This window comes from Mustela nigripes, chromosome 15, assembly GCF_022355385.1.
Source record: "Mustela nigripes isolate SB6536 chromosome 15, MUSNIG.SB6536, whole genome shotgun sequence".
Classification (NCBI taxonomy): Eukaryota; Metazoa; Chordata; class Mammalia; order Carnivora; family Mustelidae; genus Mustela; species Mustela nigripes.
The window spans coordinates 54,197,922-54,342,100 of NC_081571.1; the positions used below are offsets into that span (position 1 = coordinate 54,197,922).

General features: G+C 41.0%; 2 long non-coding RNA genes across 2 annotated transcripts in view; both read right to left on the reverse strand.

The window, feature by feature from the left end:
- Positions 1-26,701: 26,701 nt before the first annotated feature.
- LOC132002566 (uncharacterized) lies at positions 26,702-103,673 on the reverse strand. The gene is made up of 4 exons (XR_009399948.1): positions 103,587-103,673; positions 69,574-69,675; positions 35,653-35,808; positions 26,702-26,771 (listed from the first exon to the last, which is right to left on the reverse strand). It is a non-coding gene; the product is annotated as an uncharacterized LOC132002566 (long non-coding RNA).
- Positions 103,674-142,552: 38,879 nt separating this feature from the next.
- The window catches only part of LOC132002638 (uncharacterized), a 2,486-nt gene continuing 859 nt past the window's right edge, over positions 142,553-144,179 (reverse strand). Inside the window, exons 2-3 of the long non-coding RNA XR_009399967.1 lie at positions 143,754-143,898; positions 142,553-142,921 (exon numbers count right to left, since the gene is read on the reverse strand). This is a non-coding gene — a long non-coding RNA (uncharacterized LOC132002638). The remainder of the gene's footprint in view (positions 142,922-143,753; positions 143,899-144,179) is intronic.

Sequence of the window (144,179 nt, forward strand, 5' to 3'; positions counted from 1 at the left end):
GTTATTTTTAAATGCCCACAGATATAGCAAGAGTGACCATATCCTGGATCATAAAATCTTCAACAAATTTAAAAGAATTTAATTCATTCTAGAGTCCTCCAGAAAAATATCTCCAAGTTCATATGGTTGTACGGGTGAATTCTATCAAACATTTAAAAAAGAAATAACATCAGTTCTAAACAATCTTTTCCAGATAACAGAAGAGAATGAAACACTTACAAATCATTTCGTAAAGCCAGCATTACTCTCATACCAAAAGCGAAAGACTGAACAAGAAAGACAACCGCGGGTGCAAAACTCCTCAACAAAATATCAGCAAATCAAGTCCAGCAATATATAAAAAAGAGTGACACATCTCAACAAATGCAAAGCTGATTTAACATTTGAAAATCAGTCAATGTATCTACAATATTTTCACTCCCTATGGAAGGAAAAGCACACGTTCATATCAACTGATACAGGGAAGACATGTGACCAAATTCAGTGTCCATGGTGATAAAAACTCCAAGAGACCTAGGAACAGAAGAGAACTTCCTCAGACTGATAAAAGGCATCAACAAGAAACCCACAGCTAACACCATACAGAATAGTGAAAGTCTAAATACTTCCCTCCCAAGATAAGGAACAACACAGAAAGATCATCTTATCACTTTGATTCAAAATTGTACTGGAATTCTCAGGACAATGAGGCAAGAACAAAAACTAAAATGCATACACCGCGGAAAGAGAGAGAGAATATATTATCTACTGAAAGATGACACAATTGTCTGCATAGAAAATCCCAATGAATCTACAATAAATCTCCCAAGACAAATATATGAGTTTAGCAAGGATGTAGGATACAAAGTCAACACACTGAAATAAATCATATTTATATTAGTAATAAACAATTAGAAAGTGAAATCTCTTAGAGATACCATTTGTAATAGCTCCACAAATATGAAATATTTAGGCATAAATCTAACCAAACACATACAGAATTTGTATACCGGAAGTTACAAAATGCTTATGAAATCTGGAAATTACAAAATGCTGATGAAATATAGCAAAGAAGACCTTGATAAATAGTCATATCATGCTTATGGACTTGGAAACACTCTATCTTTAAGACACCAATTCTGTCCAAACTAGATTTAACATAATTAGAATCAAAATTTTTGCAGGATTTTTGGTAGATACAGACAAGTTAATTCTAAAATTTATATGAAAAGCAAAGGAATTCAAGTAATTGATGCAATTTTGAAAACTAAGAATAAAGTTGGAGTAATCCCACCACCCTATTTTAAACCTTACTATAAAGTTATAGTACCCAGTGTGATACTGGGGAAAGGGTAGACATAGAAATCTACGGAACAGCATAGAGAGTTCATAAATAAGATCACACAAATACTGCCAGTTCGTTTTGGACATATGCAAACATTACTCAATGGAAGAAATGGTAGGCTTTTCAACAAACGGTACAGAGCAATTGGTCATTCATACGAAGAAAAAAAAAAAAAAAAAAAAGAATCTCAACCCAAACTTTACCCCTTAGGCAAAAATTAACTCAAAACGGATTTCAGACTTAAACATAGAGTCAAAACTATAAAACTTTCAGACAAAAACAAGAAAATGTATGATTTTTTTATGGCAAAAACAAAAAGGTGCAATAATCCTTATAAGTAATAGAAAAAAAACAAAAACAGTAAATTAGACAAATCAGAAGTAAGAGTGCTTGCTCTCTGAAAGATGCTATTAACACAAGGAAAGACAAGCCACAACGTAGGAGAAATCTCGGCAAATCACATTTTCAACAAAGAACTTTGATCTAAAATATGGCAAAAACTCTTAAAACTCAACAGTAGGAAAACACACAATCCCAGGTTTTTAAAAATGAGCAAAATATTTGAGCCCCTCGTAAGGGAGGACATGCAGAAGGCAATCAGCACCCGAGAAGACCCCAGACAGCGCTAGCCGTTAAGAACGGCCAATGAGAATGGCGATGAGATTTAGGACACATCTATTAGAATGTCCAAAACAAAACTTACTGACAGTGTGAAGGGCTGGCAAGCGCCAGGGCAACGAGAACTTTCAGACATTGCTGATGGGAATGAGAAAGAGCTCAACTGCTCTAGAAAACAGTTGGGCTGTTTATTAGGAAGGTTAACATACCCTTCCCGTGGGGAGCCCACTTTCTCACTCCTAGCTGTTTCCTCCAAGAAAAAAAAACATGTCCCCACAAAAAATGCTGCATCGATGGTCACAGCAGCTTGATTTCTCATAGCAAAAAACCGAGAACAATTCACATGTCCTTCAGTGGGTGAGGAGATCAGCAATGTCACTCGCACCCACGTCATGGACTATTACTCAGCCAGAAGAAAGAGAGAAATTAGTGATTCCCACAGCAACCTAGATGACCCCAAAGGCATGATTCTGGTGGAAAGAAGCCACTCAGAAGTTTCTGTATTGTACGATTCTATTACATGACATTGTCCAAAAGACAAAATTGTAGTGACTGAGAACAGATCAGCACTGGGGGATTAGGGAGACAGGAGAGATGTATGACCATAAAAAGAAAGCCTCAAGGAGATTGGGGGTGATGGAAGTATTCTGTATCCTATTGGGGTGATGCTTACCTGAAAATAGACAGATGTTAAAATTTAACTATACATACCCCAGAAGTATATTTTACTATGTATTAATTTTTCAAAAATGTAAAAAATATTGGTAAAATGTCTCCACTCTTCGTACTCTGAGTCCTGTGTGAAATTTCCCTCATCATCGTAATAAATGTAGTGTAACGAACAGTAATAAATACCAGATATCCTGAAGGTGAACCCACCGAGCTATTTATTCATGAGTTTATCCATTCATTTATTCACTCACTCAACAAGTTCTTACTGAGCACCTACTTCTTCCCTAGACACTATGAGTCACAGGATTCAGCAATGTGTATTGTAAGACCGTAGTTTGAAACATCTGCCAGGGCAGGCTGAGGGCACAAGTTAAAAAACCACAAATTGTCAGAGCGATCCTACATGAGCTGAAATAATAAAACCCTGGAACTCAGCTATCCTCTGCTCTGACTTAAATTGAGGACAGATTTTTAGAAGATGGAGAGGAATAAATGGGTTATAATATGTAAGTATTAGTTCTCCCAACCAAGCTTTTAATAAACAGTAAGTGGCAGGGAGTTCGAGATAATATCCCTGCTAAGCACCTGGAGTGCATTATTCCATCTTTTCAGTTAAATCCAGAGCCACTTGATTTTTGAGTCAGCCCAGCTGGGGGTAGAACCACTTAACAAAAGCTGAGAAGTCTGACAAGTGCTCCAGCCCTGATAGAAAGCCACTCTGCCTCGACCCAGAGAAGCTGGGGGAAGTGGAGATGGGAAAGGTCATGAAAAATCTCCATATGGGATTCAGAAAGTGTAAGCTTGAGCCATAAAAATTTTAGGTATATCCCATAGAACTTACTGTATCAAACATTGAACCATATTCCAGCTCAGTATTAGGAAATGACCACCAAAAATTATTATATGGGTTTTGGGTTTTTAAATTGTTAATTTGTCTAATTTATAAAAGGTAAGACAAGGGGCACCTGGGTGGCTCAGTGGTCTAAAGCCTCTGCCTTCAGCTCAGGTCATGGTCCTGGGGTCCTAGGATCGAGCCCCGCGTCGGGCTTTCTGATCAGCAGGGAGACTTCTTCCCCCTCTCTCTCTGCCTGCCTCTCTGCCTACTTGATATCTCTCTCTGTCAAATAAATAAAATCTTTAAAAAAAAAAAAAAAAGGCAAGACTACTAGTATGAACTGAATTTTGTGTACCCTCCTCCCCACACACACAAAATTCATATGTTGAAGTTCTAACCCCCAGTGTGATGGTAGCGATGGCCCTTTGGGAAGTAATTAGGTTTAGATGAGGTTATGAGGACAGGTCCCCCATGATGGAATTAGTGCCCTGGTAAGAGAAGACACCAACGCTTTCTCTCTCTCTGTCATTTGAGGACACAATGAGAAAGAAGTCAGGAAATGGGCTCTCACCAGAATCCGACAGCGTTGACACCCTGATCTCAGACTTCTGGTCCCCAGAACTGCGAGATATAAATCTGTTTAAACCACTCAGTCTGTGGTATTTTGTTGAGACAACCTGGGCTGACTAACATACCGCTTCTAGGTCATGACAAGAGTAAGATCATTATAATTGGTAACATACACTGAGTGCTTAAGATACGACATATCATTTCATTCAATCCTCACAATATTCTTGTAAATTAACTTGCTATCATTATCCCCAAATCACAAATAGTGGAATCTTTCCAAAGTCACCCAGCTGCGGGTAGCAGGTGTGGGGTGTAGACAAGACACTAAAAGGAGTTCCAAGGTGCAGCCCACTGCAAACTGACGTTAAGAACCATCCAAAATCTTTACTATTGACCTTGAATTAAGGCGCAAGTTCTAAATAAGACCTGGGTGGAAATGGTCCCTATGGAGATCATAGGGTTAATCCATAAACGATTCCTATCAACGAAAGCCACCTATAACCTTCCATGATTCCTGGAAGATTTCTCCCAGATAATAAAGCGCGTAACTAAAAGAGGTTAATGGTAGAATACAGTGTACTTAAATCTTCCCTCTAGTCAAATAACTAAACCTTTTCAATGCCCGCCAGCCAAAATCAATGAGGAACACATCTATATTTAAGCAGGTCCAACTTCTGGCTCACTGCAGCAGGGGAGACCACACACCATGAGGAACCACGTATATCTTAGTTAGAGGGAGTCAGAAAGACCTAGTAACAGGTATCAGGCTTCGGTTAGGTGACTTCAGGGGAAAGTTTCAGGGATTGCTCGGGATTGGATACTCTCAGGAAGCAGGACGAACTCTGTAATTCTAGAATTCTTAGCTAGGAGAGGAGTAAAAAGTCAGACTGGAGCTGTGATTGGAAGGAAGCAGTGGTCACCCCCAGCAGGCAGGAAAAGGGAGCGTTCGGTATTTTCGTGGTATGCACAGTGACCTGGTTTTGTTAGCGTGTGCACTAGACTGCCGAGCGGGCTTGTTTTGTGTCTCACTTCTGCATGGTCACAAAGCGACCTTGTCTGATGGCCCTCTGGGAGGTTCTTGTTCAACAGAATGGCACCAAGGCCCGGCGGTCAGGTTCAAGCCAGCTCCTAGCAACAGCAGTGCCCAGCTGACAGCACCAGACCCGTCCTGAGCTGGCGTGGGCTGCTTTTCTCTTTCTCAACTTAAACTTTTCTTTCTGTGCTCATAAAATATAGGCCTGGGAAAATGAAGTTTGCAATGTACCAATTAGGTAATTGGCATTGAGTTGCCATTCAGATGGAGTGTCTAAGAAACTAATTAGCATATAATTGTAAGGGAATAGTGTTGTCCTTTAACAAAAATGAGATAGACCACTCCCTGAATCAACAAGCTATATATTATGTAGCAGTGGGTGCCCTTTCAAAAAGAACAAAATCCCTTTCAGCGCTCTTCCTTGGCACAGAGATTACAAAATCATTTTTCACCCTGTCCAAACGCATCTAAATGTTTTCTTGGTGTCCACTGAGTCTTTCCAAGGCAAAAAAAAGAAAGAGATCATGGAAGCCAAGGGAACATTTAGATTTTAGTAGAGGGACTTCTTGGTGACAAATACAGTGGAAAGAGTGTGAGTTTTAGAATTAGATTATCTTTGTCTAAGCAGTGGCTTAGACTACATTGCATGAATGACCTTGAGCTTGTCGCTTAAACTTTCTGTAAAACAGACATAATAATTATACCTGCCATCACACATTAAAGATAATTGAGATTAAAAAATAAGAAAACACTCTATAATCCCTAAAAACATTCTATATACTGGCCATATTGTTCCAACATATATAAAGTACTGTGCTACTGATTTTAAATGCATCACTGATGTCTTAGAAATAAAGATAATGAGGGGTGCCTGAGTGGCTCAGTCAGTTAAGTGTCTGCCTCTTAATTTCAGCTCAGGTCATGATCTCAGGTCTGTGAGCTGGAACCCCATGTGGGGCTCTGGGCTCTGTGCTCGGCAAGGAGTCTACGGGAGATTCTGTCTCTCCTCCCTCTGCCCTCCCCCTCCCATTTTTTTTAAAGATTATATTTATTTATTTGACAGAGAGAGATCACAAGTAGGCAGAGAGGCAGGCAGAGAGAAGGGGGGAAGCAGGCTCCCTGCTGAGCAGAGAGCCCGATGTGGAACTTGATCCCAGGACCCTGAGATCATGACCTGAGCTGAAGGCAGAGGCTTTAACCCACCGAGCCACCCAGGCACCCCTAGTAAATAGATACATCTTAGAGGAAAAAAAAATAAAGAAGAAGAAGAAAGAAGGATAATGATGTAAAAAATATATATATATACCAATCATATTAGGATATCCCTTTAAATTAGGCATAGAATGTTTTTGATTTCTAAAAATCCTCTAAAATTTGTCGCAAGTTTATATAAGATGTTTACCTCAGGAAAGTTAAAAAGATTCTCTGAGACTCATCTCATCTACTATCAAACTGGCTCAAAGCCATTAATGTAAAATAAATGACCCACGGTATCATATTGATTTATTATTTCATCTTGTAAAAAATATTCCAGTCCTTAGGGCTCTGAGGGCATGTAATTTTCAAAGAAGAATAAATAGTGAGACTAACTCAAAATTAAAGGCACAGAAAATGGCTACATTCTGTGAAAGCAGGTTAAATAAGTAGTTCGATCAATATGCATGTATCAACGGAGAATTGGAAGCAGGAGTTTCTCCCTGGCTCTTAAGGTACAAAATCTTAAGGAAAAAAAGAAACAGCTCGATGAATAGAAGATAGATTCGAAAGAACACGTGATGAGCAAGGGTCTAAATGAAATTCACTGGGCTGTCTTGAGGAAGCAAAAATAGAATACATGGAGACACACTGCGGAGCTCAAGAGAAGAGGTCCCACTGTGAAGGCACCATGCAGACTGAAGCCAAGTCAGAATGCAGAGATGGCCCAGCCTCCACCCAGCCATCCAGGCCATTGTTAATACCCAGAAGCACCATGGGTACAGTCAGAGCTCATAAACCAGCCCATCTCCCCATGCCTGCACCAAGGAGCTATACCAACTCTCCTCCCCACTGGAATTCAATGAGAACTTTCCTTTGACAGCAGTGCACATGGATCAGTGGCCGTTGACTAGCCAGCATAAGTGACATCCAGTAGAGCCCCAAGACTCTGCTTGGTCTATATCAGTCTAACCTCTATGGAAATCCCCTTATCCCAAGGAATTCATAAGCCCCAGGTCTATATGGGGATCTGAAGCATGGCATCTGGTGAAGTGGTCAGGGTACTAGAGAAATTCCACATTAGCTGATACTGAACAAACCCAACCTAAGATCCCCCTCTCTGGAAAAATGTGTGTGCAAAATTGATGAGAAAAAGGGATGCCTGGGTGGCTCAGGTGGTTAAGCATCTGCCTTTGGCTCAGGTCATGATCCCAGGACCCTGGGATCAAGTCCTGCATCAGGTTCCTTGCTTAGTGGGGAGCCTGTTTCTCCCCCTGCTTGTGTTCTCTTTCTCTGACAAATCAATAAATCAAGGCTTTAAAAAGGAAAAAAAAAAAGAATTAATGAGAAAACAAAACAGAATTCCTTCTCCTCCAAATATCCTTGAGGATCCCAAACTTCTAAGATGTCTATTAGACCAAAGAGATTACCACACCATACACACATTTATAATCCTTACTGAGCCTCTTGATTTAAAAAGTCAAGTGTTGGGGTGCCTGGTTGCTCAGTGGGTTAAGCCTCTGCCTTTGGCTTGGGTCATGATCTCAGGGTCCTGGGATCAAGCCTCACATCGGGCTCTCTGCTCAGCAGGGAGCCTGCTTTTCCTTCTCTCTCTGCCTGCCTTTCAATCAGCATTTGTCAACAATTAATTTGTGTGGACAGATACACATTTGATGGACTGTCCCAGGCTTACTCTGCCATTCCTCACTAGGCATCATCAATACAGTTTGGAGACTTGTCCCTGTTCCAGAGTGAGCACTAAGTAGTCTAGACCAAAAATGGAAATCTCTTCAACTACAAGCATCAGAAAGCCCTTCCAAGCCAACAGCTCATGGCATTTCCCAGGAAACGGCCATCAGCTCTGGAACAGGCATGTGACTCAAGTCAGGTCAAAGAGCCATCAGGGGCAAGTTTTCAGAGAGAGTCACGGGTAGAAATGCTCTCTCGCTCTTCTGCCAAAATTGTTGAGAAAGCAGAGAGCTTCATTTGCTACTGGCCGGACCTTCATGACAGTCAGGGATCCAGCTTTAGCGTGGAGCCTATGCTGTGAACAGCTGACAAAATGAAAAAAGTTGGGATCCTTAATTGCACCCTAGACTGGACCAACCTATCCCAAGGCCAGCCCTGCTTAGCTAAGTGCCACCCATACAGTTAATCAACAACTAAGCCAGTTACATTTCTGCTACTTGTGACCAAAAACAACTGAATCAATATATATGGCTATGATGCTAGTTTTAGGAATATTTGTGGCTCTAGAGACCAAGATATTTCCTAAACACAGAGTCAGTTTTCACCTGAAAATATACCCTGTTCGCATTCTCCTAGGTAATGGCTTGTCCCTCAGATTAGAAACCAAAAATAATATAAAGAAAATCTTTAAAAAAAAAATAATTAGAAGGCTTTGGGAGAGGATCAGAGTTAAAACACCCCTTCTTGACCCTGTAGCAAAGAGACCACATGTTCTATGAGAAAATCAAAATCCCTTGAAGGGATTGAGTGTATTCCTAATGGGAATGGGAATTAAAGTGAGAAGACTCTAAGAGAAAAGAGAAAAGCTAGAGCACTGGATGCTGACTACTCTTGTTTGGAGATTCTCTTCCAGGGCTTGACCCAAGAGGTCCTAGGTTTTATTTTACTGATGAGCAGCATGTCCCTTTGCAGCATTGTGGTAAACTTGTGGCTATGCTGGATTGTAAATGGACCAGACTCAGCATCTAGATAGTCTCAGACATGACAATGGTGACGGGGGCATAGTCCCTGGGTAGTGTTTTCTCACCTGAGGAATACCCACTTTAACAGGATTTGCTGTCCAGGGTGCTCATGAAATCCTCCGGCACCATGAACACGCAGTCAGCAGAGTGAATTCGTTTCCTTCTATGAGGCACCTGTGAGGCCCATGCAGCCTGAAAACGAGAGATTCTCTGAATCGGTACCAGCATACCACTTTATAGATGTTAAGACCCTGCCCATCCATTTTAGAGGATCTTGCAGATTCTCGTTTCAACAGAAAATCAATATATGGAAAGTAATTCATGTATCAGCACAATTAGCAGGGCACAGAGCAGAGACTAGTAAAGTAAGCATTTTTTTTTTTTTTTTTTTTTTTTTTTTTACTATTTGGAGTAAAAAATAAGTTACTGCTATTTTTTTCTCCCAATTGCTCAGCAAAAGAAAATACCATTTTAGGATGTCCACCTTTACTGGCTGGTTGTAGATCTATTTGACTTTAATTGCTTTTTTAGGAGAAATTTTTATCTATTACATGAATGCACCAGGCTGACTTACTAAAAAATCTATAGAACCTTTTCATCAGGAAAAAAACCAAGTTCCTGAAAGAAAATAAACCTAAGAAAAAAAGTACCATGCAAATCACAATGTAATTAATGTTTTTTAGTTTGGTTGGGTTCTTCTGCCTGCCTCCAACCAATTGCCCACATTATCAGATGCTTCTTGTGTAATTTTGATTCAGCTAAATCAACTTTAAAAATTAGCTTATTGTCTCACTTTTGTCACTTATTTCAATCCCAAATATATGTTTTATTTGAGCTCTTTAAAAAATTATGCCATGCTTTGAAATATTCAATCTTTGCCCTCAAGTTTTAGCGGTTATATTTTTGTTGTATTGAAGTTAGAAATCACTCAAGGGAGACACAGCAGCACTCTCCCTTCGAATGGCTCAGCTATGTACTGTATTTGAACGTTATCAATATTAGATAATGTTTTTGAATTCTTTTGAAAATAGAAAGTCCAAAACATCAAAAGGAAATCTCTTAGATAGGCACCACATGCCACTCCTATGGTTAAAAATGGAAAGCTAATCTTTGGAGCAGGAATTCATAGTGACACCAGATCTCTGCTTTTGGTTATTATGATTTTCATTATTGCTCAGTAATTGGTTCGTAGGGCAGTAAAATAGGACACCACAAGACCCATTTTCAGCACAGCAAGCAGTTATAGGGTTCACCATGCAACTTGCAATAGCCTTACTGTGCAATGAGAAATACATTTCCACCCTCCACACTGACAATGTTGCCAGTAGGACTGCACTCACAAGACAATAAAACTGAGACCAATAGGCTACGCCATCTCCGGTTGGGCGGGTAAAGCACAAAAGGAGTTGAAGATTTGGCAGAGACCAGTTAATTTGGACAAGGGATACCACCTATGCAAAATCATTTAAGTCCTAATGTGGGTCTAGGAATGACTCTTCTCAATGGTCAAATTAATTTTATAATTGTTAAGATATTGTTTGCAAGTGTAGGCAGTGCTATTTGCATAAGGTGTAAATGAATGTGATTCAGATACCTGGTATTTCTGATTTACCAACGCTACCAAGATGGTCTGTGAATAGTAGGTGAGGTAGTTTACTCCCCTGATACTTCTAAGGGGATTTTATGACAACTAACAAATATAGCAACAGAGTCATTGGTTACATCTCATTCCTTGCAGAAGGTACAGAACTGAGGTATGCATTCCGTTGATACATCCCTTTATTTTCCCCACAAACATACAGTGAGACAGAATGAACAAGGTACTGTTCGAGGAAATAGGAATGATCATGAGACGAGGCAGACACTGCACTTGCTGTCCTGTGGCTGTCCACAGGAGGAATGACATGAGCCAGGCACCTGTCCATTCTGTTTCTACAGTAATCACAGCACGACCTTCAGAGCCAGACAGACCTGGAGCAGAATCTGGGCTCAACTCGCAAATAACTTACCACTTATGTGCCTTTGGGCAAAACACATAATTTCTCTGAGACTTGGTTCTCTTGTATGTTAAAAAAAAAAGGGGGGGGTGGGGGAGGTAATAGTAATATTTTCCTCATAGAGACTTTTAGGATTCAGATAATCTTGGAAAATACCAAGGCAAGTGCTCAAATAACAGCTCTCCTTCACATGATGACAATGTGGCAATGACAACAGCAATGAGGATGGTGGTGGTGATGACAGTCTTAAATGGGGAAGGAAGATAATTATTAGAACTTCAAACAGCTAGAGATGACCACTATCTTCTATGTATAACTTGAAGTATATCAGAAAACCCTAACTCTAACCACCAATGGAAATATACCCGATCTTTAAGTCTGCCCCTTAGGAATTCATGCCTTTGATTTCAGACCTTGTACCTGTTAAAATACAGAGGCAGGGAAGAAAAAACATGCAGGCATATTTTCAGTCCTTAACATCTTAGGATGAATTATTTCATTATATCCCAAATGGAGGACCTATTCGACAAGGTTTTCCTTTGTGGATAAGAGGAGGGGTGTAGAGGGGCACCTGGGTGGCTCAGTGGGTTAAGCCTCTGCCTTCGGCTCAGGTCATGATCCCAGGGTCCTGGGGTCGAGCCCCACATCGGGCTCTCTGCTCGGCAGAGAGCCTGCTTCCCCCTCTCTCTCTGCCTACTTGTGATCTCTCTCTCTCTCTCTGTCAAATAAATAAATAAAATATTTAAAAAAAAAAAAAAAAGAGGAAGGGCAAGTCCAAAGTACAGGGCGTGGTTATCAGGCATATATGGGACCTGCACAGTCAAGAGTATGTAGACGTAGCACTTATGGTCAAGAAAGAAAAAGGGAAGGAGCTTCTGGGGGGCTCAGTCGGTTAAGCATCTGCCTTCAGCTCAGGTCATGATCTCAGGTTCTGCACTGGGCTCCCTGCTCAGTGGGGAGCCTGATTCTCCCTCTCCCTCTGTCTGCTGCTCCCTGCTTATGCTCTCTTTCTCTCTCTCTATCTCTCTCTCTCTGTCAAATAAATAAATATAATCAAGAGAGGAAGGAAGGCGTACAAAAGAAAGAAAAGGAAGGAAGGAGAGAGGGAGAAAGGAAGAGAAAGGGATAAGGAGAAATGGCAGCAGGCGGGAAGATGGGAAATTTTTAAATAATGGCTAATGTGACTATTGTAAGGACTATTCTGAAGACTTTGCATGCACATCTCCTGTGGTACTCACAAGAAGCTTCCTAGATACAACTATTCATACTCCTGGTTTACAGCTGAGAATTTGGAAGCAAATCAATTTTAAGTAACTTCCCCAAGATGTACAGGTAACGTGAGTGGCAAACGCCAACATCCATACTCCAAGATCCTGACTGCAGAGCCTTCTCTTAATGACTGTCCCCAAAAGGTTCTTTCAGCACTTCAATCACATGCTGTTTTGAACTGTGTGACATTTAGCCAATATATTACTTAGGGTTCTCCCGAGACACAGAACCAATAGGGTATATTTGGTACATTTAAAAGGATTTATTACAAAGGATTGGCTCACATGATTACGGAGGCTGAGAAGCCCCGGGATCTGCCATCTGCAAGCTGGAGGTCCAGGAAAGTCAGGGGTGTAGTTCCAGTGCAAACCTGAAGGCCTCAGAACCTAGGGAGCCAATGGTGTAAAATGTCAATCCAAATCCAAGGAGAACAGGAGAAGATGGGATGTCCCAGCTTAAATTGAGAGCAAAGCTGCCCTTTCACTCTATCTTTTTGTTCTACTCGGGCACTCCCTAGATGGGATAATACCCATCAGTGTTGCCCAGGGCCATCTTCTTCATTTAGGTAAATGCTCATCTACTAGTTAAATACTCTCACAGACACTCATCTTCACTAAGCAAATGCTCATCTATTATTGAAACACCCTCATAGACCCATCTGAAAATCATATTTTACCAGTTATCTGGGCATCCCTGAGCCCAGGTAAGTTGACACATAAATTTAACCATCTCAGCCAAGATTCTCAAAGTTCTTGGTATGTTTAAGTCCATCCTCTGAATCAATGGGAAGACCCATTTTTCTATCAGGAACTTTCTGAGCCTACAACACAAAAGGAGACAGTAGAAATGAGACCAAAGGATTCTTGTGTCCTGATGCTTTTATGGGGACGGTCTGAAGAGATACAATACGTGCTGACCTACAGGCAAGGTATTTTGGAAGTCCTTTATAAGGGACAATTGCTTCCCTTTGAGCACAGCTGTTGGAGTGTAGCAAAGAGTGCTTTTTTTGACACAAGATAGACATTGATACTTAACAAAACAGGGCTCCTAAATCCATCACTTTGGTAATAGATGGAGTAGGGACACTACAGCACTTACTTTCTGGCATTACGTGCAGCTGTGGTTGTATTTGACACTGGCAGCCCACACCTTGGTAGAAATGTGGGCAGGAGGCAGAGGGACAGGGAGCATATGAAATGTCTCAGCTGAAAGCAGGAGCAGCTGAGGAACATCTTGTGGGGATTGAATCTTTTGCTCCCTATTTATGATAGCTCTCATGGGGCTGGCCTGAATTAAAAGTAAAATGAATTCCTCACCCTGGAGAACCAAGATGTCCTTTATAGTTTCCGGCTTCAGCTTGGGACAACTTCTAAGTCTTATTACTAATGTTCTCTTTGCCTTCTGAGCTCAGCTGGCAGAGATAGGATGTTAGCTCCCTACTGAGGAGGATTATGGAATGAAAGACAGGGATCAAAATGTGGGAGAGGCCCTTTTCCGCCCCACAGACCAATGTTATCTTTTAATTTTCATCAGTGTTATGACTGTGGAGGAGGGTATAAAATCAAGAAAAAGAATGGAGGAAGGTGACACTTCTAAAATGACTTCCAGACCTATTAAAACATCAAAGCCAAACTATTCCCCCAGGAATGATAACAGTTGAAAGGAAGACATTTCAAGAAATGTTTTTCTTCATATTCACAAAACCTAAAGCTCCTCATCTCCATGGTATTCTATGTTTTTATGTGTTTTAGCAGCTTATAATGACTTCAGAGAAGAAGTAAAATTATGAGCGCATTTTGTTTTTAGATTGCATTTTAGATTATATGTATTTATTATAAGATTCTATTGATTTAGATTTTATATATATTATATACATATCATATATGTAATCTAAAACACAATCCTTAATCTTTCATTATCATTCTAGCCTTATCCAATAGGGACGGAATAAAAATTGAGGTTGTCATGTATATCAAGATAGATAAAGAACACTTCTACAGGACTATTCTTTATGGAAATATTTTTTATTGTCACAGAAATGTTTCTAACCCCTGGAACACAAAAAAGGTGTGCAGATACAAAAAAGCTATAAAAGGCTCTAAGGACCTACAGTTAAGAGGACATCTACCTCTAGAAAAACACACACCCCTCTTTAAGTGTAAAGCTCTGCCTGAATCTCTTTCAGATAGAAAGAGCACCATGATACGGTAAAAATCAAACCTGATTTGAGTCAACTTTTTAATGCACAGTAAGGTTAATAGGATAAGCAGTTATAAACTCCTGGTAGGCTTATGAACTCTTCCCAGACGTTTTTACATTAGAAAACCCAGTCGTCAGACATCTCAACTTTGGGGGAGAATTTGCTCTTCCAAGCTTGCTGTAGCTCTCACAGGAATGGAGGAATAAATCTGTCTTCTCTGCCAGTATCCCCTAGCAAGAGGGGAAGCGGAGGTTTCAATCTCTCCAAGGATCCGTTTGTGCTCTCGGCAGCAGGCAGTGGGAGCTGCCTAAACAGATTCCTTCTTCTAAGGCTTGTGTGAGACTAGAAATCATGATGCAAACCAAGGGGTCGGGCGTATAATACATTTGGCGTTACTGTCCCCAGATAGACACGTACAGGTCAGACCGTGTGTACTGATTGGCCATGCAAGAACTATGGTCACCATATGTTCAGATTTCTGTGTTTTCTTAATTCTATTTCCTCCCCACCTTCCTTTAGCAGTTTATGGTTCCTTTTCATTGACAAATTACCAATGCTTAATTTATAAAACAGACAAAGTGTAAAGTCACCATAGTGAGGAAACCAAAACAAAGGGAAAAAAAGCAAAAAGAAATAATAGATCAAAATACTTCCCATCACAGAGGTATGATCTGTTTTCAACCTTTGAGCCTCTAGAACACTCAAGGGGAGCAAACACTACTCAGAGGTGACCCGACTATGATATCATTTTATATCTGTTTGGCGGGGGTAGAGAATGTGGGAGTGATACTTGTTTAATTTACAAATAAGCCAGCTTCCTAAAACAAGGGCTAAGGATCTGAGAGATTATTAAGCATTTTTAGAGAGCACATTTTCTTACTCTGGCTTTATCAAAATAAAAAGAAAACATCTTGAATTAGAAAACCCCAGGAAACTCCCCAGTCTGCCCTAGTACCTAAATGTCTAAATAGTATCTTACGAAAATAATAAGCAAGTACCTTTCATTCCAGGCTCTTGCAAATCCCCCAGATACTTAGAGCTCTCTCCCAGACTGTCCTGTTAAATCTGCTATCAGCTACAGGCCCCTGCTCTAAGGCCAAGTCACTGTCCTAATTGAGGATTATGAGATTCTCTGTCCAAGATTAAGCACTTGCCTATTCTGACTTGTTAAAACTTAATTTATTTGTCCAAACCCCAGCTCCCCTAAAAGAAAATAGACTTGATCTTAAAATAAAGGCAGTTAAAATGAAGGCAGTTAAAAATTCCCATATCATAAGGAATTTTCTCCTTTCCTGTAGCTAACTAATGGTATTAACCTACTCAAGAATGTTTGCTTAAAAGGAGATGACCAGGACGAGGATATGGAATAGAATTTGCAGACTTAATTGTCTTTCCAAGCAGCTTGGTGCTTGGGATAGTGTCCCAAATTGAGGGTCATAAGCACCAGAAAGGAATGCTTCCCTCTCCCAGGCTTCATTTCTACTGCTAGTCTCCATGACTGGCTGATGGTGTTTTGATTGGTATCAGCCCATCTCTGAGAGTCTCTTGGTCTCTGGAAAGTACTAGTAATGTCATGGTCTTTGAGCTGCAGAAATAAAGATCTGATCTGGTTTCAGTATCTTCACCAAGGCTGGGATACAGTAAAGACAAGAAGCCTACTGGTGTAGAGCCAGTTGGTCAATGACATACTTTGGCCTCACAGAACACCTCTGTTCAAAGGTCAATGCACTGTGTTCAATCAACATTTTATAATCTCTTCCCTCCTTCCTTCACCCTTTCTTCCTTTTACCCTCAAGGCTATTCACCATTCCCCTAACATGCCAAGAACACTCATAGCTGTGTCTTTTCCTCAAATTGTTCTTTCTGTCTAGAGTTCCTTATGACTAACTACATCTGAGAAGTAAGCAAAGGAGAACTTTTTCCAAGGTGCCCAGTCCAGATGGATGGAAGGAAAGTGGTGCCATTAAGTGCATTGAGATGCAGACACAGTGAGGAACAGACCTGGGAGGGAAGGAGATAGTGGAGATAATCAACGTGGGGACCTGTCGTGTCTTTAAAGATCTATAAAACATTTCAGAAGAGAGCCACGTAGCAAATTATTCAGGCAGAGTTTGGGGAGGGTGATAGATACATGAGAATCATTAAAGCAGTGATAAATGCAGAGATTTCCAAAGGAATGACAGGAGAGGGAGAAAATAAATAAGATGAATGAGGACAGCACCTTGGTAAATGTAGGAAAATAGGACACCAAAAAAATGTAAACAGTGTAATAAAATTCCCCAAAAATGAAGAGAACAGGCAAGTAGGAGAACCAGAAGACAGAAAGTTCTTCACACAAACCCAGGAAGGATCAATAATGTCAAGGAGTATCAAGATGCGAAGCAACAATAGAACTGGGAAAAAAAAATGAGTCATTAGATATGGTCATTACAAGATTAAGTAAAAAAAAAAAAAAAAAAAGATTAAGTAAACCTTGAGTGGAAGGCACCCCAGCTAACCCTGAAATGGGACTGCCTGGGTTTGTAGACTAGCTGAAACTCTGTGGCCTTGGACAGATTATTTATTCTTGCCTCCATGTCCACGTTTATAAAATGAGGATCACGATAGCACCTACTTTGTAGAGTTGACATGAGGATCACATGAGTGACCACGTTTAAAGTGCTGAAACCACTGCCTGACACGAGCTCTACAAGGATGTTTCCTGCTATTATTGATTATTATAAGATTTCAAAGAGGCAGAAAGCAATACATAGATGGCCAAGCATATTAATCTTTGAAGAAGTGTGGCAATAAATCGAAAGGGAGAAACTGGGCACTATCTTCAGTAGGAAAAAGAGTATAGTTACTTTTCCTTTGACTTTCCCCTACAACAACACTAACGGTAAAGGAAAAGAATATCAAATTCATGGATAGTTACAACATCAACTAGTAACATGGAAACTGAAATTCTTGTCAAATGCTGGAAAACACCACCAAAGTCCTTATGGGCATTCCTAATCTGACATTTTTTAAAACGTGGAGGTCAATGCCTGTTGGTCTGATTTGCTTAAGGTATATTTTTATTTCCACCAATTCTGTGATTATTTACCTTGTTTAATCAAGTAACTATCAAGTATATTCCTTTCTCATTGTCTCTACTTTGGCTTTAAGAAGTAATCATTGCATTATATTAGATTTGTAAATAAAGCAATTCACTCTATCCAGAGAAACATTACAGAAAAACTAATCTATACAGCACATGTTATTACATTAAGTGAGAACAAATTATGCTTCCCCAAATAATTTTACCTTAACTCTGGCCATCAATCATCTCATACTTAGTAAACAAAATGATTCTTCTCTTTAATTATGTAAATCCTTACATCTGTGAGTGAGAAGTAAGCAATAAAGTAAAGATTTATTATAAGGAATGTAAGGTACTTTTTTAAAATTAAAAATGACTGTAGTTTTTAGTTTTCCCAGAATTTGGTGTCTTTCTGTTCATACAGTATTCCATTGTATTCTTATTCCTTACCCTTACAAAGCTTCCATTCACATCAAAAGTATGTTCAAGACCCTGACCGTGACCATGAAAGTTCTCTTTGTCCTTATGATTACATCTGGTAGAACTTAGCTGGCCACCTGCTATCTATTATTTTATTTAATATCATAGGATACTTTGGCCTGTTCCACAGAGCCTTTCAAGTGAAGTTTGGTTGGGATTTTTTATTGTTGTTGTTTCTTTTTTTCTTTCTTTTTTTTTTTTTTTTTCATTTTGAAGAATGAGAAACTAGAATAACAGAGAAAGATTTTTAATTTGTTTAAAGATTTTATTTATTTATTCAACAGAGATCACAAGTAGGCAGAGGCAGACAGAGAGAGAGAGGGGGAAGCAGGCTCCCCGCTGAGCAGAGAGCCCAATGAAGGGCTCTATCCCAGGGCCCTGGGATCATGACCGGAGCCGAAAGCAGAGGCTTTAACCCACTGAGCCACCCAGGCGCCCCGATTTTTATTTTTTTAAGCCCATTAAGAGCTAACATTTGGAAAGGAAAGCAGCAGGATTTTCACAAGCACGTTACCAACTGACCATATGGTGACCAGTAGAGACCCGGTAGGCATGGTAGGTCCTGTAAGTCATGGTTTGCCAATGTATCCATGTCATGCTCCACCAATCATTCTATAAAAGAATCTTAGTCCCATGGTGGGCTCTCTTTTTAAGGGACATTTTTCAGTTTCCTAGAATTTGCAAGGACACAAGTTTAACTTGGGAAGCAAAACTAATAAACATGATTGATGAATTATCAGCAGAGTGTCAAGCACTGAGAAACTGTCCATAGGTGCAGTCAGAATGGGGAAAAAGGACATCAACAGTAAGGAACAGAAGTGAACATCCACCTGACTGGAAAGGTATGAAGGGTGAGGAAAGTCTCCCGGTCGCAAAACTACATGCAAGAAAAATCCCAGCAGCCAGTTCTGCCCAGGGAGAACAGAACCTGGTGCACCTAGGAGAATGCCTCACTGGCTTACACACCTGCCTTCTCATGGACCCCTCTCAGTCCATACACTTCTTGTTTTATCTGGAACAGTAGAGTTTATTTATAATTTGACATTTTACATATTTTATAACTCTACTAAGCCTGTAAATTACAACAGAAATGTCTCATATGGCAAACTAATTACTAGAAAAGAAAGAAAAAGAAAGGAAGGAAGGAAAGAAACAAAAGGAAAGAAAACAAAAGGAAAAAGGAAACATAAAAATGTGTGTCCTCCTTAGAAAGAAATTCGTGTTCTTCCATGGTTTATTAGGTGTGGCTACAGACTATTTTCCAAAGATGTTTGTGCTTCTGGTCTTCTCTCCTTCAGAATTATGCTGCATGGAACACGGAGTCCTGTGTGGCCCCACGGAAAATCTGCCCACAGCTTCCCTGGCAAAGCGTAACCGCAGCTGCTGTCAACAGACCTAATTCTGGCCGTGTGTACCAGCCATACACATGGAAGGGACATCCACCTTCCTAGACATTGTTGTGGCCCACTGCAGGTGTTTGATTCTATTGATAAACTGACTTTAAAATGACATAGCTGATTAAGCCATTTCCAGGAAATTTAAAAAAAAAAAAAAAAAAAAAAAAAGGAGCATTGGTTTAGAGGTTTAGATTAGATTGAGCATCAGGAAAAAAACCCTCTGCCCTGCATCACTGCCAGTCTTGCCAGTTGACTTATTTTGTTGTGTATGGAGGGGTGGGGGCTGGGCAGCCTGACGGCTGCTTACCAGTTGTCTCATTGACATGGCTGCACAGAGCTCCCCCCATGCTCCTCAAGCCTGAGACCACCCACTCCACACCTAGATCTGCAAGGACCTTGAAGGACACTTCATAAACTCTACTCTATGCCCCCACCACGTACCTGGCTTGATCCCCGCTGCTCCTTTTTGGTTTATCCTGATTTTCTACTCAGTCTTTCATTCTATGACCCAACTGATGAGTCAGTAGAAATCACACAAATAAATCCTTTTTTTTTTTTTTTTAACAAGTAAATCCTTTAACACTTAAATGTATGTGGCCGAATTCAGTGAAGAATATTGAACAAGTGCTTAATGTGTTTCTTATAGTTAGCTGCCACACAATGGTCGTCATTTTTAAAAGGTAAGAGAGAGAGAATTTCTTGAAATTCTGTTCCTTGATGCAGAACAGATGCTAATAACTTACCAGAAAAGTATTCGATTCTCACACAGGTAACTGAAATTCCTTTAAATAAATAAGCGTGTCAGCCTTGTTACTTTTTTATCTTAACAGTGGTACCAGGAAAGAGCTTTCTTAATCCAGGAGCACCAGTCATTTGAACTCTGCCAATGAACTCTAGATTTCTGACTAAATTTATTAATATGCCTCATTACCAGACTCCAGCAAATCACAAGTGTATTATATTACTTACTCATTAAGAAAACGTTTTATACGTCCACTATTGTGCTGTGCTATATTCAACCATAAATGTGGGGTCAAAATGCCTCACAGTCAGTGAATATTTATATATGTGTGTGTACATATACACAAATATATATGTATGCCATAATTATATATAATTATATATAATATACAAGAAAAATAACAGAAGACAAGGAACGTTACTTCATGCCATTCTAATCTGAGCTCTTCCTCAATTTGATGTTACCCTAATACCTAATTTCTCAAGGCCACCTTCATATTCTGAAAATGGGGAGTTTAGACTACATGCTTGCTTAGAACACTCATAGCTCTAAAATGTCAATGAGTTTAGATTTAAAAAGCATAAATATCTAAAGTCATGGTGATAAAAAACAGAGGGTAAAAAATATAGTCAATAATACGGTAACAGTGATGTCAGGAGACAGATGATTAGCTATACCTGCGGCGAACATAGCATAATGTATAAACTTGTCAACTCACTATGTGGTACCTCTGAAACTAACATCACATCATGTGTCAACTATACTCAAATTAAAAAAATAATTTAAAAAAAAATAAACATCTAGACAAGGTAACTTGGGCTAAGTGTTGACTGACTATAGATATTAAGGAGGTTTAGAGTAGAAGTCAATCATGGCAGCCTGGCCGGGGGAAGACATCCAGAAAGAAGGCAAAGCAGACCAGGTTTGAGGGATTATAAGATGGATGGGGCGACTGGCGACTTGAACTGCCTACTGAGGTGGTGTGGTGCGCAGCTACATTCAGATGATGGAACCAGGTACCTTATGCTGAGGGGACCGATGAGGCTGGCTGAAGGGGGGGAATTATAGAAGCTGTGATGAAGCTGAGAAGCAGTTAGGAAGAAACCGCTTCCTTCACATCACGCTAACTGCTTAAGTTACTGGTACATAATTTTTAACTGAATATAAGTAAAAAGCCAAATCCTATTTCACAATAGAGCATATAACCTTCACTTTCTATTGAAACAGTTACTCACACTGGATTCTTCCTATTTTTTTTTAATATTTATTTGTTTTATTTTATTTTAGAGAGACAGGGAGACAGGGGGTAGGGACAGAGGGCCAGAATCCTCAAGCAGACTCCCTGATGAGTGCCGAGCCTGTCTCAAAGCCCTATTAGAGGCTTGACCTGGGGCTCCATCCCAGGACCCGATCATGACTTGAGCTGATATCAAGAGTTGGACATTTAACCAACAGAGCTACCAGATTCTTCCTATTAAGTACCAGGTAAAAATACATCATTCAGGGAAAATAGTGATTTTGAAATTAGATAAAGGATCTAAGGAAATAGGCATGCTTGTATTCCTTTTCCAAGCCCAAATAATCTCCCAAGAAACTGAGAATATGAATATCAGATTTAATTCAAGGATTCTGCACCAATAGGATATTTCGTCCAGGATTTCTGGGTCTCTGACCACATAAGGTTTGCTCCCTGTGTCCAAGCTCCTCTCCAAAAGTGAAGATTGAAGATCTTCATGCTGCTTGTTCAGCCTAGCTGGGCTTTCAGTTAGTAAGCAAGCCCTGAATTTGTAGGACCTTTAGCCCCACCTTTAGTTTGGCTGCCCTATGGATGTTATTCCACTTTGTCCCAAGTGAACCCCTGGAGATCTGTTTGGATGCCAGCTTCACGTTCATGTCTGAATTCTACTGTGTGTGCACCATTCACAAGATGGGGCTTTTTCTCTTATTCCTAGTTGCTCCTCAAGTTTCCCTACCTTGAATTTTATCCCAAACTCTAGTCTTCTTGTCTGGGGTTATACTTACCTAATTTGCGACAATCCCCTATTTCAAGAGCCATCATATAAAAGACCAGAAGTTTTCAGTTTAAGCGGTCTCCATTGCTTACAGTCATGGTTCATTGCCCCATCAATGTTTATTTGGGCACTCCCAGGATGCGAGCCGCAACAGGGCTCAACAGTGGTTTCAGGTGCCCATTAACAGGACAGGAAGGTGTTTTGTTTTGTTTTGTTTTGTTTTGTTTTGTTTTTTTAATAAACATATAACGTATTATTAGCCCCAGGGGTACAGGTCTGTGAATCACCAAGTCTACACACTTCACAGCGCTCACCATAGCACATACCCTCCCCAATGTCCATAACCCCACCACCTTCTCCCGACCCCCATCCCCCCAGCAACCCTCAGTTTGTTTTGTGAGATTAAGAGTCTCTTATGGTTTGTCTCCCTCCCGATTCCATCTTTTTTCATTTATTCTTTTCCTACCCCCCAAAACCTCCATAGGACAGAAAGTTTTGTTTTGTTTTTTTAAGATTTTATGTATTTATTTGACAGAGAGAAATCACAAGTAGATGGAGAGGCAGGCAGAGAGAGAGAGAGAGAGGAGGAAGCAGGCTCCCTGCTGAGCAGAGAGCCCGATGCGGGACTCGATACCAGGACCCTGAGATCATGACCTGAGCCGAAGGCAGCGGCTTAACCCACTGAGCCACCCAGGCGCCCCAAGGACAGAAAGTTTTTGAATTGTCTCTTAGCTCCCAGAAGATTCCAGGATCTATTGCCACTGTTAGTCAAAGTCTGTCCCCCAAATTTGATTGTATCAACAGCTCTTTTAAGGCAGTGGGAACGAAATGTCATTTCGTTTAAGTATGGTCCTGGATCTCACTGTGGCTCTCTTAGGAACTCTAGAAAGGAATTTATAACACTCTGTACTTTGCCACATTTTTTTTTTTTTTTTACTGCTGTGTAAAAATCACCATAAACTCAGCGACTGAAAACAGCATCCATGTATCTCACAGTTCCATAGGTCAGAAGTCCAGGTAGACTTATTTCTTTCATGGAGCCAAAACCAAGATGTCGACTGGACTGATTTTTATCAGAAGACTCAGAGGAAGAATTCACTTCCAAAACCATTCAGGTTGTTGGCAGAACTCTCCCTTCCCTGAAGCTCTCAGTCTGAGGTGCCTTTCCCTCCTGACTGCCAACCAGAGTCTACCCTCAGATTCTAGAAGGAACCCACATTCCTTGCCTTTTCCATCTTCAAGTAAACAATGGCACATCAAGTCCCACTCATGCTTCAAATCTCTCTGACTTCAGTCACCAAGCAAAGAAAATCCTCTGCTTTTTTTTTTTTTATTTTTTTAAGTTTTTATTTATTTATTTAACAGAGAGAGAGAGATCATAAGTAGGCAGAGAAACAGGCAGGGGGGTGGGGGAAACAGGCCCTTTGCTGAGCAGAGAGCCGGATGTGGGGCTTGATTCCAGGACCCTGAGATCATGACCTGGGCCGAAGGCAGAGGCTTAACCCACTGAGTCACCCAGGCACCCCCAAAATCCTCTGCTTTTAAAGGCTCATGCAATTACATTTAGGCCCACCTGGATAACCTCTTTTTGCTCAGGTCAACTATGCCTATGTTATGGGTTCAGTTGTGTCCCCCCTCAAAAAGATATGTTCAAGTCCTATCACCCAGTACTCTACAATGTGACCTTATTTGGAAATAATTTGAAGAGGTAATCAAGTTAAAGTGAGGTAATTAGAGTATACTCCAATCCAATATAACTGGTCTTCTTATAAAAAGGGAAAATTTAGACATATAGACTGACACAGAAGGAAGAGGATGTGAGGATATATGGAGAGAATGTCACATAAAGAAAGAGGCAGAGTGCAGTCCAAGGATACCAAGGATTGACCTCCCCCAGCAGAAACTAGGAAGAGACAAAGAATGATTCTACCCAGAGTCTCAAAGGGAGCATGGCCCTACCCATACCTTGACTCAGACCTCTAGATTCCAGAACTGTGAGTTTCTCTCGTTTTAAGCCATCTATTTGTGGTGCTTTGTGATGGCAGTTGTAGCAAACTACCATGTAACATAACACAATCTGAAGAAATGATAACTCACCACATTCACAGGTTCCAGGGATTAGGGTGTGTGTGATGTTGAAGAACTTTCCTAGAAGCCCCCTACCATACTTACTCTATAGCTCTTTCATAGAATGTGAAGATCCTATGTTCTGAATCCCCCCAGCATCTTTTTCTCAGACCACATTCCTTTCTCCTCCCAAGGCAGAACACAGACCCACTGATTTTCTTCAACGCTTTATTGAGATGTAACTGATACACAAAAATCTGTACATTTTTAATGTATATACCTGATGAGTTGGGACATATGCAAACTCCTCTGAAATCATCATTACAATCAAGGTAATAGATATATCCATCATCTCCCAAAGTTTCCTGTGTCCCTTTGTTTTTGTGTGTGTGTGTTGTAGAAACATCTAACATGAGATCTACCTTCAACAAACAAATTTTTAAGGGCGCAATGCAGTATTGTTAACTCTAGACACTAAGCTATACAGTGGATCTCTGGAACATACTCATCTTACATAACCGAAATTTTGTATCCATTAAATTCTTCCTTGGCTCAGAGCATTTTTTAAATTTCCTTACACAGAATTCCTTTTAGTAGACTGAACTGGGACTACTATTCCCTCCGACCAAAGCCCAAGAGAAGACATAGAAAAGCCCCCTAAATTCTTTTTCAGGGATTCAATGACCAGAAGTTGGAAAGACAGTTATGTAATTCAAATACCAGGAGCACTTTACATAGTTCCAAAGTGCTCAAAGTAGCTTTGTGAACAAGACCCTAAGGATGACTCTGGATTACACGAGAGGAACACAAGCACAGCTAGTGCGTTAGGGAGCGACGCCTCTGTAAATGGTCTACCAGACGCACAGATGCTGTAAATGCTCAACACAATGTCTTCATCAGAGCAATTTGTTCTTACTGACCTTACTTGTTTAGAACAGAAACCTCAGGTCTGAGCATTGTTTTCCAAATTCCCAGCCTTTTTGGTACCTTTCCTCTCCCTCTCAAAGAAGGATTGATTTCCCTGAAGCCACTTAAGCCCCTGGAGTGAATAACACAGACTTTGTCTGAGAAAAATGGGATTTCTGAGGTTCCTCTTTTTTTTTTTTTTTTTAAGATTTTATTTATTTATTTGACAGAGAGAGAGATCACAAGTAGGCGGGGGGTGGGGGGAGCAGGCTCCCCGCTGAGCAGAGAGACCGATGCGGAGCTCGATCCCAGAACCCCCGGATCATGACCTGAGCCGAAGGCAGAGGCTTTAACCCACTGAGCCACCCAGGTGCCCCTCTGAGGTTCCTCTTGATCTCCAGATACTCTGTCCTCTTATTTCCTGTCTAAACACAGATGCTCCTCTTTCCACACCTTTTCTATCACTTAACAACACTGCTCTCTCTTCCTTCCCCAGGAGAGTCTCTGCCAAACATTTTCTCCATATGTAGACAATGCATCATACTTTCTGAGAGCCATAATATCCATTCGTAAGCATGAATTACTGTAGGCTCAGGGCCCAGAGATCAGCCTTGACCCAAAAGCTTTCCCCAACAGGCAAGAAGGGAGAGTCAGCAGCCTCTGTGGGTTACCAGGCCAGAGAAGCCTGTCAAACCCCACCATTTGGAACTGGTATGTGAGCGCAGCATCTGAGCACAGGTCTTTCCAGGGACTCAGAATGTAAAACATTCTGCAGGCAGGAGCAGAAACCGAAGGAGTCACCGGGCAGAGGTGATAAGCCTCAGTCATGACACAAAGAAAAGCATGTTGGGTAGAAGCCACAGGAAAAGAAAAATAAATAAATAAAGGTAGTGTGAGAGTGAAAGGGAGGGAAAAGCAGAGACAAAGAAAAGCAAAAACAGCAGAATGGTAAAGTAACTGGAAGAGGAAGTGATGAGTTCCACCTCTGAGGGCAAAGCCCACCGAGTCTTTGCCAGCTGTGTGCTAGGCGGGCAGAGCCAGCGTCCTTAGTTTCCTTAAAATCAGTCCCCAGCATCTAACGTTATAGAACATTTTACTTCATTTTCTCAACCTTATTTTCTTCCATGTTTTACACCCTCAAATGGACTTCGGTTCTATCATATAGTTTCAACTCAAATCATTACATTTCAGAGAAAGAATATATACATGCCACCATGACCTGTCCTCTTAAGAGGACATTACTGATTTTTTAAGGCAGACTTCGATTTTATATGTAAAAACCACGTAACCAATGAGCAAGTTCAAAGTGTTTCACCAAAACTTTATAGTATAAGAAAGGAAAAAGTATCTTCCTAATGATTTCCAACATTTAAGAAATGTATTGACCCAACGTTATACGTCACTGCTCTTAAACATTTTCTTATCATGAATCTAACACCCTACTAGAAAATTGTGCCCCAGGAAATATCACAAATTGAACAATTACATAACCACTACCAAGTCAAGAAATGGAACATACTTCTCATACTCTCCTTCAGTAACTTCAGTAACTTCCTTCTTTCTTCCCAAAAGATAACTGCTATCTGTAAATCCACTTCTGGTCTGCACTTACCTTTGGCTCTAGTTCTGTCCCCCTTGGTCCCATGTCACAAGTGCAGTTGTGTTTCTCAGCAGATATCCCTGGAAAAAAAAAAACTGGACTTACTGGGCTTACCCCTCCTGATTTCCTTTTTCACCTAGATCTTGACTCTATAATTCTTTACCACCTTGTTAGCTAACCAATGCTTTCAAACATATTTTTAATTTATTTTTACACCTTTCATAGGTATTCTCTATTGTTGTAGTTGGACTGAATTGCTGTATCAGCCATACCAGAATTGGAAATCCCAGGCAGACGAAACCTGCAGTTACTCTTTTTAACCTTCTTCCCCTCGGCCACAAAAAAGCATGAGAATATATTCATGGCTCAGCATATAGACACAGAGTAGTGAACTTGACCCCAGTATTTTATCTTCTTTTATAGTAAGCTACAGTCTTCTAGACATAGTATATTAACACTCGAACAGCATTTTAACTTTCCACTTACCTTCTAAACACTAACTGATTATTTAACTACTTAATTGGGGGATTCTAGTGCTTATCCATTCAATATTTACCTAGTGGAAATACTGCTTTGTGTTCATTTATACATCCATTCAAATATTTTTGATGGTTTCTACATGCCAAACATCGTTTCAGGAGCTAGGACAAGGCAGGCAAGAGCTCTGCCTAGGAGACATAGACAAAACAAATACTTGAATAAGTCAGAAAATTGACAGAGGGTGGCATAAAAATGATTATGTATTAAGAAATATTATGTGAAGAATTAATATAGATTGTTGTGAGAAAATAAAGAGTGATCACTTTATAATATAAATCATGAAAGGCTTTCTTGAGGAGCTGCTTCCAAAGCTCAGATACGGAGGAGCCACAGTGTGTGGTCAGAGAGAAGAGCACTCTGGGTAAAGGAAAGAGTTTGTGCAAAAACTCTGGAGCCAGAACAAGCCTGATTCATTCAAAAAACACAACACAGGGCCAGTACGGCTGAGTATAATAAGTGAAAGGGAAGGTGCAGTAAATGAGGTAAGAGTCACATACTGGACCAGATTAAGGTGGGCTTTGTCACCCAGTATAAGGAGCTGATATTTTATCTCATCATGGTAAGTTTTAGGGAATATTTAAATGGGTTTAGAAAGGGAGAGGGAAGGTGGAGTTGACAGAATCTACATTATATTTTTAAAACAATTTCTCGGGGCACCTGGGTGGCTCAGTTGGGTTAAAGCCTCTGCCTTCGGCTCAGGTCATGATCCCGGGGTCCTGGGATCAAGCTCCACATTGGGCTCCCTGCTCAGCAGGGAGCCTGCTTCTTCCTCTTTCTATCTGCCTGTCTCTCTGCCTACTTGTGATCTGTCAAATAAATACATTTTTAAAAATCTTTAAAATAAATAAATAAAATAAAACAATTTCTCTGGCTGCCATGTAGAGATTATGCTGTGCAAGGGGGTAAGTGAATTAGTGTTGAACAAAGAAATTATTTTTAAAATTACATAGGTTCTCTCTATTTTTTAAAGATTTTATTTATTTGTCAGAGAGGGATAGAGAGCAAGCACAAGCAGGGGAGCCATAGGCCAAGGGAGAAGCAGGCTCCTCACTGAGCAAGGAGATAGATTAAGTGACCTGATTCCATGGCCCAGGGATCATGCCCACAGACCAGAGTCTATGGCAGATGCTTAACCAACTGAGCCAACAAGGTATCCCTGCTTAGCTCTTTTAAACAATGACTATATAGTACTAGGAATTGGTTACAGTGGCGCCTGGGTGGATCAGTTAGTTAAGTGTCTGTTCAGGTCATGGTGCCAGGGTCTGGGATGGCACCCCTCAGTGGGGATCCTGCTCTTCCCTCTGTCTGCCATTCTCCCTGCTTGTCCTCTCTTTCTCTCTCTGTCAAATAAATAAATGATATCTTTAAAAAAAAAAAAGGAATTGGTTATAAAGCTATAGAAGACCTAAGATTTAAAACAGGGTATGATGAAACAACTTGAGATTCACCTCTACTACTTCCAGATTGAAGAAACCAAGAAAAGTAGCATGAACATGGCCCAGACACTAGAGTCCTCCAACAACAGAACCTTCATCATCACCTTGTGTCTAGGTCAAAGCATGGAGATATCAAGTGTGTGTTAAATGAAGGTATGCCAATTTGTGATAGACCATATGAGAATGGTCACCTAATCATCAGATTTAAGGTAAACTTTCCTGAGAATGGCTTTCTCTCTCCTGATAAACTCTTTTTGCTGGAAAAACTCCTACCTGTGAGGAAATAAATAAAAGAGACTGATAAAATGGACCAAGTAGAACCGGTAGACTTTGATCCAAATCAGAAAAGATGGTGCCATTACACCATTACACCGGGGAAGCAAAATAAGATGATGAACATCATCAAAGGGGGTTGTTCAGTGTCAGACCTCTCAAAGAGGGCAGTGAATAATACCACTGGCATCTTTTTTGGGGTAGTGAACAAGTGAAGGACTATAATCATAGCTCACTACTTGCTATTTTTTTAAAATATTCAACTATAGTTGTGTTTTAAAAGTTAAATGAATAAACTCAAGTATAAAAGCTCAAAAAAAACTTTCTTATGTTCATATAGTATCATGGTAGGAGCCTTCTTTAGGTCTACACAAGATGGGACTATCTCAAGCAGCTGGAGCCACAGAGAAGATGTGTTATAGGAGTCATCACAGCAAACAATCTTCCACCAGTTCTCTCTCTACTAGGCAAATCTGCCTACAAGCCAGAGGACAAGGGAGGCTAGGAAATTTAGTTCACTGAGGCACTGAGCTGTACAAGAGATCAAAGAACAATAAGACAGTTGACCAGCCACAAGACAAAAGCAGAAACAAGGAGACCAAGAGGAGCCTGATGAAGTAAGTCAAATGAAAATTATAGTTGATTGGACCATAAAGGTAGAAATGGAAATGACCACAAATAAATGGAGTCAATATATTTGAAATACAATTAATAAAACTCATTGGGAGAGCAGATGTAACAAGTGAGAGATAAAGTGCAAACTTAGGGATAACTTCTAGATTTTTTTGCTTGAACAACTGAAGAGATAATGATACCTCTAAAAGGATGAGAGACTAAAAAAAAATCACTGGACTTTAGATGTGCTAGAATTAAAAATTCTATTTTGGCCATGTTAAATTTTAAGTGCCAATTAGAAATCTATATGGAGATTTAGCATGGGATAAATGAGCCTAGAATAATGGGAAAATATCAGGACTCAAGATATAGAACTTGGGACTCATTGGTATAAACATTGTTTAGGAAAAAAATGGGATGGATGAAATTACCAAAGGAACATATATAGACAGAGAAAAGACACCCAGGAGCATTCCAATACTGCATGCTGTTGACAGGTCAACAAATATAAAAACAGAGAAAAGACCATTATATTGGCAACCCAGAGATCACTGATGATTTTGACAACAGCCACCCCTGTTTAGTTGAAGGCATAGAAGCCAAATTAGAATGGGTTGAGAAGAGAATATAAATATTATATGGGGGGAACTATCAGGCTATTATGAAGAAATTTTGTTCCAAAGAAGAGCAGAGAAATGGAGCCACAAAGGAATGAATTTTTCATCTTTTTAAAGATAGGCTATTTAAGATAGGAAAATTTGATTAGATATTGATGGAAGGGGCGCCTGGGTGGCTCAGTGGGTTAAGCCTCTGCCTTCGGCTCAGGTCATGATCCCAGGGGCCTGGGATCGAGTCCCGCATTGGGCTCTCTACTCAGCAGGGAGCCTGCTTCTCCTCATCTCTCTCTCTGTCTGTCTCTCTGCCTATTTGTGATCTCTCTCTCTCTGTCAAATAAATAAATAAAATCTTAAAAAAAAAAAGTTTAAAGATATTGATGGAAAATTATCTAGTGGAGGGATACAGAAGATGCAAGAGACAGAGGAGGAAACTTGATAGGGCCAAGACCTTAAAAAGTTAAGAAAAACATGATTCAAAACACACAAGTTGAAGGGTGTGACCCTTGATGGGCACAGGGACACTCCATCGACAACTCCATCAGAGTTGGCCACAGAAGCAGGTAGGTTGGTGGCTGGGGATCTCAGAGGGTTTCTGTTTAATTTCTTCTGTCTCAATAGTGAAACATGAGGACAAGGTCATCAACGAAGAGTGAGGAAGTAGGGTATGTAAGAGTTTAAGGAGAGTTTGAAAGAGGGTTTGAAATTGTTTTGAAAAATTAAAAATAAATATGCAAGGGATGTATATTAGGGCTGCCCTTTATAATAGCACCATCGGAGTAGATGACTAACAGATTTTAACTAGGCAAGTACAACAGAGCAAATGAAGGACTTTAGGACAGTTACTGGTTTATGATGGTGCACTATGGAAACAACGTAGAGTCATGTCAGAAATGAGTGGCTAACTCTCTCCTGAGTAGATATGTAACACACCTAGCTAATCACCTACATGATAGCAAGCAACGCAGCCTTCTTTCAGTACCACAGAATGTCTGTATATGGCCGAACATCTGCTCAAAGCCAAGAATGACCAGCCTGACCAAACCAAGCAATAGAATCCAAGAGTTTTCAATAAAAAACAATGAGTGTCTTCTACTCCAGGAGTTCATTCTTAATTCCTTACAAAATAAATATTTGTGTTATTCAATTATTTATTTATATGGGATAACTAGAGGGGGGAGGGTATTAGTATTTTTATCTACTGACATATGTGTGTTTTTTTTACATTTTGGTGTTGAGACCCCTATGTGAAACTCTGTAAACTCTACTAAGCTTGGTCAAATGAAACAGATTCTTACACCCAGGAATCCAAATTCCCAGGAGGCCCATGGAAGCATTTCATTTGAAGCCATCTGATACAAAAGGTCAGAAGCTGGGAGGCTAAAAACAATTTTTCTCTATCATGGACCATTCTGGTTGGTAAACTGGCCGTGCCAGTGACGACTCAGTAACTCAGCCTATATAAAACATGCTCCAAAGGGTCCTAAAATACAAGATTAGGATTTCTAGTAGATGTGAAGGTTATTGGCTCTAAGGGAATGATTTTTTGAACCAGCGGAAGATTAATGAAAGATTTGTTAGAAACCACAAATATAATTTCTTCTTCTGCAGTTTCCAAGATCACATTGCAGAACATTCCATCTAGAAATCAGTAATGTGACAAAATAGTTTTTGTTTTACTCTAGGTAGACAATAAATACAATGCAGTGATTTAATACAACTGCATGAATTTCTTTCTCCTTTATTGACATGGCATATGCATCATTTTTATCTACCATGGCAGCTGCTATTATAAATATACTGATTTTTGGTATTCCTTAAAATAACCCATTTGACATCATTTGTGTGATATACACATGCAAAACAAATTTGACATAAAAACAAAATAACCACATATAATTTTCTATTGCAAGAGTCCTTTTGGAGACTGAAATTTCTAATGAATAACCTTAATCAATTTATAATCCCGAGACACTGGAACTATAAAAGATCTCAGAGACCATCAAGACCAATCTTCTCATGTTAAGAAATAAGGAAACTGAATCCCAGGAAGGACAAATGTGTTTTATACAGGATCACACAACTCATTAGAAACAGAACAGGGACAAAAACCCAGACCTTCTGACTCCACTCAAAACACTGGGCTGGTGATCAACTTAAAATTTATAGACCACTCCAAGAAATAATAGATCTATTGAAAAACATACTTATGTAAAGTATGAGGCAGCTTTGTTAAGCAAATAATCAGAATCTTAATGAAGTCAGGATGATATTAATGAAAATTAAGAACCCAGACTAGTGAAGAAAGGAAAAATTATTAAACAGCTAATAAACTTGGTTTCCCCCATTAACTTTGCATTGGCTTACCGGACACTTTAACACTGTATGAGAGCTATATACAGATGTCTTGTATCTTTTAATCCTAGTCTTAAAGGATCTGGAAAGGAGCCACAAATTCCAAGAAGCCGGAGAAACAAAAGTAAATATAAATGGGCAACCATGTTAATTTAAGAAATTTCAGGCAATAGTTCATGTACCAAAAATGAGTTTGAAGACTAGATGTTCTACAAACAGGAAGAGCTTAGGCATCAAAATCCAATTTGATCAAACCACTTTGTACAAAGGAAAGGAAATTGTGTGCAAGATAGTTTGCAATGAGGTTGTCTGTCATTTCTGAGAAAAAGACTTTATATTCATACAAGATTCATAAGCAAAATCATGTCAAGTATGATGGTGTTGTTAAAGGATATAGCTGTAAAGTCAATGCATCCACCACAGTAAAAATTATCTTTCATGTAAATATTGAGAAACATTTTAAAATGTGAATTCTAGTCACTAAATTTAAACATCCAGTGAGAAAATGACTATAAAGAAATTGAGCTTATGACTATCTGTATGCGGGCACCAAATGCCACCAGGAAAACACCCCAACCCAGTCTCTTAGGGGTCAGTAACAATGTCCCTGGCCAAAATGATTGTGGGGTGAACAACATATATCCCTGAGAGGGCCAGTAAGACCTTCTCAGCATTGTAATGATCTGTATATATTTTAATCTCATGATTACAACCTACAAAACCAAGACCTATACCAGTATCTGAAAATTTAAAACTCAATATATGCTTTATCTCAAGAAAAAGAACTCTAAGATTGGTTCACCAAATCTTGAAAATCAACATTGTTAGCTGTGAATATAGTTCCTATATTCAGAGTTCAGTAATTCCTATGTTTTTAAATAATTTCTTACATAAGAAATGATGTGTTATTATAGAAAGGTAGAAAATATGCACATAAACAAAAAAACTATAAAAATGAATTATAAATGATAGGAAATTAAAAGAAGGCAAGGATTTCTCCTCCCTCTACTCTATATAATATTATATTGGAGGTACTTGCAGTCTTGCTGTAAATCACAAAAAGAAGGCATTCCAATTGGAAAGAAAAAGTAAAACTTGCCTTGTTCATAGATGACATAATTTTATATACAGTAATTCTTAATGAATCTACAAAATAAGCGATCAGATCTAAAAAATGAATATAAAACAGTCATAGTATATAAGGTAAATGTGAAAAGTCAACCATATTTCCATAAACCAACAACAATCTTTATGTTCTAATAAATAATTGGAAATTTTAAAAATTCTAAATGCCACTACAAGAGTATTAACAAATGAAATAGTGAGGATAAACTTAAAACACAAATGCAAGATCTCCACACTGAAAACCATAAATATTGCTGAGAAAACTAATGGAGACCTAACTAGGTAGAGAAACATACCATGTTCATGGAATGATTGATTCAAAGTTAATCAATTCTCTCCATATTGATCTATAGAGTCAATACAACTTCAATAAAAATGCCATGAAGGTTTTTTGACTTGACAAACTGACTCTAAAATCATGCGGACATAGAAGGGACCTAAAAGAACCTGAAACAAATTTGAATATGAAAAACAAAGTTTGGAAATGTAATCTACCTAATTTGAAGATTTACCATATAAAGCTACAGTTGTCAAGGGAGTGTAATAGTAGCATAAAAATAGACATATGGAAAAATGGAACAAAATAGTGAATCCAAATATAGTTCCACAAATACATACTCAGTTTGGGGTCTTTAATTTTTCTTGGTCTGGTTTGGTTTGGTTTGGTTTTTCATTTTTCATTGTTTTAAAATTTTATTTAAGTAATCTCTTCACCCAACATGCAACTGGAACTCATGACACCAAGACCAAGAGTAGGATAGGAGTGGAGCCTACTTTTAAAAAAAGATATGTTTGGCTTAAAAAAAAAAAAAAAAAACAACTTTCCAAGGTTATCTGTAGAGGAAAAAAGAATGTTTTTTCAACAGATGGAACTGGACAGTTGGATTATCACTGTGGAAAAAAAGATGAACTTTAACCCTTACTTCACACTGCAAACAAAAACCAACTCCAAATGGATCATCAATCTAAATATAAACTTTAAAACTATAAAACTTCTAAAAAATAATAAAACAAGAAATAGAAAAATCCTTTGAAGTCTTGAGGGAGGCAAAGATTTAATAAGTAGAATACACAAAAATGAGTACTTTTTAAGGATATGATTACATGGACTTTAGAAAAATTTAAGACTTTTGTTTCTCAAAAAACACCACTAAGAAAGTTGAAAAGCCAAGTCAAAGACCAGGAAAGAATTTTGCAATACATATACCTGGCAAAGGACTAATGTCTTAAATAATAAAGGACTCTTACAACTCAACTGGATGATAGTCCAATAAAAAACCAATGGGAGCACTGGGGTGCCTGTGTGGCTCAGTCAGTTAATCATCTGTCTTCAGCTTAGGTCATGATTTCAGGTCCTGGGATTGAGCCCCACATCAGGCTCTGCACTCAACAGGGAGTCTGCTGCTCCCTCTCCCTCTGCGCCCCCATCTCTCTCTCTCACACACACTCTGTGTGTGTGTGTGTGTGTCTCAAATAAATAAATACAATCTTTAAAAAAAATAATATGAGCAAAGGATTTGGATACTTTATAAAAAAGACTTATGTATGGCTAATAAGTACGTGGAAGGGTGTTCAATACCCCTAGTTATCAGGGAAATGATAATTTAAACAAGATACTGCTACAAACCCACTACAATTGTTAACATTATAAACACCAATAGGGGGGCGCCTGGGTGGCTCAGTAGGTTAAGGCCTCTGCCTTCGGCGCAGGTCATCATCCCAGGGTCCTGGGATCAAGCCCCACATTGGGCTCTCTGCTTGGTGGGGAGCCTGCTTCCCTCTCTCTTTCTCTGCCTGCCTCTCTGCCTACTTGTTATCTCTGTCAAATAAATAAATAAATAATCTCTAAAAAAAAAAAATAAATAAATGAACACCAATAGTACCAACTATTGACGTGAATGTGAAGCACCTGATACTCATACATTCATTACTCATGGCCATGTAAATGGTGCACTCATATTGGAAAGTATTTTTACCCAGCAATTGCACTCTTAAATATTTACCTGAGGAGCTCCTAGGTGGCTCAGTCGGGTAAGCATCCGTCTCTTGATTTTGGCTCAGCTCATGATCTAGGGTGGTGAGATGGAGCCCTACATCAGGCTCTGTGTTGGGCATGGAGGCTGCTTAAGATTCTCTCTCTCTTTCAGTTTGTCCCCTCCCTAAAAAGAAAAAAAAAAGATCTTTACCAAAGAGCAATGAAAATATATATTTATAAAAAGTCTTGACATAAGTATTCATAGAAGCTCTATTAATAATAGCAAATAAATGGAACAACCCAAATGTCCATCAAAAGAGAAAAGGATACAATCAGGTACTGCTCAGCAATAAAAAGGAACTAACTACTGATATATACAAAAACATAGCTAAAATCTCAAAATCATCATGCTAAGCAAAAGAAACCTGAATCAAACTACATACTGCAAGAGTCTATTTATATAAAATTTTAGAATGAGCAAAACTAATCCATAGTGACAGAAAAAAAAGTAGTGGTTGCATGGGGCAAGGAGTCAAATTTTTTACTGAAAAGGAGCATGAGCAAAATTCAGGGGGATGATGGAAATGTTGGTATTTGTATTGTGGTAGCAGTTCCATAGGTATATACATCTGTCAAAACTTGAAAGTATAATAGAGCTTCCAGACTGACAAGCAAATAAAAAAGAATGAAGGAAATTTTAGCAAGTCAACAAAAGTAGGCAAATGGAGAGGGGAAAATAAATAGCAAACATCAAATCAGAAGGCATAAAATCAAGTATATCACATGACCCGACCTATTTTTAAAGGACATTCTGGCCTCTGTTTTAAGAAGAGGCTGAGAAGGTATAAGCAAGTTTTCTTCTAAATATTGCCTCTATAAAGAAGTCTTCTCTGGCTCCCTTCTCTAAAGCAGTCACACACATCCCATTTATGATTATCATACATAGAAAAATGCATAAATGAACAGAAAAATTACTAGAATTAATGTTGTATTAGCAAGAGTTCTGGATACAAAAAATAATAAATATATAAATCAATTTTGTTTCTATGGAATAAGCAAATAATTGTAAAATATTTTGAAATATCACAATGGCATCAAAATATCAAAAACCTAGGAATCAATAAATTATAAAATATTACTGAAAGAAATTAAATAAGACCTAAATAAATGGAGGCATGTAATCATTCTCATGAATTGGAAAACTCAATGTTATAAAAATGTCAACTCTTCTAAAATTTATCTATGGATTCAAAATTTGTTTATGGTTGAGAATTTCTACAGCTTTTGGTAGAAGGTGGCAATCTAAACTCCATATTAAAATGCAAAAGACCAGGGTGCCTGGGTGTCTCAGTGGGTTAAGCCTCTGCCTTCAGCTCAGGTCATGACCTCAGGTCCTGGGATTGAGCATGCTCAGTGGGAAGTCTGCTTCTCCCTCTCACTCTGCCTCTGCCCTCAACTCCTGATCTCTCTTTTTCTCTCAAATAAATAAATAAAATCTTAAAAAATAAAATAAAATGCAAAAGACCCAGAATAGCCAAGATGAAAAACAAAATAAGAGTACTAACTTACCTAGACATAAAACTGCAGTCACTAAAACAGCTCAATATTGCCTCAAGGATAGACAGATACACCAATACAACTATTAAAGAGGCCAGAAAGAAATTTACACATGTTCGATGACCGGATTTATGATAAAGATAACACTGCAGAGCACTAGGGGGAAAGAGACTACTTCAATAAATGGTTCTGGGTCAATTAGATATTCTAAATAAATGAAACTGCATCCCTACCTTATATTATATAGAAAAATCAATTTTACGTAGATTGAAGACTTCAATGTGAAATGCCGAACAAACTTCCTAGATGAAAATGTTAGTATATATCTTTAGGATCTTGAAGTAGTTTCACCCGAATATAAAAGTCCTAATGATAGGGAATAAGATTGATAGATTATAGTGAAATTAAGAACCTCTACTGGAAGATTCAAAACAAAAAAAGTACATAGGCAAGATATAGGATTGGAGACGATGTTTGCAACACTTACTTGCAACAAAAGACCCAAACACAGACTGCAGAACTCTTATAAATCATCATTAAAGATACAATTCTACTCACTTGAATAGGATAACCAAAAGGTTCAAAAAGGATAACCACACGGTCAGCAAAGTTATGAAAACTGTCCAACCTCAGTAGTAACCAAGAAACACAACCTGAGATCATAAGTCAGTATCACTCTAAGTGCACCAGAATGACAAAAATTTTAAATCTTGATAATATAGTGGTGATAATTCACTAATATATGCATTTATGATTTCCATGTATAGTGTCCTCCACCATACATAAAAGTTACAACTAGTTAGAAAATAAATGGTGGGGGAGAGGAGTCAAGATGGCGGAGAGGTAGGAGGCTGAGACTACTTCAGCTAGCCGGAGATCAGCTAGATAGCTTATCTAAAGATTGCAAACACCTGAAAATCCATCAGCAGATCGAAGAGAAGAACAGCAATTCTGGAAACAGAAAAACAACCACTTTCTGAAAGGTAGGACCGGCAGAGAAGTGAATCCAAAGCGAAGGGAAGATAGACCCCGAGGAGAGGGGCCGGCTCCCAGCAAGCGGCGGAGCAACGGCGCACAAAATCAGGAGTTTTAAAAGTCTGTTCCACTGAGGCACATCACTCCAGAGGCTAAACCGGAGCGAAGCCCACGCGGGGTCAGCGTGGCCTCAGGTCCCGCAGGGTCACAGAAGGATCGGGGGTGTCTGAGTGTCGCAGAGCTTGCGGGTATTGGAACGGGAAAGGCGGCTACAGAGATAGAGCCGACAGTAAGCTCGCAGCTCGGGGTTACCTTGAACCGGCCGGAGGTCAGGCAGACGGGAGTAACTGGCGCTGTTCACTGAGGGCGCACTGAGGAGTGTGACCCTGGGCTCTCGGCTCCTCCGGGCTGGAGACCAGGAGGCCGCCATTTGTATTCCCGCCCTCCGGAACTCTACGGAAAGCGCTCAGGGAACAAAAGCTCCTGAAAGCAAACCGGAGCGGATTACTCACCCCGGCCCCTGGTAAGGGCGGTACAATTCCGCCTGGGGCAAAGACACTTGAGAATCACTACAACAGGCCCCTCCCCCAGAAGATCAACAAGAAATCCAGCCAAGACCAAGTTCACCTACCAAGGAGTGCGGTTTCAATACCAAGGAGAGCAGCAGAATTCCAGAGGAGGAGAAAGCAAAGCACGGAACTCATGGCTTTTTCGCTGTGATTTTTTTTAGTCTTGCAGTTAATTTAATTTTTTTCTTTTTCATTTTTGTTTTTTTTCTCACCTTCTGGTAAAATTTTTTTTTTGAACTTTTACCTTTTTCTTTTTTAACGTTTTTTAACCAGTTTATCTAATATATATATTTTTTCTTTTTAATATTTTTCTTATTTGTTTTCTTTTTTTTTAATTCTTTTTTTTTTTTCTTTTTTCTTCTTTCTTCCTTTTTGAACCTCTTTTTATCCCCTTTCTCCCCCATCACGATTTGGGATCTCTTCTAATTTGGTTAAAGCATATTTTCCTGGGGTTGTTGCCACCCTTTTAGTATTTTAAATGCTCCTTCATATACTCTTATCTGGACAAAATAACAAGAAGGAAAAATTCAACACAAAAAAAAGAATAAGAGGCAATACCGAAGGCTAGGGACCTAATCAATACAGTCATTGGTAATAGGTCAGATCTAGAGTTCAGAATGACAAGTCTCAAGGTTCTAGCCAGGCTCGAAAAAGGCATGGAAGATATTAGAGAAACCCTCTCGAGAGATATAAAAGCCCTTTCTGGAGAAATAAAAGAACTAAAATCTAACCACGTTGAAATCAAAAAAGCTATTAATGAGATGCAATCAAAAATGGAGGCTCTCACTGCTAGGATAAATGAGGCAGAAGAAAGAATTAGTGATATAGAAGACCAAATGACAGAGAATAAAGAAGCTGAGCAAAAGAGGGACAAACAGCTACTGGACCACGAGGGGAGAATTCAAGAGATAAGTGACACCATAAGACAAAACAACATTAGTATAATTGGGATTCCAGAAGAAGAAGAAAGAGAGAGGGGAACAGAAGGTATACTGGAGAGAATTATTGGGGAGAATTTCCCCAATATGGCAAAGGGAACGAGCATCAAAATTCAGGAGGTTCAGAGAACGGCCCTCAAAATCAATAAGAATAGGCCCACACCCCGTCACCTAATAGTAAAATTTACAAGTCTCAGTGACAAAGAGAAAATCCTGAAAGCAGCACGGGAAAAGAAGTCTATAACATACAATGGTAAAAATATTAGATTGGCAGCTGACTTATCCACAGAGACCTGGCAGGGCAGAAAGAGCTGGCATGATATTTTCAGAGCACTAAATGAGAAAAACATGCAGCCAAGAATACTATATCCAGCTAGGCTATCATTGAAAATAGAAGGAGAGATTAAAAGCTTCCAGGACAAACAAAAACTGAAAGAATTTGCAAACACCAAACCGGCTCTACAGGAAATATTGAAAGGGGTCCTCTAAGAAAAGAGAGAGCCTACAAGTGGTAGATCAGAAAGGAACAGAGACAATATACAGTAACAGTCACCTTACAGGCAATACAATGGCACTAAATTCATATCTCTCAATAGTTACCCTGAATGTGAATGGGCTAAATGCCCCTGTCAAAAGACACAGGGTATCAGAATGGATAAAAAAACAAAACCCATCTATATGTTGCTTTCAAGAAACTCATTTTAAGCCCGAAGACACCTCCAGATTTAAAGTGAGGGGGTGGAAAAGAATTTACCATGCTAATGGACATCAGAAGAAAGCAGGAGTGGCAATCCTTATATCAGATCAATTAGATTTTAAGCCAAAGACTATAATAAGAGATGAGGAAGGACACTATATTATACTCAAAGGGTCTGTCCAACAAGAAGATCTAACAATTTTAAATATCTATGCCCCCAACGTGGGAGCAGCCAACTATATAAACCAATTAATAACAAAATCAAAGAAACACATCAACAATAATACAATAATAGTAGGGGACTTTAACACTACCCTCAGTGAAATGGATAGATCATCCAAACAAAAGATCAACAAGGAAATAAAGGCCTTAAACGACACACTGGACCAGATGGACATCACAGATATATTCAGAACATTTCATCCCAAAGCAACAGAATACACATTCTTCTCTAGTGCACATGGAACATTCTCCAGAATAGATCACATCCTCGGTCCTAAATCAGGACACAACCGGTATCAAAAGATGGGGGTCATTCCCTGCATATTTTCAGACCACAATGCTCTAAAGCTAGAACTCAACCACAAGAGGAAGTTTGGAAGGAACCCAAATACATGGAGACTAAACAGCATCCTTCTAAAGAATGAATGGGTCAACCGGGAAATTAAAGAAGAATTGAAAAAAATCATGAAAACAAATGATAATGAAAATACAACGGTTCAGGGAGCCTGGGTGGCTCAGTGGGTTAAGCCGCTGCCTTCAGCTCAGGTCATGATCTCAGGATCCTGGGATCGAGTCCCGCATCGGGCTCTCTGCTCAGCAGGGAGCCTGCTTCCTCCTCTCTCTCTCTCTACCTGCCTCTCTGCCTACTTGTGATCTCTCTCTCTGTCAAATAAATGAATAAAATCTTTAAAAAAAAAAAATACAACGGTTCAAAATCTGTGGGACACAACAAAGGCAGTCCTGAAAGGAAAATATATAGTGGTTCAAACCTTTCTCAAGAAACAAGAAAGGTCTCAAGTACACAACAAGAAACCCTAAGCCCAGCAGGAGAAGAGAAATCATAAAGATCAGAGTAGAAATCAATGAAATAGAAACCAAAAAAACAAAAGAACAAATCAACGAAACTAGGAGCTGGTTCTTTGAAAGAATTAATAAAATTGATAAACCCCTGGCCCGACTTATCAAAAAGAAAAGAGAAAGGACCCAAATAAATAAAATCATGAATGAAAGAGGAGAGATCACAACTAAAACCAAAGAAATACAAACTATTATAAGAGCATATTATGAGCAACTCTACGCCAATAAATTTGACAATCTGGAAGAAATGGATGCTTTCTAGAAACATATAAACTACCACAACTGAACCAGGAAGAAATAGAAAGCCTGAACAGACCCATAACCAGTAAGGAGATTGAAACAGTCATTAAAAATCTCCAAACAAACAAAAGCCCATGGCCAGATGGCTTCCCGGGGGAATTCTACCAAACATTTAAAGAAGAACTAATTCCTATTCCCCTGAAACTGTTCCAAAAAATAGAAATGGAAGGAAAACTTCCAAACTCATTTTATGAGGCCAGCATCACCTTGTTCCCAAAACCAGACAAGGATCCCATCAAAAAAGAGAGCTATAGACCAATATCCTTGATGAACACAGATGCGAAAATACTCAACAAAATACTAGCCAATAGAATTCAACAGTACATTAAAAGGATTATTCACCACGACCAAGTGGGATTTATTCCAGGGCTGCAAGGCTGGTTCAACATCCACAAATCAGTCAATGTGATACAACACATCAATAAAAGAAAGAATAAGAACCATATGATACTCTCAATAGATGCTGAAAAAGCATTTGACAAAGTACAGCATCCCTTCCTGATCAAAACTCTTCAAAGTGTAGGGATAGAGGGCACATACCTCAATATCATCAAAGCCATCTATGAAAAACCCACCGCAAATATCATTCTCAATGGAGAAAAACTGAAAGCTTTTCTGCTAAGGTCAGGAACACGGCAGGGATGTCCATTATCACCACTGCTATTCAACATAGCACTAGAGGTCCTAGCCTCAGCAATCAGACAACAAAAGGAAATTAAAGGCATCCAAATCGGCAAAGAAGAAATCAAATTATAACTCTTCGCAGATGATATGATACTATATGTGGAAAACCCAAAAGACTCCACTCCAAAACTGCTAGAACTTATACAGGAATTCAGTAAAGTGTCAGGATATAAAATCAATGCACAGAAATCAGTTGCATTTCTCTACATCAACAACAAGACAGAAGAAAGAGAAATTAAGGAGTCAATCCCATTTACAATTGCACCCAAAACCATAAGATACCTAGGAATAAACCTAACCAAAGAGGCTAAGAATCTATACTCAGAAAACTGTAAAGTACTCATGAAAGAAATCGAGGAAGACACAAAGAAATGGAAAAATGTTCCATGCTCCTGGATTGGAAGAATAAATATTGTGAAAATGTCTATGCTACCTAAAGCAATCTACACATTTAATGCAATTCCTATCAAAGTGCCATCCATCTTTTTCAAAGAAATGGAACAAATAATTCTAAAATTTATATGGAACCAGAAAAGACCTCGAATAGCCAAAGGGATATTGAAAAAGAAAGCCAAAGTTGGTGGCATCACAATTCTAGACTTCAAGCTCTATTACAAAGCTGTCATCATCAAGACAGCATGGTACTGGCACAAAAACAGACACATAGATCAATGGAACAGAATAGAGAGCCCAGAAATAGACCCTCAACTCTACAGTCAACTAATCTTCGACAAAGCAGGAAAGAATGTCCTATGGAAAAAAGACAGCCTCTTCAATAAATGGTGCTGGGAAAATTGGGCAGCCGCATGCAGAAAAATGAAATTGGACCATTTCCTTACACCACACGCGAAAATAGACTCAAAATGGATGAAGGACCTCAATGTGCGAAAGGAATCCATCAAAATCCTTGAGGAGAACACAGGCAGCAACCTCTTCGACCTCAGCCGCAGCAACATCTTCCTAGGAAAACGCCAAAGGCAAGGGAAGCAAGGGCAAAAATGAACTATTGGGATTTCATCGAGATCAAAAGCTTTTGCACAGCAAAGGAAACAGTTAACAAAATCAAAAGACAACTGACAGAATGGGAGAAGATATTTGCAAACAACATATCAGATAAAGGACTAGTGTCCAGAATCTATAAAGAACTTAGCAAACTCAACACCCAAAGAACAAATAATCCAATCAAGAAATGGGCAGAGGACATGAACAGATATTTCTGCAAAGAAGACATCCAGATGGCCAACGGACACATGAAAAAGTGCTCCATATCACTCGTCATCAGGGAAATACAAATCAAAACCACAATGAGATATCACCTCACACCAGTAAGAATGGCTAAAATCAACAAGTCAGGAAATGACAGATGCTGGCGAGGATGTGGAGAAAGAGGAACCCTCCTACACTGTTGGTGGGAATGCAAGCTGGTGCAGCCACTCTGGAAAACAGCATGGAGGTTCCTCAAAATGTTGAAAATAGAACTGCCCTATGACCCAGAAATTGCACTACTGGGTATTTACCCTAAAGATACAAACGTAGTGATCCAAAGGGGCATGTGCACCCGAATGTTTATAGCAGCAATGTCCACAATAGCCAAACTATGGAAAGAACCTAGATGTCCATCAACAGATGAATGGATCAAGAAGATGTGGTATATATACACAATGGAATACTATGCAGCCATCAAAAGAAATGAAATCTTGCCATTTGCGACAACATGGATGGAACTAGAGTGTATCATGCTTAGCGAAATAAGTCAAGCAGAGAAAGACAACTATCACATGATCTCCCTGATATGAGGAAGTGGTGATGCAACATGGGGGCTTAAGTGGGTAGGAGAAGAATAAATGTAACAAGATGGGATTGGGAGGGAGACAAACCATAAGTGACTCTTAATCTCACACAAAAAACTGAGGGTTGCTGAGGGGAGGGGGTTTGGGAGAAGGGGGTGGGATTATGGATATTGGGGAGGGTATGTGCTTTGGTGAGTGCTGTGAAGTGTGTAAACCTGGTGATTCACAGACCTGTACCCCTGGGGATAAAAATATATGTTTATAAAAAATAAAAAATTTAAAAAAAGAAAAGAAATGGTGGGGAATCAATATTAGAAAATCAATTAGAATACCAAACAAAAATGGGTCTAATGAATGCACAAATACCTAAACAATATTTACAAAAAGTAGAAGCTTTTGTCAAATATTTAATTCAGCCAAATTAATTTAATGTAATTTCAGTTAGAATCCTAATTTTGATGATTCTGTTGGGGCTTTGTGGGGGAGAGAAGATGGATAAAATTTTTTTAGGATTTGTAAGATAAAAAAGGGTCAATAATAGAAAAGAAGATTGTGAACAAAGAAAAATGGTAAGGGGGATATATGGCTTTACAGATATTTAAATTTACTGTAAAGTCATTAATAATCTCTGGGACTGACAACAGAAATAGGTAAATATATTTGTGGAACAAAGTAGAGTCAAGAAATAATCCACAAAAGTGACATTTTAATTTGGTGGGAAATAGTTGGTTTATTAATAAATGATCTTGGCATAATTGGCCGTCTACAAGAAAACAAGCTGGATCTACCTCGCACCATATGCCAAAATGAATTCCAGATGGGTAAAATTTTAATGCAAAAATATTTTTGAAGTTTCTAAAAATTAGAAAATTAAGAAATTTTCACAAGCTTGAAGTAGAGAAACACTTTCTATGCAAGACATAATGGTCTGAAGCCATAAATAAGAGACATATTTTGACTTCACAAAATTAAAACATATATATAGATGTCAAATCCACTGTAAACAAAGTCAAAATAAACAATGATAAACTAGGAAAATATTTGCAGTTCATGTGACAAAGGACTTCTATATCTGACAAGCCAAAAGAATGCCTCTAATTTGAAAAATAATGAAGAAATGAAAGAAAAATGGACAGAAGCTATAAATAGACCATTCAGGGATACCTGGGTGGCTCAGTGGGTTAAGCCTCTGCCTTTGGCTCCTCATGATCTCAGGATCCTGGGATCAAGTCCCGCATCGGGCTTTCTGCTCAGCAGGGAGCCTGCACCCCCCTCTCTCTCTGCCTGCCTCTCTGCCTACTTGTGATCTCTGTCAAATAAATAAATAAATAAATAAATAAATAAATCTTTAAATAAATAAATATGCCCAACTGGCCAATAAATGTGGAAAGATTCCTGGCTTCATGAGAACCTAGAGAAGTAGAAACTATAGAACAATTGAAGTGGCCCTTTTCACCCACATCAGTAAAAATAAGATGTATGGCATTCAGTGCTGATGAAGATGTGGGGAGAAGAGCACTCTCGCATTTTCTTGCTGGGACACAAGCTCCTTGCAATAAGCTAATATTGAGAGGTCCTGCAATTGCTATAAACTTCAAAATATACATATCTTTTGACCAAACAATTTCACTTTGGAAAACCTATTCTATAGAAACAAAAACATCAATGCATAATGATAAATACAAGGATGATTGTTGCAACGATTTTTGTAGCAATAAAAAGGGAAAAAGAAAAAGCCCTGAAAAAAAAATGAATGTCATCAATACAGAAATAGTGAAACACATTGTGGAATATCCATTCTATAGATGTGACTTTTGAAACAAGAGAGAAAGGAAGGGGGAAATGGGGAGGTGCAAATCAATGGGTATAAAGTTGAAGTTAAGGGGCACCTGGGTGACTCAGTGGGTTAAGCCTCTGCCTTCGGCTCGGGTCATGATCTCAGGGTCCTGGGATCAAGCCTCGCATTGGGCTCTCTGCTTGGCAGGGAGCCTGCTTCCTCCTCTCTCTCTGCCTGCCTCTCTGCCTACTTGTGATCTCTGTCTGTCAAATAAATAAATAAAATCTTAAAAAAAAAAAGTTGAGGTTAAGATGAGTAAGTTCTAGAGATCTAGAGTATCTAGATTATGCCTCTAGATAACATTGTATTGTCATCTAAAAATCTGTTAAGAGGGTAGATCTCATGTTCAGTGTGCTTATTACAATAAAATAAAATTTTAAATTAAGAAAAGAAAGGAAAACATTTAGATCAGTATCTATTCACTTATGGATATCCAGGATGCATAACTAATTTGCATGCAAATAAGGATCATATGATAACTACTTTGTAAAAGAGCAAATGAGATCCTGTAGGTGTGTATACATTTCTATGAGCACTGAGAAAGTCCCGGAACTTTAACACCCAACATATATATCAGTTTGAAATATCTGGGTATAGAAGGAATGAGAAAAGATCATATCTTGGTACATCTTTGCATTGTTTCACTAATTTCAATGAGCACATATTTTGTAATTACAGATTTTTACTCAACACCTCTTCTAGAATACTTGTTAACTAATTGAAAACAGACATTTGACCATCATTTAGTATAAACCCACACATTCTAATTAATATAAATTCTTTCTCTTCTCGTCTCTATCACTCTTCTTTCTTGACTTGGCTTTTGCCCTCTCTCTAACCCTTCCCTAGCTCCCTTGTTAGCACCTTTTCCTCACTCATTTTTTAAATCAAGTCATTTCTGATCATCCCTTCCCATAGCCATTCCTTTCCTGTGGGCTTATGGTCTTTATTTCTCTTACTTATGGTCCCAAATCACCACAAATTCAGAGAAATGTAGGAGACAGATAAGGAAATCAAAAATTAAAATAGACTGAGAAAATCTCTTGATGTAACATACATTAAAGCTCTAGAGGGAAGTACACAGAAATCCATTTTGGAACACCAAAAAGTTACCAACCACCTGGGGCTAAGCCTTTACAGCAAAATCCTGACATGGGAAATGGTGGGTGTATGTTGCCATTCATTGATTCTCGTTTTCTCCAGCAACATTCAATGTTAAGATTAACCACATGAATTATAGAAGACGGCCTACTGGACTAAAATTGTGCTAAAAATACATTTCCTGTTCTGAAAAATGTAGAGAAATAAAGATGCTGCCAGGCTAGTAAAATAGGCCAACCAAAGTATCAATCTGGAATTCAAATTCAGCAGAAGAAATAAGAATCATGCAAATGCTATCCTATTCTTCTCTAAGTTTCCAGCATTTATATTTTTACTCCTTCTACAAGACAGAGGCAGTGCCTAGCTTCACAGAGCCATGCAAGTGAGATGCATGCAAACAGAAAAGGAGCACAGGATGTTGTGGTAATGCACATTGGTCGTCCTTTGGTTTGATTAATTAATTATAAAACTTTTTGTTATATGTGTTGATTCGGATGATTTGTTCAGGGGTCATTTTTCTTTTTTTTTTTAAGATTTTATTTATTTATTCAACAGACAGAGATCACAAGTAGGCAAATAGGCAGGCAGAGAAAGATGGGGAAACAGGCTCCCTGCTCAGCAAAGAGCCCAATGTGGGGCTCGATCCCAGGACCCTAAGATCATTACCTGAGCCAAAGGCAGGGGCTTAACCCACTGAGTCACCCAGACGCCCCAGGAACATGACTGCTCCTTGCAAGAGCACTCTTGGAACAAAAGAACGTGGAAGAATTCAGGTAGAGCTCTACTGATTTCCCCTCTTCTCATCACACCACAGCACATGACCGCTACCGGGATGGGAAGGATAGACACAGGAGGATTTGTTAGAATTGGGCAAGCACACCTTTTTGGCTCTTTGGCTGGGTCGTCTTCCAGAACACAGAAATTTATTCCTTCAATAACATGGGGAAAAAAGTTTATCATCTCGAGAACTTGCTTTGTATGGAGCAGAATTGTATACCTATGGAGAACATAACCAAAAGCTCTCTTAGAAATACCTGTCTCAGCTCCTTTTTTTTTTTTTTTTAATAGATTGAGTCAGAGCAGAGCAGTTAAATAAGATGTTCAAGGTCTCACAGCTACAAAGTAGTCTTTCATTTCCATAATTCTATGTCCCTAAGGCAAATGCTTTGAATGAGAAGCAAGCAAATATTTCTTGAATTTCCACAAACATGAATTAAAATCTTTTTGAGAATTTCTACAGTAGGAATGCTACTTTAAACACACAAGGAAAAGGGGTGCCTGGGTGACTCAGTCATTTAAGTGTCCACCTTCGGCTCAGGTCATGATCCTAGTGTTCTGGCCTTGAGCTCTGCAATGGGCTCCCTGCTCAGCCAGCAATGCTCTCTTTTGCTCACTTACTCTCTCTCTCAAATAAATAAATAAAATCTTTTAAAAATACACAAAGGAAATTTGCTATTAAAAGAAGCTAAGCGCAGAGGACCATATCGGAGGGGATGGAAAACTGAATGGAAAGGAATCAGAGAGGGAGAAAAACCATGAGAGATTCTGGACTCTGGGAAACAAACTGAAGGTTACAGAAGGGAGGAGGGTAGGAGTGGGGTAACAGGGTGATAGGTATTAAGGAGGGCATGTGTTGTGATGAGCACTGGGTGTTATATGCAATTAACAAATCATTGAACACTACATCACAAATTAAGGATGTATTATATGTTGGCTAACTGAATATAATAATAAAAAATAGAAACATTAATTAATTAATTGTTTTTTAGTGAAATAAATACCCTTTCATCAATACTGGGTTTCAGTTTTTAAATACTACAGTATTTTTCTGAGCGAAGGAAGTAGTGCATTATATTCTTAAACCATATCAGTGAAGAATCAATGCTCTTGTCACAATAGCTAGAGAAAAATCATTGCAATGATCTTATCAACTCTACCATTAGTTACTGAAAAATGTCTTGTGTTTCTATTCCACTAAATAACGTGCCCAGTGTGTTCTTCTTTTTAAAGATCTCATTTATTTATTTGAGAGAGAGAGAGAGACAGAGAGAGCGAGAGAGAGCATGAGCGGGGTGGAGAGGGAGAAACAGCCTCCCACAGAGCAGGGAGCCCAGTGCGCAGGGCTTGACCATGACTTGAGCTGAAGGCAGACGCTTAACCGACTGAGCCACCCAGGAGTCCCATGTGCCCAAGTGCTTTTAAAAAATAAAGGAAATCTCAAGATTGTCCAGTCAGAATAAGATCAGCACATTTATTCACTCCCCATCCCGGGAAGTTCTGTTAATTCTGACTTGCCTTTTGCTTCTCTGCCTCCCTCCTTTAGACCTTTCTTTCCTGGCATTTTAATTTTTTTTTATTACACGTTTTTTGTCAGCTGCAGGGCACCACCTGTTTCTGAGCACTTGGCATTCATGTCTAATAAATTGTTCTATAAATACTTTGGAGCCTTTCTTTATGGTCCTTGTCAACCTTTCCCTACTACATTTTTCAATCTTCAATGATTATATTTGCAATCATACCTCAAATAAGAGGAGAATATTCAGTCCTGGTCTAAGAGAAGGCACAACATTTGTAAAGGATGGTAGGTGAAATCATGTCTATTTTGGGAAATGGACATAACGTACCACAGCATATTCTCTTCCTCTTTATCTTTATCCCAGTGCTGCTTTTCCTTTTGGTGCTTGTACCTCAACTATAACAACACACTGTAACAACTAAATGTTACACTAATGTAACATTTTAGTTCAACGAATATTTCAGTGCCCAGGGTGTGGCATCCGCTGAATATCACAGACGAATGAAATATGGCCAGTGCCCTGGGAGCACGCAGTCCCAAGTGGAAGGAAAACAGGGTTCAGTTACTATATTACAAGGTGGTTAGTGCTTCCTAATAGAGGTATTATCATGGATCGAAACATTGAAGTTGTTCTTAAACTGCATCTATGGAGTAAAGCATATGAGTCGTGTACACATGGGGAATTAGAATCCAAGGGACTAATGGAGGCAAATGTTACTTAGAAGACTCTGGCTGTGGCTATCTTTGGCCACTGAAGATTACCCTGTTCTGGAATTAGGTCCTCCCTCCCTGAATATCCCAAAGTGGATTCTCCTTCAAATTCCAACCTATTTCTGCCCCTTCCACAGGGCTGGCTCAGTCCACCTCACCTGGGGACCTCTGTGAGATATTTATGCATATACCTAATCCAGTCTCCAACTTCTTTCCCTGTCCTAAGACCTCTTCCCCTGGCAGTTCCCATGAGAGAGTTTCTCCAGCTCCTACAGCCTGTAATTCCTCACTCACTCAGTGGCTGGTGCTAGTCTCAAGCACTAGGACCAATCACTGCTTTGGAAGACCAGATCTCCTGCTCGTGCCCCAAACAATAACCCATATTAGCACAGAGAAGACATCCACCTGAAGAGATTGCAAACTCGGGGATATGAAACCAGCCAAAAAATAAAGATGAAAGGGATAGAAAAAGAACTAAAACTATCAACCCAGAGCAGAAACGAGATTTCAAATAGAATAGCGAAGTCTGACTGGAAGCATTTTCAGGGGGTTCTCCAAGGTCACCAGGTTGATCATTTCCTTTTCTCCTGATTTGCAGTTTGTGTTGGAGTTTTGTTCTGTTCTGTCTTGTTTTGTTTTGCATGCCTCCAATAGTTTCTTCCCACATCTCGATAGCCCAGAAGGAAAACTATAGTTTTCTCTTCATCCAAATGCCACATTTAGCCGCTTTAACCCACACTTAAAACACCAAGAATTCTGTCTGGAGAATTGAGTGGGTAGAAAAAGGTAAGTAAGTGCTCTGGTTCAGCTGGGTTCAATCAGTCCCCATCTTCCAGTCGGCGCTTGAAAGAAGGAGGCTTTTAAACCTCAGAATACTTTGAAGAAACTCTTACAACTTCAAAGGAGTGTCAGTGGGAGCCTTCGAAGAGCATCTTTTCTAGCTTCTCTGTGATGTCCCAGCCGAAGCTCTGAGGTAGAACCTGGTGTCTCCAGGCTCCTGGGTTCCTTCTGTGAAAGAAGCTGACTCTTCCCCGTTTAGTTGGGACTTTTGTCTGGCTACTTCATGCCTTTTTTTTTTTTTTTCCTGAAACTATAGCATCTTTGGGCAAGGATTTCCACACGTTTTCTAAGCAAGGGCTTCAGCTTCGGTCTTATCTGAGGGCAAGTTCTCTGGGCCTGCTTCTCCCACAAGATGTTGTGTTTCGAAACATCATCAGGTCTCTCCTTTAGTGTGATTCATCATGATACTATTTCCTGTGTAAACTTGTGCCATGCAAATACTACCTCATGAATACTAAAATGAAGGTGGAAAGAGAAAATATTCAGCATTTCCTCAGAAAACCTTAACGTCTTGAATAATTTCAACATACTTAAGTTGAAAATGCTTATATGAGTCCCATGCATTTCAGACAAAATACAGACCGGTGTGGGCCGAAAAGATGCTGGTAAATTATTTAGAATGTAGTGAATTTCCCGTAGAGACAATGATATAAAAGATTCTCAAATGATATGGTAGCAGTCCTCATTAGCACATCTGATTCCATTTGACATTAATTGTACCACTTGCGATAGCAAACTGCACGCGTACCAGAGAACCCCAGAACATATCACATACTCTGCCATAACTCCCCACCTCACAACCAGCCCTCCTTGGCCTACCGCCAGAACGGCACAAAAGGGGAGAATAAAACAAATGTTTGTCTAGCAACTATCAAGTGCTGAGATGGGGTAACATAGAAATTGTTACTTGATTTCCTATCAACAAGAAATTTGAAAAGCCAGCCTGATAGGAACTATAATTATATGATTATAGAATGTTAATGTTGCTCTATTTCCAGGGGCAGACTTACAGTATTCCTCTGTGCACCAGGGGACCCTGCTTGGTGATAGATGTAAAGAGGAATTAAAATGCTGTTTCTATGCTCAGTGGAGTTTATAGAAGAATGGGCAAAGCAAACACCTAAACAGGTAAATGTCCTTAGGAAGCTATTGCTTTCATCCAGTCTTCATTAGCAGAATGGGTCTAAAACTACGGACCAAGAGGGGGCACCTGGGTGGCTTACTGGGTCAACCAGAGGCCTCTGGCTGAGGTCATGATCTCAGGGTCCTGGGATCAAGGTCCAAGTTGGGCTCCCTGCTTGGTGGGAAGCCTGCTTCTCCCTCTTCCTCTGCCTGCTGCTTCCCCTGCTCGTGATCTCTCTGTCAAATAAATAAGCAAAATCTTTAAGCAACAACAACAACAAAAACTGACCAAGAGGTTTGGAGTAAGAACTAGCTGCACTAAACAGTTTTGATAAGTATCAGCCCAGCACTTACATGCATCACGAAACCTAACCTCCACCCTGACCGTGACGTTTCACGGGAGACCGCACAGAAAGCACAACAAGCAACATCCCACAAGGTATAAGAACAGTAAACCATGCTGCTCTCTTCTCTCCCCTCCTTGATATTTCATATTACGCGTAGAATTTTTTTTAATTTTTAAACATTTTTTTTAATTTTAAAGCTTTTTTAAAAGATCAAATTCCAGATTTCTGAACCGCAGAGGAAACTGTCCAATGTAGGAGCATAATTGTTCTGGTCTCTTACTTCTTCCACTGTCAACAGCTCTCCCTGTCCAAAGCTGTGAGAATGTGGGTCATCTCTGCAGGACAGTCCCTCATGATCACTCAACGTTGACCCCAGCTTGCTTCTGCTCAGAATCCTACATACACTGGCAAAGCCCGTGTTGCTACAAAAGGACATATTTCTATGCCGGTGCGGTGTCGTTATTTGCTACAAAAGGACATATTTCTAAGCCGGTGCAGTGTCATTATTTAGAAATAAACGTCTATGATTTCCCTTTATCGTCTTGTTCAGTAAGTGTCCCTTTGTTCAGAGTGACCTGGCAACGTGTGACTAACGGGAACTTGCAGCCAATTTTTTAAAAATCCATTCAGAAGTCTCCATTGAAGGAGGGAAAAACTGAGAGCCTAAGGACATTTGAGAAAATGCCAGGGGCTTGTTCAGAACTTGCTTATTAAACCCCAGACCTAGTTAGCAATAAGTTCTTCTCTTTTAGGTGAATAAGGAATGATCTCTAAGGTGCCTGCTGCTATGATTTCAAGCGAGCAGGGTTTCCTTAAGAGAGCAAGCTTTTTAATGATATGAGCAGTGGATCTGAACCCTTAAGCTCTTACTTCAGAAATTCATTTCAAGGGACTGATTTCTGCTTTCAGAATTCATCAAAGCCCTAGCCTGTCCTTACTCCGTGGAGATGAGCTTCTTTAGAGGAACGTGCCTTTATGTGATGTGTGCCGCCCAAGCAACATGTATTTTTAACCTGGGTGCGCCATACTGGGGCAGGGCGGGGGTGGGGGGTAGTCCACAGAAACGTTTCCAATGGGTGAAACAGCCTCTCTCCTATTCACTCCAGCCTGGGAGCAAGGCATGAAATACAGTGTTCCATGCATTTTAGTTCTCAATTAAAATTCTTCTTTGTCCTCGGTCTAAATTCTTAATCCAGACTCGACTTAATTTCTTTCTAACACGGACTCCTGAGCCGCTGAGGACAACTGAGGACCCATAAAAATTTCCATTTATACCTGGAAAGTCTTCTCCAGCAGGCCCCTTTGAGAGGGAGAAACTAAACAAGAGACTAGTAAGAGCTCACCACCCTGCATTCATCTGAAGTCTTACACAGGTGCATTTAATCTTCATAATTATCCTATGAGGCAGCACAATTAATGTCACCATATTACAGCTGGAGACAACTGAGGCAGAATGTTTTCAAAGTTACACAGACACTGAGTGATAGAGACAGGTTATAAATCCAGGGGCCACGTGCTGTGTTACCAGGGCTGGATGTGAGAAATTTCCTTGGATTGACCCTCAACAATTCTGAATCATTTATGGTGGGTTGGGCTAGGAGAGGGATGGAGGTGGTGGATGTTGGGGCAGCTCACATGGCTCACGAACCAGCCATTGGCCCCAAGCCCCACCCCACAGAGCTGCTTATTGAACACAGCTGCACACGACTGCATGGAGACCAAGTACCAGTAATTTTTTAAACTCTGATCATTCTAACACACAGGTGGGGTTGAAAACTACATCTCATAGACTGTTAACTCTAGTCTCTCCAAGGAGTGAAATCAGAGGAGAGAGGCAGTGACGTCATGTTCAAGATGGCCTCTGTCTCTTACTTACATAGAAAGAAGTAGCTGTCCATGTCATGTTTTGGACTTGGCAATGGGGATGGAGATTGTAGGTAAGGAGAAAAGTTCTTACCTCTGCCTATCCAAGAGAGTCAAGAGCAGCAGAGTCAGTGGTGTGAACAGCCAAGAGCAGATTCTCAAGCAGACTGGAAAGGACCATGGTCCAGGGAAGAAACTTGGCAACTTATTCAGTAGGAAATAAAGATGAAGGAAATCAAGCAGAGAGGTCTGACACCAAAGAGCTGGAGTCCAGTTCCGATGTCTGGGCTTCAGAGACAAGAGGAGAGTTCATACCTGACCAGACTGGCACAAACCAGGGAAAGCTCTGGTCATGGAGGAACTGGGATCCTAGGAAGGATGCCCACTTGTGGAGAAGTGGCCCTGAGGCACAGTCCTTGAAAGACCAGTTCACTAGGTCAAGGTTCTGAGAGGACCAGAAACCAAGCTGGCCTGACTAGGAGCCTCTACCTGAACTTGCTAAATGTCCGGGGCCTTGGCCATATCCTTGCCATGTCCTTAGAAACAAGGATGATCTGACTCCTGGAGCTGATATTCTGCAGGCAGTGCGCCAGCAGACCTGATGCATATAGTGTCACTGCAGCAGGCATGACGCTCTGTGAATTACAGTTTTTCTGGCAAGGCAACTTCAGTTACATAGACTGAAAAAAATAAATAATCAAATCAGATGCCATTGCAATGGAGCAACACAATGAGGCCATTCCATCCCCCTCGCAAAATTTCTTATGTAACATCAAGGTCTAACTTCCTGATTTTTAGCAGAGTAAAAGTGAAAAACAAGTAGAAAGCATAGGTATCCACAGTGCAGCATAGATGTGAAACATAAGGGATGTGTATCATATAAAAGCCAAGATTGGGACCAGAGGACATGGCCCCATTATGTTCATATAATGATTACACTATCCTTAAATTTTCAGTCAACACAAGAGAGGAAACTTTTGGAGAATGAAGAATGGCTCCCCATGCTGCCAATAAGAAAGACACAGCTACCATACTGTGTACCTGAAACTTACACAGTTCTATATGTTGATTATTTATCAACGAAACTGGAAAAAAAAAAAGAAATAATGTGGCTAGACAAGACATCTATTGTATTGGCAAAACAATTTCAGCAGCTTAATTCAGATGCAGTCTTTGAAAACAGTATCATTCTTTCACTCTGACCCATTTGCTTAGAAATGATGATGATAGATCACCCACGTACAGTTACCGTTCACAAAACCTCAAATTCGTGGAGCTTTCTTGGGGCAGAAACTCTAATGGTGCTTAACACAGAATAGATAGTCAATGGGTATTTATTGAATTGAAAGCATGGTATATGATGACCTCAATATTACCCATCACTGGGGTGGCAAGGGTAGAAGTTTCAGAAGGAATTTAGGTGATCCACCAGAATGCATTCCTGATGAAGGATTTTTGGTCATGAGCTGGAGTAAAATAGTGGTCTCATTGGTTACATTTACTAGGATGATAAGTGTTAAAGACATCTACATTGTTTTAAATATTAGAATTACATCATACCACACCTGGGAATATATGGACTCATTTCCTCTTCCATCTCTTTAATGGCACATTTACCTAAAACCCATTTTATCATAATTTATTATTTTATCTATACTAGAGAAGCATAACTCCACCTGAGAATTTTTTCTATTCCTTTAGTTTTCTATTTTGACAAACTAAACTTCAAAACTGTCTTTAACCAACCTGGAGATATTCCGTTTTAATTTCTTATTACGAAAAAAAGTTCAATAGATTCATAGCCCTTCATGTATGCTAGCATGTTCTCAGTTTCTTTGACATTTCCAACGTCCTTTCAAAGGTATTCTAACCTATTTCTGCTCATATTAAGGATTTGTTTTCATCTAATTTATCTAAGACAACTTTCATTTTGTTTAAATTTTTGCTAAGCATTTAGTTATGGGGCTGTGCTAAGATGCTCAACCTTGGAAACTTTGAAGCAACACAGCCAAAGAGACATGAATCACTCCTTTTTGCCTAATAATCTTGAATTAGTTGGGAGGTAACCTTGAAATAGATGCTTTGGCAAGGAGCTCAAGTTGTTCAAGAGTGAGGTGGAGGCAGAGAAGAAGAGCTATCAGAGGTATAGCCTGCCCAAGGCTCTCCATTTGCCCCACACTCCACTCCAGAGAGGGTTTCCTTTCTATAGGAAGCCTAAGGACACTCAGATCCCTTTTAAGGATGTCACCATGTACGTTCGTTTCCTATGACTGCTGTCATAAAGTGCTACACACTTGGTGGCCTGAACAACACCTATTTATTCTCACAATTCCAGAGACCAAAAGTCCAACATGGTTTCACTAACCTGAAACCAAGGTACAGACAGGACCACACTCTAGAGGAGAATCTCACCCTTTGCCTTTCCCAGTTTCGAGAGCTATATTTCTTGCATTGTATCTCTGGCCCCATCTTTCACCTTCAAAACCAGCATCACGGAATCTTGCTTCAGCGGTTATTGCCTTCTTTGTCTGTATCAAATGTCCCTTTGCCTCCCTTCTGTAATAACACTCATGATTGCATTTAAAGGCCCCCTTTCAGAATAATTCAGAATAACTCTGTCTCAAGATCCTTAATTTAATCACATCTGAAATGTCTTTTTTATCATATAAGATAGTGTTCATGATTCCAGGAATTAGGATTTAGATATCTTCCGGAGCCATCATTCAATCTATCATAGTTTGTTATCCTCCTTTCCATATTTTAACTTGTTTTACTAAACATGTTATTTGTATATATTTTGAAACCTTTGTACCACAGTAACAGAACTTTCTTTTATCCTTATTTATTCTACTTTTCATCCATTCACTCTTTCCATTCAAAGTTGTGTACCTACTTTTTGCCAGACAAAACAATAATCAGAGCAGACAGATATGGCATAGATGTTGAAGTGATTAAACAGGAAATTTAAGATAACTATGACTAAAATATGAAAAGCCCTAATGGAATGAGTAGGCAACATGTGAAAATAAATGGGTAAGGTGAATGGAGAGACAGAAAATACAGGAAATAATTAAAAGGAAATACTACAAATCAAAAACACTAGCAGAAATGAAAAATGTCTTTGATGGGCTCATTAGTAAGCTGGAACACAGTAAAGAAAGAATAAGTGAGCTTGCATATAGGTCAATAGAATCTTCCCAAAGTGAAATCAAAGAAAAATAAGTATTTTAAAAAACAGAACAGAACATCCAAGAATTATGAAAGAATATGAAAAATATAAGTATACTTAATGGGAATACCAGAAGAAAATGAGAAAAAGAAAGAAGCAGAAGAAATATTTTAAGGACTATTGACCAAGTAATTTCCAAAATTAGTGACAGACAACAAACCACACATTCAGGAAGCTGGGAGAACACCAAGCAGGATTTAAAAAAAAAAAAATCACCTTAGACCTACACATATCCTTCAAACTGCAGAAAACTAAACACAAGAAAAAAATCTTGCAAGAAGCCAGAGAGAAGAAAACACCTGACCTCTAGAGAAGCAAACATAAGAGTTACAGTTCACATCTTGCTAGAAACCATGCAAGCAAGAAGAGAATGGAGTGAAATCAGTAAAGTATTGAAAAAAGAATCCCCAACCTAGAATTCTATACACAGAAAAATTATCTTTATAAAGTGAAAGAGAAATAAAGACATTTTAAGAGCTTTTTCAGACAAATAAAAACATGGAACTTACCACCAGCAGAACTGTAGGTGGAAGGAAAGGGATATGGTCAGAAACTTGAGTCCACATTAAGAAAGGAAGACAGAGAAGGAATAAATGAGGGCACTTTTGTGTGTCCATTTGGTGGAGCTCTGGTTTCAGTTAGTCAATCAGGCACTAAATCTAGATGTCATAGATGTGATTAAAGTCCATAATCAGTTGACTTTAAGTGAGATTATCCTAAATAATCTGAATGAGCTGATTAAATCTGTTCAAAGTTCTTAAGAGCAGAGCCTGTTTTCTTTCACTTTATAAACAAGAAACTTCACATGTGGACAGTGGTTTCAGCTTTAAAAGACCAGAAGTTCCAGCCCGCCTTTCAAGACAGCCTGCCCTGTGGTTTGGGACTTGCCCAGCCAGTATAAAATACATATATTAAATATGTATGTAGATATAATGTGCATATATATATATATATATATATCTCACTGGAATTTTAATTTGAATGTGTTTGTGAGTGAAACTGAGTATTTTTTTCATGTGTTTAATTCTTGGTTTACAAGGGTAGCTTTTCTTGGAAAATTGGTACTTTGTGAAAGGGAAGGGGGAACAGGGGGAAGGGAAAGGAAAGAAGAGAAGGAAGGAGGGAAGAAGGAAGACAGGGACGAGATATACTGAAACAGTGGATGTCTCATTTTAACATGATTAATTCATTTCATTTGTATTATTTCTAAGTTTGCTTTAAAATTTTTAGTCTAGAGATGCCTGAGTACCTCAGTTGGTTAAGGGTCTGCCTTTAGCTCAGGTCATGATCCTGGGGTCCTGAGATTGAGTCCCAAGTCGGTCTCCCTGATCAGGGGGGAGCCTGCTTCTTCCTCTCTCTCTCTCTCTGTCCCTCCCCCAGCTTGTGCATGTGCACATGCTCTCTCTCCCTCAAATAAATAAAATCTTTTTTAAAAAAGTTTTTAGTCTAGTTTTTAAAACTTCTCTTTTACTTTTAATCTTTGTAGTTTTAATTAACATTAATATTTTAAGTGTTAACTTTCAATCACATCCTTTTTTTAAATTACCATTCTTAACCTTTTATTTTCCCCCATGGAACGCCATTTCAATTTCCTCTTCTTTTATACAAACTTAATCTGTTGACTGTGTTTCGGAAGAATTGTGTTCTGACTGCAGTGGGGAAAGCCAGCAAACATGAGAGGTGGGGAAATTACCCTGTTGCCTGTATTATCTGCTACTGCCTAATAATCACCCCCAAAATGCAGTGGCTTAGATGCAATAGTCATTGCTTACCTCTCATGATTTCTAAGGGTCAGGAGCTCACACAAGGCACCTCAGGACAGCTTGCCTCTACTGCAATATGTCTGGGGCTCCAGCTGGAAGATTTAAAGGCCGGCACCTGGAATCCTCTGAAGGCTTGCTCACTCACAAGTCTGACATTTGATTCCAGCTGTCAGCTGAGACCTAAGCTAGAGCAGTTGGCTGGAACACGTACACATGGCCTCACCAGGTGGCCTGGGCTTCTGCACAACATGGTAGCTGAGTTCTAAAAGTAAGCAAGCTGAGAGAGAGAAAAAAAGACAGCAAGGTAGAATCATACTCCCTAATTATAACCTAGACTTGAAAGTCACGCAGCATCACTTCTGCCACATTCTGTTGGTCAAGACAGATGCAAACACACATCTAGTTTTAATAGAGGGAGGATATTGTTAATGTCATATTCTTTGAAGAGTGTATGAAATGGGATATATATTGGTGGACCCATATTTAGAAACTATAATTTGCTAGAGTGCCAGATGTATCTGAAACAATCCTTTGAGTTCTTCCTAAATGAAACTTCATGCCTTCCAAGTGTGGCTATAAAAATAAATAAATAAATGCAGGAACAAATAAATGAATGAATAAATTACTTCCCTTGGTTAACTTGGAATGATTTGTGGCACTATATTTCTCTGCCCACCATTTACTTCATTGAAGATTGTCAACCACTCACACATTCTACAAATATTTGAGAGTGCCTGTCACGTCTCAGTCACCGAGCCAGCATCTAAAAAAATAATGACAACATTACAGATTCTCTGTCCTTAATGAGCTACAGTTTCGTGGGAAATACTGAGAGTAAACCAGAAATTGTAACTCAAATATGTCTTGTTTGAGAACAATGGTAAGTAGTGTTCTACAGAAGTATCTAGGAAAGACTCATTACCTAGACCTTGGAATTGGGAACAACTTCCCAAGGGAAGTGACATCTAATGTAGAAATAATGAATAAACAGGAGTTAACCAGGAAATATGTATTCATAATGCAGGAATGAGTGGGGGCAGAATTATTCAAAATAGAAGGAAGAGCACGTTCACAGTTCACAGGCGAGAGAAAGTATGGCTTGATCATAAACAAGTACGTAATTAGTTTATTATGGCTAAAATGTTTGTTTTGAAAACAGTCATGAAAATAGTTGAGACTAAATTGTTCAGAGCTAGAACTAGAAAGGCATGTTAAGGAAATGGATGTACACTATTGATCAGATTTTTTAATCCCAACTTGTCCTACCCCAGGCTTCAGATGTTCTATGCAAAGCATGTTCTCCAGTACAAAGACTCCTTCAGTCTCTACACTATCCTTTCTTTACCCATGGAGGGCAGGAAGAGACCGAAGAAGGAGGCAAACTGCCCCAGATTGGTGGGTATCAGTTTTTACAAGCAAAGGAACTTAGTCACAAGGCTCGTCTTGCGCAGCCATAAGACAAGTAGACCCTAGATCAGCCAATCAGAATCTTCAAAGTATATAAAGGCCTTAACTGGGTTTAGCCACATATACCATCCAGATGGTCGAAACAATACATTCCTCTCTCTCAAGGCTGTGACCTTGAGAACACCTCCCACTTTGGAAGAGGTGGGCAGAGCCTACACTCCAAAGACAAGGGAGAAGATGAGGAGCCTCTGATTGCTTGGGTCCACCTCAGGGTCAACCAGCAGTCACATCTACTTCATGAGCTTCCCCAACATATATCAAAAATTCAGAGACAACAACTGTTGGCAAGAATGTGGAGAAAAGGCAACCCTAGAATATAGTTGGAGGGAATGTAAATTGGTACAAGCATTATGGAAAACAGTACAGAGGTTCTATAAAACATTACAAATAGAACTACTATATCATGCAGCAACCCTACTTCTGGGTACATGTCTGAAGGAAGTGAAATCAGAATCTCAAAGAGATATCTGTACTGCTATGTTCACTGAAGCACTGTTCACAATGACCAAGATACAAAAACAACCTAAGTGTCCATCAACAGACAGAGGAATGGATAAAGAAAATATTATATATATATATATATATATATATATATATATATATATCCATAAAAAAGAAGGAAATCCTGCCATTTGCAACACCATGGATGGACATTGAGGGCATTATGCTAAGCACAAGTCAGACACAGAAAGACAAAAAGACAAATACTGTATGGTCACACTTAACATGACAAATCTAGGGGGGGGGAAGCCAAATTCATAGAAACAGGGTAGAGTGGCAGCTGCCAGCAGATGGGGAATGAAAGAAATGAGATTTTGGTCAAAGGGAACAAACTTCTAATTATAAGAAAAATTAATCCCAGGACTCTAATCTTCAGCATGGTGACTCTAATTAACAATACTATATAATATACTTGGAAGTTGCTGAAGAGTAGGTCTTAAATGTTCTTACCACACAAAACGTATTGTAATTACATGAGGTGATGAATGATACATTTATCACATTGGGCACCATAAATGTACATAATGTTATGTGTCAATTATATTTCAATAAAGCTGAAAAAATTCTAATTTTAAAAATCCCCCATACAGGGGTGCCTAGGTGGCTCAGTCAGTTAAGGGACTAAATCTTGATTTTGGCTCAGGTCATGGGAGGATTTGGGGGTCATGAGATCTAGCCCCTGCATCAGGCTCCATGATGGGCATGGAGTCTGTTGGGGATTCTCTCTTTCCCTCTGCCCCTACCCCCACCCCCACTCATGTTGTCTCTCAAAAAAAAAAAAAAAAAAATCCCCTACATAGTCTTGGTGTACAGTAGGAACTCAGTGAATGTGGGAGGAAGGATTTCTAGTGAGAGGCAGTAGGTTGTACCAGAAAGAATACTGAATTCTACCATTAACTTACATAAGTCACTTTTCTTGAGTCTCAGCTTCTTTGTTGTCAAATGAGGAGACTGGTACTTTCATCAGAAACCCCAATGTTGAAGAATTTGCTGCTAGCCCTGTAACTTTAAATCCAGCACACTCATATTGTATTTTTTTTTTCTCAGAAGAAATATATTGCTTTGGAAGAGCCCAATCAAAGAGCAATAGAAAGAGAAAAATAGTCTACTAACTCAACATATCACTTTATATAAAAATAGAAGAGGCTCAGAAAACACTAAAGCTTGGTAATATTTTAAATTCCTAAGTGAAAATAATATGTGTATGTTAAAACCCTGAAAGCAAAGAATTAACTTCCTCTGATATCTGGCAGCCCCAGAAAAGAGTGATAGATTATGTATTTGCTTGTTTGGAATGCCATTTATATTCTATTCAGTGCTGGAAGATTTAGAACATCATGAAAATGTTGCAGCTCTTAGGGAAGAAGAAAAGAAAAGAAATAATAAAGTTAATCCTCGGATTAAATGAAAAAAAATTAAAGGAAGAAGAAACAAATCTCAGAATATAATGGAAACAGATATCTTCTAAGAGGAAAAGGGAGTATATCATGCAGGTAAATGCAAGCTTAAAAAGGAAAAAGATAAATTTGTAGTAGATTTGCCACATTACTGAAACACACCACCAAACAAACACCAGAGCTTCACTCTATAGATTTAAATACATAATTGCTTCATGGTCCTGCTAAATGAATTCAAACCTATAATTGCTTAAGTTCCTATTGAAGTTTTGCAAACTCTCAAACACATTTGGGAAAAAATTGCTACACTCAGCTGTGGCTTGAGAACAATCAAAAGACGCTCATGGCATTTCTCAAGTTATAAGAAAAATATTCAAGTATGGTTTATTCTAATTTAGACCAGCATCCAATTAAACCCAAATCTTGCACAGTTCTTCATTTGAGCATTAAAACTTACTTTTATTAAAAAACTTCAAAAAGCATTCTTTTGCATTTTCTTCCATATTCCCAGTGAGATGCGTTATCTGTACTGAATTTATCATTCAATGCAGTGGTACCAGGTGGTCTCGGAGGCTTAATGAGGATTTGATTACAGGCGCAGCGGGGGAAAACTGCAATGAAAATGCCTTCATTCTGGACACTTAACTTTCTCATTTGTCTCAATATGTTACTTTTTAACTAAAGTTTCATATTTATACCTAGCAGAGATCAGGCTGAAATAGCAGGGCTTATCAACATTGGCTCGACAGAACTGTGTTCAGATCTTATGTTGCGGGGCACCTGGGTGGCTCAGTGGGTTAAGCCTCTGCCTTGAGCTCAGGTCATGGTCTCAGGGTCCTGGGATAGAGCCCCGCATCGGGCTCTCCACTCGGCGGGGAGCCTGCTTCCCCCTCTCTCTCTCTGCCTGCCTCTCTGCCTACTTGTGACCTCTCTCTCTCTCTGTGTCAAATAAATAAATAATCTTTAAAAAAAAAAAATCTTACGTTGGCCTATTTTCCCAGACCGTATCCTCTGTAAACGGAGAAGTCAAGGAGATTCCATCCATAAGCGACTCTACGAATAAACAGGCAGGTGACATCTAAATGGTTCCACATGGCTTACTACGCCATGGAGTCAAGTTTTTAAGATAATTTTAAAGGGAGAGAGGAGGCTGTAAAAAGGAAAGAGGAAGGGAATTTGTTTGCAGCTGATGTTCCGGAAAGGAAAGCTAATGTCAAATATGACATAAGTTTAATAAGTCACCGTCTTGCCAAAGGTGACTAGTTACTTTTGAAGGTAATCCTCTCTGAATTGGGCTAGAAAAACATTTGACTGGCTAGTATCACTTAAATAGACTTTAGTTCTAAACAAATGGGAGGAGAGAAACACTGAGTGCCTGGTGACCTCCTGCTCTCCCCTAGCTTCTCTATTCCCGGTTATATTTCTCTTTTTTGCTACAATCCCCAACTTCTATATAAGGAAATAAAGCCTCTTTTGCTCTGCTGAGTACTTTTATGAGTTTTGGTTTTTCGGCGGGAGGAAAGGGGTTGGGGGTGAAGGATGAGAATTGCTTTGCAAAAAGCAAGAAAATGATTTCGAACTCTGTGACCGATGCGGGATAAAAAGAGGCAGAAAAATAGAGGACTATATGAGTGAAGGCTCCAAAAAATGAACAGAAATCATAAGGCAACCTTTAGATGCTCAAATCTGTGATTTTTGCAAGATTTCTTAGAAAACAATATTTGCATATCAGGAGCATGAGAAGCTTTATTTCATATCTGGGTTACACATCAAAATAAGCCCTGAGCATAGAGGGGTCTGAATATAGAGACTGAAATCAATGGCACTGAACAAGGTCAGCTGGAAATCATTATCAGAAAAGGTCATTGAGACTCTGGTCTTGAAGACATCTCTGAAGTCATTTAGCCCATCTCCCCCATTGCCCTGGGACCCATCCAAGCCACCACAAGCAAACAGCATTCCTGCCTTCCGACACCCTTCCTTATGACAGAAGAGTCCACCGTTTCGCCAAAACATCACCCAATTCTCACAGTATCTACCAAAAATCCACATAACTGAACGACTCTCTAGTGCCTACAAATTTACCTACCATTTAAAGTCAGCAGAATTTGTCAGCATCAATGAATTAATCCGTTTTCCTAAGAAATGTTTTAATAATTCAGCTATGAGATTAATAATAGAAGGTTTTGCTAAAACTACAGCTCATCAGTTTCCCAGAAGGAATCAGCAATTATATCAAGACTTTCAAATACCTTTTCTCATTACTTAAGGTATGATTTCAAATTTGGCTTCTTTTAGAGGGAAGAAATAGTTTATGAACATGTACTGGTGGGAAAGTCTTTTGTCAGCATCATTTGCGGTTTATTGGGATGGAATCACTGCGGCCTGAAATGGGTCTGCTGTGCCCCACCAGACCAAAACAGCCAAAAGGCTAACACAAGCCATTCAGCGTGTCATTAAAATTCAGTGACAATCAGGGTGGAAGTGACCTTTACAAATGAGGAGACAAGGCCAGGATGGGCGACTAAACTGTATTTCGAACATGATTTCATTTAGCCATCACAGTTAGTTCATTCTTTTTTAATCTTTAACTTGTGAAATGACAAAAATGAAGGCAGGTTTTAAAAGAGAGAGAAAGGAATGAAGATAATTCATGAGCTTGGCACACATATGCTGAATAATGCAACATTTACCATAATAGAAATAGCCCACTTTTTTGTCTTAAAAACACTTGGTTCTTTTTTCATTGAAACTAGACACATGATTGCTACGACAAAAACAGTACACACTTCTGAGGTCCCAAATCTTTCTTCCATTCACCAAAATCAAACAATAACAAAGTTTGGTTTTTGTGTATAAATAGCATTCATAAAAACATACATATACTATATTTAGATAATGACCTATTTTAATTAATAGCTGAAAAGAAATATTTATTCTTGTTTTTTTAGTCCTACATTACTGGGAAGTGTCCTACTCTAATTTTATGTCATTGTTCTTCTCCCTATGGATTCAGGCAGAACACGTACCACAGAATAAAGACATTTACTACCTAAAAAGCCTTTGCAGCAACTGTCCATTTGATGAACTTGTTCGCTTTGACTATAATCAAAGCACTGATAAAAACCAAAACAAGGCGATCCTGGGTGGCTCAATGGGTTAAAGCCTCTGCCTTCAGCTCAGTTCATGATTCCAGGGTCCTGGGATCAAGCCCTGCATCAGGCTCTCTGCTTTGGTGGGGAGCCTGCTTCCCCTACTCTCTCTCTGCCTGCCCCTCTGCCTACTTGGCACTGTCTGTCAAATAAATAAATAAAAATCTTTGAAAAAAAAATTTGGGGAATGGGAAAGAGTTTAAGGTGAAAATAGAAAAAAAAAAGTCTACTTTTCCAATGACTCCAAACAGGTAAATGTTGATACAAGACCCCATCTTTATCGATTGGGTCTAGTTTCTAGACATTAGTCTACCACACTGGGCCATTCACTGAGGAATCCTCCCAACCAAGTTCATGGATGGAAAAGGACCTACAGATGTTTCCAGGGGAGTCGGCGGGGCACCGGCCACAAATGGAGGCCGTAAGAAAACTCAGTACTGTTTGATTTAATTCATTTAGAACATTATTATTAGACTACAAAAATGTAATTTAATAGAAATAAATTTATGTATGACAGAAAGTGTTTGGTCTCAGCTGTCTTAAATGATTGAATTGTCATAGATTTTGTTGATGCTGATGCCGTTCTCTTATCCCGAAGTGCATACATTAGGTTGACCCGTGTCCAACCCATCATGCCCTTCTCTCCCGGAAAAGCCCTATTTGGAAGCTGGTAATTCTGTTTGCCTCCTAAGAATGGTTGCTGGTTTTCCTTTTTGTTTGTTTCGGTTACACTGGATTTTGGTTTTGTTCACATCTGTCTTTGACTAACTTTATAATCTTCAGATTTTCTGGTATGTGAATGGTTTCATGTCTTTAAAATACTGTCTTTTTTGTGAGACATTGTATGAAGTAGCCACAAAAAGTCAAGAGGAAATTAACTTTTTTTCTTTTTTTAAAATTTTTTATTTTTTATAAGCATATAATATATTTTTATCCCCAGGGGTACAGGTCTGTGAATCACCAGGTTTACATACTTCACAGCACTCACCATAGCACATACCCTCCCCAATCTCCATAATAAATTAGTCTAAGGGAGGGGCACCTGGGTATCTCAGTGGTTTAAGCCTCTGCCTTTGGCTCAGGTCATGATCTCAGGGTCCTGGGATTGAGCCCCGCATCGGGCTCTCTGCTCAGGGAGGAGCCTGCTCCCCCTATCGCCTGTCTCTCTGCCTACTTGTGATCTTTCTCTCTGTCAAATAAATAAATAAAATCTTAAAAAAATAAAAAAGAAAAAAGGTAGTCTAAGGGAAATGTCCTTTCTATTTTTAGTGACTGCTTCATTAAGAGGCTTATAACCCAACTCAGACCAAGGCAAAGTAGAAGATGCCTTCTTGGGAGCTTCTGGGAAAAGGATGCCTGCCTAGGGGAGCTACTGGATGGAACAACATCTCTTGTCCTGACTTTTTCATGTCTAGAAACTGCTATGGCATATTACTGTCTACACAGAGAGCCAACACTAAGAATGGCAGATCACAGATGGAAAGAATTTGAATCTCTAAAACCTCACTGAGATAGGACCCAGCCATCCCTTAGGATGTACCTGCTGTCCTACTGCTGATCTTCCTATTTTATACGAAAGAGAACTTCATTAGGGCTCAAGCCAGTGTGAATCAGAGTTTCTATTGCTTTCAGATGAAAAGACTCTAACTGATGTAACATACTTAACCTCATTGATTTAGTTCTTATTATGGACAAGACCCCATGCTCCTTCCCTCAGACTCTCATGAGCTTCCCCAAAAGATGTGAGAAATAGTACAACTAACTTTGTGGAGAAACCAGTGGACTGTGTAATTTTTAATGAATAAGCTGTACTTGATATTAAATCACAATTTTAAAATAGAAATATACACGCTGCTATGATAGCACAGCATCTGGAGCACCTAACCAGAAAGCAGGAGTCTTCCACCTCTTTTGCTTAAAGAACATAGAAATGGTCAAACAATATATGACTTTTTTCCTGCTGAAGGGACTGCTGATCTAACTCAATCATGTTGATAACCAAGTATTTGGCTGGGGTCTGAACCGGATTCCCTCGCCTTGAAAGGGAACAGTAGAAGCCCTGAATACTCAGAGCCAGAGGGAAAACCAGACCAAAGACCACTGGGGGGGGGGGGGGGGGAAGAGGTTTGAAGATCCAAGAGACAGAAGCCAAGTGTCAAATCCAAGGGTAAAAGGCAAGAATCAATGCCAGGGCCTAAAAGCTAAATGAACCTGTAAGTCAAAATCCAAGCTAATTAGAACCAGCCCAACAAAACATGGGTTTCCAGAACTGTCTCCACCACTTCTCCACCACTCCACAGCACAACTGTATTTGTGCTTCCTTGAAGGAGACAGCAGATGTAGGATGCTTGGAAAGATGAAAATGGCTTCCAAGACTAGGACTGGGCAGGCAGCCAAGGGTCTCAAAATCAGAACTGGGTTTTAAGCACTTAAATATGAATAACTACAATGGCAGGAAGCAAAGTACTTGTTGCTATGGCAAAAATATGAAAGCAGAATTTTTCTCTTGTGTGGCAAGGGCTCTCTAGTGAGAAATAATATGAGAAGACACAGGTGTTATGGTCATGATAAAGGTCAATAATCCTCAAGTACATTTGAGGATGCTGAAGTTCTATAACACTCGATCATTGAGAAAGAGCAGAGATCAAGTGTCTTTTGCATAATTCTTCCACCAAAAGACATCGAGACTAACTGAAACTCAAGTCTGGACTGTGGGATAGCCCTCTGGAAAACACCACTGGGGATCCACTGCCGAGCAGAGCAGGCTGCCTGCCGAGATGAAGGGAACCGTCACCTGCCGGAGGTTATGTTACATATTGTGGGCCATACCGATCGGTGCATCCGAATGACTGTCAATATCCAAACTTGAAACAATTCCAGTGATAGGAATGAACATTAAATATTTACCAGCCAGTGCACCACCAGATCAATGCGCTCATCTCCCTCCCTTGAGGACACACAATAATAAATGAATAGACTTGAACCAGCAAGAACGGTTTGCCATAAAATTGGAAATCAGTGATACCACTATGGTTACATGACTAGAATAAGCAATAAATGGAGGCTGCTGTCATTTTTTTAGAGAATAGTATAATAACAAGGAAATAAAAACAAGGTAAAGGGAAAATTTCCTTATATCTGCTTTATTTATTTTGAATTTGTTCGATGAATTCTTCCAGAAGTCCCAGGCTACGTGTCCTTTACAAAACGACATATTGTCCCAAACTAACAATGTCTCCTAATCCTAAATCAAGTTTCTGTCAATCTGTCCCTTAAAATATTTTAGGTTCAGATTCTCAGTTTGTGTCTCTGCTGAGAAAAAGTCCAACGACTAAACGTCTTGAGGAGGAATGGAAGGTGGGGTTGCAATAAATAGTGTCAAAGGAAGAAAAATATGTGTGTTTTCTTTTCATCTTTATTTCATTCTCTCAAATCTCATGCCTTACAAGTTCTGTGAACCAAAAAAAAAAAAAAAAAGTGCTCAAGTCCTGACTTACCGTGGAAAATTCTGATGTTAATGTTGTCTCTCAGAACTAATGAGCTCTAGGACTTGATCTAGCTAGTTGTAGAAGCTTCTCTGATATAGTTAATAGTAAGATTGTGACTACAATACCACGTCCCGTCCACAAACCGGGTAAGGTCTTCCAGCAGTATGACAATAACACCTTCGTGGCTTTCATTCACTCCCTCCCAAATTAAGTGACTAAGTGACAAAACCAAATAGAAGACATACCTGAGAAAACGCCAGAGCGAATCAGCCAGAAGCTGCATCCGGGACCAATGTGTTCCTCCCCTGAGCCAAAGAGTTGGCCCCAGCCAAATCCAAGGAGGAGACCTAGGGCACACAGGTTGGTACAATCAGAAAATACGTCTCCTCTTCGAGAAGAGAATTGGCACTAACTAAAGAGAAAGATAAGTTCCAATTTATTACAAGTAGGGAGCCCTATGAAGTAGAAAACCATTTCAGGGGCCTAAAAATACTTTTTTCCTCTGTTGCTAATTTTGAATGTTGCTTTTCCCTATACCTGAATATAAATTCAGCAGGATTCATAATATGTGAAATGAACAAAGGAACTTGTTAGAGCTTTTCTTTATCATAAAGCCTGCTCTTTACCATTTCACATGTTACATTTCTCTATTTTATGCTAAAATTTCAAAGAGCGCTTTAAATGTTAGATTGTTTTCCTATAGAATTTATCTTCCTGTAGAAGTTCCAAAGCCTGTAGAGCATGCTTCTAAAATGATGGGAAAGCATACATATGTCAATAGTAGGAGTTGTTTAGTTCGCAGTGCCCCTACAATTACTCGCTGAAGTTGTCAATAGGTAGGTTCATTCGGTTTTAGGGTTTTGGGGGGATTTTTTGGGTTTGAGGGTATTTTTTTTTCTTTCTTTGTTCCTCCAGTCTATGCAGATTCTGCAAACCCTCTGGAGAAAAGGCCCAGTCAGTGACTTTCTTCTTGCAATATCTGTATCAAGCCAAATTAACAATATGGATACCAATATGCCACCATTTATTAAAATGCTAATTTCATTTAATAAATCATCAATGATCATTTATTGAACCTCTAGAATGTGCTACTACTACTATTGAGCCAGGAGATAAGGAGACAAGTTAGCAGTCTGGCAGCAAATCGTGAAATCCCCAGGGTTTTCCAGACAAGTAGGGTTCAAATGTGAAAATGAGCGTGTAAAGAAATGGGGGTAGAGAATTTTTCAGTTTCCAAGATTCTGCTTGGTGTAAGCATTGTACCCTTTTGCAGAACAAAACTCTGCAGAGGGCTGTTGCCGTGAGATTGGAGACACTAAAGTAAAAGGCTTTCGTTAAAGAGCAGAAGCCAGTGAAATGTGGTCGGAAGCTCCCAGTCCCATGATGGATGAGAAGCCAACCCGGGTAGAAGGAGGGAAGAGAGTGCACATTGCACTGTGCAAAGAGAGCAAAGGAACTTGAAAACCTCTGGGGAAATCCAAAAGAACAAAGAGCATCCAGAGAAGGGGGAGTAAGGAAAAAGAAAGTAACAGCCACAAAGACTTGGTAGAAGCAAGGCCAAGAAAGAAGTCCAAAGAACATAAATTATCTCATGTGATACTTTTTAAAAATGCTTTGTTACATAATGTAGGGTTCCCACTCCTACTCAGTTCTGCCCACCCACCCCCCGCTCCTCCCCAAGGCCTCCTGCCAGGTCTCCCTCCTCAATGTCTTCAGTAAACACTACCAAAAAAAAGAAAATACACATACAAAAATCTTTGATATTTATTGGATTTCTTGACAAAACCATTGACTATAGAACATTCCAGATCTGGGTTGAGGCAGACTGTAACAGAATCCGGATGTGGCCGAGGAGACAGTGGATACTGGGCTGGTTTCACACACAGAATCTATCAGCAGGACAGATGCAGCTTTTTCTGAGGCCTAAAGTAGTATCAGGAGGATTATCATTTAAGAAAAAAAAAAATCCACAAAAACACACATTTATCTTCAGGGGCTTGGAAGGAGGCCATACAAGTGAAGGTTACCAAAACTAAAGCTTCGTTTGCTTCGAATCAACCTGCCTATGAGTCAGTCAAATTATGGAGACTTTTCCGAAGAGAAATACAAATATTGTTTGAGAGTTTTCTTCCTTTAAGACAAGAACTCAGAACTCTGGATAAAGTGGAGAAAGGATGGGACTATATAAAAATAAAGTTATTTATAAAGTCAATGTTTACCATTAATTATCGAAATCATTTCCTATATACCCATCATTGACACATTCTTTTAATTAAATGCATGTCTGATATAGAAACCATCTCATTATGTTACTATAATCAGATAGGAGCAGTTTATGTCATTACGTTTAAGTACACGTTAATTCCCAGTGTCAAAGTATATATAGAATGCTGATTGCATTGGTTTCCAGTTACTCTTATTAAGACTTGTGAATAATCTGCATGAATTATAGAGCATGTTATTATTGTAATTATGGGTGGAAGATAAACAGAAAGTATACCGTGCTTATTTTTTAAAACCCCCTTTACAATGAGGGATGTGTGTCTAAGAAAGAAGAAAGAGGTGTTATCGCTTCTGGCATGGTTTCACTAAACAACTTCCCTGATCTATGCCCTTCCTGCAGCTCAGTGCCTTCCCTGCCAGAATTTTCCACCAAGAATCCATACAAAAGCATCAGGAGAAGATCATTAGAAGTATATCAAATATGCAGATTTTTAATCAGAATATTACCTTTCTACCTGCATTCATGTTGATTTCGCACTAGGTGGAAGTTCAAGGCAGAGCAGGAAATAAAATGCCATTTGACAGTTCTGTTTCAGCACAGAACAGGGGTGCTGGCCCAGTCTCCCCTCCCCCTTCTTGGCAACAACCTTGGCTTTTCCTATGAAGGACATGACTCCTTCCAGTTTTCTGGTCCCTTGAGACGGTCTCAAGGGTATTGAAGGGACAGCATGTGACCCAGGCCAGACCAACCGGACTTGCCTCCCTGGGAGGCTGCATCTATCTCTAACAGCATGAAAGGCAGATGGAAGCCATTGGGGCTGAGTTCTTCCAAGGCCACAGGCCAGAGAAGACAGTGCAGTGAACAGCAACAGTTCCCTAAAGCCCGTCCAGCTCCCGTCCTTGCGCAGGCGTGGTGACTCAGCAATTCCTTCGCATCTGCAAGCTATCCAGAGCCATTCCTGCAAAGTCCTTCTGTGCTTAAGTCAGGAAGAGCTGGGCTCTGTTGCTAGCGACCAATGGGTCCTAACATGGGGAGAGAGGTGGTGACCTCCATGAACAGAGCAGTCCATCATCAGAAGAGCGGCTCTTTCTGATTTTATAGTCATGTTCATTTCTCTCTATAATCTTGGAACTACACTAAAAGGAAATCTGAAAGCAGTCTTAAAAGCAAAAAATCCCCTCCCCTCCTGGGGAAACAAAAAACAAAACTTCAATGAAAAATTTAAAACATTAGTTTTTACTAATGTTTACTATTGTGGATTTCACAAAATCCACAATACCATGTCTAAAACTACTTAGACAAGATACAACAGGAGAATTTTCTTTTGGGATTTTACATATATCCCAAAAGAAAATGTGGGGTTTTTTTTCCAAGTACTTATGAAGCTAAATGAATTTGGGTGTTAAAAAATTATTTCTTGTGGTTTGAGGACTTACTGAGACTTTTCTTTAAACGCTCTTCAAGACCTATTTGCAAGCTTACCTTCATTCTTGGGGGACTTGAAAAATAGTCTAAAAATGTTTAACTAATTTTTAAATTTGTCAAAAATATTTTCAGGGGCACCTGGGTGGCTCCGTGGGTTAAGCCTCTGCCTTGGGCTCAGGTCATGATCTCAGAGTCCTGGGATCGAGTCCCGCATCGGGCTCTCTGCTCAGCAGGGAGCCTGCTTCCCTCTCACTTTCTCTCTCTGCCAGTCTCTCTGCCTACTTGTGACCTCTGTCAAATAAATAAATAAAATCTTTAAAATATATATATTTTCAGCACATTTGTATTTATGTATATGTCTGGATTACTTGAAAGAGATTAATTTTGACAAGTTGAAATGAGAAAGGCAGTTACCTCCAAAGGCAGCCTAATTGCTTTATCTACTTAAACAAGGAAACAAGTAGATAAAGTGAATTTTCCAAGCACAGCATTCTCCTAATGTGTTCACCACCAGCCTGAGAGGTTAGCATAAGACAGTCTAATATGCCCTCAGAAGAGATCTCCAATTACCTTTCTATATGGAATCTGCCATTGGAGGCAGGCCAGTCATGTTCATTTCTCTCTATAATCTTGGAGCTACACTGGAAGGAAGGCAGGCCTTTTCTCTCCAGACAGGACTTACATGCTGCCAACTACAGAGGTTTCTGCTCTAATGTCTCCATGTAAATTCCCCGGATGTGGACCAAATGTATTTCTAGACTTGTACATGAAAGCACTTTTAAAACAGCAAAGCCAATCTATGTCCAGCATAGCTGTATGAGATGTATTCATAAATTGCTAATAATTACAAAATAACCCTTGGCTTTTTCTGCCTATATTCTGGATCATTCAGATTGGACAAACTCTGTCAAGAAGCAGTCTCTCTGATCTTACAGAGAATGCTTACCAACCATACTTCAAACCAGGGTGTGGCAGTGGAAAGTTTATAGTTTTAGCAAGACCTATAAACCCCTAGATAACATTTGCTGATACTAAGATTATGGAGATAATGTGTACTGTGGTGGCAAAGAGAAAAGCAAATGATAAAAATCTTGGTAACACCTATTTTGGGTCCCGCTTAGAAATCAAAGGTGAAGTAGAATATGAATTGAGTTCCTTTAAAAGAGCCATGTGAATTATGGGGTCAGGGTGGGCCACAGACAATGTGGTTTTGTGGCCCATACAACAGGGATGGTACCCATGGCCATGTTCCCACATGCCCCATCTCTGGGAACAAACCTTGGGTTGTTTCTCCTCAGTTCCCCCAAGTAAAGGCGTGAAGGTTTTATTTTCCATGTCCCATACAGTCCTGGGTGTCGAAGACCTGTATTTTTGCTTTTGTATTCTATAGTTAGGTTTGGGAGTGACATTGGCATTTGTGGGTGTTCTGGGCCCTATAAGGGGGTGAGATCTGTACTCAGGGGCTCAGACAGAGCTGAACAAGCATCACTGTTGCCCATCACATCAGCTCTTGGTGGAGGTCCCCACCAGATATCCCCTCGAAAACCAGTTGCTGAAGCTCCTGGGCAGGGATGGACAAGCACTGCCCAGGCCACCTTGACCTCAGTGCTGTTCCGATGGCAGAAGCCCCCAGAGTCTCAGTGCCCTTCTGCTCCCCTTCCTGTGGTCACTTCAATGTGGCCATTGTGTGGCCCATTGATGGCCTCAAGTGTCACAATCCATGCCTCATCCTCAAGAACAGCCTCCCAATGCTCTCCCGCTAGAGAATCACTATTTGTTTTCTCAGGACACCCTCCTTTCTCCCGGCTTCACTGCCCTCACCCACTCCACCCAGCTGAGATGACTCTGCCTCAGACGCAGGCATGACTTCCCTTGAGAGCTGGGTAAGTTTCGAGGAGTCCTTGCTCAATAAGAGCAAGAAGCTATCCTTATCTAAGCACAGAGAACAGGTTTGGGTAAAATATCAACCCAATCTCCTGCATTCTCTCCCCTCTCCAGTGTGAGGGGTGGTCTCCTCATTGGAGAGGTAGTTTTGGTTCCAGTTTCTGGACTTTCTCTCACTTGCACCAATGAGATCTCCCAATTCCTAGCCTTAAAATCTCTTCCTTGCCTGATTATGGAGGGAGTCTTTACCTTCAAAGCAAAAACCCTCCAATATCCCCCAGGTCTCCATACTTCTCATCAAAGATGGTACAGCATTCCCTCCTCAAGAAGAGATTCAATACTTTTGGCATCTTGATGCCTGAAGTTGGGGTCTTTCCAGGCCGAGCCCTTTCTATGATACACTCTCAGTCATGGGATTATGACAGCCTCTGTCTAAAAACAGCTGGGATTTCTGAGCATTTACCTCAATGCCATTTTTCTCCTGGGGACACAACTCTGATTTCAAACTGACTTGTTCTAATTCTTACCCAGGATTATTATTATTATTATCTGTTTGTGGAACAGATGTGCATCAAACAAGGACTCTTCAGAATTCCAGACAAGTGTGCCCAGGTAAGGGGTATGAATTTCAACAATCACAGAAGATGAGTGTGCACAAACAGATATTTCTTTGTATCTTCATAACTCGACACAGCCCATACACTCCTTTTTTTCTGCTGATGACAAAAACATAATCATTTCACATGGATATTAAAGAATGGTAAAACAGAAGGCTTCAGTCTGAATAGTGGTGGGAGCCCCCAAACCATAGACACCAACCATTTTCACTCACATTTCACTTCCTGTCATGGGGATAGTGGAGAAAAACCAGTTATGTGACTACTGGCCCCTAACTGAGTGGTGACGGTAAAGCAGGGAGTGTGGAGTCTTGTCATCTCTAGTCAAGTGAGAAGAACTTTAGTGGGACCATTGACAAAGCTTTCTATGCACAATGGGGTCAAAGAATTTGATCCCATTGTGCATAGAATTTTACTCAATGAAGTTATGTTCTTCTCTCACAACTTTCTTGGCGTGACCATTCAGGGTGGAGAGAGACTTTGTCTTACCCCTTTAGGTGAGCTCTAGGGCAGGCCCCTCACGTTACCTGACTGTTCTCAGATAATGTTCACCAGTCATTTCAGAACCGCTGAAAGTAGACTTGTTTTAATAATTAATGTACGTTTGAATGTAATCACCAAAAATTTCATTCAGGATTAAAGTGTCCACCTTCCCTAGCTCAAGCCTGTGCTGAGGGGGAAGTGAGCTGGGGGAAAAGAAGCGAGAATCTGGAGTCCTCCTTTTTTATTCTGTCAGCATCTCCAGGAACAAACCTCCACACTGGCTATAGCTTCTCACCCCTCAGGGCTTGGAGCATGGAGAGAAAGAGGAGTCAGAAGCAGGACAATATCTCGCTCAAGTGGCACTACTCTGAGATTGGTTTCCACAGAGCCTGGCAGGTGTTTGAAATGGAATTTTTCTCCTGTGGAGGTTTCTTCAAAGCCTCCTTGGCAGCGGGCTGAGGCCTGTCCTATGTCTGTTTGCTCTCAGATCCATCCTTTACTCTACCTGCTCTGTATTTCCACAGGGCTGGTTTCTTGGGGTTTGGCTAGTTGGAGGCACTGAATGGGAAACAAAAAGCGGGAAGAAAGGGAGGAGCCAGGGCACATCTTTCCATGTCACCTCATATCCAGTGGCCCCTCCAGCTGTGGCTGTGTTGTCTCAGAAGCTCGGCTCCCATGAAAGAGCCCCACTCAGAGTCCAGATCCCTTCCAGTGGTCCCAGGGCATGGGCTGCAGTAACACCGCCCCTCACGTTGTCCTCCAACCCAAGGGCATAGCAGCTTCCTGCTCATGCCCATCTCTGGGTCACCTCTCCACCCCCTGTCTGGATCTCAGTTCTTCTGTCACCCATATAAATCATTCACCACAGCAAAGTCCCACCACTGTAAACACTGGAAAATGTCTCTGTTTTCCTAGTTAGACTCTAATGGGGTGCTCCTGGACACACACACACACACACACACACACACACACTGCTGCCCCATGACTAGGGAACCTCCCCTTCAACCCCCTGACCTGGGAGTGTAGTCTGGCTTGCCACATGCTGCTTTTCCCTCAATCCCTGCTCACCGGGAACACTTGAGCATCTTTTAGTGGAGGACCCCTCTCCCTGCCAGTGGCCATCCTGTCTAGAATCTAAGATGAACCAGCTTCATATGTCCTAGACATGGTCCTCGAGGAAAAACCCACCACGGAAATGGTCAATGGAAATCTAATTATTCCCTGTCTTAGCCAGGGCTCCCTCAAAAGCAGACTCTGATACAAAGGCTTGGGATTGTGACCTCAGGGAACAGGAGTGAGGGATGGGGAGTGGAACAGTGGAACTCTAAGAGTTTCCTCTTAGAGTTCTGCCTTAAAACCTTACAAATGTATTATCTGAGGGTCATGAGGTCAGAGGTTTGAAATGGGTCTTACAGGCTGAAATCAAGGTGTTGGCAGAACCGGTTTCTTTTGAAGTCTCTGAAAATAAAATCCATTCCCTTGGGTTTTTTTCAGATTCTAGAGAATGCCAGAATTCCTGGGCCCTAACTCTAACCTCTTGCTTCCAACTTCATACCTTGCACTCTGACTCTACTGCCTCTTCCTTATAAGGACCCTTGTGGTTACATTTGACCCATCCAGATAACCCAATAGAATCTACCCATCTCAAAATCTTTAACCACATCTGAAAAGTCCCTTTTGCCATATAAGATAATGTGCTTAAAGATTCCAAGGTAAGAATGTGACCATCTTTGGGGTGTCATGATTCAGCCTACCACAGACATACTGGCCACTGCTGTGGGCAGTTCAGTCCTGCAGAACCTTCTAAATGGTCTTACAAAACCCTTCTCAGAACTAGCTGCCTAGAGGACGAAAGGGAGACAATAGCAGCACCCATCCCCTGTTGATCGAGGTTGTCTCTGGGGCATTAACTCCCACAGCCACATCTCATGAGGGTGTTGGGGGGAGGAGGAAGAAAACCCTTCAAAGGCCTAAAAAGGAAAAATCAGGATTTATCTCTAACAGCTACTACAAGAAAGAGATACAGAAAGAAGCTCCAAAGACTGGACTAAAGCACCAAGAAAGGCAGTTAAAGAAATTATTCTTTGCCTGACTAGAGTCAGTTCTTACTGAAAGTTCAAGCTCTTCTCAGATAACATAAGAGATAGAGCCTCTGAGCCCTGACTGGGCAGATTTCTAAAATGTTACCAGAGTGAGAGAATCAGGAGGTCAACAACACAAGCTACTCCGTCATTCATGTTCTCAAGAACCACCACCCTTTAATGAGAAGGCACCTGGACTTGTAGAAAACATTAGGGCTGACCTCTGTCTTCCACCATTTACTAGAAATGGAAGAGAAGTATCTGTGGATGGAAACTGCCAGAAGCAGAGGGAGTAACACCACTGCACTGGGAATCACGAGTGTCAACAAAGACAATGCTGTCTCATTGATCAGAGAGGCAAAAACTAAGAGGAGGAAATAGATAGAGTTTTGGAGAGGGGATGAAAAAAATGAGCATTATGACAATTTCTTTGGAAGCATGAACTGATAGCTTTTTGAAATGCAGTCTGGCCTTTATCTACCCAAATGTAACAGGTGCAGCCCCTTTGACTCAGAATTCTGCTTCTGGAGGGAAAACAAATCTTCCAGAAATATATAGACAAATGAGCAAAAAAATCATATGAAAGCATGATTGTTACAACATTGCTTTGAATTGGAAATCGTCTGAGAAGTTGTTTAAGAAAAAAAAAGGTGAGGTAGTTCTTTATGTACTGACGTGGGAGAAGCTCATGATACATAAAGAGAAATAAGCAAATTGCAAAATAGTGGGTGTGGTACGATCCTGTTTATATTTCGCAAGAGAGTATTTGCATGTGTGAAAGCTTAGTGTGATTTGACTATCATGTCGCAGCCCTGCTACGTTCTGGAACAGCCTTCGCATTATTGGTCCCTCTCACGGCCAACATGGGCTTCACAGAAGAGAAGCTGTAACACCAGAGCGGCTTCCTTTGTGGGACTTCTTCTTTTGTTTATGAGTAAAATGGGCGATTACGATGACAAATGAATATGAAGTCTGTGTTAATGAGAGTGCTGACAGCAATAAGAAAAGAAAATCCATTCTCTTGAACAAAATGGGATATCATCAATTGTTAGATGTGGCCAGTGGTGTTTAAGTTTTGCTTGTTGCTATTCTTAAAAGAGTTAATGAAACCCCTCTAGGTAAAAAATAATTTTGCTTTAAAATTCTAAACTCTGGCACCCCTGGGTGACTCAGCGGGTTAAGCATCTGCCTTCAGCTCAGGTCATGATCTCGGGGTTCTGGGATCGAGCCCCAGGTCAGGCTCCCTGCTCAGTGGGGAGTCTGTTTGTCCCTCTCCCTCTGCCCTCATATGAGCCTGTTCATGTTCTGTCCCTCCCCCTCTCTCACATAAATACATAAAATCTTTAAAAAATAACAAAAAATAAAATAAAATTCTAAACTCTGTATTCCCTTTTCTATGAAAATAATTTATTAAATGATTATTGTTAAAGCAAGACAAAATGCCTGAAGAAGACTATTACTATAGCAGGAATAATTTATATCTATTCCTAAAAGCCTGGACGGTCTGACAACCTCGGGCTAAACACAGAGCATGGGATACGGATGTTGCTGTCTTGCAAAGCCCCCACTGAAATAAAACTGGAGGAACAAAACCAAGATGGAAACCTACAAGGACTGAGAGGATATAAGAGGGTATAGTCCTGAATGGAAAACGGGTGTCAACACATTTTTGGAAGAAGGAAGAGTGTGAAGGAACCGAGAAAGCTGAACAACAGGGTTGTCGGTGGCAGGAGGGGAGGACATGAACAGGAAGTCAGTCATTTCATTCAACAAAACCCAGAAAGTCCCGGGCAGGCATGGGGGCACAGCTGCCTGAAAGTGTTAAGCTGGGAATTGAAAACAGGAGCATCTGCGAGCCTGTAGGAGGGAGTCAGACCTCTGGACCCTCGTCCTCATCCGACACAACTGGGCCATTGCTGTTGATGGGGGCTCAGACACATACGGCAGCTTCCTTGATCGCTTTCCTGTCCACTAGGTATTGAGCTCTTCCTGGAAGGGAGTTGGGGTAAGATATTCTCCTCAAGGAGCAGAGCAAAAAGCTTTGGGACAGCCGCTGCTTCTTCGCAATCCTGGGAAAACTGCCACCATCCCGGTAAGATGTAGAATTCCAAGATCGTGGAAAGGGCAAAGACCTTCTCCAGGGGACCAGAATGTGGCTCCAAGACTGAGACCGTAAAGCTGTTTCATGGTATAATGTCCCTTTGCAACTGGTTTTGCCCCAAAACACATCCTACAGTTTTGAGAGAGCTAGAAAAGAGAGAGAGAAGGTTGGTGGGGAGACCATTGTCTACCCTGGCAGAGGGGAAAAAAAAAAAAATTTGTATTAATCTAAGATGGCAGAACACATCAAATTTAAATTCCAGGCTTATACCCACTGCAGTCAGCAGAAAGCCCTGCCAACAATCGACAGCTTATTCGGGAACTACCCAAAGCAGCAAAATCCTAGAGCAAGCATGCATAGATCCCTTGTCCTGGGAATTAGCAAGAATGAAATCCGGAGACATCTGGTAGAGGCCACAGCTCCAGTCAATGTGCACAAGCCAATGACCGCACAGGCTGGAAGAGCCCCCAGAGCTGCTCAGTGTCACAGGACAAATGTTGCCCAGGTACGAGTTTTCTATTCAAATCCTCTCAGCTCAAGAGAGGTGGATCCTATAACAAGTACTCACTAAACCGAGTTACAAAAGTCTAAGATGAAGAAGACCCACAATCCGAAAGAGTTAACAAATTCAACGGAACTTGTTAGTGACTGTGGAGCAGGAGTCACCAGATGGCCGATATCAGGACCTCTCCTGGCCCAGCTCTATCGGTGACCTGTTGCTACCATACTGTCACCTAAATACCAACCACTAAGCCTCAGTGGCTCACAATAATAAATATTTATTTTGCTCACAAATCTATAGGCCATCTGGGTAGTCCTGCTGCTCTAGGACGGGCTTAGCTGATCTTGGCTGGACTCGCTTACGGACGGGCAGCCAGCTGGGGCCTGATTGTCGAATGTGGCCTCATGATACAGTTGGGATAGCTCCCCTCTGGTTCTTACAGTTCCTCAACCCAGCAGGCTGGCCCAGCCTTGTTCTTACGAAGGAGGTTGGGGTCCAAGGTAGCAAGCAAGCAGCACCCAAGGCCTCTTGTGGCCAAGGCTCAGAATGGGCTCATCTTTGTATCTGCTGCCTTTTATTGGCCAAAGCAATTCGCAGGCCAGCCCAGTTTCAAGAGTGGGAAAGTAAACCACCTCTTTACAGGAGGTGCTAAAATTTTGCATTGCAGGGAGCATAGGAAGAGGGAGGGGTGATAAATGAAAGCCATTAAAGCAATTAATCTACCCCACCAACATCTTGACATAAGAGAATTAGTTCCCTGAGTAAATCAAAAGAACTTGGTTAAAGGCAATGTGATATCCTAGAAGGAAAAAAAGAAAAAGAAAGAAATGTGTGTGTATATATATATACATATATATATATATATATTCTTTCTTCATGTATATATATGTATATACATATGTATATACATGTATATCAGTGAGAAAACTGCTACAATCTGAATCAAGTCTGTATTTTGTGAATAGCAATATTAAGTTCCTTGTTCTGACCAATTCAGCAGGGCTCTAAGGTGTTAGCAAGAGGAGAAGCTAAGTGAAGGACATACAGAAACTGTACTGTCTCTGCAAATTTTCTGTAGAATTAAAATTCATTCAAAATAAATTTATTTTTAAAGAGCATTATAAAAAGAACCTGGAGGGAGCCACTTTGGTGTGCAGCCCCCGAAGCTGGGTGTACCACCAAGTCCCGGACAGCACTCTGTCCTATTTTGGGAAACCCCCGTGGCCTGAGAAAATCTGGCAGCACGCAGGGCATGAAAAGCCTGGGCAGGTGGCTTGGCCGGGGCCGCGTCTCTGCAGACCTCCCAGGCAATAGCTGCCCTGAGCCTCCAGCTTCAGCAGGGGAGGGGCTGGCTCCACAGGGCAAAGAGCTGTGCCAGCATCCTTTCTCGGGGTGTCTGAGGGCTGCTGACCCTGCTGGCTGTGGTGGTGGGAGCAAACGCCACCTGGCCACAAGCCTGCAGTGCCTGGGGAGACTCTTTTCCTCTCTTTTCAAGTGAGTGAAATCTAGGCTTGGCTGACTCCTTCTGGGAGACGTGACAAGCTTTGTGATTCTTTGTGAGAGTGACAAGCAGCAATCTTTGGCGTCCTCATCCCTGAGTCTAACGGGGAGACCAAATAAGACACAGAAACACAGGATTATGGTACAGTGGGACAAGATCCATGAAGGGCAGTTTCCCAGACCTGGTTACTCGGAGCAACCCTCCCTCTGGGCACTACAACTGGTCAAAGAAAAGTCTTTCCCCAAGGTGTGCTAATCAGACCCTGTCAGACTCTGTCATATAGGAGATGGGATCTCTGGGAGGAAAATGGAGGGCTATCTTTCTTTCTCTGATATTAGAAGCAGTTATAAAAATACAGACTGTCCGAAGGTAAAATTACCAGATGGAAGAACCAGGCTATGGAAAGAGAAAATCATCACAATGTAGCTGCAGCCCCTGGATACAGCCAAGCCTGAAGCCAGAGGGACCTTTTGGACTTCCATACCTCTGGCCATAATCCACTTTGAGTTGGGTACTCTCACACTTATACCCACAAAAACCTTGCCTATTGCAGAGATCAGGACCTACAAGTGGGGTTGGGAATTAACAGGCATTACAATGAGCATTCAGCTGAGATTAGGTGAGATGCCAGGCAGGCAGGGTGGCCTTTCGCGTTATGGGAGGATAACAGGGCTTGCTAAATGCAAACAAAACAGCTGGGCAGATTTGTCGTATTTGTGTTTTGGGATTCAATGCAGTTCATCTCTGTGTGTCTGGGGAAACCAACTGTGACAAAGTTAAAGTGGGTTGACCCCCAGTTTCACACACTTTGGGACGGTTCCTAAAAGTCTGGGACCAAACTAGCTCTCTGATGGCAGAAAGGGAAAGTTCCACAAAGCCTCACCAAAGAGATTACTTCTTCTCCCCGAAATTCTTATGAAGATACAAAAACTGATTCTTCTATTTCCAAAGGAGGTCACGTCAGGATGCAGGAAGAGGTAGAGCACAGGAGAAACCCTAGTTCCCAGGTCTCTCAAATATATTCCCTGTCCCCCAAAAAGCTACAATTCTCCCCATTTTAAAAAGACTTCCATAAGAATGAACCCCACATCATTATCCCAGGCCAAGGTTCCAAGGGCAGGGACCAAGAGGCACCCAAGTAAAGACTTTCTGCTAAGAGACAGAAACTCCAAAAGCAGGTTGGATTACGGAGCCATGTTATAGTCAGACTGCTGGTCTCTGTCACCAAGCCTGCTGCATTTCCAGAAACTAAACAGGCTGGCCTCCCTCTGAGATCTCAAGGCAGTGTTATTTCCACAGGTTGTCCCAGCCCTGCAAACAGGCTTCTGATGGATCGTTCCACCCCTAAGGCAATCCCCAAGCCCCCAAACCTACACTAAAGGAAAATGGGCTCCAGTTCTCCAGCCGTTCTTCCTGAACTTTATGGGTAAATTCAAGGGAAGGATTACGGGAAGTCACATTTCAGCCTGCCTCTGGCCCAAGCGCCAGGGCAGTATGACCGGCAGTAAATGGGATACTGCCCTCTCACCCCATCTGGCTTACGTCTAACCCTCAACTGATTCGGAATTAGGAAGGAAGAAGGATGAGTAATTAAGCTCTGCCTCAAACCCCAAGACCAGAAGGTTGGTACTTTTACCCCGCAGGCTTTAGGGACCAGGAGGGAACTATCACCAGTTTCAAACAGGATTAAGGCAGGGGAAAATTCATGGTGGGGTTCGTGAAGATAATCATGATAGCACGGTACATTGGCAGGAGAGGGGCTGACTACAAAAATGAGGAAGCGACAGCAATAGAAGAACGAATAATGGCTTGAACCACAGAGCGCAACGAGTAACGAGTATGGAGAAGCACTGGGGGACACAGAAGTTGTGCAGAAGATGAAAATCCCACCAGCAGAGGAAATAAAGCAAAAGTGCACACCTTGGAAGCCAGCACTCAGATGAAACTCTGCGGACTGTAAATAGAGACAAGTCCCTCGTGTTCTGTTTTCGTTGGAGGGAAGGGAGCAGCGGACAGCTGGAATTCTCTCTGGAACAGAAGGAAAGATTTTCAAACCCCTGTTTGTTTTACACTTGAAAAGGATTTGTCCTGAAAATTTCCAAGCTGTATAGATGTTCTTAAGGGACCTTGGCAAGACATACACAAAAGAATGCATTGGTTGGCTTAGCTGAATCCGGCCTGCTGGGACCTAGGAGCCACCAGCTCCACGGCGCCAGGTTTTAGGTTAGATAATGAGGTTAATTACATTCCTTCTGGGTTCCCTGTAACCTGGATGAGAGCATAGCACTAAGCTAGCCTAAAGGAGTCTCCTGCCTATGGAAATACGCAAACCAGAAATTTCTGAAACACACTTCCATGATTTATAAAAGCCGGACGAGATTATTACCTGCCCAAAGGAGTTTAGCATCCATCCATTTCCCCCGATAGTCCTTCCCTGACTGGGATTCTATGGAACACTGCCTTTCTTTCCATAACTTAGCTCCCCTCCTCCGTCACAACTTTGTGACAGTCCCTAGAGAGTTCTTTCTACCTGGGTGCCGAATAAACACCCACTGGTATCTCAGGCAAATGCAGATTCTGTTTGGTAATTCTAGTCTGTGCATCGTATGGGGTCAATGGGAGGACTGAATGAAATCTTGCAGGGTACGTGCTTAGCTTAGCTTCTAGTATATAATGAAAATCACATATGGTGGCTATCCCTAGTTACAAATAACACTGAAAAGTCTGGCTTTGGCTACAAAAGGATTTAACAAAAAGACACTTCGATGTTCCGAGTATCTAGGAACCCACCCCTAATTTCACTCCAGTCTCTACTTCTTCCTCTGTCGATGCCTCTCTGGAATTCATATATCAGAAGAATTCAGGCACATAGATGCTTAAATTTAATTAAAAAAAATTAATGGCAATCCAAACACCACCCAAGCATTCCTTGGCTAAGTGCAAGATTATTATTCACTAGCACACTCGGGCTTCTCACCCTTTACAAAGAGTAAAAATTATTTCTCATCATCAGCAGGGAGACTTAAAGTTCTTTCCCAGAAACAGCTTAGAGTTCTTTCCCCGACTTGGCCAGCTGCACTTGAATTCAGGGTTTCCGCCCTAGAAAGAATGCGGTTGAGTCCAAGTGGGATGAGTCACTGAATTCTAAGCAGAGAAGTTTTCATCTCTTTTAAGAGGAGCAATGGAGAGTTCCACGTTTGTGGTGAAACAGTGCTTGAAGGGGACCAGGACGAGAGCCATCCAATGTCACATCCTCTCTTCCAAGCTTCACAGCTAGGAGAGGAAGGGATGAACTGACAGGAAAGAAAGAAGAGCTGAACTCTGGCAACAGGCCACTTGGCCTTGTGGAATTACCAAGTAAATCTTGGCCAAGAAAAAAAGGTTCTTGAGCAATGGTATGGAACATGAAGCCCCTCCAGATGCTCATGAAATGCTTGTTGGCGTCTGTTGAGAGCCCTGGGCCTCATTGAGGTCTGCTGTGCCGCTTGCCACTGATAGACCTACAGACTGCATCCTATCTCCACCTTCTTTCGCCGCGGTCTCTATAAACTACACTGTTACTTTTTTTTAAGATTTTTTTTGTTTATTTGACAGACAGAGATCACAAGTAGACAGAGAGGCAGGCAGAGAGAGAGAGAGGGAAGCAGGTTCCCTTCTGGGCAGAGAGCCTGATGCGGGACTCGATTCCAGGACCCTGAGGTCACAACCCGAGCCGAAGGCAGCGGCCCAACCCACTGAGCCACCCTGGCGCCCTACACTGTTACTTTTACTTTTGAGATTTGCAACACTTAACCCTCTCCCAAACATCAATCACGTGGAATGTGAAAATGAGCTTTTGTGGCATTGTTTGCTGGAAGAACAAAGTTTTCAGAGGGATTTAGGAATATGGGAATCACCTAAGCTTTTTTTTTTTAATGTCATCACTGAGGATGGGACCATTTAATTTTGTCAGTGTTCTTCTACATAATACTCCATTGAATCATCAGCTCTACCTTGAGAAAGGTCAAGTCGATATTAGTTCCATTTGATAAAATCATGTAACAGGCATGTAATGAACACCTACTAGAATTCAAACTGCCGTGCCGGGTGCTTTGGGAAATACAAAGCTGAGTAACACATGGTCCCCACTCTCTAGTAGCTTTTTTTTTTAATTTTACTTATTTATTTGACAAAGAAAGAGAGAGCACAAGCAGGGGGAGCAACAGAGGGAGAGCTGAGCAGGAAGCCCAATGCAGGGGTCCATCCTAGGACCCTGGAATCATGACAGGACCTGAATGGCTTGGAATCAAGCCAAAGGCAGATGCTTAACTGACTGAGCCACCCAGGTGCCCCTCTTGTAGCTTTCAATCAAGAGGAAAGACAAAGCAAAGTGAGCTATGAAAAGCTTTGGATTATTTCCCATAAACTCATGGAAAAGCATGGAAGGATTGTAGGCAATAGCATGACACAATCCTAGTGGTATTTCAGAGAGCTCCCCCTGCCTGCAGGATGGAGAACAGATTTAAAGGAAGCAAGCAAGTCAGAAAGCACCAAGGGGCTACTGCAACAGTCTAGGCAAGATACAGAGGAAGCTCAACCTAGTGCCCGGAATCCAGAGAGAATGCGGAGAACACATTAAAGGATTTTAGTCAGGGAAAATTAGTAGGACTGGTGACAAATGATTGACTGATGGGGGCTGCTGAGGAAATGTGAAAAGGAACATCACGCCTAAGTCTTCAGCAGCTGGGGGGGATGCAGTACAGTGGCAGAGACAGAGAAGGGCCAGGACAAAGGAGCCTGGGAAGGCTTCAGGGAACAATGACACCGCAGCGGACAAGGTTGGGAAAGCGGGCTAGGGCAATGAATGCCAAGCATGGAGTCTGGGCTTCAATTCAGTGAGCAATGGAAGCTTTTAAGCCGTAGAACAACAAGACTGAAGCAGTTCTCTTGGAAAACTAACCTGATCAACAAAGAGACTGAGATTTCAAAAGGTTAACTGGGAAGACAATGAGTCAGCGTCAGAGGTGAATCTAATATGCAGGTCTTTGGACTCTTGGTCTGATCTGTCAGAGGAGGAAACTTGCCGGCTTCTCAGAATTCTAAATACGCACTCCCGTCTCCTAGAAGTCTTCTGCCCTTCCTGAATCCCACAGCCTTTAGGGTCAGCTTGGGCTGGACAATTAGCACACTGAGAATGGATGGCTACTTGTATTTAATATCAACCGAAGAAGGTTGTTCTAATCACAAATGTGCAAACATCAACTCTAATTGTTAAATGTAGATAATAAGGCTCCTCCAAAGGTAGGAATCTAGCAGAATTAAAAGGGTACGGAATACTATAAAAATAATAAAATGGCTTGCCAACACAAGTTAGTACTATAAGACAACAGAAGTAATAACCACATTTTACTGAAGTTGTAATCTGTGACAGCAATGACTTCAGCCATTATTTTGTCTTCACAACAGCCGAATGGCAGAGTCGGCATTCAGGCCCAGTTCTAACTCACTCCAGACATTTGGCTTTTAAATAATCTGCTTTTCTGCCCTTCCCAGTCATTTGCTAGGGAAAGTCCGAAAGAAGCTAGAAAGAGCAAAAGAGCTTATTTTTGTACAAGGACATGGAGCAGTGATTTTCTTGTGGCTGCGTAGGCCACTGTAGCAGACAGACGTCTTTTACCCGGAGCCACAGTGAGAACCGACCAACTCTGGTCACGTCCCCTTTGCAATCTTCCCTACTATTTAGGAAGAACAACAAGATCCTGTTACACTGGAAATAAAGACAGGGGAGGGGGACAGCATGAGAGGGGAGTGGGCTGCCATTAACACCACTTACTTTAAATAAACACTGCATGAACAAAAACAACCAGGAAATGAAAACAAACAAAATTCTAAGGAGTGTGTGCCCTTTCTGTATGTGCGTGCACAGAACTAGAGGGAAGGCGCTGGAAAACCAAACAGCCAGAGTCAGCAGGAAGCAGTGGGCTTTCCTGTTCACTTCTCAGAGCTGTTGTTTTCATGACATAAAATGCTGTGTGTTGGCGCTTCCATTTTATTAAGGCCCTTGGGTAGATTGTTTCTTTTTTAATGAATGACATTATTTGCTAAAATAAATTTAATAAAGAAGTTCCCATGGGAGCAAAATGATGAGTTTTTTTTTAGCGAACATTTTGTAATATAACGTTACCTCAACATTTCTCTTTATCATATTTATTCATGACCAGGCAGTGAGTTTTAAATCTGCTCCTTTTGGAATCCATCTATTGAGAAGAATGAAGGTTGGGCTTAAGGAGAAGTGAGTCCAAAGGAGAGGAGCTCCTGTGCTGGGCTAAACATTCATGCTGGTTGGAAAGGAATTACGGAAAAAAGGAGCCATAAGAAAATACTTTGTCAAAACAACATGACTACAGCATGCAAAAATTAACTTTTTAGGGTGCCTGGGTGGCTCAATGGGTTAAGCCTCTGCCTTCGGCTCAGGTCATGATCTCAGAGTCCTGGGATCAAGTCCCGCATTGGGCTCTCTGCTCGGCGGGGAGCCTGCTCCCCCCCCCCCTCCAGATCCCCTACCTGCCTCTCTGCCTACTCGTGGTCTCTCTCTGTCAAATAAATAAAATCTTTACCAAAAAAAATTAACTTTTTACTAAAACAGATTCTTAATTTTTGCCCATGATTAACCTAATATTCTCAGTTTCATAGCACTGTCTATATTATATCAAAGTATTGGCCCGTTGTAATATCAAATTAAGGATAATACGATCTTTGGGAGTCATGTAGTCCATGCAATCAGCTGCAAGCAATTCATTATAAATGGCGATTCCAGAACGAACAAATGTCAATTCAGAGGAGGAAAGACAGAAGGGAAGAGTGAGAATGAGAGAGTAAGGGCAAGGAACAGGGGAGGGAATCACTCCTAAGCCCAAGACATGACTCCTGATGGAACAAGGTGCATGTTTCACTTTTATATTTAAGTTATTAAAACCAGATAAAACAAAGTGGCTTAAGAAAAAAGAAGGGAGCAGTAAATCTCAAAGACGTTGTTCTTATAGCCATTTAAAACTATAGTTTAGGGCGCCTGGGTGGCTCAGTGGGTTAAGCCGCTGCCTTCAGCTCAGGTCATGATCTCAGGGTCCTGGGATCGAGTCCCGCATCGGGCTCTCTGCTCAGCAGGGAGCCTGCTTCCTCCTCTCTCTCTCTCTGCCTGCCTCTCTGCCTACTTGTGATCTCTCTCTGTCAAATAAATAATAAAATCTTTAAAAAAAAAAAAACAAACTATAGTTTAAATAGATAGAACACGCCATGAAATTAAATGCTTTCCCAAAAAAAGAAATAGGAAAAAATCAAATAAAGCGACATGATAATCTTGGTACGTGTTGACCTTTAGAATATTTTTTTAAGCAGAGATGAAGACTTAAGGATAGCTTATTCCAGCATACCCAAATCTAAAAGAAAAATTGTTTATTGACATAACAGAATTATCTAAGATCATATGAACATGGTTCATCTTTTTTTTTAAGTGAGATGAAGATCTTTAACAGAAAAATTAAAGAATTTTTATTGTCTGTATATCAAATGAGTCGTTAAAGAAAACAGAAGACTCAGTCTAGGAATCACCAAAGAAACTACAAAAAAATATTTACAATACCTCTTTCTTTCCTGCTTTTTCTATAAATAATAGTTTTACATTGGAAAGTTGGAAGGATTTACTATAGAATCATAGATCTGGAAAGAACCTGTCTAAAATTCCTCATTCTTCTAAATGGGAATGATTTCAGACCAGGCAAAACTTATTTCTATTCAACTTTTTCTTAGGAGGTTCAGAAAAGGAGACACTACAGTCTCGAAAATGCCCATCAGTCTATCCCCAACAACCTTGAAAAATCATTTTTAACTCTAACATGAGACCAATAAAAATATAATCATCAACTTTCAGAAAGGACATTTTTCCTAAATATTGCCTTTGGACACTTTATCTTTTTTCTTCTTCTCCTGACTAAAAAAAATACAAATCAAGGTATTTGTGACCTATTTTTCTAAAGCCAAAAACATAAAGAAAATAACTTTTTAGATAAGTAAAGGAGCCAGCTGGTCCATAGAGGAGCCTGAGAAAGGCCCAGACAAGCATCAGTCTGGCTCCAAGGAGACCCTGTGTCTGCAGTAAGCAAATTATGAAGGGACTAACTCACCTGGTGAATCACCACAGCTGATCTACATCAGAAAATGGCAATGCAGAAAAAATGAACACTGCTGTGCCTGATGCATAGTGGGGACCTTCAGCCCTAGATTTGAAATTGCCCTCCACAGCCCAGCTTCTTTGTATCAGAGAAGAAGAAAAGCTAAGAGACCTCTCCCTCTTTTAATCAATGCTTTGGTGTGAGGTGATGGATGTCCCTAAAACAGATGTTCATTGTGATGGTCATTACGGAATATATATCCATATCAAATCATTATGTTGTACGCATAAAACTAATACAATGATACATGTTGATTATATCTCCATGAATAAACAAATAAATAGACCAAGGTCGAAGCAAAATATGGATTTCAAGAACCTTAACAACAGAACGATGATAACACGGGTAATAATAAAAACCAGAGGAAGGGGAAAGCTGGAGGACGTGTGCCAGTTTTCTAAGTTACAGAGCCAGGAGTCCAGTGATACTGTCTAAAATTTGAATCTGTAGTTTTAAAAAATGACTACATTCTATTTTTTCTAGCAAGGTGCCTGAGAGCCATGCAATGAAATTAAATGGCTCACAGTGAACATTTCTCTCCAGTTCCTGCAGCTTCTGCCTGTGCCAGTGTCTCTGATGGATGAGAAGCTTGGCAGGCAGGAGGTTGCCCCAGGAGGAACCCTCAAAAATGAGGGGCAGGAGGCGGTGGATAATATGGGCCGAAGGAAGATTCTGAGGTGGGTTTGGCAGTCTTTCAGAAGCTGCCTGATTCCTCACAGCCCCAGCTCCCCTCCGTGGTTTTCCTCCCTCTTTGTCTCACCTCCCCGCTGTCTCGCACTGCTCCTGGGATCAGAACTCCAAGTAGCAACCCGCACTCAACCCTTGACTCAGATTCGTTTGGGAGAAGCCACCTGTATTAGTCTGCTCAGGTGGCTACAGCCAAATACTACACACTGGGTGGCTTAAGCAACAGAAATTTATTTCCTCACAGTTCTGGAGGCTAAAAGCCCAAGATCAAGGAGCCACGAGTGTTGGTGGTTTCTGGTAAGGCTTTCTTCTTGGCTTGAAGATGGCTGCCTTCCTTCTGTGTCCTCACAAGGACCCTGATCTGTGCACAGGCAGAGAAAGAAATCTCTCAAGTCCCTTCCTCCTCTTGAAAGGACGCTAGTCCTATTGGATTAAGGCTTCACACTTATGACCTTGTTCCTCACAGACCCTATTTCCAAATATAGGCCCCTTGGGGGTTAGGGCTTCAAAATACAAACTGGGGTTTGGAGAGGGCATGACTCAGCGCCTAACAGCATCTAAAATAAGACCTCACGGTGAGGAGACATCAGCTCCATGCTGCTCCCACAGGGACTCCCCACCCCAAGATAAACAGTTGATTAACTGGAGGCAGTAGAGGGTCAGAGGAAACATCCCACTGTCCTTCTTCTTAACCAAGCTTCCTCAGGTGCCGAGGTCCAGAGCCACTGGTGAAGACTCAGGATGGCCGACAGCGCGGCTTACAGATCTCCCGCGCTCCTTACCCCCTCAGTGAGAGGAGCAGCATCCAGGTGGTGGCAATGAGGAAGTCGAGGCAATCCCTGTACCCTCACAGAAGAGAGGAGGTGGCAATTTCTCAAAAGAAAGTCAAGAATAGAAACCATATGGTTGAATCCAAAGCCCAACACCCAAAAAATGGAGGCTACAGTTCAAAAGCTTATGGTACATACATGTTCTTTTTTCCTAATTGATTAAACCGTATTTTTCCGCTTTTGCATAACACTCGTAATAACACCTAATGTCAAGGTCATAGTGAAGAAATGAAATTGCAGATACCATGTGGTCAGTCCTGTGCCCAAGCCAGTTGCCATCACTTGACAAGCATGACTTCTCTTTCGGCTTTTAAAAATGTATCTTTCTCCCCCTCCACTGGAGACTGGAATGTAGACTGGTCTCTGGTTAGCCTGAATCTATCATTCACAGGGGTTTTATTGTGTTTTACTGTTGTCGGTTTTTAGAAACTACCTCTGGGTTCTTATGTTTCAAATCAAATTTTGTCGAAGTGAAAACAAAAAATTTCTTTTTCCGTGGACCTCTTAAGCTTTCTGATTTCCACTAAAATGAAATTTGGGGTACGAAACTATCGTTTCACTGATTTGGGGACAAAAAAATCAAGCTTACTTCAAATATGTACCAGTGTGAATAATCTATCTGATTCCTATGTTAGAATGAGCACCTACTTCCAGAGCTCGGCTTGGGGGCTGGTTAGAGAACCCCTGTCATCAAAGGAGACCCTTATTTCACAGGAAAGATGACAGGAAGAAGGGCTGATTCCTGTTTTAGACGAGACAGAATTATCTCCATGGCTTTTCCTCTTACTTAGTCAATAGGGATCTCTGTTTCTCTAAGTCAACCTCATTTTCCAGTTCTTGGATCTGTTAGCATCCAAACAACATCTACTTTTCCTCCCAAACTATTTCCACGTTTCAAATTCCCATCCTGCAGTGATTTCTCTCCTCCTCCTCTCCATACACCCATGTGGTTCTCGTACATTTCTCTCCCTCTTTGAAGCTCACACTGGCCTTTTCTTTTCTTCCTCATAGCTTGCTACAGCAAAGCCCTTCCAGGACCAGTCTGTCTCTATGAGGCCTTCGTGACAATACAGTGAAAATCTCCGTGACAGCTGGCTCCCGGGATGACACACAGATTTTAACCGATGTTTGGTATTCTGCTCACAGTTCTCGGGGCCTCGTGGAGAGGGTCTGTAGCTTTGATAAGAGCATCCCTGGACAATCTCCACAAACATGTCTACCTTCCACCCTCCTGACTTCTCTAAAATTAGAGAGGAAAACTGCTGTGATCCTAGTGGAAGAATAAAAGAGGCCTGGGAACAATCAGCAAATCTCCACTTGGGTTGACCAAACAAAATATTCAACCCCGACTTGCCGAGAGCAGCCTGGTGCCAGGGTGCCAGGCTCCAGCAGCCCACTCTCCTGGTGCACGCTTGCACACTTCCCTGACAATGACCAGAGACCACAGCCTCACAGCTCATAGCAAACAGGAAGCAAGGGAAACCACTGCATGAAAAGGGGTGAGAGCCCCAAGCCACCAGAAAAGCTCATGGGGGCGCCTGGGTGGCTCAGTGGGTTAAAGCCTCTGCTTTTGGCTCAGGTCATGGTCCCAGGGTCCTGGGATCAAGCCCCACATTGGGCTCTCTGCTCAGCAGGGAGCCTGCTTCCCCCTCTCTCTCTGCGTGCCTCTCCGTCTACTTGTTATCTCTCTGTCAAATAAATAAATAAACAAAATCTTTTAAAAAAAAAAAAAAAAGAAAAGAAAAGAAAAGAAAAGCTCAATTCCAGACTTCCAACATCTGCCCCAATGATATCCTGTGCCTTTGTCAACTAAGCAATTTGAATTCTCTCCATTTCTTTTTCTTTTTTTTCAATCTCAAACAATTTCTTTTCTTTTCTTTTTTTTAATTAGCAGATAATTTCAGGGGTACAGGTCTGTGATTCATCAGTCTTACACAATACACAGCGCTCACCACGACACATACCCTCCCTAGTGTCCGTCACCCAGACACCCCATCCCTCCCAACCCCCTCCAGAATTCCTTCCACTTCTAATGGACAGACCACAGATACCATCTGCCCATGCTGTCACCCAGTGAAGGAATTCTGTTTGTAACATTCCTGAAGCTTAGTCACCCAACCTCTGCTAGACTATTTCTAGAAGGCCTTGAGGGATAATGGACAGAGTTTGCTCCCTTTTTCACATCCTATTTTGATTTCTTCTCCTGCAAGCTGAACAGTCGTGAGTCCTTCCCTCACTCTAAGCTAGACATGTTTTGTGGGTCCTTCGCTCTCTCAGTTGCTCTATTTTTATTATACTTGGGTTTCAAAGCTGGTGTCCAAACCAAAGGTGTTCACAACTCCAGCTAGTATTACTGACAATATTACTAATAGGATACTACACAGACATTATTATCGTCTGCATCGTGGTAGGCAAATGGCCAGGGGCTTTAGCAGTGATTACTTAATACTCCTCATTACATACTGGGACACGAATTAGCCTCTACTTAGCTCCCACTTTCTGATTTTTCTCCAATAGTTGGGCAGGCCCTGAAAAAAAATCACATTCATTCCCTTGTGAATTCAAAACATGTCTTACAAATGTCAAGATTACTTCCTAGGAATTTCTTGTTATTTAATATTACCCATTCCTGAAAAGGATCGTCAGCAAGAACTAAGGAGCAATAAAATTTAATACAACCAGGACTGGAGGAAAATGCATGTTAAAATGTGTGCAAAATCTATGTGACAAAATGAATCAGACACTATGGAGGATCGCACTGAACGGCGTAAACATGGAAACCAAACTTTTTTTAAAAATCTGGTTACGTGTCCAGAAGCTAGAGCCAAGTTGATATTAACAAAAGCGGCAGACCCATGCCTGCGTCCTGCTGCCTATATTAAGTGGGCAGACACTGGACGCTGGGAGGTCCTTATGCTTTAGAATCTCTGCAGAGCAGGCTGAGAAGTGAGGGGAAAAAAATAGAAGGCAAGAAGGAAGGAAAAGTAGGAAGGATGAAATCAGTAACAGAGCTAACCAAGCCTGCTTGCCTCATACAAACGGCATTTCTGCCAAGAGAATAGAAAATGATGATAGAGCGTTTCCTTTTCAATAACCCATCTATCAACAGCCTCTGTTGTGTAGCCGCTGTAATGATTCATGCTGTAATTAGTAAAACCTTCCCTATCTATAGTCTCTAATGTGAATGTGCAAAGAAGAACATCATGTAAATATCCTAAAATAAGACAGTGCTCCGAGACAGACACACACACCCAGAGCTGGACGACAGAGAAATAAAAGGAAAGAGCTGCTCTTTTTCGACTTCCGAGTGTTCTGGGTCCGTGCAGGGAGGGAGAGCAATCTGTGGGTTTGCGCTTTTCTGTTTTGTTTTGTTTTCCAGGAGATAGCATCTGCTGAGAGCCTTTCAAAAATGGAAAGAGAAACTCCTGCAGGTTTTGAGGAGGCAACGTTGAAGAGCTGTCTTTCCTGAATCACAAACTGCAGCAGATAAACAGGAGAAAGTAACTAAAGGTCATCACACACGCACGGCCTTCTGAGTTTGGGGCTTTCCTTTTTCCTTTGGCCACCACACTGCCATCCAATACGTGGTGTTTCCTTTGCAGAATCGAGAAAAACAGGCAAGCCAAAAGCGATTATTTTCCAGAAGCTTTGCTTGTTCAATGTCCTGGGAATTGTTGTTGTCTGGTACATTCGGGAGTCACAGCAAAGGCTCCATGATGTTTATGGATTGCTTTCCAGCTTGATGTTTCTACCATTCTCTCGCCTCCCAACAGATTTCGGTTGCACCTGTCCCCCTGCTCTGTGAACGTGAAAGGACAGCTAATGTTCACTGTCTAAGGCTGCCCTGCCCTAATCCCAGAATCACAGGAGAAGTCTGAAAACATAAAGCAAGCAGGATTTTTCTCGAAGACTCATTAATCATATTTTGAAAGGAATAAAAGACTTGACAAATTTTTCCTATTTTCTGGGCAAGTAAAAAAGAAGGTCTTGGAACCATCAGATAAAATGTATTCAATTTACATCATACCATGTGTGTGCCCAGAACTATAACCAGGCACTGTAAGGGATGTGGCATTTTGAAAATACAGGACATGGTCGTTGCCTCTACACAGTTGAAAATGTAACTGAAAAAAATTTAGAGGATAATGAAAAGGCCACAGGAAGAAGCAAAGTCTCAGGAGGGACAGAAAGTCCAGCAAGACCTTGAGCCAGCAGATTTGTGGAGAGCTAGAGAGGGAACTGCGGCCTGAAAAAAGCACGATTAAAAGCAGAAGGGAGGGACCACTCTGAGACTTTTTAGGCAGACCCGGTAAACCTTAGAGGAAGCAAACAGAGAAACCCAATTACCATGCTAAAAACAAGCTTCAATTATTTTAATTCTAGGAAGGGGTCATTTTTCTGCTCAGGAGGGCATCAGATGCTTTGGAGTACATGTTTTATTTTCTTTTCATTTGTCTCAAGTTCTATTTCCTTTAATGTAATAAATTCCTGGTGGAAATGGGGAGGAGGGGCGGGCAAGTTGGGTGGTGGGGGTTGTTTGGCTGGTTGGTGGGTCTGGTTTTGGCTGGTGAACGTTATGCAGGACCTGAAGTACTGCTTCCTCCTAAGCAAAGCACAACCTCTTTTACTGCGGAAACCACATGCACACAGCCCTGTTCCTCATACCACCTGCCCACCCGTACTGCCGGGGCTAAGGCCTAATAATAGTTGGGGGGGAGAAGGGGCCGGGCAGGGCTAAGGGTGAGGGAGGAACACTCATAGCATGAAAGCCAGATGGACTGGGTTTGAATTGTTCTGTTTTCAGGATTTGGTGGGGCATTGCTTATTAGTATTTTACGAAAGATAATGTTCTATTATTAATAACTTCAACTCCACCGGAGATGGAAATAGTGCCAAAACCCGTACCTGGGAGAGAACAGTATTTATTTCATTAAGGTTTGATAACATCCACAAAAGTAGCCCCTTCTTTCTTATGGCTGTGTATCTCTGAGGAGGCACCCTGATTTTCTGTGTTTGAGTAATATCCTTCAGGCTATTGCAAGACTGTTGGTTCTGTTGTTTAGCTTTGAAATTCCTTTTTCATTCCCTTCCTTCCATTGACCCAATATCTAGGCAAAGCTGTGAAACAACCTGAAGACAAAAGAAAGGAAGGGATTTGTAAGTGAAGGTCGTTACCGTGTATTGTCCTTCAGATGTCAGATCTCTGCCAAGAGCCTTACCTGCATTATCTCATTGAATCCTTCCCAGCACCCTAATGAGGTAGGCATTATAATCCCCATTTTATACAGGAGGAAACTGACAGCTCAGAGAGGTTGCATAAGTTTTCTAAAGTCACATTTTGGCAAGCGGTGGAGCTGGGATTCGAAGTCTGCCCTGACCATCATGGAAATTTCAGTATGGAGCATGGGGTGAGTGAAAGGGGAAAGGGGCCACGGGAGATGTGAAATTAACCCTTCAGGAACTGAACTGAAGGGATGGTCCCGGTGTCAAAGCGGCTGATCTCTCATCCTGAGGCAAGAGGGTGCGTGAAGAAGAAGAACTAGGATCAGAGTTTGGAACAGATGAGAGATCCAGAAGGGATAAGCAATACCCAGGAAATAAAAGCCTGGTCTCAACCAGAAATCACCCGAGCCCCCAGATTCTCTACTCTCATCAGAAATTATCTGAGTGGTTTCTGCCCTGCATGGCTATGGACAAACTGGGGAGACAGACCTTCTCAGAGACGCCAAAGACTAGAAACCAGGAGTGTTGCCCAAGAAGGAGAAACGGTCTGTTTTTACACAGGGTTGGTGACAACCTTCTGTGTGGGAGGAGTAAGACTGGTTGAAGAACCAAGAAACAGACCAATAGGCTGTCACAACGGTATCTACCCATCTTCAAAGCACATGAAATCTCTGGCACATGCTGTCATTTTTTAGACTGCCAGTGTTGAGAAGACATTACTTAGAAAGACGGTAATTTAAATGTTACAGGATGCTTTTTTGTAAGCTAGAACAGGGATGGTGCTGGACCAGTGTGTGGATATGGGCAACTTTCCTGGAAGTACTTGGGGTTTACTCCAAAACCCTAAGAAAAAGTGTCTTTCACCATCATAGGAAGTTTCAGGACAAGCAAAAATGTTCTAACCACATTTCCATAAGAAAAGATCTGAACAGTGATGATGATATTCAGGTCCCTTAAAATTATATCTGCTGGAAAAGTCCAGAGAAACCCAGATGTCAGGGAGGAACAGCCTCAGAGAAAAGCCCAGTTAATGGAGAGAGAATCTGGTATGCTGGGTGAGAAGTAGCGCAAAACCTGAGTGTCCATAGGAAAAGAGCTGGTCGACACAATGCAAGGCAACACACTGACACCCACCCTTTGAAACTCGGTCTCTTGATGGCACCTAAGGACCTAAACCCAAGCAAAAGGAATTCACTAAGGAGTACTTGGATATCTCTGTCTCTTGGGATCCAAGACTCCGAATTTCAGCACAATCCATAATCTTAAATATCCCCCCTCATTACTAATGCCATTCAAACCCCAGGGAAACTCTTCACATTCTCGCCCTGTCTTTGAAAGAAGTGACAACTGTATCCAAATGCCAGGAAGGTTTAGGGGCTATGCCACTGCCCATTTCAGTGATTGACAAGGCTTCAGAGTGCCGGGAGGACACAAGCAGCCAAAAGTACTGAAGTAAGGGAAAAACAAATTAAATAATGTGTCATAAACTTCTCCAATATTGTGAAATAATATATTCTTGCATAATGAAGTATATCATTTCCTACTGCTACTGAACATCCATTGTCTTCCTTTTCTTCACATTCCAAATTGAGGCTCTGGCGGCACTCACAAATTAGCATACCATTCACAACAGTTGCATGTGGAAAATGAGGGGCGTTCTTCCATATTAAATAGTTCCTGTTACTCTTAAATTATACATATATAAATTTATACTCTTAAACTACACCTAAAGATCTAGACATAACGTGCATAAAGCAAAATATCCTTTCTTTATATTGACAACTAGATGGACACTGAACACTAGAAGTAGTAATAGTTTTATTTTTACAGATAAACTTAAATGATTTAATTTACATTCAGAAAATTTAAATGCCAGCTCTATTTTAAAAATTGACTGCAGTTTATGATATTCAACAATTACACTTTGAATTTTAGCTCTTAATTTCAGTATATCTTTTTAAATATTGTAGAAAAAGTAGTCTTTGAAATTTTTAAAAAGGTTTTATTTTTCAGTATTTGCCTTTATTTTATTTTTTTAAGTATGTTTAAATTTTATTTTTTAAGTATGTTTAAATTTTGTATGCTGTTAATAAAACTATACTTTATTTTATACTTTAGATTACTGAGGTTGAAAACAAGCTAAAACATGATAAAAATACACCAAAAAACTCAGAAAAATTAAAAGGCTAAAATTTTTAAAAAATAAAAATTTGTTGTAAACTGAAGGAAAAGATATATTTTCTAGAACATGTTCACTTGATTTATACTCTGAAGTCTTAAGACTTCAATATGTGGGCCTCCCATTTTTACTCTTCTCCTGGGCCACAAAAATGTTGGGGGCAGGACGGCTATGCTCCCTAAAATGGAGAAAAATATATAGGAAGACCTTTCCTTAATGTGAGAAGCTGTATTTTTAAGACCCTAAGCTAATTGTGCACTTTGCCTTTGGAGAGCTTGGTAATGTAACTGAAACAGCTGTATCTCTTGGAGTCTCTCTTACAAGACAGCTCCCACACACCCACATGACCAAGAGTGGGCTGGGCTCCAGAAAGAGAGTCATTTTACTGTGGACAAAAGGTGAGATGAGCACCAGGGTCAGGAGGCAGAATTCCGGGCCATGGATAAATCAAGGGCAAGTCATGAGTGCCAAGTAGAGATGCGGCAGCCACTTTAGTAGACCAGAGAGGCCAAGACAGATGGATTCCCTAGGGAGACCAGCAGCAGCCAGAGCACAAGGACAGCGGCCCCCCCAGGCATTGACCGTATTATAAGGGCCCCTCTCCTCCTCTGTCTTCTGGAGGGTTCCCTGATCATGAGATGTCAAGGACTGCCTCTTGAAAGAAGTGGCTGTTGATCCACAGGACCAGAAGTTTACTACAGGGGAAGGCATCAGACCCAGGCAATTCCTGTAAACTGGTGAAATCTAGGAGCTATTCAGGTCCTAGGGATACAGATGAAAATATTTGGTATGAACATTATTAATAAGTAATAATATCCTAAGGCTGGTCCTCGAGGAATGTAAAACTTGAAAATAAAGACATTATTAAGCAAGACTAATCCATTAAAAAAAAATTTCCTGAAAGACATAAAATACTATTTTGAGATACATAGTTAAAAATCTGGGATTTTCAACTTTTTTGTCTCAAACTTGAAGTATGTAATATAATATATGAGGCATTTTAAGGAATCAAGACACCTCAAAAGATAATTTGGTCGGTTAGTTTTTTTTAAGACATAACAGATATGGTTTACTCTTTCAGGCTGTAAATGTCATAGGCGCCACTTAACCAAAAGAAATAAACATACTCAAGATAGATGCTGCCTGTTCTAAATCAAACACAGCAAAGAAAATGCGTTGGGAAAGGATCCTTCCCCAGAGAACCATAAAACGTATTGTGCTTTTTGGGGGGGAATGAGTCCTTTTTTTTTTTTTTTTTTTTCTTTGCAACAGTCAACATTCCCCTAAAAGCAAGTGGGACCATCCCTCTCAGCCTGGGATTTTTGCCTCTGAAAGACAATTTTAATTGAGAACTTCTATGTCCAGTCATAGGTGAAAGTATGAGAGCTTTCCCGAAGTTTTCCTATCACGAGGAAACAACTCCTGCAGCCACATTCGGGGCTTTCCAATGACTCCAAAGGTCCATGCAGGAGGTGGCCTTGCCAAGATGGGTCCCCCTCAGGCAGATGAGGGGAACTGAGGCAGACGTTGTCAGTGGAATTGTCTGAATGGTTACTATTTCTCCACTGTTACAAAGGAAGATTTTCTTCAGGCCATTTAAATAGGCATAATATTTATCACCTGTGTTAGCTCTCCTGGAACATTTTAAAAGGACTCTTCCAACTGACCTCCTTTAAACAAATGATGCCTCTCTGTGTAATCCTTAAGAGACAAGAAGCAGAGATGCAGAGACATTGCCATATACTCAGACTAGCCTATTAAATCCTGGTCTGCAAAAACAAACAAGCCATCTGTCACCCATGAGACCTGGAAGCCAAAAAGACACAAGCTACCACAATCCACTGAAGCCCAAACCACAAGGCAGCCTCGGTAAATTGGGGACTTGAGGTCACCCTGGAAGGGCAGCCACACTTGAAATCCCTATGGCTGCTGCCAGGTCCAGGGGACATTTCCTCCAGCAGTCTGGAGTCCGGAGAACACAAGCTAAAGTCTCAACTGAGGATTCAGTAGGCTTCTGTATGAGTCTTCCAGAGTTTCTCCAGAAAAATGGAACCAATAGGGTAGAGACAACACAGACAGAGCAATTTCTTTTAAGTAATTGATTCAAGTGACTGTATTAGCTGGGCAGGTCCAGAACAGGCTGGCAGGTTGGAAATTCCAGCAAGAGTCCTGGACTCTCACCAAGATGCTCCAAGCTCTAGAATCAGGTCACTTAGCATGGGAGCTAGTCCACCTTGCACAAGTACAAAGTCACCCCCCATGGCCTCATCCCAAACATAGGTAGGGATCCCACAGTTCCAGATACTTCTTAGCCCCCTCAAACCCTAAGGGCAGATCTCTCCCATACAAAGCACCACACCCTGTCCGAACATGGAAAATGGGCCAAATGGGTTCCCATTCCCTATACCTGTGCATGGATCATGACACAAGCCCCGAACGCAAGCACTGAACTGAGCTATCAGTGCAGTCACAAAATCCACCTGCCCCGTACTTTTGGGCTGTGTCTCTCAGACATCCCAACAAGACAGTGTGAGATATTTATAAATCACTCAGAGATCCCCAGATTGGTACCACTTTGTGTAAAAACTGGGCACTTTTAGCAGCTCTACACTTGCACATACTAGGAAATAGGTTCCTTTAATCTCTAAGCTTACTCTGAGTTTTAAAGAAAGCCTTTCCCTGCTGTTTTTGATAACAGAAATGATAGCGGAGTGAAAACAGAGGTAAGACCCATCTCAGGCTCAGGAACCACCACATGAAATGGGTCCCTGAAGCTGCAGGGCTCATCGGGAGGCAGAGAACAACAACAACAACAAAATACAAAACAAAACAGCAAAAACAAACACACAAAAACAAAAAAAACAAAAGGAAAGGCATGGAACACTCATTTCCTTACATTTGGAATCACTTTCTCTCTCTCTCTCTCTCTCTCTCTCTCACACACACACACACACACACACACACACACACACACAGGCTTCATGGAGGGTTCTGGAGGCTACAGGAAAGGAATATCATACAGCAGAGTGAAAACCAAACTGAATAGCATCACCACAAAGGATAAAATTTTCCAAATTCGTATTCATTCTCTAGCAAGACAATTGCAAGCAACCGTAGCATCCTAAAATGAGTTACCACAGATCCTGGTAGCACTATAGAAATTAAATTAGTTCTTCCATCCTTAGGACAATAGATCATTTGCATGGTAATGGGCGGCTGAAGCACCCAAGGAGCCTTGTTTTAAACAGGGAAGTGGCCTCCATTTTGTTTCACGCGGTGCTGTCCCCAAAGAGGGAAGCGGAACAGCAGGGACAGATGATTTTGTAGACTTGTTATCATCATTGGTAATTAACATTTACCAAGCATTAAGGGGACACTCAGTGCCTAGCAGACACGAAGGCAGCCAAGTAGGCCCTTGGCCTAATTTCAGCCCCCAAACATCAACAAAGACCAGCCACCAAAATCAATAGCAAGAGGAGGCAGACTTGGCTCATCAGACCAAGAATTGCCTGATTACACAACAGGAAAACGGAGTGGCCAGAAAAGAACTTGAAAGAGGAAAGCTGATTTTTAGAAACGTGTCATTTCTTTCCTTTACCCATTGACCTCCTCAGTAGGACTTTTGTAACAAAGGTATCATTATTTACAAAAGTGGCTTATGGCAGGCCAGAGAAGAGACCTGAGGATTAACAAAGATTTCTTGTGGAATAGAGGAGGTTTTGATTTCAAATGAAGGAGCAAGTTCTCCATCATTCAAGTTGTAGTTCGAGTCCTCAGTAAAACTGAAAACTTAAAACAGTCCTGTTGCCACATCTTGAGTTCGACATACAAGGGAAATTTCCTGATAACTAATAGGAAATCTGCATTCCTGTTTTACACTAGATCGTTTTTGGCCTGGTTCAAATCCCTGGAGGAATGTAGGGCACAGAGGTAAAGGGTCTGCCTACCAGGGTTTGCATCAGAGACAGGAAGCCAAGCCTCCTCTTGTCTTTCTGACCCAGGGCTCTTCCGCGTCCCCAGCACACTAACAAGTTCTACAAACTCTGATCCAGGTTTGGGCAGCAGGGACAGGCAGGCTCCGTGGGGAGCCTCACTCACTCACCCGGGGCTATCACAGTTAGATCAACCAGTAAGCGGATGTGCTTCCCTTCTCTCCTTGTTTCCTTCTAGATCAGTTCCTCTTTCCCCCACGAGCCCCTCCCCAGGTCCCAGCCAGCCTTGCAAGAAGATGCAGCTCAGACACGGCTTTTGCAATAAAACACAGGGCCCAAGGTCAAAACCTACTCCCACCCACCTCCTCTTTTCCTTACTCACCCACGGTTCCTCTCTGTTCTGGCCCTTACGTCGGGGCTTTTTGACCACAAGCCCTACAGACAGACTCCCAAGGAGCCTTCATTTCCCTGCTTCTCCCACTTTCCACCCAGTCATCTTTGCTCTCACCCTCTGCATGAATGTCTTTCTTCCCTTCCTCCCTCCCCCCCACCCCATCCTGGTCACCTGACTATCCCTCCCTCCTTCTGCAACTCTTAATTCCAGCATCCGGAGCTCTGCATCCTTCTGAATCACTCCCACCCACTGCCCAGATGGGATTCAAGTGCCTCCCTTGCTGGTTCCCAAATGTGTATTTCTATCGTTGCTTCCTTGCACTCACCACACGTTTTACATCTCTGCGTGCACTCTCTTCGAGGGCAGTGACCATCTGCTTTCACATCCCCGGGACATAGCACAGTGCCTGGATTCTCAATAAATATTTGTTTGAATGAATGTAACACAAGTAAAAATATCCCAACTCTTTCATTTAGCTAAAACTGCTGTTGTTTGCATGTTAGTGACTTAAAACCCTTTCATGGGTTCTTTAACTGATGAACGAAGCAACTGTTTTCTTTTCTTTTCTCCTGATTCTGATTTCCCTACCTCCCCTCATGAGGCACTGCCTCTTCTACTTTGTTCTTTCCACCAAAATCTACAAGTTCGAAGACAATCTCTCCACTCAAAGAGTTAAGAGAGACTTGGGGTTGCACGGGTTGCATGGTACGAAATCACTCACTGCACGGGAAGTCCTTGCAGTGACAGATACACCGAAAAAAGGGAAGAAAGCTCTTACCATGAACAGCACACGTGCTGCTGCTGAGCAAAGGTGCCCTTGAAAATGCCATCACCACCGCCACACTCCACGCCTCTCTTGGGCAGCAATTTGGGCTGCCCAAAGAGCACATGAGGTACCCCAGATGCCCCCTTCTTCTAGATTTCCTTCCCACTTTCTCTTTTTCCCCGAATCTCCATCCCCAGCACTCCATCTCACCCTCAGCGGCCATGACCTTGCACTGGAAAGATGGAGTTCGGCCCAGGAGTCCTCCCGTGAGCTCGCGCCCTCACATGCTGCCCCGCCCATCTCATCTGCACCCTCAGACTCTCCTCCTTTCTTGAGAAAGGCGAACACTGCCCGCTGCCCTTGTGCATCAGATCCCAAGCCTCCCTGCCTCTTCTTGGGCATTTCTTCAGCTCTTCTTTCCTCTCTTGCACAGTATCCATTTTTCTTTCTATACTGGATACTTCCATTAGACATACATAGTCTTTCCTCCCATCTTAAAAAAGGAAAAAGGAAGGAAGGAAGGAAGGAAGGTCGGTCTCTACCCAGTTCCTTCCACATTTTCTACTTCCTTTCTAGCACTGCTCCCCAGGAGCCATCAGGAGCAGTGTTTTCAACTTAACCCTTTGTGTTGTGACTTGAATCTACACCAGTCACACTTTTACCCTCAGAAGTCCATCGAGGTCCCCAACACCCTCTACAACACTAAAGCTATGGCCAAGTCTCTGGCTTTGCCTCATTGACATTTCAGCAGATTTTGTGAAGGCAGGAACTACTTTTTCTGATTCCTCCTCACTGGCTTGGAGGACACCTCACACTCCTGGTTTGTCTCCTCCTTGCCTAGACACTCCATCCTGATTGTCCTTTCTGGTTATCCTTCATCTCCCAAATCTCTAAATGTTAAGAGTACTCCAAACTCCTTCCTGAATTCTCTATACTCACTCCCTTGGTAATCTCATCTAGATTTATCATTTGAACTGTCATTTTTATCTTAATGATTTCCAAAGATATCCAATAGCATCTTAAATCTATCATATCTGGAACTAAGCTCTCAACACATACCCCCAAATTAGCTCCTTTCTTGTTAATTGCAACTGAATTCTTCCAGTTACTCAGGCCAAAACTCTTGGAGTCATCTTTAGATCCTTTTTCCATTTGCCCTACATCAGCTCTGTCAGCCAATTCTGTTGACTCTGCTTACTTTTTGCCTTCATCAGCATCTTCTATTATTATTAAAGGGCTCTAAGCCTCACACAACTCCAGAAATTGAAAAGGAACCATGAATGCTATCAGGAATGACAAAGAAGGCAGAAGACCCCAAGAAAAGCCACAGTTCTGCTTAACCCTCAGAACCCTCTTTTTCCCTGTTCCCCCTGATGTGTCTCCCCACATCTGCTAATATTATTTCATTTTTGTACCTTTCACCCAGTTTCTACCAGTATTGCATCTTACATATAACTGTAGCACAATGTCAAAACCAGGAAATCAACACTGGTATGCATGGATAGTACCATGTCATTTAACCATATATGATGATTGCCATAAGCACCACCACAAGCAAGATACAGAGCGATTCCATTGCCACAAAGATCTTCCTTGTGCCACCCTTTTATTATCACATCTACCTCCCTGTACCCCTAGCCCCTGAAAATCACTAATCTGTTATCCATCTCTTTCATTTTGTCATTTTGATAAAGTCATATAAACAGAGCCATATAACATGTGATCCTTTAAGACTGGCTGCTTTTCACTTGACATAATAGCCATGAAGTCCTTAGTAGTAATTGGGTGCATTGATAATTTGTTCCTTTACATTGCTGAGAAGTATCCTATGCTATGGCTATTCCATGGTTGTTTAATCATTTACTTATCAAAGGACGTTTTTGTGGTTTCCAGTTTTTCACTATTACATATAACAGTGCTGTAAATAATCCTGTACAGGTTTTTGTGTAGGTAGCCTGGGTGGCTCAGTCAGTTAAGCATCCAGCTTTTGATTTTGGCTCAGGTCATGAGCTCAGTGTTATGAGATCGAGCCCCACTTCAGGCTCTGCACTGAGCATGGAGACTGATTGAGATTCTTTCTCCCTCTCCCTCTGCCCCTCCCCCCTTCTTACTCTCTTCTCTCCTCTCTAAAAACAACAACAACAACAACAAAGCAAAACAAAACACATAAGCATTCATTTCTCTGCCCAGGAGTGCAATTACTAAGCTACATGGTAAGTGGATGTTTAGGGTTTCATGTTTGGATGGTTTTGTTTCGTTTTAGAAACTGCCAAACTACTTTCCAGAGTGACTGTAACATTTTACATTCTGAGATAGTTCCAGAATCCAACCACTTCTCACCACCAGGATAGCACCCAGATCCAAGTCACAGTCCTCCCTTTCCTGGATCATTTGAATAGCACCTTAACGGCCATCTCTCCTTCAATCCAGGTTTTTTTTCCCACCCCTTCAGTCTATTTTTAGTCAGCAGCCAGTGTGAGCCTGGTAGGATGAAAATCAGTTTCTTTTACTCCCCTGGGTGAGACTACGCACTAGCTTCCCATGGCACCCTGAGTAAAGTCAAATTCTTTACCATGATAGAATTTCATCTTCCCTCTTCTCTGACTCTATTCCCAGTTATTCCTCCTGTCACTCACTCTTCTGCTGCTATGACAATGGTGTCCTTGCTCTGTCGGCACATGACAGGCCCTCTCTTGTCAGCTTCACATTTGCTGTTCTCTTTTCCTAAAAAGCCCTTCCACACAGCTCATTCCCATACTCCTTTCAAGTCTTTATTCAAACACTCCTCCCAATTAGGCTTTCCTAGTCATCCTACCTCCCCGCCAACCTGCCCTGCTTTGTTTTTCTCCTTGGTGCATTATCACCACTACACATGTGACTTGCATTGATGGCCATCTCTTACCTTTCATTAGAATGAAAACACTTGGAAGGCAAGGATTTGGTCAGTTTTGCTCCCCACTGAATTCCCAGAGTCTGAAATAATTCCTGGTACATGACAGATGCTCAATAAATATGTTTTAAGTGAATGGATGAGTGGAGGAATGAACAATCGCTAACTAGAAAAAGATGATCGCCAGCACCCCACATTTGTTCACAATGTTCCTGTGTAGAACACCATTTTAAGCACATTGAAATGGAGGTCAAAGCAAAACACCAAAAGCATTTACAAATGTTCCCAGAAAATAAAAACAAATGCATATTTGTAGATGGCCACATCAATAATGCACTGAGCCACTGGGCCAGAGTCCTTGCATGTCTGCATCTCTAAAACAAAACTCTGGATCTGCCCCCATTCTGAAATGTCCTATCAGAACACACATTTCAGGAGGCCACAAGTTCATTCCCTGAAAACCTAGAGAAGAAAGCCTCATACCATTTACAGCCACCCTTTGGTTGTCAATCCAAACACAGAGGCAGACTCCTTCACTCCTGTAATGACTGATTCTCAATGCCTGAAAGAATAGAATTTTACCTCATTACCCACTGCATTCCACTTTGAGCCAAAGTTATGCTTGGTAAGAGAGAGAATTTAAATCAAAAACAATAGGCAAAGAGTTCATAGCATGTGTAAGAAGGTTCAAAGCCAAGAAGGAGAGCTTGCTAATAGGCCAACAGGTACTATGACATGACACAGACTTGCTAGGAAAAAATATTTTAAGTAGGCTTATTTCTACTTTGCTTACTGATGTCTTTTTTTTTTTTTTTTTTTTTTTTTTTTTAGTGCTTGCTATGAAAATAGCCAGTAATGATATAGTACCTATTATGTACCAAAGACTTTTCTAAACACTTTACACATATTAGCCCAACCAATCCCCCCTCAATACCATGAAGAGTTAGACACTGTCATGGGCCCCAGGTTACAGACAGCTTTAGCAACATGTCCAAAGACACGCAGCCAAAGAGTGAGGCCCCGTGCTTCCCGAACCCAAGCGGCCTGGCTCCGGAGTTGTGTTCCACACTTTGCCTCTTCACTTTGTGTTAACATCTGAGCTAAAATATGTCCCCCTCGTTATCTTGTTAAATGTTTAAGACCACCCAAGAGCGACTGAAGAGCTGAAGTAAGCAGCCTGCTAAGTGGTAGGCAGGGTTTCCAGTTGAGGATGTCCGACTCTTAAAGTCCTCTAAGCGGCCTATTCTAGCCTCTCCTTCCTCATTTTCTACATTGAACTCTGGAGGGGGGGCTCAGGGGGTTCTGTCCATGGGCTGCCCACCTTCATGGGCAGCTTCCCAGCCTACAGTAATACATACACACCAACTAGCCTCCCCTTCCTCCTTCCTGCAAATCACCTTCCCCTAATGATGTTGGAAAGAAAGTGCATCCATCTATTACTGAGACTCCCTTTAACAGTCCACTATTTACCTCAAAAGAAGTTTTTATCTATCAGGTTTCAGAGGCCAAGATAAGAATCTCAGAGAGCATAATGGAAATACTTTTGACTGGGGTGGGGGCAGAGGTCCCGTTCTGGTAGACCACAAATCACATCCTTTGAGCGCTTGTTTTTATCTTCAAGCAAAGCTGGCAAAGCCACACTGCCTGTGTGATCTCTGACAAGTCACATCATTTCTCTGTACCTCAGTTTCCCATGCCAGAAAGGAGATTAAAACATAGCTACTCCGTGGCGGGCGTGAGAGGCTTCTTTGAGCTGTATACAGAAAGCAGTATTTAGAAAAGTTCTTGGTTAAAAGTGAGTGTGATGTAAATATTTGCTATTATTAGCCCTCTTATTAAATGCCCTCCACACTTCCCAACATGGCGGCCTCAAGGAAGGAGGAAGGAGAAAGGCGGCTTTCCCCCTCCTCCATTTCCAAACTCCTCTCATCTAGAAATCTTTCCCGCCACTGGTTTTCAAGAGAGCTTGTTTTATGCCTTGTGGAGTGGAGAACTGGGTTGACTTAATATTACTTGCTATTCATATAGTGTTTTTCTTCCTTAAAAAACCTCTGTGCAACCAACATTACTTTGCATGAGACCAAACAGAGATTCTTTAAAAGGAAGTCTTGAAAGAAATGTTTTGGGCCTCGTTTTCAGGAGTGGCCAAGCTGCTTCAAGTCTGTTTACTGTGAGAAATGTGACACAAACTATCCCAAAAAAAGAATTTCCACAAGACAAGGAAATGAACTTTGTTCAAATGGAAAAAAAAAAAAGGCTATTTTACATTTATCAGCATTTGAGAGTAAATTTGCATTATTCTGAATGTTTTGCATGGTGCTCTTTAGGCTTCTTTTAAAAGGAATTTAAGAGAAGGAAAAATAAAGAGAACAGTAAAATAAAAGAAAGGCCTCCTTTGCTTCTATAACTCCCACCAAGGAGATTAGCAAAAACAGCCCACTAAGCGGAGTTATCCCCTCTCCCTGCACAATCCACTGATAATCTTCACCTCACCTGATGGAAACTTCTATGCTTCCTCCTACTTTTGCATGGGATTGTTCATCTTCCTCATTCAGAAGCTATTTCCCACAGCATGAATTTTAAATATCCTCATTTAACTCTTGCCTCACTGTGCTCTGAGAGAAGCTCTGAAACTTATAAACGGGAAACACATCCTGCTCCCTATTCCCTACCCGAAGACATGCTTCCGTGATTATTTATGGCAGCGACTCCAGCAGTACAAGACCTGTTGCAACTTTCAATCCAACAAAAGGATTTGCTCAGGAAATTATGAAAGAAGCCAGATAAACGGTGAAATACCTGCATAGTTAGAAATGAAGAAATTTTCCTAAACAAGATATCCTAAGACACTCTGCTTCCCCTGAGCTGGAGGACAAGAGTTGCTACTCCTTGAGCTTAGGGATGAGTGCCTGGACGACAGGAACTCCCCTCAAATTAAAGCTTGATTAAAAGATCAGCTTTTGGGGGCACCTGGGTGGCTCAGTGGATTGAGCCTCTGCCTTCAGCTCAGGTCGTGATCCCAGGGTCCTGGGATAGAGTCCCGCATCGGGCTCTCTGCTCAGCAGGGAACCTGCTTCCCTCTCTCTCTCTCTCTCTGCCTGCCTCTCTGCCTACTTGTGATCTCTGTCTGTCCAATAAATAAATAAACTGTTAAAAAAAAAATCGGCTTTTAGATCCATACTTCCATTCCAGATGTCTGGACTGGATCTGACATAAAAGACACGGAGCTACTAACTGTTGGGGCCCTGTGATTCTGCCCCACAAGTAAGACATGCTCAGCTGATGTCCCCATCGCAGGTGACAAGTCAGCGGGTCTGATGGGAGCCACCGCCTCCTCCCTGGCAATGGTTCTCACACATGCCCTTGATTGTTCCTTCTGTCTGCTCTGAGGAGACTGCCCTCCTTCAGCAAACAGTGCAGCAATTGCTTTGACGTCCTGTTATCACACATCCTGTTCCCAGGCACAGATAAGAAGACCTGTGTCCAAGCAAGCAGAGTGCTGTCGCATTTTCTTCATTAGATTGAGTGATTAAATTGCCTAATTATGGGCGTGTTGTAAGCCTGTGGTGGCCAGATCTACACAGCTGGGCAGGGTTTGTGCTGCTGGTTGATTCCAGAGAACACATACGCTGATGTTGAGTTTTGCGTTTTATCCCTGTAGCTCTCCTTGGCTCCACGAGCTTTCTTTGAAGTCAGCGCTTGTTGTGTTAGATCATTAGCATGCAATCGTAATAACGCCAGAGCCATTAACTGGTTCATTTGTCAATTAATGTCACTCAGTTCCATGGCACAGACTGTACTCATTCTAGTTAACTTTCCCAGAAATAAGTATAGGTTACCAAAAAGACCAACTTAAGAAAAGTGACTAGATCATCATAAATCCAGGACCCCAAAACATAAAGCAATTCAAAGGTACCATGGGTGGAGGGGGTCATTTTTCTTATGTAAGCAACTGCATTGCATACAGAATGGCTCCTTAAGAGTGCCTATTTATGTAAAACGAATATTTATATAAGACTGTAAGCCAGCACCTGTACTAAAACTTATATATGTAATTAATACCTACATATCAAAAGTTCAGAGTCTAGGGACACCTGGGTAGCTCAGTTGGTTGGACGACTGCCTTCGGTTCAGGTCATGATCCCGGAGTCCCAGGATCGAGTCCCTCATCGGGCTCCCAGCTCCATGGGGAGTCTGCTTCTCCCTCTGACCTTCTCCTCGCTCATGCTCTCTCTTTTAAATAAATAAATAAAATCTTTAAAAAAAAATTTTCAGAGTCTAATGTTCACACACGTAATGACATCACCATAACCAAAGCTTTTGTGGATTTTCTCTATGTCTTGAAGCATACAAAGCAATGACACTGGCTCTTCCCCCAGAGTCACTGTGACAACGTTCAGCATTACACCAGAATTTATTCTATTAATAAACCAGGAATGAACACTATTTGCCAATATAGATCATTATATGTCATATCAAACAGCCAGAAGGGCAGATGTCCTGGCCCTAGTGCATGGTCCACCCTGTCCCAAAGGTGGATATATCCATATCAAGAAGATGAATTAGTCAAGCTCTCTCTGCCAAAGGCCATGGATTGCTCAAATCATGCAACTAAATTCCCTGATTCGAAGAATCTCTGTAGCTTGTCTGTGTGGGTAAGACGCACTTGATGCTGACACCAGGACTCATCAATTTACTGAATTCAACAAATAGGCATTAACGGTCTAATTCAGGCTTAGGAATACAATATCCTCCGGGAGCTTGAATTTTAGACAGACATTGATCAAAGAATTATATAAATACCTATGAAATCCTGCTTGTGACAAATGCTATGAATGAATGGTATAGACTCCTAAAAGAGCAGAAAATAATCTAAACATATCAGTATTGTTATTATGCTGAGCAGGTAAAAATCAATGTACTATTTAACTTTCAAAATTCTTACATGTTAGTTCATTGAATTTAAATGAAATAAATTTTTTAATTAAAAATCTCTACATACGGGGCACCTGGGTGGCTCAGTGGGTTAAGCCTCTGCCTTCGGCTCAGGTCATGATCCCAGGGTCCTGGGATCGAACCCCACATCAGGCTCTCTGTTAAGCAGGGAGCCTGCTTCCCCCTCTCTCTGACTCTGCCTGCCTCTCTGCCTACTTGTGACCTCTGTCTGTCAAATTAAAAAAAAAAAAACTTTAAAATTCTCTACATACTTAGATAAAAAATAAGGAACAGCTTACTATAGTGGATGGGCTAAGCTATGTTGCAGAATAAGTAATAAATAAAATCATGGAGACTAAATACATCCAAGGATTATTTCTCACTAAGGCAAAAGTGCCAGCAAGTGTGGCAGCTCCCTAGGGAAGCTCCCTTCAAGCAGGGAATCATCTTAGAATTCCAGAGCATCTCAAGCTGTGGCTTCTAGATCAGATGGCAACAAAAGTCCATAGGGCAAGGGACTGCAGGGTCATGCACTGGCTCTTGCATGTTCCATTTACCCTGAGAATGCTAGTAAATGTGGGGAACATGGATGTTCAGTAAATATTTCTGCCAATGAGTGGGAAGAATGTGGTTCTTGAATGAGTGATCTAACTTTTTTGAGACGATTTTCTCATGGATCAAACAGAAAAGGTCCTTCAAGCTATCTCACAAAGTTAAGAAGACTTGCAGAGAAGACCTTATTCTCTGCAAAGGGCCAGAGAAAAGACTATTATTGCTATTTCTACCACAACCACCAATGACAGCAACACCAAAGGAAAGCATACAAACTGAATGGAAGCATGATGGGCCTGGACTAGTTTCTGCCAATGGAACAAGCCACCCTGTTTGGCTGGGCACCTAGGGACTGACAGCACCCTGCAACCATGTCACCTGGGAACATTTAAGGGGGCTGGAAACAGCACTAGAGCAAACAATGCAGACACTGGTCCTTCCCCTACCTCTCGGAAAGTACAATTTGACTTCCAGGTCCCTGCACATTTACCTAGTGAGCTAGTCTAATTGTCCTAACAGAGAGTTAGCAAAAAAGCTAAATACATCTACTATTTTCTTATCCTGAATATTACCCTGGGTCAGAGATAAGGTATATCACTTGTTTAACTGCCATTATAGGTCCCTGTCTGACCATTAATGGAGGCCAATGGCCTTGATCTAAATTATAGACCCTTCTTTACCTAACTAAAAACCAAGAAACCCGTAAAGAAGCAATTCCTGGTTCTCGTTAGGGCTCCCAATTGTCTTTGCTAAAATGGAAACTGAGGGGGTGTTTATCTGCTTGAGAAATATTGTATTTACTTAGACTCTCCAAAGCGTGTCTGTCCTCAGCACCAATATATCTGCTTAATATGCTCCGCTTATTGCGTTGGTGATGGATACCAGCATTAGGAGCACAGCATGACAAATGTATATTTGGACCTTTTGAAAATCATGTCAGGCTTTTTATCAAGAGTTTTAGTTGTCTGTCTGCCTGTGCAGCTATTCACAGCCAGAGCCAAAAACATGTGATAATATTAAAGGAACACTAAAATTAAAAAAAAAATGTTTCTATAAAAACAAGTAGAAGTGAAAGAGAATGAAATGAAAGTAATTGATTCTAAGAAAAAAATCTCAGAGTGAGGAGGAATGAGATGGCAGAAAAGTAGGAGACCTAAATATCACGGTGTCCCAGGAGTTCAGCTAGATAGTTATCACACCATTCTGAACACATACAAACTCAACAGGAGATCGAGTAGAACAGCAGCAATTCTAGGAACAGAAAAGTGAACACTTTCTGGAAGGAAGGATGTGCAGAGAAGTGAATCCAAGGTGATATAAAGGAAGATAGACCATGGGGAGAGGGGCCAGCAAGCAGTAGAGCAGCAGAGCACAAAATCAAAACTTTTAGAAGTCTGCTCCACTGAGAGGTGAAGCTCCAAACGCTAAGCCCTTGCAGGGACAGTGTGGTCTCAGGACAGGGTCACATAAAGACTGAGGGTGTCTGAGTGTGGCAGAGTCCCCAGGGATCGGAGCAGGGAAGCCAGCTACAGAGACGGAGCCAAGGAGGGACACTCAGCTCAGGATTACCTTAAACTGTGATCCAAGACACAGTGAAGCCACTGCTCTTCAAGCAGGGACCCCACAAGTGGCAGATCCAAGGAGACCCCTACTCCTTCCTCCTCCGGGGGAGTGGTGCACAAGCATACTGCAGGAATCTACTGGGTTTGGAGACTCCAAATGGGGCCATGCGCCAGAGAGAGAAATGCTCGGTCACAGGCCAGGTGAGCACAGAGCGGGCCCAGAGACTAGGAAGATGGGAAGAATTGACTGCTTTTCTCTGAGGGCCCACTGAGGAGTGGGGCCCTGAGCTCTCAGCTTCTCTGGGCCAAAGACTGGGAGGCCGCCATCTTCATTCCTATCCTTCAAAGCTCTATGGAAAGTGTTCAGGAACAAAAGCTCCTGAGAGCAAAACCGAGCAGATTACTTAGCCTGGTCCCTGGCAAGGGTGGTGCAATTCTGCCTCAGGTAAAGACATTTCAGAATCACTGCAAAAGTCCCCTCCCCCAGAAGATCAGCAAGAACATCCAGCCAAAACTAGGTCTACTGATCAATGAGAACTGCAGAACTCTAGAGCTAGGGGAATACAGTACATAGAATTCATCACTTTTTTCCCATGATTCTTTAGTCTCTAAGTTAAATTTTTTTAATTTCATTTTTTTCTTATTCTATTTTTTTTTATTTTTCCTCTTTCCTATTTTAACATTTTTAACTATTTTATCTTATTAATATCTTTAAAAAATTTTTTTTATTTCATTGTTATAGTCAGATTCTATCCCTTCATTATACTTAACCTTATTTTTTGTATACATATAGGTTTTTCTTTCTTTAAAATTTTGGGATACAGTTTCTTCCAACAGATCAAAATACACCCTAAATCTAGCGTATGGCTTCATTATAATATGCAGCCTGTTCACATTCTTTTCTCTTTTTTTTCTTTTTTCAAACAACTTCTTACCTTATCAATTCCTTTTTAGAGCCTTTTTAAATTTCTTTGGGGTGCCTGTGTGGCTCAGTGGGTTAAGCCGCTGCCTTCAGCTCAGGTCATGATCTCAGGGTCCTGGAAACTAACCCCACATCAGGCTCTCTGCTCAGTGGGGAGCCTGCTTCCCCCTCTCTCTCTGTCTGCCTCTCTGCCTGCTTGTGATCTCTCTGTCAAAAAAATAAAATCTTTAAAAAAAAAATAAAAATAAATTTCCATCTTTACACTCATATTCCATCCCTTCATCGTGTTTACCCTTATGTGTGTGTGTGTGTGTGTGTGTGTGTGTGTGTATAAATGTCTTTCTTTAAAATTTGAGAAGCAGTTTCTTCTAACAGACCAAAATACACCCAAAATCAAGTGTGTGGCTCTGTTCTATTCACCAGTCTAATATATATGTTATATATGTGAGTGTGTGTGTGTGTATTTTCCCCCCTCCTTTCTTCTCCCCCCCTATTTCAGGTCTCTTCCAATTTGATTAGTGTATATTTTTCTGGGGTCATTGCTACACTTTTAGTGTTTTGTTCTCTCATTCATCTATTCTTTATTCTTATCTGGGTAAAATGACAAGGCAGAAAAACTCACCTCTAAAATAGAACAAGATGCAGTACTAACTGTTAGGGACCTAATCAATATGGGCAATAGTAAGATGTCAGAAGTAGAGTTCAGAATGACCATTAACAAGGTGCTAGCTGGGCTCAAAAGAAGCATGGAAGATAGTAGAGAAATCTTTCTGGAGAAATAAAATCCTTTTCTGGAGAAATAAAAGAACTAAAATCTAACCAAGTTGAAATAAAAAGAGCTGCTATTAATGAGGTACAATAAAAAATGGAGGCTCTAACTGCTAGGATAAATGAGGCAGAAGAGAGAATTGGTGATATAGAAGGCCAAATGACAGACAATAAAGAGGCTGAGAAGAAGAGAGACAAACAACCTCTGGACTACAAGGGGAGAATTCAAATGAGAAGTGATATCATCAGATGAAACAATATTAGAATACTTGGGATCCCAGAAGCAGAAGAAAGAGAGAGGAGCAAAAGGTATATTGGAGTAAATTATAGCAGAGAATTTCCCTAATTTGGCAAAAGGAACAAGCATCAAAACCCAAAATTAATAAAAATGGGTTCACATCCTGTCATCTATTTTAGTAAAACTTACAAGTCTCAGTGACAAAGAGAAAGCCCTAACAGCAGCTCAGGACAAGAGGTCTGTAACATACAACAGTAGAAATATTAGATTGGCAGCAGACCTATCCAGAGAGATCTGGCAGGCCAGAAAGAACCAGTATGATATATTCAGAGCACTAAATGAGAAAAATATGCAGCAAGAATACTACATCCAGCTAGGCTGTCATTGAAAATAGGAGAGAGAAAAAGCTTACAGGACAAACAAAAACTAAAAGAATTTGCAAACACCAAACCAGCCCTACAGGAACTATTGAAAGGGGTCCTCTAAGCAAAGAAAGAGCTAAAAAGTAACAGACCAAAAAGGAAGAGAGGTAATATATAGTAACAGTCACCTTACAGGCAATACAATGGCATTAAATTTATATCTTTCAATAGTTACCCTGAATGTAAATGGGCTAAATGCTCCCAAACAAAAGACACAGGGTATCATAATGGATTAAAAAGAAAACAAGACCCACTGATATGCTGTCTGCAAGAAACTCATTTTAGACCCAAACTCATTTTAGATTCATCCTTATACCAGATAAATTAGATTTTAAACCAAAGACTATAATAAGAGAAGAGGAAGGACACTATATCATATTAAAGGGTGTATCCTACAAAAAGATGTAACAATTTTAAATATATATGCCCCTAACATGGGAGCAGCCAGCTAAATGAACCAGCTAATAACAAAATCAAAGAAACACATCAACAATAATACAATAATAGTAGGGGACTTTAACACCCCCCTCACTGAAATGGACAGATCATCCAAGCAAAAGATCAACAAGGAAATAAAGGCTTTAAATGACACACTGGACCAGATGGACATCACAGATATATGTAGAACATTCCATCCCAAAGCAACAGAATACACATTCTTCTCTAGTGCGCAAGAAACATTCTCCAGAATAGATCACATCCTGGGTCACAAATCGGGTCTCTACCGGTACCAAAAGACTGGGATTATTCCCTGCATATTTTTAGACCACAATGCTTTGAAACTAGAACTCAACCACAAGAGAAAAGTTAGAAAGAACCCAAATACATGCAGGCTAAAAGGCATCCTACTAAAGAATGAATGGGTCAATCAGTAAATTAAAGAAGAATTTAAAAAATTCATGGAAAAGGTGAAAATGAAAGCACAGCTGTTCAAGATCTTTGGGACACAGCAAAGGCAGTCCTGAGATGAAAGTATATAGCAATACAAGCTTTCCTCAAGAAACAAGAAAGGTCTCAAATACACAACCTAACCTTACACCTAAATGAGCTGGAGAAAGAACAGCAAAGGAAACCTAAACCCAGCCAGAGAAGAGAAATAATAAAGATCAGAGCAGAAATCAATGAAATAGAAACCAAAAGAACAGGAGAACAAATCAAGGAAACTAGGAGCTGGTTCTTTGAACGAATTAATAAAATCGATAAGCCACTGGACAGACTTATAAAAAGGAAAACAGAAAGGACCCAAATAAATAAAATCATTAATGAAAGAGGAGAGATCACAACCAAAACCAAAGAAGTACAAACAATTAAAAGAACATATTATGGCAACTATACACCAGCAAATTTGACAATCAGGGAGAAATGGATGCATTCCTAGAGACATATCAACCACCAAAACTGTACCAGAAGAAATAGAAAACCTGAACAGACCCATAACCAGTAAGGAGATTGAAGCAGTCATCAAAAATCTTCCAAAAAACAAGAGTCTGGGGCCAGACAGCTTCCCAGGGGAATTCTATCAAACATTTATAGAAGAACTAATACCTATTCTATTAAAAAAAATAGAAATGGAAGGAAAACTTCCAAACACACTTTATGAGGCCAGCATTACCTTGATCCCCAAACCAAAGATCCCATCTTTGGAGAATTACAAAAAGGAGAATTACAGACCAATATCCTTGATGAACACAGACGCGAAAATTCTCACCAAATACAAGCCAATAGGATCCAACAGAACATTAAAAGGATTATTCACCACAACCAAGTGGGATTTATACCAGGGCTGCAAGGTTGGTTCAACATCCGCAAATCAATCAATGTGATACAATACGTTAATAAAAGAAAGAACAAGAACCATATGATACTCTCAATAGTTATTGAAAAGCATTTAACAAAGTACAACATCTTTTCTTGATCAAAACTCTTCACAGTCGGGGCACCTGGGTGGCTCAGTGGGTAAAGCCTCTGCATTCGGCTCAGGTCATGATCCCAGAGTCCTGGGATCGAGCCCCACATCGGGCTCTCTGCTCAGTGGGGAGCCTGCTTCCTCCTCTCTCTCTCTCTCTCTGCCTGCCCCTCTGCCTACTTGTGATCTGTCTGTCAAATAAATAAATAAAAATCTTAAAAAAAAAAAAAAATTCACAGTGTAGGGATGTAAGGTACATACCTCAATATTATAAAAGCCATCTATGAAAAACCCACAGCAAATATCATCCTTAATGGGGAAAAACTGAGAGATTTTCCCTAAGGTCATGAACACAGCAGGGCTCTCCACTATCACCACTGCTACTCAACATAGTACTAGAAGTCCTAGTCTCAGCAATCAGACAACAAAAATAAATAAAAGGCATCCAAATCAGCAATGAAGAAGTCAAACTCTCACTCTTTGCAGATGATATGATACTTTATGTGGAAAACCCAAAAGACCCCATTCCAAAACTGTTTGAACTCACACAGGAATTCAGTAAAGTTTCAGGATATAAAATCAATTCACAGAAATCAGTTGCATTTCTATACACTAACAGCAAGACAAAAGAAAGAAATTAAGGAGGCGATCCTATTTAGAATTGCACCCAAAACCATAAGATAAATAGGAATAAACCTAGCCAAAGAGGCATAGAATCTGTAGTCAGAAAACCATAAAGTACACATGAAAGAAATTGAGGAAGACACAAAGAAATGGAAAATTTTCCATGTTCATTGATTGGAAGAACAAATATTGTGAAAATGTCGACAGTACCTAAAAAGATCTACACATTTAATGCAATTCCTATCAAAGAAATGGAACAAATAATCCTAAAATTTATATGGAACCAGAAAAGATCCTGAATAGTCAGAGGAATGTTGAAAAAGAAAAACAAAGTTGGCAGCATCACAATTCGTCTTCAAGCTCTATTACAAAGCTATAATCATCAACACAGTATGGTACTGGTACAAAAACAGACACATAGATCAATGGAACAGAATAGAGAGCCCAGAAATGGACCCTCAACTCTTATAGCCAACTAAACTTTGACAAAGCAGGAAAGAAGGTCCAATGGAAAAAAGACCGTCTCTTCAACAAATGGTGTTGGGAAAATTGGACAGCCACACGCAGAAAAATGAAACTGGACCATCTCCTTACACCACACACAAAAAATAGACTCAAAATGGATGAAAGACCTCAATGGGAGAAAGGAATCCATCAAAATCCTTGAAGAGAACACAGGCAACAAACTCTTTTACCTCAGCCACAGCAACTTCCTCCTAGAAACATCACCAAAGGCAAAGGAAGCAAGGGGAAAAATGAACTATTGGGACTTCGTCAAGATCAAAAGCTTTTACACAGCAAAGGAAACAGTCAACAAAACCAAAAGGCAACCGACAGAATGGGAGAAGATATTTGCAAATGACATATCAGATATCCAAAATCTATAAAGAATTTATCAAACTCAACACCCAAGAATAATCCAATCAAGAAACGGGCAGAAGACACGAACAGACATTTCTGCAAAGAAGACATCCAAATGGCCAACAGACACATGAAAAAGTGCTCAACATCACTCACCATCAGGGAAATACAAATCAAAACCACAGTGAGATACAATCTCACACCAGTCAGAATGGCTGAAATTAATGTCAGGAAACGACAGGTGTTGGCAAGGATGTGGAAAAAGAGGAACCCTCCTACACTGTTGATGGGAATGAATGCTAGCATAGCCACTCTGGAAAACAGTATAGAGGTTCCTCAAAAAGGTGAAAATAGAGCTACCCTATGTCCCAGCAACTGCACAACCAGCTGGTGTGTTCATGCACTGTTGTGTAACTTGAGTGTGTGCATGGCTGTGGTTGTGCCATGTGGCTGTGCCGCAGTGTATGTGTATGGTGTGGCATGTGTGTGACTGTGAATGTGTGATTCTATGGGACTGCACGCATTGAGTGGGGTGGGGGATGTGATTTTGGATATGTGTGAGTCTTCGCAAGTCTGTGTGAGCGTATGTGTGAGTATCCCTGTAAGTGGGGATGTGAGGATGTGTGAAATTGTGTATGAGTGGATACATGAGTGTGGGTGTGTACGTATGCGTGCATGCAGGCACGTGTAAGGATATGTAGGAGGCTGTTGCCCAGAGCAGAACACTTTTAATAAACCCAAGGAGTGAGGCATTTCCATGGCCTAGAAGGAGACAAAGAGTACAGGGAGCTAAGGGGTAATTAGCATAGCAACTTCCTTCTTCTGAGATCCCTCAGACCAGCACCACATTCACTATAAAAGTAATTTCCTGAGTAGTCCCATAGAGGCTGAGGTCCGCCTTCCTGTCCATCTGTTCACTGCTCTTTTTATCCTTCCTAGCCCAAGAAGGCAAAAGAACTCCAGGAGTATCCGTCATGAGCTCCCGACCAGCTCTCTCTTCTAGGCACCCTGCTACGTCTGTATGAGTGAGGAAGGTGCCAACCTCCACCATCCAGGCCCAGAACGTTTTCCAAGCCCTGACATGTTCATTCACGAGACTTTCCCTACCCAACCTCCCCTAACTCCAAACTCTCCCTCAGCTCTCAAGAATAACCTTTACATTTTGAATGACATATGGAGGGGAATCAACTGTACAAAGAGATGAAATCACATGACTAACTACACAGGGTGATTTTAATGAGTATAATAGTCAAGTTTTATTGAGTACTTACCATGTATGTGCCAGCCACTCTACTAAGTCCTTTATCCACATTTTAATCATCACCACATTCCTTTGACATGGCTATGGTCAGGACTTTTATTTTAAAGGAGGAGAGTGAAATCCAGACAGTTTAAGTAACTTGTCTGAAGTCTACTCTCTTTTTTTTTTTAAAGATTTTATTTGTTTACTTGACAGAGATCACAAGTAGGCAGAGAGGCAGGCGGGGGGTCGGGGGTGGGGAAGCAGACTCCCCGCTGAGCAGAGAGCCCAATGTGGGTCTCGATCCCAGGACCCTGAAATCATGACCTGAGCCGAAGGCAGAGGCTTTAACCCACTGAGCCACCCAGGCGCCCCAAGTCTACTCTCTCTTTCTCTTTGTTCTCTATTATTCATATTCAGTAAATTCTACTGATGTGTCCTCAAATTCACTGATTTTAGCCTGTCTTCTCTAGTCTACTACTGAGTCCATCCAATGAGTTTTTACCTTGGCTATTATATTTTTCAGTTCTATAATTTCCATTTGGTTCCCTTTTTATAACTTTTGGGGTTTTGCCCAGATTTTCTAACTTTTCGTTTGTTTCAAGAAAATTCGTTTGTTGTGAAGCATTTTTACAGGGCTGCTATAAGTTGTGTGATCATATTAAAATGTGATTCATCTCGGTGTTGGCATCTGTTGTCTTTTCTCATTCATGTTTTGATCTTTCCGTTTCTTGGTATGACATGTGACTTCCTATTGTATGCTGGGCATTTTGGATAGTTTATGATGAGACTTCATATCCTAGATTACCTTCTGTTTCTAGCAAGCAGGGAGATGTAGTACAAGGTGGGATGCGTGTGAATGTTTGAATGCCCTGTGGGCCTGCCCACGCCATCAGAGCAAGAGAAAAACACCAATTCACACTGCCTCCTTGAAGACAAAGGCATTCCTACTCAGCTCTTCTTCTGCCTGATTGACACCTTCTTGTTGAAAGTGGGGCACTAACTCCTACACCCTGAGCTTAGCTGCCATCAGGGGAGGGGCAGGAGGGAAGTGGAGTGCCAGCAAACCCTGCCTCCCAACATCTAATCCTGTCTTGTTGCTACTGGAAGGAGTAGAGGCTTAGCTCCCTGGTAGGGAAAGTGGAGTGCTGATGGCCCCAGGGTGCACAGCCTCTGTCCCATTGCTGTTGAAGAGGAAGACTCAGGTCAGCACTGGGTCCTACTGACCCTCCCCTGACAGATTGGCACTGCCTGGTTCCTCTGGGCAGGGCATGGGAGATCAGCAGCCCACTTGGTCCTGCCAGAACCAGCCAGTGGGAGAATTGAGGCACAGCCTACTTCCTCAACACACAGGACAGAAGGTTAGCTTCCAGTTCAGTCCTGCTGATGCCTTCCTGTGGGGTTATGGGAGCATGCTGCCTGCTTCCACACAACACGGGGGTGGAAGATAGAGCGGTCATTCCACCACTGGTGTTTGATGCTTGGCTAGAGTAGGGTAAATGTTTTCAAAATGCTTCCTGGTCCTTCACCTAGGGGAAAGAGAGTCTTCTTGGAGCTTCCCATGCCTCTAGATGGCTCTGGTTTGGAGGCTTCTGAGGGGTCTATACAAAGTATAGAGATGTTTGGTATCCCAGAAAACCACCATGTGTCATTCCTCAAGTCCTGTGGCCTCAGGAGGCCCTTCTTCATTTACCTTTCAGGGACTCCCTAGGCTTGTTCCTTGTATTACGTCCAGAGACGTTTCGTTATAAGGGACGGGATAGGGAGGGGGAGAAACCTCATAGAAATGAGGCTACCCCTTCTTGGTGGAACTGGAACGTTCCAGGGTATTATAAACTCTAAATGGTGAGGCCAGAACTTGAACCATGAAATCTAGTCATAGAATTATTATTTTAATTGTCATGCTAACACTAGTCATAATAGAAATTATATGTGTATTAGTTTGCTAGGGCTATCAAAACAAAATACCACAGATTGGGTGGCTTACGGAACAGGAGTTTATTTGCTCTCAATTCTGAAGCCTGGAAGTCTGAGATCACCGTGTCAGCAAGGGAGGTGTCTTCTGAGGTCTCTCTTCTTGCCTTACAGATGGCTGCCTTCCTGCGTCTTCATATGGTCTTGCCTCTGTGTGCGTCTGTGTCCATTCTCTTTTTTAAAACTAGTCATACTGGATTAAGGCCCACAACAAGGACCTTATTTAAACTTAATAACCTCTTTAGGACCCTGTCTCCAAATACAGTCGCACACTGAGGCACTGAGGATTAGGACTCCCAATACATGAATTGGGGTGGGGGGCTGGGACTCAATTTAGCCCATAACAATATGCCATATTGTATAAAGCAGTATTTTACATAAAGGTAAGATATTATAAATGTATATTATATGTGAGAAAAGTAGCCTAAACGTATAGTTGTTTCTTGGCCTCTGGTGACTTCACCAATTTGTACATTAACCATAATTCATACTCACTTATCTGGCCCTTCTCCTTAGTATTATGACAGGCATGGATTATAGCTGATTGAAGGAGTGCAAAGGAAGAAGCTATTGCCCTCTCTGAGACACTCTGGTTGAGAAACAGGAAATCCATTGGCTCAACGTGCCCTTTTCCTGAAAAGAATGTATCTTGCACATTCGCCACAGGCAAATCTAAATACAACCAGGCCAGTCTGCCCACCACCAATGTGGAGCTCAATGGTGCCTCTGGCCTTTCGGTGCAGTCCTTGTCTGGAAAGCCTTCTTCTCTCTCTTCCACCTCTCCAGATCAACATCCACATCCAGATCCTTCCAGGCCAGATTCAAACCTTTTCTTCCATCTAAGCCATTTCTGATTTCTTCTCACTTCTTCAACAGCACATGGTAGCCCCAAAGAAATTCCTATGAAGTGACTGACATATTCCCTAATTTCTCTCTTTACAGAGAGTAAACCTCTCAGGACTGAGAGTTATTTTTTTCATCTACATCACTTATGATTTGGATTGTGTTGAAACTTGTGGACACTTAGGATTCCATCAATCCAATGTTCCCTTTTACAACACTGTCCTTCTTTCTTTCCCCAGGCTAATGCCTGAGCCACCCTGTTGATAGAAAGACATCTCACCACTGACCTATTCAATGCAGCAAGCCTGACTTTAATCTAAACAAGGCTAATGAGATCCTTCTGTAGGATGTTTAGACCTGGTGCCCAGAGATTTGAGACCTTAAAAAGAAAAGTTTGGATGCTGATATCTCAATATCAGTCATGTTTCCTACTATGGGTAAAAAAGAGGCAGAAAAATCTAATGTTCAAATAGAGGAAGGAGCAGCTGAACAGAAACAAGCAGAATCAGGACTGGAGGGAATGTTTGGGTGGTTGTTAATTCTCTGCTTCCAGTTAATTCCAGAGTCTTGACTGAATTCCTGTCCCTGGGTTTAGCAAGACCCCCTCAGTAGTTAATAAATTCCCCCTTTTAGTTCAGCGAATTTAAATAAACTTTCTACCAAATTCATCCAAGGAATCAATCTTTATGATCCATTCTCCATGAGGTTGATGCATCGTACCTGCCCCTCATTGTCTACTTTCCTGAGCCCTCTTAGCCTTTTAGCCAAGAAAGAATATTATAGTAAAGGAGGTGATGGCTATTAACTAGTTCAGTCAGCATTTACTGAGTACTCTGTGATGCCAGGTGCTAGATATCAGACCCTTGCCCCCTGGAATGCCCTCTGACTACCCTCCATACTTCCAAGAAGTTGGCATTCAACCACTGGCTAAGCTCACTTCAACTCTGACCTCCCCCAGAATCTCCCTTTGTTTCCGGAACGGACACCCTCAACATCCCTGGAGCCACATTTCTCACATTTCTTGGTTTCAGGATTAACATTTATTAATTAAAAAAGAAAAATGCAAGGTTATATAGATTGTAACACATTCTCTCAGGTGTGGCAAAACGGAAAGAGGACTAAACCCTCTTTCCATCTCCTTGCAAGGAATCCATACTCTCAAACTTCACAGAACAGACTATCTCCTTAATATCTGACTTTCAGAGAACAAATCATCGAAACAAATATCAGATCACTAAAGTTTTGGCTATTTTTACGAGTCTGCACATTCATATACATCCTTAAACTATGGATTTCACGAAGCAATGCGAATTCTGACCACATTTTAAATATCTAAAATAAATGAGTTAATTATTTGCTCTGAGACCAACACAAGGATTTTGCACAGCTACCAACCTGCTTTTCACAGATAACATTGTAGCTGGTGTCCCAAGCCATGCTGTCACCATAAAGAAACACTCCTGCTTTGCGCTAAATCTACAAAGCACACGTATTTTTGCCTGCCAAGCATTCGAGCCTCCCCCTCCACCCCGTGTCAGAATTATGAATTCTGTGGTACCGATGGTATTCTACCACACAAAACGAACGGTTAGTGGTGGCAAACGATTAGCAAGGGACTACTGCAGGTCCCATAGAAAAACTAGAACAATAAAAAAGTCAAAAACCGGTCTCTTGGACACTCCCTGGGTCTCTCCCCGTGGACCAATTAACCAACACATTCAGATGTTGGCAGTCCTTCTTATTTTCAGAACCACGGGCCCAATTACGGGGCTCCAAACAGCTACATTTTATAGCTGAAATGATTTAGAGCCAATGTTTTCATTGCACAGTACGTGTTCCTCTTTGTTAAAACAAAAGTTCCCAGAGCAGGCCCCAACTGAGGCGGGGAAGGGGAGGCAGGCAGGCAGAAAGATCCCACATGCAAAAAGCCAAATGCAAATTAGAGAAAAAACAGCAGTCTTTGGACTTCAGCCCTTGTTCTTTGGGATTCAATGCCAAATGGGTATTTAAAGACACCCTGAAATATCACCAATTTAGAATGTACTTCTTGCCTTTGTTGAAATGCTGCTCTGCCACAGGGCTTGTTGAACAATAAGCCTAATTCGATTACCAGAGGGCAAAAAACTAGCTGTCCATCTAGTTTGCTTTGTTAATGACTAAGTCAGGTTGATGATCAGAGACCCTATTCATTGTTTAATGCTCAACCATTAAAAATATTTGGAGTGAAGGGTGGGAAATGGGCTTCAATTATTTTTTTCCTCAAGTAGGCGCTAAACCCAGTGCGGAGCCTAACCTGGGCTTGAACTCACGACCCTGAGACCAAGACTAGGACACTTAGCTGACTGAGCCACCCAGATGCCCTAGACTTCAGATTTTAATACCGATGAGGATGGAGCCTCAAACCTGTGTCAAGCCATCCACTGAAGAGGAGAGCTGACTCACTCTCACAGGGTTAGCCCATGGGGTTTAAGTAAAGAAGACATCTACCTTCTGGACTGGATTGCAGAAAATCATTCTTCCCTGACTAGCATCTTATAAATGAATTTTCTGTTCACCGTTCCACCTTGGGTAATTAAGAAATGACATATGATGAAAAGGGAATCTAACTCCAAGAGTGGTAGAGATTTAACTGCTTTAAAACTTTTTTTTTTTAAGATTTTATCCACTTATCAGAGAGAAAGCACGCACACACACAACCAGGCAGAGTGGCAGGCAGAGGTGGAGAGAGATGCAGGCTCCCCGCTGACCAAGGAGCTAGATGTGGGACTCGAACCCAGAACCCTGGGATCATGACCTGAGCCAAAGACAGCACCTTAACCTACTGAGCCACCCAGGCATCCTTTTTTGTTTTTTTTTTTTTTAACTGCTGTAAAACTTTTGTACTCAGTGGTTTTCTGTGAGGGGAGAGAGGAATATTGCCCACCAGAGATCATTCAACAATGTCCAGAGACACGGTTGGTTGTCACAACTAGGGTGAAGGGTGCCACTGGCATCTAGGGGGAAGAGCCAGAGATTTGGTTAAACATCCTACAAAGCACAGGACAGGCCAGCACAGTCCAGAGTTATCCAGTCTATAATGTCACTAGCGCAAAGGTTGAGAAACACCATTTTACACTTCCACACAAATTAACCACCAGATACTTTCAAACATTAAGCTAAAAGCAGGTTTCCATAAGATTTTATCTCATCTGAACAAGGTGCCTAGGGTGAGAAGGAATTAAGAAAAGGGCAGGAGGTCGCTCAAAGGGTGAGCAGAAAACTGAACTGAACACAAAACTTCTCTCCATTTCACTTGAGCTTAAAAACTAATTATCTACTGGAAACTTGGTCATAATCAGCCTGATACCTCGTCCCTTATCAAGAGAAAAGTCGGCTTCAAGCCTTTTTGCACAAGTGTTCAAATTCTTCTTTAGATGAGGAAACAAATTTCCCTTCATCCTCACTCACTTGGGGCTTCTTTCTGGACGTTTACATCCTAGCATTTAGCTTTTGATATTCAAGACAGAAAATAGGCCTTGTTTATAACAACCTTTGAGTATTATATTTCAAAGTCAATTTCACATTAGGTACCCAAAATTCTATATATTTTCTCTAGGAAACAGCTCTGGGAAAGAGATATCAGCCAACTTCAAGAATTCTCATCACATCACAGGTACCGGCTCCCTCAGTTCTTTAAAAATATTGATACACATCTCAATCTATCAGATCAGCATTCCCCATCTGGTTTCCTTAGAAGAGTAGTCTCTCGTGTGCTGCCCTCAGAGTCACGCATTCAAATAAGATAATGATATTATACTAGAAACAAGAAACTTGTGTGTGGACTCTGATCCTGGCATTCTGCCAAATGTTCTACATAATGTTATATTATTTGCCATCCACAATAAACCCTATGAGCTGAAACTCATTATTCCAACTGCTAAAATGGAGCTGGAAGATTCCCATCAGGGGAGCCTGGGTGGCTCATTCGCTGAGGGTCCAACTCATGATTTCAGCTCAGGTCATGATCTCCAGGTCATGAGATAGAGCCCCATATCAGGCTCTGTGCCCAGAGTCAACTTGAGATTCCCTCTCTCCTTCTCCGTCTGCACCCACCCCCTCAAAAATAAATAAATAAAACCTTTAAAAAAAAAAAAAAAAGATTCCTATTGTATAGGGAAGTAACTTGCCCAGATTTCATGGCTAATAGAGAGCCTGGGATGTCGGTCCAAGTCTGTGCTCAAAGTCGGTGTTCGTAATTACTACATCCTACTAGTGGGTTAAACAGAGTTAAAGAAGAATTCTTTACTGCAGAATTTCTCAGGCCCTTAAATATATCATCTCTAAATACAAGCTCTAGGGGAGCCTGGGTGGCTCAGTTGTTAAGCGTCTGCCTTTGGCTCAGGTCATGATCCCAGGGTCCTGAGATTGAACCCCGCATTGGGCTCCCTGCTCAGTGGGAAGCCTGCTTCTCCCTCTCACACACCCCTTGCTTGTGTTCCCTCGCTGTCTCTCTCTCTCTGTCAAATAAATAAACATATCTTTTTAAAAATAAATAAATAAATAATAAAATATAAACATGAGCTCTAAATGTGTTTCCCAGCCTGATTTGTCCCATACCACCTTTTTCACCACGAAGCATCTGGCATGACCAATTCCCAAAAGAACCTGTTGAGAACTACACCATGTTCTCTACCCAGAAGAACCTGGTCAGAAAAAAAATCTGAAGGGGAGCTCGCACCAGTTAGTTGTGCACGAAGTGACCTGAGCCAGTGACCACAGGACCACCACTGAAAAGCTCTGTGAAGCAGTACAAGTGTCACGGGGCTGATGAGAGAAGATCATTTCCCAAAAGCAGAGGCCAAAGGGAGTCGGGTTTTTTGTAGAGTCTCCTTTAGAATCTAAAGCAAGCACCGTTTTCTCCCTGAGAGCCTCCTGTTGAGGTCTTTACCAACGAACAGCTGGAGAGCATTAAAAGCTGCGGGAATATTTTTCTTACCTTCTAGAACAAAAGACGTTAAACTGCCAAGGGAGGTTTGGTGACTTATGAAGTGTCCCGCATCACGAGCAGTTTGGGCGGCTGCAAGAGCGGTTCAGAAAGGCCAAAAATGAAGTGTTACTATTGAATGAATTTCCACATTTTCATAATATCGTTAGCGTGTTATGCTTTTCAAAACTTTCCGCCGTGTTCCTCACTTTTATAGTGGAAGGGGAACAAGGGAAAGTCAGGTAAAGAGCATTATAGCCCATGAGTCACATACACTTGAGGGAAGCCAAGAGGAGAGACAGTCAGCAAAATAAAACCAGATGTGAATTTGATATGATTATACCAGCCCTTCCAATGGGACAAACACTCTCAAATTCACATTTTTTTTTCCCTTGGAATCGGTTGCATCACAGAATTCTTTCAAATAAGTGAAACACTGAGCATCTCTTGCCCAAAAAGAATTACATGAAACCCACACAGGGCTTTTGAGAATTCATTTGCATTTGAATGATGCAAATTATAATTTAGTATAATAAAGTCTGGAACTGAGAGGGAGAAATTATATGAACAACTCCACTCCCAGTCAAGTCTACTCCTAGTCCTCATCCCAACCTTCGGCCAACATGTCCCATCAGAGATGTTTTTCTGCAAAATAAGTCCTATCCTTCCTAATACGGCCACACCTGCCTGTCACTGATAAGATCAAAGGTGGTCTACGCATGTAGTTATTTCCACCTGATAATATATTCTTAAAGATTCCCCATGAACAATGGATGTTTCTGTCTGAGTCTTCTTTGGTACAATAGCCAAGGCATGATGGTGCCATAATTAAGAGTGAACCTCTCAAAGATATATTCAGGTTCTGATGTAGAATCAGCATAGGAACAAGTCTGTATTATAAAAGATGGTATCTTTGCTGGGGGAAAAAAACAATATTCATCAATTATACATTATTAGAGTACAAACAACTATAAAAACACTTCATTTTTCAAACATAAATAGGATAACAATGCAAGAAAAATTGTTCTTTCCTTGGAATGGTTGACCCATGTAATTTCTAAGCCTGAATATTACAATGTGGGGAAAGGAGACTCAGGCATCACTCACTGTGCATGTCTGTCGCATCTCCACAGTATGGTACTGTCCCCTTAAAGCTGAGCTTAAATTTTTCAAAAATAATTTCATAAAAAGTATGAATTTATAGTCTCTTTATCAACTCTCAGGCTTCAGAGAATCTTAGATGTCACCTCGCGTCCCTAGCCAGCCCCTTCCAGTCAGGACTGACTTCTTTGCTGGAGCACCTCTAACAGAGAGGCAGCTGAGGTAATTACCTCCTGTGTTTTGTGTTTCTGCTCTGAAAATACTTCCATAAACAAAAGCAGAATTGACCTCTACAAAGTTCCTTGGGAGCAACACAAACTGAATCTAGTCCTTCTTTAAAAAAAAAAAGACTGAAAGGAGTCTCAGTGGCTCAGTGGGTTATGCATCTGGCTTCAGCTCAGCTCAGGATCCCAGGGTCCTGGAATTGAGCCCTGAGTGGGGCTCCCCGCTCGGCAGGGAGCCTGCTTCTCCTTCTGCCCTCCCCACCACTACCCACCCCCATTCATGCCCTCTCAAATAAATAAATACAATTTTTAAAAAATAAAAATAATAATAAATTAAAAGACTGAAAGGCATACTATTCCACTCTCGAAAGGATCCGCTCTCCCTAGAGCCAAAGTTGGCCCATTCACTCAACCATGCCTCATGTGATGGGTGCGGAGACTAAACATCCTCGTCGCCCTTCTTTGACACTGTCATCTCCCAACCTCCTCCTCCTGGACCCAACCTTTTGTGTTTGGGTTTTCTCATTTTCCTTCCTTCCCTTCCTTCTCTTCCCACACCACACACTCGCGCCTATCTCGTAGACGAACACTACCCATGCTCAATCTTCAGTGCAGGTTTCTGTTTCAAGCTCAAGTCCTAGCCGAACCACATGCATGCATCAGAGGCATCTCAATCTCAAAGAGCCAGAGTGACCTCTTGCCACCGCATCCCTGAGCTCAGTGAATGGAATCTACCATCATCCAAGGGAGGCACTTTGGAGCCATAAGAAAATCCTCTTTCCCCTCTCAATACATCCTTCCAATAAATCCATTGCCTAGAACATGCTTGAATTCTGTTCCCTCTTATCGATCCTCCTCCTGCCACGTTCACTCAGGTCATTGCTGTTCCTCACCCATTTCCCTCTCTAGGGCCTGAGCGATCCTCCCCAAACACAAGCACGTCACCTTATTTTAATCACAAGGAAAGAAACTATACCTAACTAAACCCCCTTTCACATCATATAAAAGTACACTTACTGGTCATACTCTGTAGACAAGAGATATGCACATAAATGGTATTCTTTCTTTAATCAAAGCGTGGTTGACATACAATGTTATATTAGTTTCAGGTGTACGACATAGTAATTTGACATTTATATACAATACAAAATGATCACCTCGATAAGTCTAGTTACCATCTGTCACCATGCAAAATTATTACTTTAGGGACTATATTCCTTATGCTGTACTTTACATCTCTATGACTTACGTATTTCATTAACGGGAAGTCTGTACCTCTTAATTCCCTCCGTCTCTTCATTCATCCATCCCCCACCCCCCTCCCCTCTGGCAGTCACCAGTCTGTTCTCTGTCTTTGGGAGTCTGTTTCAGTTGTGTTTAGTTTGTTTGTTTGTTTTGTTTTTCAGATTCCACCTATAAACACCATACAATGTTTGTCTTTCTCCAACTTATTTCACTTAGCGTAATAGCCTCTATGTCCATCAATGCGGTCACCAAGCTGTATTCTTTTTAAGAAGAGGTTTGAGCTAAACAAAAGAAACAGTTGTCAGAAAGCAAGGGCTACAGCTTTACAAAACATCCCCACACAGCTCATCAGTTCTAAGCTGTTAGTTGACAATAAACATATGGGAGGAAACAACAATATAAGACAGATTTAAGAGCCCCATAAAAAATACTTGTGATTTCAATAAGACATTTTCCAGACCCCTCATACCTGGGTAAAATCAAAGACCACATTCTGCGATGCCTTTCAGTTTTTAAGAAGGAAGTTAATCTTCCATTTGCCCCATCATTAATAACTCTGTGGTATTTTTATGCCTGTCTACCCTCACAGATTACAGGGGGGATCTGATCGAGTTCCCCAGGAGGGAACTGAAGAGTTTGAAGGACTGTGATTCAGCAACAGAAACAGAAAACTGCATTACACTTTTTTCATGAGGCAGGTTAACTTCTATATCATATGAATTGTCTCTTTCACAAACAGCATCCCATGAGAGATGAAAGCAGATTCTGTTAGTCCTCAGTCACTTTTATGAACAAAGCAGAGTGATTTAATTATACATTCTTGGGCTCCTAAAATCAGCTCTGCCATTCTTTGCCCTTACAGTTTTCAATAAATGCACACTGTGAGTCACAACTTTGTAGCTTCTTGACAATTCTCCCACAAAATATTTTAGATTCATTCACTTGTCTAAATCTATTTAGAAAAAATATTTAAAGGGTGATGATGGACTGGACCTAGCCACATTTCAAATGAGCAGAATGTCCTAAATTTTCAAATTTACTTATTTTTTTGACAAAATCCACAGCACATTCTCATTTAAGTAGTGTAAAATTAAAGGAAAAGTTCTTTTTTATTTGATTTATTTGATCCTGAAGACTAACACACTCTAAAAACAAACACACAGAAACAAAAACACTAAATCATGAACAATAAATGATTTCAATTAGGTCCCAGGCCAAAAGTCTGACTTGTCTCATACTCCAGAAACAAAACTGGTTTTCTTGCACATTTGTAAGTGTTTACGTAAGTACAACACAATGAGTTCTCTTCTCCTCTTCCTTTAAAAACAGAAATATTTTGATTGAAATTTTTATTTTTCATTGTCCCTTTGGAATCTGACACAAAGATGCAAAGCCACACAGTTAGGTGTCGCCAGCAGCCCCTGGAGAAGTTGACCTTGATTAGCTTAATTTGAAAGAATCATTTTTCGAATGGGTTCATTAACAGATACTATTTGAATTCACTTTTCATAGTCCAGCTGGTAACCGGAGCACATCTTTTGGTGGTCATAGATCAAGCTCTTCAACCTCTCCAGAGACCTATAAGCATAGATATGTTTATGACCAAGTCACTGTCCTGTCTGGCTACCCAAACAAGATGATTTTGATCAAAATCATCCGGGAAAAAAAAAGAGGTTTGGTTCTCTTTCAAAGAAGGAAAAATAATTGCAGTAGTTTTGTTGTTGTTTTTTTTTTTTTTCTGATTATGGCCATAAAATGATTTTTTTAATCCTCTCCAGGAACTTAGAGGCTATTTCAGATGCAAGAGAAAACTTGGGGGAAAAAAAACAAAGAACAGGAAAGCCATTCTTAAATATGATATTTGTACAACATCAATTCCTTACCTAAATGCAACCCAAAAGAGGAGGACAATATCTCTCTATGGTGGATAAAAATAAATAAATAAAACTTGAAAGTGGAAAAGGAAAGCACTCAGAGAAGATGTGTTAACGTTGAGGATTAACCTCTGTAATGCTAATAAGATAGGGAAGGAAATGATAAGGATTTTCCACCACCTTTCTCCTGCTGAGCCAGAGATAACAGTACCTCACTGCCAAGAATTTGTTTATGTATTGCCATCTATGGGGAGTTCCGTACATTTCACCCTATTTTTGTGCATGTAGAATATGAGCATTTTTAAAACCTCAGAATGGCACTGATTACAGATATTTTCTTTAACTTGAGACTTTTAACAGGATCCATAACTCATTATGGATTCATCTCTGTATTTCAGCTCTTGGTTTAAAACCCCTAGTACCACATATGTCAATCCATGGCTATCTAGAGCATTAACTGAAAATGTCAAAAGTGTAATTCTTCATCACAGAGGAAATAGAATTATAAAAATTAGATCTTTCAATTACAACTGACATTTACCACTCTCATCAAGATTAGCCTTACATGTGGTTGAGGTCAGAGGTCGAAGGAGAATGATTCTATACTCCCACCTAACTCCAGCACAGGTCTGCCATTAAGGTTTTGTTTCCACCATTAGTAAATTCTTCCGCTATCTCCGTTCTCAGTCATAATAGCCACAATAGCTATACTTTACTGCAAATTTCCTAGGCACCAAATACTGTACTGTACCCTTAATAATTGACAAAAGGAGTCCTAAAGTATGGACACTAAAGTCAGACTCCATGTATTTGAACCCTGGCTCTTGGGAAAATTACCTAACCTTGCTAAACTCCTGCTTTCTCAAGTGTAAAACGGACTTGATTGTATCTATATCATAAGGTTCCTACAGAAACGATGTGACGATGTTTGAAAAATTAAGCATTTTTCCTAAGATCATAGTCAGCTAAAGAGATGAAAGGACCAGATTCAAACTTAGTTCTTATAATGCCAAATTTCTGAGTTCCCATAACTGTCCACTGTGCCACACCACCTCTGGGAGGGTGACAAGGATTACATGCAGGTGCCACAGAGGAACAAGCCACCAACACACACAGTATTTCCATTCCTGGGAGGAAATCCAGACCTTTGAGGTCCCGGGGTAACCTAAAGCAGGCAGATCCTGTTGGACACTCAGAATTTTAGGAAATCATATCGGTGACCTGTTGTTCAGCTGGACATCATAGGGGCGGATACAGTTTCTGACCAACAGTGCCCGACACACAAAAGAACACACACACAGGACTGAGGGTAGAGAATGAGCCAACTACTGAATTCTAAGAAATTCTATAAAGGAAAGAGAAAAATTCCTCCTCCCAGTGAAACATTTATACTCCTTTCCCAACTTCAGCACCCCTCAAACACCTTGATACCTACATTTTGGTACAGAAGATGAGGGTACAATTCAGGAAATTTGGAGTGAGTCATGGTGCCTCTTGATTGTAAGCTCCACGAAGGTAGGATGATCATTTTGTGTGTGTGTGTGTGTGTGTGTGTGTGTCCACTGTACTCATATTAGTTAGCCCATGCTATGTTAACACTCAGTAAGTACTCTTGAATTTAATTCAGTCAAATTGCTACTGTGATCTTCCCCCATAGCACACAGAATCTGACCCTCCTGTTTTGTCTTGAACTCTCAATATCTAGCAATATTCAATTTGACATACGTTTGGATCCCATCCATATTAAGCATCTGCAAGGCAAAGACCTAAAGCCACACAGATCAGACAATCAACTCAAGGAAAATGGAAACATTCCAGATCAAAAGGAATGTGCATTATTCTAAATGGCCCTGTTTAATATAAGATAATGCAATTTGATAGAGGGATGTAATATTACACGATGTTAATCCGGATTTAACACAGACTTTTCTCCTTCATGAAATCCAGAAGCAGTCTTTCAGTGTTTTTTTTTCTTTGCAAGACACTACAGTCATCTGAAGACCTGGCTGGGACAAAAGAATCCATTTTCAAGGTGATTTATTCACAAGTCGGTTCTTATTTTAAGGCTCAGTTCCTCCCTAAACAGGCATCTCTGGAGGCTGCAGTGTTCCCTTAACAAGACTCCTGGCTTCCTCTAGAATATCATTCCACTTTTCAGAACCTATCCCAAAGAAATAGTCACAAATGCAAAGAAACATTTGTATTATGAGAGAAAAAAGTTTGGTTTTTTAAATAAGCACATAACTTTTATAAATAAAAGACCCAGCACAACAAAATGATTAATTAAAATTCAGGTGCATCCATTGATGGTAAGATTCACCTTTTTCCACATTTTAACCTCTCTGAACTTGAAATATGTCTTAGAAGTAGTCAGCCAGCATTTTATTATCCCCGTCAGACACGCAGTAGACAAGAAGTAGCTGTCATTGCCAGGCACGCATGAACATGGTCACAGATGTTCATCTTGTCATTTCCTCAGTTGAATTATGTACATTGTTGGTACTACACATGTTGATTTCACTGCTACTTAAAATGTATTCGAAGTAACACTGTGATTCAGCACTGCAAAGAAAAGTTTTGTGTACACAGAAAGGCATGTAAATAGAACAGCAGTGGGTAAATTTTGTATTGGTGAGGCAAATATTCGTCACAGGAGGAATGATCACTAGTTCACATTTTGTTCCAAAGCGATAAATCATGTGAGTACTTTATGGGACATAAGTAGACGAAGAGATGTTGCATTTTCTAAGTCATATGCAAATGCATATGCATGTGTGTGTGTGTGTGTGTGTGTGTGTGTGTGTGTGTATTTCTTCTCCATGCCATATAATGCAAATAAAGGGAAAAGAATTGCCAAATCCCTGAACTAGAAAGAAATGTCAAAGCATTAAAAGGCTGGTACTACTGACAAATTTTTCATTAAGGCTTTGTGTCATAGCTTAATTAAAAACATTATGGTCCTTTCATATCAGTATGTAAAATAATAATGTGTCCTAAAGTCAATGGCATCTTAAAATCACATTTAAAAGAAAGATTCCCTGGAGACTTGAGAAAACTTTGGGCTTCAATAAAAATATAAAAGCAGCAAACAAAATTTCAGTCACAGCCAAGATAAGATGATTTTAAAATAGTGTGGAAAAGTGAAAGCAAATATATCAAAATGTTAAAAGTAAAATGAGATTAATCTCTATTTTCTTGTTCCTTCTCTAAATTGCTAGAAGAATGCATTTTTTAATTAGCTACAAAATAATACTTCAAATATTAAAAACAGAGATGGGAATGTATCCCCCTGATCCTAATAACTTCCTTTACAGCTGTTATTGTTATCCATCTAAATCTTTTTTGAATCCATTTATATTTCATATCTTTCTTCTTCTGTGGGAAGCACATCCTATAGATTCATAAGTTTCAAGCTCTACCTCCTGTCTGGTGTTGCTGGCTTGGCCAGTGCAGGTCAACGCAATCCACATTCTTCACCCTTCCATAATCTTCAATAAAACTTCCACAGCCTTGGTATTCCAGCCACAAATGCTAGTTTATTAGGTTTTCTTTCTCCAAATATTGAAGCTCTTTCAGAAAACCTAAGGACCTTTCCAACTCCTCTTTCTTGGTACTTAATAATTATTCTGAGCTCACCACCCAAGACCATCCTGAGATCAGGTCTATCGCAGACCAAGTATATCCCCAATTCATTTAACCATTCGTGACATTTTCCCACTTCTTTCCTATGTGACAGAAACTAAGAGAACTTCTTCTGGGCATCTGAGTGATCAAAGAAAGGGCCATTTAACTGGCATTTTCTGCAACCTTGGGATTTTGGATAGCAACTTTAATACCAAACATGAGAATTTCTGAGGTCACCCAGAAGAGGAATGAGAAGAGCAGAAGGTGAAGATGGTACGGAAACAAGGAGATACGGAAGCCGAATTGAACGTCAGAACCAGGCGAATCTGAACCAGCTGGATTCACGCTGGGGAATGTACTCCCAGACCCCTCTTCCTCTCTGCCCCGGATCTTTCTAAGTGTTACTGCATTTGCAAAATCCATTTCTTTCTTCGTTTCTCTCTCTCATGCTTTTGCAGCCGGAATAAATCGTGACCCATTGCCACAGGCAGTCTTGGGTTGCAACCAAGAAGCGGGATGAACCCAACCTCCCACGCTTGGGCTCTTCATCCTCAACACTACCAGAAGACCTCCCCCAAAGCAGCATCTCCATTTGTCTCTGAAGTTCACAAGATTCCATCCCGGGGCCTCATACACCTTCAGTCACTTCCCAAAGCTGACATGGACCTGCTGCAGAGGTGGCAAGAGTATCAGAGGACCACCCATCAATGCCACCAGCAAAGGCCACCATGCCCCACACTACACTCTCCCACTGGCTCCATCAGTCAACCAAGTCCCTAAATCCAAAGCTGATTACAGAAGTCGTTTCTATTTAGTCCCTCCCACAAGCACATTCATTTCCTGGTATAATTACCAACTCACGTAAGCATTTAACCTGCAGCCCATAAGCATGTTCAACTCCCTATTTTCACCCTAGCCCACCACTGACTAGTTAAAATAATAAATTAAATAGAATCAGGCTTTAATGCTACTCATTTACAACTAATGATCAATGTATGAATTGGTCTGAGATTAAAGTTCAAGTCTTTCTTGGCTGGAGCTAGACTTTTCCCAGTTCTTGGACACAAAGGCATGGTGGAGGAAGACGGGATGCCTGGGCACCACAATGATACAGAGCCCCTTTCAAATCAGAGATGCGACACATCTGCTTGTGCAGGGAGAGGAGCAGCCGACACACAAGTTTGGGGGAGGAGGGGGAAGGGTCTGCTCTAAGTGTCTCGTCACCATTACATTAAGTCCTAAACTTCATAAAGTCAGAACCTGCCAAAAATAGCAAAGGAAGGATATATCTCATTGCTCTGTCATGTGTGAGACGTTCATTAGCATTTCATGCAGGCAGGCAGAAAATTGCTGGAGAAAGGAAGAAATCACATTCCTAGCTCATTCCACCAAGCGCTGCAAATCTGGCATTCCTGCACGGGAGGAAACCATCCCTGCTGGCAGCAGACTCATCATCAACCCAACTCACAATGAAAACACAAAGAAAGCAAAACACCCCTGCATCTTTATTGCATTCAATACCTTGTGAGTATTTATCAGACTCAGGAACATTTCCTGGAATCATTACATAAACTCTCTGCTCTCCCGAAGTTCCAGGCTCCCTACCTGAATTCTGTTTAATTCATTGGAACAGAGGTATAATTAGTTTCTCTAATGAGCAGCAGCATCGGAGGCATCTGAGGAAGTGCGGGAAGAGAGGAGAAACGGTATCATTGCGCTCTGCGCACCGGAGGGAGGCTGGGGGTCACCTGCGTCTCAGCCCCATCCACTCTGCCCTTTTCAGAAGTGGGGTCCTCTCTACCAGGCAAAGCTGCTGCCTAGCCCCAAGGGATCAACCGGCCACGATGCTGAGTTTGACTTACACCTTTGAGGTTATGTCAGTGCTTCTAACCCTGCAAATTTCTCAATTATCTATGGCAACACAGAACTCATGAAGTAGAAGAAGGCGAGCCCTTTGGATACTTGACCCCATTTTTCATCACACCCTTTATGCAGAACCGATTAGCGAGGAACAGGGTGGACAGTTTGCAATTTTTCCTGTTCTTCCTTTAATGGCCCTGCTTCTGGCAAAACAGTAATAAACAGGGACAATCGAAAAGCCACGTGTCAAAGGGGGGACAGGCTAGGTAATCGGCGTCTGATGCAGAAATATGGCTTGCGCATCTGTGTCCACCTGGGAGAGGAGGGCTCTGTCTTGCAGCAGCTTGAGGGACCAGTCTATGGTCTGAACAGTGCTTTGCATTATCAATTTGTGCTGATGGGGTGGGGGGGGGGGGTCTATTACACTGTCTTTAGTGTGTGTCTTTGAATTGACTTTCTGTCACCTGCCTCTTGAGGACCTGTGTCGCTGCTGGCAGAAGACTGACAGCTCTCCACGGCCGTTGTCCCTGAACGTTCCAGGCTGAATCTCAGACCGCAGAACCAAGCCTTAGCGCCCTTCTTTCCATTCGGTAGCAGGATTTATTCCACTCCGTCCAGTCCTCAGGGCTCGTCATTTAAAACAATAAAAACCAAAAAGAACGACCTAAGAATATTAGCTGGTTAGGGATTTAAAAACCGAGTTCTTTGCGGAACACTGAGTGACATGGGAAAAGGCTCATCCTATAATAGCAAGTGAAAAAAACAGGATAAAATTATGGATGCGACATGATCTGATTGGATTGTACATGAATGTATGTGTGTGTCATTCCAAAATACTAATCTTGATCATTTCTTGACCATGCAGTTAAGAGTAATCTTAATTTTCTTCTTTAGGTTTTCAAAAATTTGCTCAATTGAGCATGTATTATTTTTATACGTAGAAAGAAAAGAATCTCTTCAAACTGCTACACGGATATAAAATACTCCTCTGTTTAAACCTGCATTTCATTGTTTATACTACAGTCTGCTACACTAACTCCACTCCCTATCATTCAGATTCTCCAAGTCCCACCCACATGGCTCAACTCCGGTTCTAACATCCAGAACACAAATGACGTGAGCAAGCTGATTTCTGGGTGGCCCCTCCACAGGTCAGGAATCACGAAGCAGAAAGAGCGGGGGGAACTGACTGCTGGTCCCCATCCTGCTCCTAAGAATAATGCAAGAAACTTGGAAATTCCTCTGAGCACCCTGGGCCAACTTCTCCCCATATATGAACTGAAAGGTTGGGCTGGACAACCCAAGGGCCCATCTCTCCACCGAAACTTCTACTTTTCATGAGCTGCTGGATCTAACTGCACCAGAAAGTTTCAGTCACCATGAGTGTGCAGTGACTGCAAAGTTCCGTTCACAAGGCAAATGATTTTCATTCAACAGGAAATGGTGAAAGCCAAGAGTCATAAATACCCATAAATATGTTTTGTTTTATCTCAGAACAAATCTCTCAGGCAAAACAGTCATTACGGATATAAATACAGCCCAAACCTCTACAGTATAAAAAATTGAGGGGGGGTGGCAGGGGTGTGTGTAAAGGAGCTCAGAGAAGAGATCAGTGAGGTGGGCTTTAAGAAACATTAAATTAGGGGCACCTGGGTGGCTCAGTGGGTTAAGCCTCTGTCTTCAGCTCAGGTCACGATTTCAGGTCCTGCGATCGAGCCCCGCATCAGGCTCTCTGCTTGGCGGGGACCCTGCTTCCCGCTCTCTCTCTGCCTGCTGCTCTGCCTACTTGTGATCTCTCTCTCTCTCTGTGTCAATAAGTAAATAAAATAAAAAAGAAAAGAAAAGAGGGGCGCCGGGGTGGCTCAGTTGCTAAGTGTCTGCTTTTGGCTCAGGTCATGATCCCAGGGTCCTAGGTTCAAGCCCCACATCGGGCTCTCTGCTCAGTGAGAAGCCCACTTCTCCCACTTCCCCTGCTTGTGTTCCCTCTCTCGCTATGTCTCTCTCTGTCGAAATTTAAAAAAAAAAAAATCATAAAAAAAAAGGAAAAGGAAAAGAAACAATAAATTATACACTGTCCCAAACATAAATAAGGAGTTTACTGTGTACCCAACATTTAAGTTTAAGAGAGTCTGAATTCACCTGAATCCTTAGGTGACTCAAGTATAAACCCCTGGTATGATTACAATAATCTGAATCTGAACAATTAGTCATAGAAAATATAACCCTTCAACTTGGACGAGATTACTGACATGTTAGCTAATTTCTTAAAATTATGCAAGTCACACATTTGCTGTCAAATAAAATTCAAACCATACAGATGTACTCTACATATAAAGTAAAAACATGGAAGTTTCCCTCCAAGTCTTCCCCCTGCCCACAGCTCTGCCCACAGGTGACCTATGTTGTCGACCCTTTTTATGTTTTTAAGATTTTATGTATTTATTTGAGAGAGAGCGACATGGAGCGCTAGAGAAAACAAGCATGAGTTGGTGGGAGGGGGAGGGTGGAGGTAGAGGGAGAAGCATTGACCAAGGAGCCCGACATGGGGCTGGACCCTGAAATCATGACCTGAGCTGAAGACAGACACCCAACAGAGTCACCCGGATACCCCCGACCCTTTTTGTTTTAAATGTGCCTATCTTTGCATAGTTCCTATCTGTACCTCCCAAAGCCCTACAAAAATATCCACAACTATCAGATGTCTTTGTTTTGTCAAATTTAACCAAAAACTGGACAAATTTCCTACTAAAATAGAACAGTTCCTTTCCAAAGAAAAATCCATTACTTAATCTCTTCTGAATGGATTCCAAGCATTATTCTCTAACTCTGCTAATCTTATTTTTGAAATAATAAGCAGATCAACATGAATCTTAAAGGCAGAAATGCTACTGGGACAGCAAGAACAGCAGAGAAGACTCCGAGGGTGTGTGCAGCTTCTGACTTCCCAGACCTGCCCGTGCAGACCTTATTAGCTCAGACTCTGAGAGCTCAACAGATGCCCCAGATCAGTTACCATGTGAAAACCCATCCAGTCTGTGGGAGCTGCTAGTAAACAGCACCCCAGCTCTTCTTTCTTGATTTTCTTTCCTCTCTCAACTCTTCCTTCTCTGCAAAACTATTCCCAAAACTACAGTTCAAGAAGAATCAGGCATTTCGGAGGTACAAGAAGTCCAGAGATGGCTCTCTGATTAGAGATCAGTCCTGGACCTTTCATTATTTAAATGCTGATGTGGACAATGTATTACTGGAAAACCCAATTTTCTGGGAAGTCTAAAATTCAATGAAGGTTTTGCAGAGATCGCTGAAGTATGGAGGTAATAGAAAAGAAAATAATTTATGAGATTAAATACAATTAGCCAAACAGCTTAGGTCCAAAACATCATTGAGTTCAGGGAGGAGAAATGATGGGTTTATTTTTCCCTTAAAATAGAGGAAATATACCATATCTACCAATAAGTATCGTTTATTGGTGCTTACTACCCTAAGCATCTTATACAAGTTAAACAACTTAATTTCAACAAACCTACAGGAAAGTAATATTATCATCTTCATTTTAAAAATGAGGAAACTAAAGACCAAAGAGCTAGTAAGTTTCATCTGGCAGGATCTGGGCTCTCCCTCCTTGTAGCTAATGGCTGCAGCAGTGTCAGCCCTCACACCTCCTTCCTACCCCATCCAGAGGAAGAGAAGGTCTCTTCTGCAATTCACACACTCATTGACCTGTTGTGTCACACACTCTTACTACGAGGACAGGGAGGCTGGGATATACCAATTAGACTAACCCGATAAGAGCCAACTAAGTATGTACCTGGAGGGAGGGTCACTATTACCTAAACCTCCTGGCTGAGAATGGAGATAGTAGCAGGAGGGAGATCATGGATCCTGGAAAGGTGGTCTTCCCTGAAATGTCTACCATAGTATCCATCCACCTGAAAAAGAAGAACAGAAAGTTTCTCCAATGGTACAATTATAATCATCTTTCAGCTTGACACTATTACATCTTATTGGCATTATCTGTTCTGAAACAATATGTCCTCTCTGCAGTTCCTTTTTCAAGAAAAGTCCAAGTTTTATTCTAACCTCTCTTCTCCAGAATCGATTTCTCCTGGGGACAACAGTCGGTTTGTAATACATGTTGGGTACTCTCAGGAACATATGTGACCATTTTTTATGAGGAAATTTGATAGTGCAGAACTAGGACAATCATATACTTTTTGATGAGAGAAAAATAATGATTTCAAATAAGACGACTCTGTCTACCTACTCATCTTTTGTGCGTGTGTTATTTCACCCCGAGTTACGGAACTAGCACTCTTCTTACACACAAGCAAAGCACACAAGTGAAATCAAGAACTGTATGAGTCCTTAAGAAGTACTCAGAACTATTTCTCTGCTTTTATTCTAAACAGATAATTAGCTATCCAATTTAAAAGATGTTCTCAAATGAAGATGCCACAGTGTTCCTTGGGAACACATTTTAAAGTTTAATGATCTTTACTATCAGCAGGATGCCTGTATTGAAACTAACACTGAATTCCATTTAATCCATGAATATTTGTGAAGTGTGGAGGGCCCACTATGTGCTCCTCCTGAAGCTCAGAGACAGATCTCAACAGAAAACACCGTCCCCGTTAGCCTTCGTAAACTAGAAGACCACAGTCGTGCACAGCCCCACACAAGTTAATCAACAGATATGTATTTGAGTCGCTGTGCTAGGGAAAGTGACATGCAAACACGCGTCAACATTATCCTCAACCTCACCTCCCCAGGATACATGTTTGCATTTCATTTTCCTGGTCTTCATCGTTTCCATGGCTTTCCTCTGAACCTCCTGCTGGTTTTCCACAGCTATGATAAACTGCTGTCTCGCAATGGAACTCCACAAATAGAAACAACCAAATGGATCCTAGGAAAAAATAGTGGGTTTTTTTGGGAAAACAGATTCCCAACCACAACACCCTTTTACATTGAGTTGTCCTTAAACGGAAAAGAAAAATAAGTATAAAACTGAAAGAGTAAACATAATAGATCTCGACTAATCATCCAGGGGAAAGGCTTCATATCATTGTTACTGCGGATGACTAATCCGATAAAGCCCTTAGCGAACACCAGCTGTCCATAATCAAAATAGACTCGCAACCATTCCCAGGCCCACGGTGATGCGCACACATGCTGCCGAGAAGGACT